Source organism: Botryllus schlosseri, chromosome 15 (assembly GCF_051294905.1).
Source record: "Botryllus schlosseri isolate E-star chromosome 15, Bs_hap1, whole genome shotgun sequence".
Taxonomy (NCBI): Eukaryota; Metazoa; Chordata; class Ascidiacea; order Stolidobranchia; family Styelidae; genus Botryllus; species Botryllus schlosseri.
The window spans coordinates 16,739,120-16,855,594 of record NC_137250.1 but is presented as its reverse complement, the minus strand read 5'-3'; the positions used below and the strand labels follow the sequence as shown (position 1 = coordinate 16,855,594).

The window sequence follows — 116,475 nt, the reverse complement described above, 5'->3', positions numbered from 1 at the left end:
TTTACTGTCGTAATTCGAATACCTCTGTTGTGTACGACCGGACTGCCGTATAATCATCAACTGAGACGCCGAGCGCCTACAAATTATTTCGATTAGCGAACCCCTTATCAATTGCAATGGGAGGAAAACTTTGCAACCCAGACATCTCTTGTCGTCTTTTTGCCGACTTGGGTTCAATTGATTTTTTTCTTAAATACCTTAGAACATTTGCATATTGCAGAAAGCACACAGGGCAGTGACTTCCACGCAGACAAAGGCCCTTCATAGTTGGGTTGGACACAATCATTCGAGTTCTCGAAACTAAATAGAGTATTAATTCTTATGATTACGGCGATTTTTTTTACTTAAAAAGGGGAAGATTTTGTTTAAAAAAAATTGACATTTTGGAACATGAAAAAACTTAATTTTGATCAAATTCCCACATAATTTTAGAACCGCGGAAGCGGTGTCTTACAAAAAGCCTAGAAGTGGGCCGTGCTATAAGTCGGCAGTTACGGAATAAAAATGAATAATATCGGCCTGGTGTAAATGACCATAGTAGTCGACAAACACCATGAATACCACAAACAAACAAACAAACTTTACTACTTATCTTCATTTTTGGTTGGAATAGTCTGTCCTTACGAAGTAGTTTAGCCTGAAAAAACTTCTTATCTTCATTTTTGGTTGGAACAGTCTGTCCTTACGAAGTAGTTTAGCCTGAAAAAACTTCTGTGACTTAAAAACTGACAAATATTTACACGAAAAAACTTTATTTCAACGAAGTCTGTACGAAGCATTCCAGTAGTTACATCCCGTATTATGATAGAGTTAATTAAAATTTGTCGTATTACAACGAATGATACTTTCCTACATTCTCGGGTAGAAAGTGTCTGTCCTTACTAAGTAGCTTGCCAAGAATGGAGAAAGAACGTTCAACAGCAGCAGTTTTCGGCTGGCAACACTAAAGTTGTGCGTACACTGCTGGCTACACACCAGTGACGTGCGGTGAGGTTCATGGCTTGTGAGGCACGGACCCCCCCCCCCCCCACACACACACACACACACAAACACGCACGTACGTAAAGTAGCCTACCTGATAAAGAGATCCAAAATGTGAATAACAACAGCAGCGGGTATAGAGAGCATTTTCTTTGCACACTGATAGCTGTTGCAATTCCACATTATACAATACATGTAGGATGACTGGTCGCTATTGTGCTAAATGGGCAAGTTTAGACGATTAATAATTACTATCTCTTCAAGTACCGGTATAAATGATTCGAAGCATAAAGCAACGACAATTCAGCCTATGCATATGCCTATCACATACCACAATTTAACGGAAAATAATTAACAGCTACATAAGTAAGGGAATGTATTTGCTCCGCATTACGTATTGGCCGTCACTACTATATAATTCCTACAAGACAGTAAAAACTGCTGCATTCCGAAATCGATAGCGCGTTTCACTGTTTTGCGATTGTCCAATTGTGAGCGAATAGTGCATGAGGCAGATTCGTTTGTGCCTCACCTGGCTATTGTTTCTCTGCGATGGCATTTTCTGTAATAAAGCCGAATGTCACCTTCCTTGGCGATTTTAACACTTTAGCTGCCAAGGCCTATTATGGAAATTGCCAGTAAACGCCAGCGAACAGTGAATTTTCGCATAGTTGGATATTTGGCTGGAATCGGGCGTGCTGATAAGTGCAAACCGTGCACAACTTATGAAATTTTTTTTTCAACATCAAGGAATTATAAAAATAATTCAATTTTTTTGCTGCTCATTTTATGAAAAGCCATGGCATTGTCTGTAATAAAGCCGAATGTCACCTTCCTTGGCGATTTTAACACTTTAGCTGCCAAGGCCTATTATGGAAATTGCCAGTAAACGCCAGCGAACAGTGAATTTTCGCATAGTTGGATATTTGGCTGGAATCGGGCGTGCTGATAAGTGCAAACCGTGCACAACTTATGAAATTTTTTTTTCAACATCAAGGAATTATAAAAATAATTCAATTTTTTTGCTGCTCATTTTATGAAAAGCCACCCAGTGGTCAAACCAAAAAAAGGTTGGCCTATTGTATGCAAATGTGATTTTTTTTAAATACTTCCGGCACCGAAATGGTGGTTTATGACAACAAACCTATTCAGTAGCCTCGGATACAGCCGTAATCCGGGGATAGAACCAATTCCGGACTTTACTGTACTCATTTCAAAAATATCCTAAAATAGGATCGTTGGCACTTTATGGGACTGAGTAAAATCCTATATTTAGGATTGTTGGCAGTCATAGTGTTAAGGGGATTCTGGTGGTCTGACACTGTTAATATTAGGATTTTCGGAATCAGTGTGACGATAGCATTTGATTGACACCATTTGTTATGAATTCCGAGCTATTTATGATGAATTGCATTGTCGCAGGTGAGGCACGACATTTCGAACCATTGCGCGGGCCACTTGAATGCTGATGACATTTTTTAGTCGTCCGATAGGAGCGAACCGAATTAGTTACCGTTGAAAAACAAGACTTATATTACTACGCTTTAAAATTGGTAATAACAATGTCATAAGAATTCTGTGTGCAACTGTCTATTCAGGATGTCCTGGTCGCGCGAGCCGCGAAATGTTTTCAAAGGTATAATGAAGGAATTCGATCAGTATATATGTTACTTGCATATATCGGGGTTTCCTCTGTATACCACTGGGCTCATTTGGCAAGGACAGGATTATTCGGCGTTTAGACATAGCAATATCGGAGGTTTCGGCGAAAGTGCCTCTATCATTTTGTGCAAATGTTTCATCGCAGACGATCTCGCTGTGAGCGCACAAGCGAAGTCGTATGTTGGACGACACGTTATCTCCTAATTGCGAATATATAGTTAGACTCAATTCTGTAAATTACGCGTAGGCTATATATAATTTTCAGGAGGGGGCTACAATACTAAATGCAAGAAATTGAGTGACAGTAAATCATGCAAAGTGCTAAGAAAAATTTCAAGTCAAATAAATCTGCTACGAAATATTCTGCTTGGTGTCATACAAAGATCTGCGGTGAATGAGGCTGGCCCCTGGTTACGCCAATGCGTCGGAACTGGTGTTTTAGTCATCATCAAATTTCGCGGTCAGGCTAATTAAATTTTGGTTGGCCTTGCAATTTTACCGGATGTTATAACTGATTTCGAGAATTAGCTTGCGGGCCCCACAAAGCCTTCTCGCAGGCCACGATTGGCCCGCGGGCCACGGGTTGGCCGCCCCTGATCAATGTTATATTGAAAAGTGGAATCATCGATATAATAGGAAAGAGACAGCGCCATATTTTAAGATTTTTTTTATGTCGGCAGGGCCATTGTCGTCTGGACAGGATCGGAGTTGGTCAATTTTCTGATTGTTGAGACTATGTATAATACCACGCATATCGCTGCTCAGATCAGTCAGATTGTCATCACAATTCGTCTGTCCAGTGCCCACCTCGATATCTCCTCAGTAACGTGACAGCAAGTTAGGTTATAGTGATACGACTGAACAGCGCCACACTGCGGCTACAGGGATTCACGAATTTCAAAATATGTAGTTTGAATTAATCAAATCCAAGATACGTTTCGTTCCCAGCATCAATCACACCACCTTTGACCTATCCTCCGTCCATATCATGCATTAACATGCTAATGTTTTCGTGAAATCATAGACTTGACTTCGTTGTTTCGATCCGAGCTTCCTTGGCCTATCTCATGTTTGAAACTAATCGACGAAAGACTTAATAATTCGACGCTAGCAATGGAATATCAACCGAAGAAGTGTATTACTGATCAGTATCACAAACGAACGAAAATGACAAGGATTTGGCCTCTCCGAAGAAAAGCCTATGCTCTTGCACATTGCCACAGATGGCTAACATCCTGAAGAAACAGCGAATGATACTTGGCTTCCGTGGTGTCAAATTATCGCTGAACTTGAGGATTATCTGATCCTTAGGTTTTAGGTAACAATAAGGGGCCTGGACGTCCATACTTCAAGTCGCTGCCGAAGAGATTCGCTGTCCTGAACATAAAAGATAAGCGGAAACTAGAGCCAAGTTTATGTATCAGTTCCACTGCGGTCATTGCCCCGAATATTCCAATGACTTCTTTACCTCGAAATCAAAACCTCAAAATACAAGCAATTTCTACTAAATGAATAGTAGTCCACCTTCAACATTACCGGACAACGACCTGACCTATCGATCTCGCCTTCCGTGACATGCCACCCCAATTTTTGTCGCTTTCTTATATACACTTATCTTCTTTACTTTTCATTCAGTGTGCAATTGTGCATCGCCTAGCTAGGCCAAAGTGAGTGTCCGATTCTAAAGACTAACTACTCCAAGTCGTTTCGACACCTTACTATCTTTTCATAGTATCGCAAATTTTTGTGGCCTGCTGAACTGATAATAAACCAAACCGAATCAAGTGACCGTAATGTCGGTAAAAAACTACCCTGGGTTAGCATTGACCTGTTGCTTCCTCACACGAACATCCTGCACAGATTTACGTACGAACGCACCCCATCGCTACAAGGTCCCCATCCACCTAGCGCCGACTCTCAATATCCTCTCTGCGTCAAACAGCGAAACTTGAAAATTGACCTAACGCAAACGTTTTTATTTATCTCAAGAAGGTTCAATACAACAGATGTTAAAAATAACGGCCCCACAAAGCTAATGGAAGAGACTTTAATACGCCGGACAATGATGCGGCCCAGCCATAGAAAAAGAACCTCACAAAACCAAGAAATCACACAAAAGGAACAAGTAATAAAAACTCAACCCGCTTGCGAGTGTGCATTCCAGAGTTAAATTATTGGTCACAATCGATCAAATGCAGGTATGGTGGTCTCGCTTAGCATAATGACTGGTAGTTTACACTGCCACGGCTTGGGAAGATTCGACAGTTCAGCACCGCTCATTTGTGATCTCGCATGACTGGAGATCACAATATATCAATGGTTAGTCACGCAAGCTAAAAATAAACGGGCGTTTAAAATTTGACTTTATGTACACAAGTCATAACCGGGATCAAGGGGGACACGACTGTCTGTTCCCAAAAGCAATGGCTTCATGTCGAACATAGTACATTATCATTCCTCTCAGTCACTGTCTCCGTCGCTGCCGCTGTCACTACCAGAAGATGACGATGATGAAGATTCCTTACGTGGCTTTTTGGCACCACTCAGCTCCCGTTGCTGTTTATCTTTGTACGCAGCGACTTGCTAACATGAAAAGAAAATGATGTTAATCCTTTAAAATTCATAATATATCTACAACATCGATGCTCACCCCCATGTACTTTTCCTTGGCAGCTTTTGCAAGCACATCATACTTGGCCTTTTCGTCTGCAGGGCATTCCGACCACATTTTACCGAGAGCCTTGGCGACATCTCCAACCGCGAATGTGGGATTTGCTTTTTTTACCTCACCTCTGCGGTCACCGCAGAATAAGAAGAATGCTGACCTGTACGGTGAAGAAAATATTTCCATCTATTGCTAGTAGAGTAGACAATCATTTGTAGTACTCACTGTGGGCGTTTTGGGGCATTGGGGTCCTTCTTTCTTTTGACTGCTCGCTTTCCTCCACCATCGCCTCCCGTGGGCACGTAGGTCGCCATTTCTTTGTCATACCTCAACTTGTCTCTGCCGGCCATGTCGTTAAAAATCTTTTTCTCTTTGTCTGACATTTCCTATAAGTAAAATAAATAAGAGACATGCAAAAAAACAGGTTTGAATATCTTACCCTCCATCTCTCAGCGCATTTTCGTGAGAAGTCCGCAAAAACAACTTGCTCGTCCGGGTGCGCTTTTTTGTGCTCGGAGCGGCAAGTTTGAACGAAGAATGCGTACGCGGTCATCTTTCCTCGCGGCTTATTAGGATCTTTCTTTCCCATGGTTATGTTTTATTGGCAGTGGTTCTATATAGGACTATGCTATAATGGAGGACAAGTTAATAACATGCAACGATATATCTCACACACACGGGCACCGCGCTTAGGCTGCGTCGCATCGACAATCGATGTTTATTATCGTGACTGGCGATTCGCCAAGCTTGCAAGAACGCCGCTTCAGCACAATCACCCAAGTTTTCGCAGCGTGTCTGAAGATAGATTTTCTATGATAACCTAATTGCTGAAATCAGCGCGCCGCGCTACATCCTACCGTACAATGGCGGCTGCCTGTCGGAGAGGCTGTGCTAAACGGCTTTCCCGCGACGAAGCCAACTACTGTGTACACTTCAAATTTCCTATCTTCTCTCCGATATATCGCGAACAAGGGATTTGATACTGCGCGCCTACTGCCTTTATCAGCCAAAGAGGACTGTACTAAAGCGAGTTCCTACATATGAGTAAATGGCTTCGTATTACCACAAGCGAGATCTCTCAATTCGAACAGCGTTACCGTCTGTTGCGAAAGCCAGTAGACAAGCGCTATGATAGGACGACGGCTTTCTCTCGTATAGTGCGTTCACAATGGCCGCGAGCTATACGTTAACATAATGGCGGAAAATGTCGAAAACAACTCAACATTATTCAACTCCCGCTCGACGAATATCCAATCCGATAGCGTCATTAGAAAATTTGGAACTCCCACTACACAACAGTCCAAGAATTATCACGATTCGTTGATGATTTCTAGGAGCTTTCGCCGATTGAAAACGAAGCCTTTTCGGTCTCGTAGCCCGCGATGGCCAATGCAATGGTAATGGCGAGATACCATAGCCAGACAGTAGTGCTACGCTCAATGCTAAGTCTGTAGCACCCACTATATACGTCCATATAACAGCGCTGCATAGGGCCTGGTGCCCACATAGCTATTACTAACCTCAGCAGCTGAACTTGGGCTTGCTGACTGTATATGATATAGAATGATACAAAACGGCTCTGAAAGTCTAAATTCGAAGGATGTGGCGACGCCATTAACAAATTTCTGCGTACTTTTCGTCAGTCGCCTCGCCAAATGACTGAAACGTCAGAGATAAACGGGAGAGCGTTGCTGTCGCTGCTTGGCGGCCGTTTTGTTTGATTCGTTCTGAACATTCACGTGCTTCGAGGGCGCGAAGACTTAAATCCTACATACACGGCTTGATTGCGCTTTGCGTACAGATACGATAAGCGCTTTTATTGGGGGCTTGCCTTTATACCATGCGATCTAGATACTGCGCAAAGCTAATATATGTCGTCGTAATAGCCTATATCGAAGCCTTGCGGAACTGCGTAGGGCGAACAACCCATTCACTGGTAAAACAATTCATAATTTCAAGACACCGCAAGATTGTTATAATTTAGGCGGCGCGGGTACATATATAAATGCATAGGACTGGGTATACAATATTTATAGAATTTTAAGATAAACGTTCGTGCGCTTCACGTTCACATACGTTTACCATGATTATCGTGGAAGGTTATGGCGGGTTCGTATCGGAGTTTCAGCTTCCCAAATTACATTAAAATTATAATTATATAGCTACAACTTTTCCAAATTTAATTTGAATTTCTGAATTGGAATACAAAAGGTCCATTTCATATCAAATCAGATTTCATTTTTGTCACAAAGCTTAAAAATGGCAAATGTCTGTGCAAAGTGTACAGCAAGCCTGGCCGTTACGCACTTTCAGGAAAACCGGAAATTACATTAGAATTATTATTACCGGCATTCTGTTCTAGTCTATATATAGACAACTAGAATTATCTAGTCGGCCAAGTCAGGTTCATCATAAATATATACCAATATTATATATTTCAATCAGGGATATCTAGAAAGTTTCTAGATATCCCTGATTTCAATTTAGATGGATATCATTATCGAACACACCTACCTTTCACCAGCCTATTACTATTGCCAAATCGTTTCAACTCTACACCGTATTGATGAAGAACACTGACACGTTACGAAACCCAGCGAGAGTGCGCTTTCCTGTTTAAGCCGCGGTTCCTCCCAGACTGCGATACGACCACGCCGTCCAAAACTGAACACTGTAGAGTTGAAATCTCAAGACTGTTACGTGACATGCGTTTTCAGCTTTTCCAAATTAGATTAGAGTTATTATAGCTACAGTTTGTATTTCAAATAATAATAGAATTATAATTATAGCTGCAAAGCTTTTTTTCAAATTAGATTAAAATTAATATTATCATTACACATTTTATTTCCTAAATTAAATTTAGAATTACTGAATTCGCGAAAACTTGGAAATTGAATCCGAGTCCGTTTCACATTAAATCGGCGTTCGTTCCCCTAAGTGCGAGAATGGCAAATGTCTGCACGGCAAGCTTGGCCGTTTCGCACGTCTAGTTCTCCTGTAGCATTTACAAGAAAACCAGGAAGTAGATTTGATGCGAATTAAAAGTAGAGCATACAAATACATTTCACAAATCAGATGACGGGTATTTCGCTCTGATAAACAACGAGAATTACCTAGTTGCCCAAATCTGGCTCGTAGGCCTACATATTCCAATTTACTGTGATATTATATTATCTAACGCTTTCGTAACTTAGCTGCCTAACTAAATCGTTTCAATTCCACATTGCACTCTACAGAACAATGTCACGTTACGAATCCCAACAATCTAATACATCAAGACTTATTGCATTTTTATTTGAAACTGTCGAGTAGAAAGCGACAGTGCGCTTTCCGTCGAAAGTCGGATCCTCCCAGACTTCGATATAACCGCGCCGTTCAAAACTGAACAGTGAACACCGTACCACTGAACTGAATAAAGCTGCGGCTGCTGCGTGACGTGCAACCGCCCAATGACATTCTTGCCTCCGACCCGATGCACGAGCTGATACCCTTTCCCGCGTTATAAATAGTGATATTTCTATAACTGAAGTAGAGACGGCAACATGTAGACGGAGTATCCACAGACTTCAACCAGTCCGTTCAACCTATCACTGACATTTACATAGCGCAGTGGAACCCCAAGCCACAGGGCGGTTCTAGACAAAACGCCATCAGTTGATATTTTCAACCCCTCGATTCAATGGCAAATCTGCACTGAGAATTTGCATAGCGCAGTGGAACCCCAAGCCACAGGCCGGTCCTAGGCAAAACGAAATCAGCTGATATTGTCTACCTCTCGATTCAATGCCAAATCTGCACTGACAATTTGCATAGCGCAGTGGAATCAAGTCACAGAGCGGTCCTGTACAAAACGCCATCAGCTGATATTTTCAACCCCTCGATTCAATGCCAAGCCATGACAAATCTCTCCATGGCCCACTAGGCCATGACCTGTCATGTCAAATTCACTTCTCCGCTAGCCTAGAACCCGTCTTCATTTCGTACTGATATCGCGCATATACCTCGCCATGCGAGCAACAGATGCCTTGCCCCCAACAGAATACAACAGACGACAAATCTCACGTTAACAAATTTTTCACAACATGAAAATAAATCGTTGCAATTCGGTGAAACGTTCAGTGATCAAGAGACACATCCAATGGCAGTGATATGATAATTGAAGTAGACTGTACCATCAAGCACAAATACTGCATACTACCGGGTTTGATGAGGTGCTATAACACAGTGGCAATATTATGTGGCAAAGAGGCGATGCAACAAGCAAACTTCAGGGCTGTCAGGTCTAATGATGAAATAGACGGGTGGATCCATGGATCAAAGTAATTCCGAGTTCGTCACACGCTTCAGTGACCACACCGTCATTCGCCGATCCAGCAGGGCTGATGATGTATTTGACTCCACTCTGTTCAGAAAATTTAAATACACAACCATGTTGTTAACAAAAACTGCAAATACCGGTACCTTCGCAGCCCGGTCAATGTTGTCTCGGAAAGGGAAGAAGGCATCAGAGCTAAGAGAGACTCCGTCCAGTTTTGCAATCCAATCTTCTATGTCGCTCTAGATAAGACATGATTTACCACCAAGTTCACGGGAATATATAAAATGAAAGTTTGAATAGCAATAGCAACGTCTACTATGAAATTGCACTGGCTACTTGGATAAAAATGAAGGCTGCACGCCATTTTTGGTGCAATTCCAACCTACAGAGCCATTTGTATAAAAGAAAACAGTTTCGTAAATGCTATTGATTTGAATTCTCGAATTTTGAACATCAATAACTTCGTTTCTACTGGTTCAAATTAAGTCAAATTTCGCTTTTTCAGACAATCAACAATATCGTGAGGTAGCCAGTAAAATTAGAAATACTTTTATATTCATTCTAATCAAATACAACAAATTTTTTTCTCTTATGGCAATGCCACAATAGGTGGTTGGAACTAAGCCAAAATTGGTGTGCACCATTTTTTTCAAGGTAAAATGACATTTTTATGAGGTAGCCAGTACAATTTTTTTAATGTTAAGTCATTTATGAACACCCCTAATGTACAAGCTTCCACTATGCCAGATTTCCAAATCAATTTTCTCACACGATTATTGATATACAACGTTCTTTCCGGTTCTCTACTAGTTGTAGATGATAACCACCCAAACAATGACTTCCAATTCCAGTTCTAAATCTATGCTCCTTTACATAACGGAGGGGTTCAGCAAAAATTCCAAGCTTTTCATTGCTACCGACATAATTGCGAATAGAAAATGTCATACTTCCGACAAAAGCTGCGGTGCTTCGACGAACGAATCCATCCATTTCTGCGCGTCAATATCCTAACAACGACAATTCCTCAAATCAGCAGTGTTCGGCATGTCTAAGCACAGCATAATTACCTTCCCGACTATCCCAGTGACGTACGCGTCAATCAAATTCGCCTTCTCGGGACGTCTGGTCTCCTTTTCGAATTTCATCGTCATGACCCGGGGGTGTTGCCTCAGCCACCTTGAGAAGTACGAATAATGATCATACAAAATGTCTTTCGACAGACAGACAGACAACCATTTGATGCGGGCATTACCAATTATTAGCCTTGTCCCCAGCAAGCCTTGTGCAATGTATTCTAGACTGCTGTCCGGCTCCTATACCTATAACCTGTTTTGAGAATTGAGATTGACACTCTGATACAACAATCGAACATAGGTACATACTTGACCATCCCTTGCATAGCACACCGAATTCGACTGAGTGTACTTCAATGCGATAGAGGCCACCATCAAATCGCGCACGGCGGATTCGGGGAGCTGTTCAGAAAACGATTTCCAAGTCAGATCAGCGTGTCAAGACAAGACCTTTTCGTAATATTAGGGAATCGTGAAAATACTTGGTAACGTATCATTTTAGGAAGAAATTGAAACTATTTGGCTACACCCACAGCTAACTGTCCACACTTGTTCTACAAATCATGGTACCTTCACCCGTTTTTATAAGTCGTAGATCATAATTTGACACATTAGATCGAGTCGAGCTTCCGCACTTATGCAAAGACGACTGTTTAGTTTTTGCTGTGTTTTAATCTTTGCTGGCAATCATTACAGAACGATGCATCGCCGACGAAAAATATCTTTTCAATCATTTGCTGTGTTTTAATCTTTGCTGGCAATCATTACAGAAGGATGCATCGCCAACGAAAAAATCTTTTCAATGATTGATTTTTCATTTTGAAAAACCAACTGTTTTATGCTGGCGACACCTAGTGAAACAACGACTCTCGTTTACATCTTCCACTTGGGTGCAGATACCGCACGGCGATATACCTTGGTGGATTTGGAGACAACGTTCTTCATCATGTCTCTGCCGATCACCGCATCGTTGCGTCTCTGCTTCATGTGAATGCCGTACAACTCGCGGGTTTCCATGACGGGCGGTTCGTAGTTTGGATCCATCTAGAAAGTGTCACACTCCAGGAGTCTTATTCAAGACCAAGTTCTGAGGGGGTTGGGAATTTTCTGCGGATCACACAGGAGCAAAATGCGCAATTCTACACAATCTGAGTTGGACACAAATATCAATACTCTAGTTCCCATAGCATTGTGGGCAAAAGGCATACGACTCGTGACCAGTATGCGGTACAACTGCGACATTATGAGGTGATTTGTGTCGACTTATATTGATAATGATTGGTGATGTCACATCCAGGTAGATAGGGCTGGGCAAAATCGAGTAGTCATTATGATGTCATAACAGAATGTAATATGTCGGAAGTTCAAAGATGTACCTTTTATGCGCCCACAAAGAATATAACGACTCTTATCAATCACATTCGAGATACTTTTATATTTTTACTATTATATTTTTTCGACCATACTGATCTCATTGTACTTTCTGACAATGTTGTGGGATGATCAGGACTTGAGGAAATGTGTTATTTCCAGTAACGTTTGTAGCTTTCTACTATGTTTCGTATGCTGCGATACGGCTAATCAAGGTTTTGAGGCTTCCACAGCATGAATAGTATCGAAACTGAGTTCGAGTACTCAAATCGTTGTGCCCAGCCATACAGGTAGAGCTGTCATCATACCTTGCTACTCGTGTGATCAAATCAATACCTGAATGACACCGCTGAATAACAACTTGCGTCTCCTACCGATTTCGGTCGATTCGAACTCGCTGTAAAGCTATTCCAAACCATGAATTGACATGCTATCTTTTACCTGCAATACACAATATTTGCCACCCTTCTTCTTTGACAGCAGTTCCAATGCTGTAGCAGAATAACTTGGAGCAATAATTCCGTCCGAAACCTATAAAAGCAATAATTTGAAAATGTAAGACGAAACACAACTTAACGAATCTTGTGTCCGTTTCCAGGATTATGTAACAAGTCAAAACATAGCAAGTGACCAGGCGCCGCATCACACCAAATATAATATATGATAGCCTATTGATCGTTTGTGGGTGGCTGTGTTACGCAATCCATAAAAGGAATCATGCAATCCATAAAAGGAATCTCCAACACTTTTCAGAGATCCACAATATCTCGATATGTATCCAATAGCTACTTTGTTAGCATTCTCTCCGACGCCGATGGCAAGCCATGTTGTTCTCAAACAGATCCGACCACATATCGGGCAACTTCCGAAACATTTAGCAACAGCAACGCAGTCATAAACCCTCACCTCTCTGGAAATGATTCTAGCGGTAATATCATCGCATTCGTCAGACAAAGCAATAAAATCGCCAAATGAGGACATTCTATCCGCACCTGTAAAAGATCAACATGTGTATCACCCATGCACAATTCATCGTATTCAAAACACGACATACCTCTGGCTCTGGCGTAGGCTAATGCTATAGGGGTGAGAAAACCGACGAGATCGTTCACCATACAAAGTTTGGCCTGATCTGCGGACAGATCAACAGCAACGGCGGCACCTGAAGAAAAAAAGCAGAATAGTTTCCAAGAACTACACGTTCGTTACTCAAACTTATTATCAATTACCAGCAGGACTGACGTGCTTGAAAGAGGTTGCCGCCGGCAACCCAATCGCCGCTTTCAACTCCTTCACGAGTTGCCATGCGTTGAGCGCATCGCAGAGATTGATGAATCCTGGAGATCCGTTGAGAACTGCACAAAGGTTCCAGATTAATAAATTTCAAACCTACATGAAACTTCGTCGAGTAGTTCATAGTTACTAGATACATAATGATCGTGGCATTTTCAGAATAGGCACTACAGTTTGATACTCGGTCTAGATTGGGAGTTGCCATCCCTAACCTAGTATCGTACGAATCGACTTATCAAACTGATGTGTTCAAAGCCAAGTCCATAATATTTCGCGAAGATAGTCCATAATATTTCGCGAAGATAGGCCTCACCATTTCACACAAGATCAATACAATACGCCATCGATCTGGATGCACAAAGCATTGCTTGCTTACTGCACTCGCGTGCAGTAGTAGTCGATAGCGATGACTGGCACGTCGTTCACTCACTACTGACACATAACGTTGATAGGATAGGCACACATACCCCACTACTGATTACAATAGATCTTACTAGCGTAAAATCTACAACAAGGATTGTGTATTTATTCGATTTATACCTACCTTTACAGCCACCAAGAAACCAAGTAAATACAAATAACTTCACTCCCATGCAGAGCAAAGCCGGTATTACTATTACCTACCTTTGCAAAATAAATTCATTGAATAAGTACAGATGTTATCGATGGGACTATTGCCGATCTACCAAATATCAATAAACCATATATTATGCAACTATCATGTGTTATGTAACTATTTCTATGTCACGAGACAATCCAACTTCAATGAAAGATGCAACAAGCTTTGAATACTTCATTACAGCATAACCTCTTCCAGGTACCGATGTTACCTGAAGTCAACTATTGTAAAATTACCTTTGAATGGCAATTCTCCAGATGTAACAAAGACTTCGGCCGGTTTCTGGTGAGGATTCATCCCGTAACGAAGGGGCAATCTACTGCGCCCTGTACCATAGCTTTCACGCAAATATCCAGCGATGGCATTGTCATACTGAGCAGTGTGGTTGAATGCCTTGAACATAAAACCATTTTATACAATGTCATCAATACACATCACATAATATTCATCGATCTGAGTGAACGAGCAAGATTTGATACCTGCACCAAATTTCCCTTACAACATTCCACCACCATTGGTTTGTTAGCAATTTTATCAATTCAATACACCACAAAAATGCGATACAATGAAAAGAAAGGAAGATGTCGAAGCGACTAGGAGTTGTCTATGGAATCAGACACCCACCTTGGCCTAGGCGACGTAAGGAGGAGGCATGCACACTGAATGAAAGTAAGAAAGATAGTATAGAAAAAGGAAGCAACAAGAAATAGGGGGGCATGTCATGGGGAGCGAGATCGATAGGTCAGTCGTGGTCCGGTAATCTCGAGGATGGACTGTATTTATTTAGTAGCAATTGCTTGTATTTCGACTTGAATGTGGACATGCTCGTCGACTGCCGGATGGCCGGCGGGATACTGTTCCACACATCAGGTCCGGCATATTTGTTAGGGCATTGATCTTTTCGGTCGATCATATGATATTTGGACGACGTGGACGCGCGTGTGTTGTACTTGTGCGCTTTTGATTCAGAGGTAAAGAAGTCATTAAAATATTCGGGGCAACGACCGCAGTGAAACTGATACATAAACTTGGCGATTTCTAGATACAGATCTTATTTACTATATTTGAGAAAGCTACAAGGAGTGATTTTAACAGATTAGGATCAATGAACCTATTTATCCATAATTTTTACAGCGATGACAATGGTTCATCTCATCTTACAGACAAATTCGGTTTCTCACTTTCATATACAATACAACTACCAAGCATTTATTCATCAGCATGAATCCAAGATGTCTAGTGGCATCTTGAAGTGGTTCAAGACAAACTTTATGCAGAGCAACTTGCGCAAGGCACACAAAATCAAAACAAGCACAAGCAAAAACAAGTTACTCGAGCATTGACCATGTTCTAGCGTCCTCGAAGCAAGGACAATCCGGCTTCCGAAAAATCGGCTACTAACCTTGAGAGCAAGCGTTTTTCTCGTGTCAAGAGACGAGTTGGCATCTTTCGATGCCTCAATTTCAGTGACCACTTTGTTGTAATCAGCCGGATCACACAGTACAGTTACACGATTATGGTTTTTTGCCGCTGCCCGGAGTAGAGTCACACCACCTGGACGAGATGCAAAATACATCTATTTAGTTTACACAATCTGACAATATACCTACTTTGTTATCCTAATAACGTAGCACTAAGTAGCCTACCACATGATAGGTCAGTTTTTAGGCAGAGGAATACAAGGAGCAACCACACACTCTGTAAAAATTGACACTATATTCTTAATACATCTCTCTATTAATGGTAGATCAGTTCCCAAACTGGGAGTCCTAAAGAAATTTCAAAGTTGATGCACTTTCAAATGGTTATCCTCGCAGAGTATTCAAGACGACTCAGTCATATCTCAAGTTTAGGGGTTTCTTTTTTAGTAATGGAACCTGAAGAATGCCACAATGGCAGCTTGACTTTTAATAAATACATTATACATGCTTGTAGAAAATGATAGTAATTTTTATGAACAAGTTAGCTTATCCCTGTAGTATTTTTGGAAAATCAGGACAACCCGATCTTGTCATGTCCAATATCATCGTTGTGATATTTTTGTCAAGTCGGTAATTTGAGTGGTAACAGCAATTAATTCTAAATAAATTGACATTGCAAGAAGATTATTGCAATAAGAGAAGCAGCGAAACAGATCGACCAAGTGTGCAATTTCGACTAGCTTACCATTCGAGTTAATTGATTGGATTATTGATCATTCTGAGCCAACAGGATTTTGTAATACTATATTCAATGTAGACTTTGTAGAGCCATCTTGAAATTTGTCAAATTTCAATGATATCAGGGTTTTGTGAGTGTGGAAAATTTTTCAAATGACGGCATCAACAGATCTTTAGGAGCTGTTGGGCGTTGGTAATTGTTGTAGACTGTATCCACATTCCACTGCATATCGCATACCAGTGACATATTGCTACATATGACACAACCGTCATACTTGAACTGGCATACCAATATCAATCTCTTCCACAGCCTTTTCCATCGTCACTCCAGACTTCGAGATTGTTTCGACAAAAGGGTACAAATTGCATACAACAACGCTGTTGAAAAAAGTTTCAGTACAAACAATCAATCAAGTTCATGACTGCGTTTTTATTGGGATACATTACCTGATGTACTGAAAGTCTAGCTTGTCCATGTCTTTACGATCTCCTTCCGACTGACGAGCAAGAATGCCACCATGAACAGCAGGATGAAGCGTTTTAACTCGACCGCCCAGCATTTCTGGGGCCCCAGTGACATCAGACACATCCCTGTTGGAAGGAGAATCATGGGAGCGTTAAAGTTTATTCATGAAGTTTCATAGTTTCATCATTCTAAAAATCACAAGAATGCGATACAATGAAAGATATGAAGGTGCTGAAACGACTTGGAGTGGTCTTTGAGATCAGACACCCACCCGGGCCTAGGAGATGTAAAAGGAGGCATGCACATTGAATAAAAGTAAAAGTTGGTATAAAATAAGCGACAAAATCAGGTGGTATGTAACGGAAGGCGAGATCGATATGTCAGGTCGTGGTCCGTTGAATGTTCAGGGCTGACTTGTATTTATTCAGAAGAAATTGGTATGAAATGATGTAAAATCAAAAGCAAAGTGATTCAGCAAACCTGACTGCAATACCAGCATCCCGAATTCTCTTTGCTGTACCTCCAGACGCAATTAGACCATACCCAAGCTTCTGCAATCTACCAGCCAGTTCCTCAAGGCCAGATTTATTGGAGACACTCAATATTGCTGAAAAATTGTAAAGGTAAGCAAAGCAATTATTGTACAGTGTATGTACACACGTATGTGAAGGTATCAGCAATCTTCCCGACGACTGAAACAATTTGTGGAGATTGCAGGAGAAATTAGTTTCACGATAATGGCTAAAGTGCTAATCGAGCCGACATTGCAACACAGACGGCGATATAAAGAGTAGCAGCTTACCGAGTTCTTGCGATTTGCTACAATCCCCCATTATTGCAAAGAATCGTTTCGAATACTGAAATCGTCTACGGCTGACACTTTCAAAAAGATCGGAATAGTAGACGTGTCCTTGGTCCTGCTCACTTCTGATATGAGTTGAGTTCGGGAATTCTATTCCAAAAATCAGCAAAACGTGTTTGCAAATCAACGCCGCACGCACGATTGCTCTCTTGAATATTGCCGCCAGGTCATGCGCGCAACACGTGGTTTAAATTAAAACACTTGTAAACAGATTTCTCTTCGTTGCCACACTGCCACAGTTCGATCCCAGATGCACAAGGAGGTTTGATTTCCACCACTACAAGAATGCAGTTGGGGCGTTTGCATTAGGACTCAGATTGACGATCTGGCCCAGGTATTTATTAAGCTACTCGTGGTATTTACTTTGGAATTCATGGGTCATTATGGACAGTTTCACACGCAATGTCTACTAAATCAGTGGTTCCCACCCACGTACCATTTCAAGGTTTCATGCAGTGATCGCGTACCGCCCACATGAGTTACGCGCGCCGGAAGCTGTCAAAATATGTTTTCAGTTTCCACTGTGTTGAGGCAGCGAAACAGAAAATAATCTGCCCATTTTAAGGCGCAGTATATGATTTCTGTAGCGGATCCATTTGGAATTCTTGTCAAATATAATGAAACGGAATTTGGTTCTAGGTAAGAATCCCAACGCTGCACGACTAGATCTCTTCCCCGTAGGCCGTCATTGGTGGGATTACCCACAACGATGATGGCGTCACAAAAACTCAAAATCAACCCCACTTTCGTTATCCACTCACGTACCGCCTGGAAGACCTTCGCGTACCACAGTTTGCGAACCACTGTACTAACTGAATGCTAGTCCGTCCTCAAAATTACCGTACCACAACCTGACCTATCGATTTCACCTTCAGTGACATGCCACCCCACTTTTTTCGCTTGCTATTCTATACTATCTTCTTATACTTTTCAGTGTGCATGCCTCCTCTTTACATTGCCTAGGCCAAGGTGGGTGTCTGATTTCAAGGACTACTCCAAGTCCTTTCGACACCTTCCGACCTTTTCATTGTATCGCAATTTTTGTGGTGTTCAGAACTGAAAAAAATTGCTATAATCCGAACCAAAGGGTGAAATGAGTAAATTCGTCTCGAATGAGTATGGTATTATTGCAGGATATAAACTCAAGTATCTTTATCTACTTGAAATATTTATCTACCAGGTAATTCTGTCATGGATACTGAATTCAATATGATGGGGAAATCAAATCCCCAGGGATGATGATGATTGATTAAAGGGTGTAGGGGACTGTCACTGTAGGCCTACATATTCAAGATCAACTTATTTTCATTGTATTGCTATCTTGTGGAGTACAGATCTAATAAAATTGTTGAATAACTGAACTACTAGGCTACTATAGTACCATAGGTGTGACATTGAAAGCAAAAAAATACCGGCTTTTTATTTAATGCACATTCCAACCTTTAGCAAAATCCCCGGTTGTCAGTGTTGACAGTCTAACCTTTCTGACTCTTTGTGAGTCCTTACAACTGTTACTCCGTAGCAGCCTGTCTTTTGCAACAAAGTTGTCATGTGGTACACCGATGAGCCCATGAATGTCCCGTGTAATCACAACGTGGTGCCTACTGTCACGTCAACAGGGTTTGGGGTACTCACTAGCGCACTTGTTCCTATTTGGAGGGAATATTCACATGTGTGTATAATATAAGTCAGGAATAGAGTCTAAACTTCCACTAAAATTGAAGCAGACTAGCAATTTTGTTCAAATGCAAGGAGTCCTGAGTAAGGATGGGAATGATTTGATTGCGATTCGATTAGGCCTATCAATTATTGTCACGTCTCATGTAGCAAGACACTTGAAATATGTACATTTTATGTACGATCCAACGAAACTGAAAATATATTGTTTTGCCCTGTAAAATTTTAATTAAAATGATGATGCTGAAGAAAATAATGCCTGCTCCTGATCATCAGATTTAATTGGATCCATCCTAACGACGACACAGCCTTAGTGACATTTCAAAGAACATGACAAATAATTCTCAGTTATGCAGTTAACCTGCAATCGATCCGCATCACATGACGTTATAGAATGTAAACGTGGAATGGCAACGACCGATTTTGCAGCTTCGTTCCGCTTCGCTGAAGCTTTACTCATACTTATTTTACGGCCGCTACTGTAGAATTTCTGGCAATCCAAAAGTTGTCTTCCAGAGCTCAGAATTTACTGAATCCGGTCTTGATCGAAATCTACTGTCGCACTGATTTCGAAAATATCAATCAAAATATGGTCAGGCTCCGTACTTAGATGAAAAACCACCCTCAACATCTAAAATCTGCATTGTTCAGAACTATCGGATGACCGCAAAACAATGACCATAACAATGACCCATTGCTGCTCTTCGATTGTTCGGACAATGCCGATAATTCAGACTTGGAGGGCGAATTCTAAGCGGTTCAGTACCTGATCATATTTTCATTTACATTTTCGGAATCAGTACGACAGTAGCTTTCAATCAAGACCAGAATCAGTAAATTCTGAGCTCTGTAAGACAACTTTTGGATTGCCAGAAATCTACCTGTAGCTGCCGTGAAATAATCTGAGTGAAACTTCAGCGAATCGGAACGAAGCTGCAAAATCGGTCGTTGTCATTCCACGTTTACATTCTATAATGACGTCGACTGGAGCAATTGATACTGGTTTCGAATTTAAATACTTCAATCGCTGTGCCAGTTCAGGCATGAGTACTGCCAATTTCAAAATTTATAGGCCTATATGTATTGTAGTAGTGGGCTGGCAAATCGCATGATTGTATTTCTATCACTCTTATTTAGCAATTGTCATTGGGAGATTAGTGTCTATTAGTGTAATTCTGCTTATCGGAAACGGCGATGCCAAGAGATGCATGCTCCGTGTCTGGATGCTCCACAGTAAGGACGCCTGGAGGACTTGGGATTTTTCGCGTATCCCTTCTTGACGATCCCCAACAGCAGTTATGGCGTGACCGTATAATGAACATTATGGGATCCAGAGTCGGAGGTGGCGAGTTCAACACAAAATTATCTGCCGGGCAGGCGCTGATTTGTGAAAGGCATTTTCGGGAAGATGACATCATAACATGTGAGTGACTACTTTTACTTCTGTCTACGTGATTTCGAGGTCTGGAATCAGACAATGTCTGGAAAATTGTATTTGTCATTTAATTTGCCAAAACAATGACGTCTGTGGCCACATGGGTAACTGTAGGCCTACATACCAAATTTAATGGGTTGTTAATGTGATGTTATCGCAGCTGTGATCATTGCCTGGAAGGTATGTTGTTCAATCCAAACTTATTGGTGCCTCGACAATTTTGACTCGAGTCAAGTTGAGTCATTTTCGATTCATCACCGAGTCCAAGTCAGGGAGCAACGGGTCGAGTCCAAGTCATTGTGTGAAGACGCGAGTCGGAGTTCAAGTCATAGTGTTTACTATTCAGCAGCGAGTTCAAATCAGGCTCGGCTCGATTCTGTGAAAATCTTGGCTGCTATAAAAGGCCTTGGATTCATAATATAGGCTTACTTATTTTTTCACTTTAAAAATGTTTATTCAAACCGATGAAAGACGGTTTCTGAGCCGAATTTTCAATTATCGATCTTGATAAACGAGATTTGAGTAAGTCATTTAGAATGTGTCGTTGCCGCATACCTAAAAAAATCTCTAGGTATGCCTGGCATACCTTGCATACCCAGGTTCGGCACCTATGTGTGTCGAGTCATGCGCAATCACTTGAGTACAAGTCCAGTCAATACACAAATTGACTCCAGTCAAGTCATTTTCCATTTTTAAGAAATTGACTTGAGTCAAGTCGAGTCAACGAAAAATTGCGAGCTTAATCGTGACTCGAGTCATTACAACCCTGATTGCTGGTGCACATAAGGAACTGTGCCATGTGTGCATCTACAGAGTTTTAAAAGAACAAAACCATTAAAATATGATTTCCACATAAAACGAAAACAGTATAATGATTATTCATTGCAAATCTGCTATTCCCTTTCAGATACCAGTTAACCTTGTAAAGTGTCGTCGTGTTGATCTGTCGAAATGATGCCAATAGCTTGATAACAAATGACCTTATAAATATTGGAGATTTAATTGGCAATTTAGAAAGACTAGGTTTCCATTTCGAGCTCCAATCCTGCGTACGCTAGCCTATTACACACACCTTACCGCCACAATGGGCACAACACAACTAATGATCTGGCCTAAATGTCTGCAACCAATGATGGCCAAGACAGGTGTATCATCATAATTCATGTATATGAGTTGAGTGTGTGTCATGGCCTCCAAAGAACATCTGATACTGGCTCCCTAGAGAATTCTCTTTAGAGAACCATTCCAATAAATATTGGAGATAGAATCGGCATTGGCATTTCAGGGGGACATGGTTTCAAACTCAAACCACACCACCTCTGTACGGCACTGCACACGTCGTGTTCATAGTTCGGCTACTGATCGCGCCTAATTGCCTGTAATGAATAATGGCGTGACATCACATATCATATGTATTAGTTTTTGTGTCTTGGCCTCCTGCGTAACCCATGAGAATGGATCGCGGAACCCCGGTTAAGAGCCACTCGTCTGGTGTCAATCTCAATTTTATAGTTTTTTTATAGTCACGTCATTTTCAATTCACCACCGAGTCAAGTCCAAGTCGGTGAATAGAAGGTCGAGTCCCAGTCGTTGTGTGCACTGTTCAGTTTTGAGTTCAATCCGGTTCAACCCTCTTTTTTCAACTCTGCTCAAGTCATATCTGATGGCTCGCATTTATAATATCGTAATTTTCCTCAGGCCTAACAGTTTCTGGCCCTATTTTCCAAGTATCAGGATTGGTAGACTAGGGTTGCCATACGTCCGGAATTTCCCGAACATGTCCGGAATTTCACTGTTCAAACTGCGTCCGGGAGGAATTTCTAAAATATGCCAAAATGTCCGGAATTTTGAAGGCTTGAAGTATGCTGATAATTTTTTTCGTTAATCAACATAATAACATTATTTTTGGGAAGATTTATGCTAAATTGAATTTTTCTTCGCGCTACGCGCGATTTGCTATCACTTATTTTGTTTTCAATATGGGGACTACCACCCTCGCAAAAACTGCAATGAAAAATAAATAAAAATAACCTTCATTTACTGTAATGAGCCTAATTGTAAGCACAATTATAGGAGAACGGTATATTCCTAGAGACGGTTAAATCTGTATGATATATTCAAAGATAGTGGTTCTAAACCTGGGGATCGTTTGCCTTTATTCTGGGGTTCGCGAAGATGTTGAACGTAATCAGCTTCCAAAATAGTAATGAGCTCGTCAAATTTTGATCCGGGCCACGGAACATTTTCGAATTGGAGATGGAGTCCCAATGCCCAGATACATATAGCAAGCCCTCCAAAAGTTGCATCGATTAGCCTACGACCGGGTTACCACCATACGTCCTCTTTTATAGGATTTGTCCTCTTTTTTTGACTTTTTTGAAAGGGTGCTCGGAGGACGGCTAAATATCCTTTATTTTGAAATATTTGGTTAAACGTACGTGGAAATTAGACTGAGATATAGAAAATCAGCGGCCAAGTAACGATCCAACGGGGTTTTCGGGACTTGAGCCAGAAAAATGACCTTCTTTTTAGTCAACCAATGGAAAAAGCTCAGAGAAATCCGGTAATTCGGAATCTGAACCGGAAAGATGACCTTTTTTAGTCAACCGATCACAAAGTCGGGAAAATTTACCTTTTTTCGGGATTTCATTCCAGTATTGTAAGTTTGAAAATTTTGAAAAGTGTCCTCTTTTCAGATTTCCAAAATATGGTAACCCACTAACCCTACTCTATAGTAGGTCCAAAATCATTGTTTATTTGGATGGGAGGGGGGTGAAAAAATGTGGTTCAGGTCCTGGTTACACAGCACACTGACACATACTCCTGAACCGGATCGTGACCACCTCTGGTCGATAAGCATAGCTTTACTAGTGTGACGTCATATTGACAGACAATGTGCTCATAACTCATTTTGAAATCCACTAGTCAGCGCTAAAGAGTGTCCGGAATTTGAGTTAGAGAAATATGGTAACCCTATGGTAGACGAAATGCCAGTTTTAATGTTGTGACTCTACTATTCTAAACAGTTACAATGGAATGTCTGTCTTGGCTGTCCTAGTCTGGAGTCATATGACGTGGTTCGAGTCAAGTCATTACAACCTGGTGTCTACTGATGAAAACATATCTCGTATCACCTCTTTTCATACTACATGTTGGCTGCTTTTAGTCAGTACTTTGGAAACTTCATTAAGCTATAATTGTGGCTTAACCATCCTAATGATCCTATATATTTGTTTTTCATAGTCGAAAGCAATGGCGACCGTCCTAAAACACGAAGACTAAAGGGATTTGCCATCCCAGTAAAGAACTTGCCCAGGTTGAAAACTTCAGATCTCAAAGTAAGTTCATCATGTAGTTGAGAAACGAATTGAGTTTTGTCACGTGTTTGCTGACACAGATTCATCCTGGAACTGTGGACGACAGGTTAGCAAATGGTTCATCCACGGGTCAGTCGTACAGCCTCAAAAGAAAGTTTTGTACCATAGGTAAGATTGGATTTCGGAGTGACCATGCCATGGGATGTCTATAACAGTGTTGAGTAGAAGTCATTTCGAGTCGCTGCAAATTGTGTCTCTGGTTATGCATTTATACCCATCTGAAGAATCCACACACAGTCGCACACCTTCAGTGTGGATTCGAATTCAAAATATATCATTTATCAAACGTTTACCCATTATTTTTTTAATCCTATTTGCAGTATCATGTATAGCTCATGATGGATTCAGACATGTGTGCTATGCATAACTTGAACTGTGTGAAACCTCAGCTTCACGCAGACGATACTTCTGAATAAATTTCTGCCTGTTGGTTATGACATTACAATGTCAGTCCGAGCCATTACGACAGCAATTAAGGGCATGTAAGAGATGCTTTGTCTGTGATGTTGCTGCTGATGGAATTGAACATGTTGAAATGAAATATGTTACAATATGTAAAAGACTGTTACTGGGTCACTTCCCAGAATCACTGAGAGATTAAAAATGCTCTGCAGTTGATAACTGATGACTTGAAAATTGACTTGGTATTTCATATTTCTCATGTGTAGAGTCCTGTCCAATAATTTGGGGCAGTGACTTGAGTCATCCCAACATTGGTGTATGATGTATTGGTTTGCAGGTGTTGGTACAAAAGACAATGTTTCATCGAAGAACTTCACTTGTCAAGTCGGAAAAAGCTATGTAAGAGGCTGACGCCTCGAAGGCTGTCTTGCGGACCGGGGTTTGTTCTTGTGCGTGCAACAGCAGCACTTGCTTCAGAAAGGCTTTTGAGATCGGATAAGATGTTACGTAGAAAATGAATCAACCAATCTCCATGTGTATTTTCAACTTCACTGTGAATCGTGATTTACCTTTCTCTCTTTGAATCAATAAGCACTAGGAGTGTGAAGTGGGTCTGTACATTGGGATATGATTATACACCAAGTTCTTGTTTCTTTGTACATACATTGATTCATCGACGGCAGCAAATTTGCTAATTGCCTCTTGACATTAATCTGCCGTAGCTATATCATGTTTGTGAATGTGAATATGTGGTTGACAGATAATATAGAAAACAACGATGTCTTCAACGCATCAAAATTAAGAACTATGATGATTTGGTTTTGGCCCCTTGTCTTTTCCATAAGAATGTGTTGAGAGTCCGGCACCCACAATGAAAATATTTTCTTATCCGTGTTTTCATAGTTCATCCATTTTTTAGTTGAACGTGTCTTTGAGATAACGCAGTATTAATACAATCATGAACGGACGTGATTTTCTGACTTTGCCTTAAGGTTCTGGAGCACCCTATTTGCGAATACCAGCTACTGTAAGTTCTATTCATATTCGAGACGAATGTTGCGATCCATGGCGTTGTGGGTTGGATAGGCCAGACAGCACACCTACAAGACAGTTATCTAAAAATATTCACGTGGTAATGCGATGTTTATTGATTATGCTTGTATATGTGATCATTAGGGCAATTTTTTGACCTGAAAAACGGATGATTTTGACCTAATGTATGCAAATTAGGTGTTTTCCCACATAATGTTTGAATTGTACTAATCTTTATTTCTGGTTCGATCTGTCTGTCCGTGCGAAGTCGTTCAGCCTGAAAAATCTATTTTGACTCAAAAACTGACAATTTTTTCATGAAAAACTTGATTTTCACTACATCTGGCCCTTACGAAGAATTCCGGTAGTTAGGCCCACATCACGTATTATGGTGGAAATAATTAAAATCTGTAGTAGTACAAAGAAAGATACTTTCCTACATTCTCGGGTAGATAGTGTCTCTCGTTGCTAAGTAGCTTGCCAAGAACGGAGACAGAACGTTCAACAGTAGCCGTTGTTGGCTGACAACACTGAAGTGCAGTGCATGCGTACAATGCTGGTGACGCAGACACACCGCGTTGCTTCATTCTGACAATGGTGTCTGTATAGTGTATAGGCGTTGTAAAGAGGAGGCATGCACTGCACGCTGAATGAAAGGTAAAAGAAGATAGTATAGAAAAAGGCTAGCGACCAAAAATGGGGAGGCATGTCATGGAAGGCGAGATCGATAGGTCAGGACGTGGTCCGGTATTCTTGAGGACTAGTATATATTTAGTAGTAATCAGTGTTGGGATCAAGTCACTACATTCGAGTCACGAGTCATTGCAAATTTTGACTCGAGTCAAGTCAAGTCACCCGATTTTTGGAGGTGACTCGAGTCAAGTTGCATTTTCGAAGTATGAGGCATGGTTACGTCGTTGCATTTTGCTAGTTGGCTGAAATATAGAGTGAGTGGTCATTAATTCTGAACAGATGAACGAATATAGAGTTGAATATACACGCAAGAAAGCCCTGTATCGCTCATATATACGTGGCATAGCCCCAGTTTATAGTTACCAGTCAAGATGGCGATCGAATAGATAATGGAAAATCGAATTGATAAGATGCAATACATTACCCATTTACAAATTGATATTATACAATTCGAGCCTGCGCCAATGGTTGAGGAATATAAAAACTATATTCGAATTCAATTTTAATAAAACAAGAGGTTTTGCCCAGAAGTTTACGACAACGTAAGCTGTAAGCATTCGATCACTTCGTTTGCGGAAAATTTATTTGTGAGAACAAGGGAGGCTCAGTAAAATGCATGATCAGTGAATGATGGTTGCTCTCACGGCGTTTCACACCAGCGTTTCGCGAACAATCCGACCATATGCTAGATACAGTGATCTTTACGATTACTTGATGACTTGAAATTGACTCGTGAATTTTGCTCCGAGTCACGAGTCAATCCACATTTCTGATACGCCGAGTCAAGTCAAGGCGAGTCATTTTAGCAAAGTGACTCGAGTCAAGTCAAGTCATACGAAAAAGGTGACTCGAGTCAAGTCATGACTCGAGTCATTCCAACACTGGTAGTAATTGCTTGTACATCGACTTGAATGTGGACATGGACATGCTCTTTGACTGTCGGATGGCCGACGGGACACTGAGTGTTCATCCGACTGTCGACGAGCATGTCCAGATTCAAGTCGATGTCGAAATACAAGCAATTACTACTGTTCTTCTGCAAAACTTGCTTGATTTATGGCTTCGGAATGGATTATACCCGCCTATATTTGTTTACAGCAGATCCGGAGAAAGTCTTGTTGAAGTGTAAGTTGAATTCCAGACAGTGCTGATCTCATGATTTGCGGCACGATTTATTGTTTATGATTCCAATCAAAGAATTTCATCGAGGCATATCAGATCAATTATGATGAGGACATTACCCAGATATTTATCGGCAATCCCGTGATTGGTTGCATGGATGGGTTCCATGTGCGTATTTATCAGCTATTGAGGAAGTTATAGTCGGATATTCTTGTCTGCGTGCCTTATTTTCAATATTATACAGTTCCATTATTAAATATCAGAAAGCCTAGCGGCAAACATGAGAATCTGTGGCGGCACACGGTCTGGAAATCAGATAGACGATATCCGGTGTTACCACGTACCTACGTACGTTAGGGCTCTTCAAAAATGACTTTTTTATCTCAAATCGTACTGGCTACTTGATAAAATTGTTAGGTTACCTAATTTAAGCCTACACACAAACTTTGGTTCAATTCCAGCCAGTAACCGCTTTGCTACAGAAGAAGAAAGTTTCTATTTATTATATAAAAATAAATGGTAATAAATTTGAAAATTTTCTGCTCACCCCATAAAAGTGCTAGGCTGTCTATAGAAACGATGCTCACCAAATTTGGTTCAATTCCAACCAGTGAAAGTGGAGTTATTGCCGTCGAAAAATGTGGATTTGAATAAAATAGTATTTACGGTGACCGATTCATTGTTTATTTATTATGGTTGTGCTCACCGTAAATACTATTTTATTCAAATCCAAATTTTCCGACGGCAATAACTCCACTTTCACTGGTTGGAATTGAACCAAATTTGGTGAGCATCGTTTCTATAGACAGCCTAGCACTTTTATGGGGTGAACAGAAAATTTTCAAATTTATTACCATTTATTTTTATATAATAAATAGAAACTTTCTTCTCCTGTAGCAAAGCGGTTACTGGCTGGAATTGAACCAAATTTTGTGTGCAGGCTTAAATTAGGTAACCTAACTATTTTATCAAGTAGCCAGTACTATTTGAGAAAAAAAGTCATTTTTGAAGAGCCCTAACGTACGTACGTACAGTACACTCGATTATGTGAACACGTGAGCAGAGCAGCGATAGCGGCCATTTGAGAGTTTTGTGCTCGATCAAGAGACTGCAATTATTGAATCTGTCGAGCTTCGGGTTCCAGGGATAAAGTTGCATAGGTCTACTGCCGATACTTCTAGAGTGGTTAAGGTTATACTTGAAGTTGAAGCAATCTGAAAAAGAATTGCTGTAAGGCAGTGGCCTTCATTCCGTGTTATAGACTACAAACTCAAAATCATGAGACAGCCCATCATCAGGTATTGGTGGCAACAATGTTATGCAGCCTCAAGACTATGAGATGCCACTGAGATATTTTGGAAAAACCCAGATTTGGACGTTAAAAAAACAGAAAAACCCAGATCCTCTATTTCACTCAAATTTCTATGATATAGCTGTAAAACAGTGACTGAGAGTCATCAATGACAGTTAAAACGGACATAGAAGACGTTTTAGCCCTTGATATTGAAATCCAAACGGTTCATTTCCATACTATGCATGTTGCTCAGTTAAATGAGCAAATCCATCGAAATACGATGTTTTCCTCTCGACACATTGCTACCAGGCATTCGCTATGGGGAGTCAATCCGTAGTGTACTGTATATTCGTAATGTTAGTAACAATGCTAATCCCCATCTATCGTGAGGATGATTGTAGGGTAGTTCTAGTGACTGCGAGCTGACCAGATAGATTGAAAATAGCTTTCGATTCATTAAATCATCATCATTGGTTTATTAGCAATTTTATCAGTTCAATACACCACAAAAAATGCGATACAATGAAAAGACAGGAAGATGTCGAAGCGACTAGGTCACTAGGAGTCAGTGGCGGCTCGTGACAATATCGGGTGGTGGGGCAAGGGCTGCGAGCGACTTTTATCAACATGACGTCACAATGGCGTTTTCCAACGTAAAAAAGTAACTTTATGATGGTCACATGAATTTCCCGACAACAGTGATTTTAACGTAGGTGCCGCGAGAGGTTTGCCGGTGAGCCGTGACTTGAAGTGTGGTAACAAATGTTTTATTCATTTATTTTTAATCAAAGGATTATTTTACAAAATGTACGTGAACTAAGAATCGTTCCTATATGCCACGAATCAAGTATCAGGTCATCCTTAGTAGCATGCGTTTTGATTTCATGGTAGAGTTATAGATTACGCAAATCGATAGACCCTAAAATCCGACCGTCACCCCAAATTCGAAATCCGGATCCAGTCCGGCCAGGTAAAAAAACATTGAAATCCTGATCCGGCTCCTGAACCGGACTGTGGCCATCTCTGGTTACGACCAGGTGATAATAGGCAACCAAAGCGGAGGCACCCGGCGTACGATTGGATCAATAGACTGGACAACTTCTAGACCTCTCATTTTCGCTCTAAAGGCAACTGCGTAAACTACGTACGGAATAAAGATTCAATACGATTCATGTTCGCACTTGACTTGACCTGACTAATTCCAATGACTAGAACTCGAGAGATTGCGTAAGCCTAACTGGAAAGGTCAACGAGTTCGGACACATACGCAATTGTTATCTCATAGATTGGGCCTGTCATATTGAATCCAGAACATCAATTTGAATGGTCTTTGAAGAACTAAGGACAGCAGCCTCGGAACTTCGGTCTCGGAACAACGTAGGACATTTTGGCCTTGAAACTGGAGACTGTGACACAACACATACGGCTTACTGTCTATAAGTCTGCTGCGAAATCGCCGTTAGAAAATATATTAATATATAAATACATGAATAAAAGCCGTAACTTAGTATACTGTTACAAGAAATCATCGAGAAGTAGCATACGCAATCTCATAACCCATTCCGGTATGGTACACTGTCAAAATCAATGCAAACAGACGAACACCGAACTTTGAGTAAAATAGATCGAGGAATAGGCTGATCGAATGATCAGCTGTTAGCCGACATCGAAAATAAAATAGCTGTCGCAATTGACAGGGGATTGTAAGCAAATGGTTTGAAGGCCACAATTTCACAGTGAAATGGACATTGGCGAACATATAATTATGTGAATATTTGAATGCAAACCGAGAATCTTGGTTAGCTGTTTCATGCGATCATCATGGAAATATCATCACCGATCTCGTTATGGAACGCAGACTATAGATTAGCACAGACCGACACCGGCTTTTGCGTGAGATCCACAATGACGTAGGTAGGCTAAGTATCAGATCAGCGCGCATCTCTACCATACTCGACCTCGAAAACGAAATAACTGCCTCAATCATTGAGTGTCAACTTTAAGACTTGGCACCGCGTTCGATACTAAAATCAAGACATACCGTGTGAAAGCTCATGACAGATCTAGGTATGGAACATCGTTAAAATCAATAGAGACCAATAACGGCTTTTGCGTAAATTTGTTGGCGATAAATAAGAGTCAGCTCTTACTCGACTTTGGAAACGAAATTACCACCCACATAGTTCAGTGACAAACTTAAAACTTGTTACAGCGGTCGATACTAACACTTACCGTGCCAAATGTCATGACCGATCTCGGTATAGAACATCGTCAAAATCAATGGAGACCAATACCGGCTTTTGAGTAAAATCTGTTTGCTGTACTATGTACATGATAGATCAGCACACACTGAACTTCGGAAACGGAATTACTACCATTATCTTTAAGTAGCAAGCCTGAAACTTGGAGCAGTGTTATGACCTTCACGACATATCATACCAAGTTTCAAGAATTATCATGGTGCGAAACACCGTCAAAATCGACCTATACCAGCAAAGGTCGACTCAACGCATATTACGGTAACCGAGTTCAGATATAGATACGATTGTTACATCACACCTTAGGGGCGAGTAGGCATATTTGCCCCGGTTGCTCGGCCATTTTACGAGTAGGAGAGAGTAAATCACCGTTTCTTTATTGTGCGCGGCTTTGAGAGAATAGATAGTGAAAGCTTGTTATGAGCGCTACCGGGGCAAGCCCCGGCTAGGCATTCACAAAGCGAAAACACAGAAGAGAATTCGATTTTCGCAGAGACTTCGCTATGTATGGGCGTTTGCAAGCGAAAGCACAAGAAGAACGCGGGTTTCGCTGTGATCTCGGTATATATTGATTGCTGTGCGTCTATAAATGGTTAAATTGTTATTGAACAGAATTTTAGGTGGGGCAATGCCCCAGTTGCCCTATAGGACGAGCCGCCACTGCTAGGAGTAGTCTATGGAATCGGACACCCACCTTGGCCTAGGAGATGTAAATAGGAGGCATGCACACTGAATGAAAGTAAAGAAGATAGTATAGAAAAAGAGAAGAAATAGGGCGGCATGTCATGGGAAGTGAGATCGATAGGTCAGTCGTGGTCCGGTAATCTTGAGGATGGACTGTATTTATTTAGTAGTAATTGCTTGTATTTCGACTTAAATGTGGACAATTACATACTCGTCGACTGTCGGATGGCCGGCCGGACAAACCCTTTTATATGGGATGTTTAGTCGAAAAAGAAACTGCCAAATCATGAATAAAGAGTACATTTGCATTTAACAAACCCCTCTCACTCTGAATAACTTGCCCGGTTGCACAAAATGTCTCTCTTTGAGTGTCCCTGTTGAAAGTGAATATACTCTGATGTCAACATGGTAAATTAGTTAGATCAACAATTGGTCTTTCCATGCGCATAAATTGCATACTTTATAGCAGTTACATACTATTTACTGACACACAACGAATTTGTTGCGACGCTGCCGCCGGTAGCATTCAAGTCCTAAATCAGAGTTGCCCTGTGAACATGACTTTACTCGACCTAGTAGTCAGTATTCAATGAAGCTCTATCCATCACGTCAAGACCTCTCATCTTAATAGTAGATGGGTCTCTTTGGATTCTGCCGTTTCAATCACTGTGGAATCCGTCGACATTAGAAGATCTTACTAATCTAATAATCAATTTTGCGCCGTAAAATTGACCTGACAAACATGATGTTGAAAAAAAACCAGATTTCAAGCACAAAAACCCAGAAACCCAGATCTGGGTGGAAAAAACCAGGAGTGGCATCTCTGCGCAAGAGTTGCCCACATGCCCAACACCGGCATACGGCAATCTCGCTCACGCATGACTGCATTTTCCAAACGCAATTATGTGACTAGAAAACTCAGTGATTGAAGTTGTTGTCTTGCTCGCGAGGCGTACTGTCACTGTGTTTTCTGAGTTGCGCAACCGAAAAACGCAATGATAACCAGCTGCTATTGCTATACGAAGTTACGTAGCTGCTTTTTGTTAAGCTCTCGGCGAAGTGTTCTATCGAATCTCGTATTATATCAGAACAGAAGAATTCCGCCTCGTAAATTTAGTTCAAGGTTAGAAATGAGCATGCTAGTGTGCTTTGTAGTTTTGCAATAAGCATGATAATATTCTCACATTGCTCTGCAACGTAGACATGAAAGGCCAGCGATGATCAATTGATCATGCAGTGTTATGCGATTTGCCCAGAACAGATCAAACCTTTTTTGCAGAGCGGTCGTTAAATCACCAATATTGAAAATGGGTACCCCCGTGAATGACTATGAATGCATGTTTGGCAAGGAAATCTTCAAAACCGTGACCATGCTGCAAATCGGTGCACCGGGCGCAGACTCGCTGCGCGATGTAGCCGCTATCATGAAGGTGAATACATTACACGTGTCAGCAATGTCTACGACCAAACTGTGATATGCGCTCTCGTTCAGGAAGTCACGGTGGAACACTTCAGCACATTTGCGCAACGAAATGAAGAGATACTGCAATATCAGAATGCCAGAGGCGACCCGGGCCTGATCGAGGAATTAAGCAAATTTCTCACGAACGATATATATCGGGAACCAGTAGACAGGTATTGATTTTGCATGCATAAAATTGTTGGATGTTCCAAGTTTATGAACCAGGCGAACCGTAGTAACCCGTCAACGATAGTAGTACCTCTTTCAGTATAGCCAGCAATGTAAATTTACATCCACAACAGTAATCGGTGCCAATTTCTTTACATTACCATCATTTGACAGCGATGATCTGTATATCAATAACGGCGCAAGTGCCGGAGTATGGGATCTTCTGATGCGGTACCTACTTCCCGGCGACACCGTGTTCGTGGAAGACCCTTCTTACAAGGCTATAGTTCCGCGTTTGCAGGAGTCTGAGGTACGGTATATACCGCTTCGCATCGAATCCGCGATTAATGTCCGGATATGCCGGTCTCGTTTCGTTACCTGAAACCACCGTAAACAGAATAATAGCGGATGGCCGTTGCGATTCGCGTTGTTAATGATTGACGAACACGCCGAATGCCATTTAATGCCAGTGGCGGCTCGTGACAATATCGGGTGGTGGGGCAAGGGCCGCAAGCGACTTGTTATCAATATGACGTCACAGTAGCGTTTTTCAACGTTCATGATGGCCACATGAATTTCCCGTAAACAATGATTTTTAACGTAGGTGCCGCGAGAGGTTTGCCGGTGGCGTGACTTGAAGTGCGGTAACAAATGTTTTATTCATTGTTTTTTATTCAAATGATTATTTTACAAAATGTACGCGAACTAAGAATCGTTCCCATGCCACGAATCAATCATCAGGTTATCCTTAGTAGCATGCGTTATGATTTCGTGGTAGAGATTACGCAAGCGCCGAGTAAGACTATACCAAAAATACACAGACCAATTACCTACAAAGAGCATTCGCATGACACCTTGTGGTGTTTTAATCGTTCCATGCTCAGCAATTCTGTAAAGTGCTGCAGCGCCTCCGACCCGATTTGTATATGGATTCTCGTCCCGAAAGCGAGTCAAATCGATTTGCCCTCGTCCGAAAGTGTTTGGTACACGATCCTGATGCGTTACGACCAGGGGATAGGCAATCAAAGCGGTGGCACCCATAAACGTAAAACATTATAAAAAGCCAGCTGTTATCCATGGAAGATTAATTACGAGTCTGCCTACCATCATTCAAGCAGGAATCAAAGCATTGTGTTAAATTGAAATGCGAGCACATATCGCATTAAACAATTTCATGAATAAATTATTTCATCTTGATGAATTTTTCACTTTTTTTCCATAGCCATAACAAAATATATCGGTAAATTAACTGTCAGTGTGCCTCGAGTAATAAGGATGAAAACCACTCACTTTTCCTTAGCCATAGACATGGTTGAGTTACCTGGGCTCACTTGATTGAAATTATTCGGAAAGAACATGATGTGTACAGTCGTCCACCCACCAGCATTAATTTATGTCTTGTATAAGTATTGTGCGCGACGTGATTTCTTATTAGCAAAATGTTCAATAACGAGTTTATTGAAATCTGGAATTCCCAGAACCACGTCGTTGTGAATCCAGAGAACAGCCAACACATTAAGCCTATCTTGGCCCATCCTGTTTCTGAGAAAGGTCTTGATACGTTTCAATGTGCTGAAACTGCGCTCGGATTCCGCGGATGAAATCGGGGTGGTCAAAATGATATTCAGAAAGCTAGTTACTGTAGCAAAGTTGATCGAAAGCGAATTTTCAACTAGGAATTTTGAAAGTTCACTAGTGGTTTTAATTTCCGAAAAGGATGTGTTAGAATACAAACAAGTCAACTCGCTCTCCAACCGAGCAATGTCGATCATCGGGTAATAACGAGGCACGCTGCGCAGTAGTCCAGAAGGAAAATGAATTTTGTAGGCAGGGAAATTTCTCGGATTTAACAGGGCGAAAGTAACCAACTGGTCACTATTCAGACGATGTTGGATTTGGGACATCAGTATATCGCAACATTCGTAAGCCGCAACAAGCAGGTTTTGCACACTTATCCCACGACGTAAAAGCGCTGTGTCACCAGCGAAGTGTACATTCGCCCGGATATGCGAAATTGCCTCACAAAAATGTGCAATACACAATTGCGCAGTAGTACCATCGGCCATACGCGACTGAAAAGTGCTGTACAGTGTATCGACGTGCATGAAGATGTCACAAAAAAGCTTCAAAAAGAACAAAAATTCTTCGTCTTCCAGGAGTCGTTTAAGCCCCGCCGCTTCACGTATGGAAGTATCATCCCAGACAGGAGAGCTCTCAATCACTGAGAAGCATTCCAGAAGCTCCACCCTACTCTCTGACACTCGTTGCACAACTCTGGATTGGAAGTTCCACCATGTTGATACGCATCTAGGTAACCGGTGCTTGCATATGTCGCGCAATAGATCAGATCGCTTTGGCGAAACAGAGAAAAGGGAGGAGAACCCTGAAAGATTTGCAAAGAATATCTTGACAGAAGATATTCCTAAGCACATTTTTTTCACTACAAGATTGAGCTGATGCGCGTAGCAATGCAAAAAATGCGCATGCGGGTAAACTTCTTTCATTAAAACTTGTACGCTATGTCGCGATCCGCTCATGACTGCTGCGCCGTCGTAGGTTTGCGCAATAAGTTTCGACTCAACTGAATAGGGCTGTAATGTTTTTTTTAATACGTAAGCAATTCCGACAGCAGTGCGATCGTCAACAGCCACAAAGCTGTGGAATCGTTCGACTGGCATACCAAATTTCGTGAACCGAAAAATCACGACTAGTGACAAACACGTAATGTCAGTTGTTTCGTCAGACTGAATAGATAGAAATTCAGCGTCAACAATCTCGGTAAACAAATGCTGTAGATAGATGTGATATATCGAATCAAGCACATCATTTTGAATTGTCTTTGAGGTACCCTTAGCTACTGTCGCGGTGTCGAGATGTTCGCGCAAAATGCTATCAATGGAAGCCGTGTATTTAATTAGATCCAAAAATACCCCCCTATTGAGAGAACATTCCTTCTCATCGTGGCCTCGAAGGGGCAATTCATGAACTCCAATAAATTTAATGGCATCAATCACCCGAGACAGAACATGCCTATTCTTATCTACAAGCTCATTGTGCTTGCAGACTGATACGCGATAACTTTCATTGAGCTGCGACATTACATTTACTCTGCCAAACAATTTATATTTAACTGCACTAGCCATGTGCACTTGGGATTTTTGGTGCGTTTTCAGACGCTCTGACAAATGCTTCAGATCGCGATAACCAATTTTGTTCCAACAAGAGCCACTGCTTCCGGTACCGGCACTGTCGAATAAAAGACAGTAAAAGCAAAACAAGGCGTTTTTATCCTCGTCATAAGTAAGCCATTCATTTTTATCGAAATGCGCTGAAGAAAAGGCACGAGTGCGCTTTCCTCCGGCGTACGATTGGATCAATGGGCAATTTCTAGGCTGATACGGACCTAGTCGCTTTACCTCTAATTTTTGCTCTAAAGGCAGCTGGCTAAACTGCGTACGGAGCAAAGATTCAACACGATTCATGTTCGCACTTGACCTGACTACTTATCTGCAGAAATGGAAATGACTATAAATCGAGAGATTGCGTATGCCTAACTGGAAAGGTCAACGAGTTCGGACACATACGCAATTGTTATCTCATAGATTGGACAAGGAAATGTCATATTGAATCCAAAACATCATTCTGAAGAACTACGGATAGCAGCCTCGGAAATTCGGTCCCGGTACAGCTTGGGAGATTCTGGCCTTGAGGCTGGAGACTGTCACACGACACATACGGCTTACGGTCTATAGTGTCTATATGTCTGCTGCAAAATCGCCTTCGGAAAATATATTACCGAATAAATACGTGGATGAAAGCCGAAAACTTGGTACACTGTTACATGAAATCATCGAGAAGTATAGCCTCATGACCGTTTTCGGTATGGTACACTGTCAAAATTGATACGAACAGATCAACGCCGAATTTTTCGTAATATTTACTGAGGAATCGGCTGATCAAGCGATCAGCTGTTAGCCGCCATCGAAAACGAAACAGCTATCGCGCTTGACAGGGGTTGTAATTGTGAGCAAATGGCCCGAAGGCCACCATTCCACGGTGAAATCATAGTGTCCTATAGGACACTATGGTGAAATTGACATTGGAGAATATAAAATAAAACTAAATATTTGAATGCAAACCGAGGATGTTAGTAAACTGTTTCATGATATCATCACCTATCTCAGTATGGAACACAGATACACCGGCTTTTGCGTGAAATCCGCAATGCGTTAGGTAGGCTAAGTGTCAGATCAGCGCACATCTCTACCATACTCGAACTTGATAACGAAATTGCTGCCCTAATCATTGAGTGTCAACCTTGAGACTTGGCACAGCGTTCGATACTAAAATCAAGACATACCATGTAAAAGTTCATGATGGATCTAGCTAAGGAGCATCGTTAAAACCAATGGAGACCAATACCGGCTTTGCGTGAAATATGTTTGCGATACATGACCGATCAGCACACACTCGACTTTGGAAACGGAATTACTATACCCTAAACTTTGAGTAGAAACCCTGAAACTTAGGACAGTGTTAAATACCACCATCACGACATGACATACCAAGTTTCAAGAATTATCATGGTGTGAAACACCATCAAAATCGACATGTACCAGCAACGGTCGACTCAACGCATATCACGGTATCCGAGTCCAGATATAGATACGATTGTTACATCACACCTTAGGGGCGAGCAAGCATATTTGCCCCGGTTGCTCGGCCATTTTGCGAATAGGAGAGAGTAAAGCAACGTTTCTTAATTGTGCGCAGCTTTGAGAGAATAGATAGTGAAAGCTTGTTATGAGCGCTACCGGGGCAAGCCCCGGCTAGGCATTCACAAAGCGAAAACACAGAAGAGAATTCGATTTTCGCGGAGACTTCGCTATGTATGGGCATTCGCAAGCGAAAGCACAAGAAGAACGCGGGTTTCGCTGTGATCTCGATATATATTGAGCGCTGTGCGTCTATAAATGGTTAAATTGTTATTGAACAGAATTTTAGGTGGGGCAATGCCCCAGTTGCCCTATAGGACGAGCCGCCACTGTTTAATGCGTAATGCTCGTGGTAGCGACGATCTCTTGTCTTGGCAATCTCCAACAAGCGGATAACGTAAAATTGAAATTCTTGTGGACTAAATCCCTCCGAAAGAGATCAGTAATATTCTGAAATGCTGTCGCACGACCTAACCAAATTCCAAATGGAATTTCACTAACGCGGCAAAGAGAGTCGTCCGTCTCTTCTATGAATGTTCGATATCAATTTTTTTTACAATTGTCTGAATTTTTCGAAGATCTAATATTGGCGGTGTTAACAGTTCCATGCCGGACGAGACAATCAATGTTAAATAGTTAGTCATCGCGTAACTGGAATTAATGATAGTAGGCACTCGCAACGCATTTCGGTGTGATCTACTCATTTCACATCATTGTACCGTGCATTGTTACGTCGCCGTCTTTCATTACGTGCGTGTTATACAGTTCAACCTCGTCGGCGTTCCCATGGACGAGGAAGGAATGCGAATGGATCGTTTGGAGGAAAAACTCGCCCAGACGAAAATGCGAACTCCCAGCGAAAGGTTTCCGTTCACGGCCGTTGTTTATCTCGTGCCGGTTTTTCATAATCCGACGACGAAGAATATGTCCGCAGGTATCGGCCGCTGTGATATTCGTATACCTGCATGACTATTTGAAGACTACATTGGTCGATATGATATAACAGAATATGGTAGACGCGGTAACCTCGCGCTACTACTACGACCATATGGCACTCTAGCATCAACATTTCGACACAAATATGTAACCGCTATAACATGACGGAGGATTCCTAGTTTCTGATATGTTTGATGGGAATACTAATAGCCAGTAATGAGCTTATATTAATGTACTATATACATTAGGGCTCTTCAAAAATGACTTTTTTTCTCAAATCGTACTGGCTACTTGATAAAATTGTTAGGTTACCTAATTTAAGCCTACACACAAAATTTTGTTCAATTCCAGCCAGTAACCGCTTTGCTACAGGAGAAGAAAGTTTCTATTTATTATATGAAAATAAATAATAAAAAATTTGAAAATTTTCTGTTCACCCCATGAAAGTGTTAGGCTGTCTATAGAAACGATGCTCACCAAATTTGGTTCAATTCCAACGAGTGGAAGCGGAGTTATTGCCGTCGAAAAATTTGGATTTGAATAAAATAGTATTTACGGTGACCGACTCTTTGTTTGTTTATTATAGTTGTGCTCACCGTAAATACTATTTTATTCGAATCCAAATTTTTCGACGGCAATAACTCCGCCGCCACTGGTTGGAATTGAACCAAATTTGGTTAGCATCGTTTCTATAGACAGCCTAACACTTTCATGGGGTGAACAGAAAATTTTCAAATTTTTTATCATTTATTTTTCTATAATAAATAGAAACTTACTTCTCCTGTAGCAAAGCGGTTTCTGGCTGGAATTGAACCAAATTTTGTGTGTAGGCTTAAATTAGGTAACCTAACAATTTTATCAAGTAGCCAGTACGATTTGAGAAAAAAAGTCATTTTTGAAGAGCCCTAATATACATTGTGTTCATACAAATCGGTAAATCTAAGGTATTCATTGCGCCTTGCGCGGCAATGGAAAATGACATAGCCTCTCCTTGAACAATAGTCAGCATTGGGATCATTTAGTCGAAAGTTACATGCGAGTTTGTGTTTGAATTGCAATTCAAAACAACAAGATTTCTATGAAATGAAAAGATTGGAAGGTGCCGAAACTACTTGGTGTAGTATTTCAATCAGACGCCACACTGTCAAAGAATATGTAAATAGAAAGCATATGGACCAAATTATAAGCACCGGAAGTTTACATAACAAGGAAAAACGGTGTGTCGGCAGACGCAACAGATATGTCAGACCGTGGCCTGGTATAGTTTGGTGCACAAACGAGTATTTATTCGGCTGAATATGGTTGTATTTTCAATGTTAACATGTACGCGCGGATTTCGATTCGTTTGCACAGAACGCCAGCGAAGGCTCGTGGATTTGGCGCGAAAATACGACCTGCTCGTCATCTCGGACGACGTCTACAACCTGCTGTGCTACCGATCCCCAGAAAGCAACGACCCCGAAACCGCGAGACCTCCGAAACGACTTTTCGCCTTCGACGACAAAAAAGACCCAGCATACAAAGGTCGGCGTTACGCATTCGCGCCGTCCATCACGCGATAGCTTTGTGACTGAGGTGGTCGATGAAGTCGGCGTTTCTACTCAAATAGAAGTAAAATGACGCTGTGAACTTATATTCTATAACCAGTAGTAGAAGTAGCGATTTACGAGGCATGTTAAAAAGCTACTTTGTGTGGAAGCTGAAAATGAATGGTTTGAAAAGTAGTTTCGAAGTAGCTTTGGTGGAGGGGCCGCACCATGCTTGTATAAGGTAATCAGAGGTGGTTACTTTCGGAATTGCAAGACATATATTCGCGACAAACGCAAATTTTTGCAACTTTTTTTACAGCTTCCGACATCATTCTAGATACTCAGAATCTGTGTGCAATGATGTTTTAAACTGTTTGGAGAGATTTCATAGTGCATCTTTTTGCAACTTTTCTCTATTTTTCATGCCAATTTTTACTGCAACTGTTATCAAATATTGCGTAAAAATGTAAAGGAGGGATTTAAAAACAAGCTATAAATAATTTCTAGCATGGTTCTATTCTCTTTGATTTGCATAACAAAGAGCTATGGGTTAGCCGCTTCTCACTGTTATCTATGTCACAATGGCTTGCAAGCAAGAAGCTCAACTATACCCATGCCAAGCACGACCGTGCCCGAGCAATGAGTAAATAGATCGCTATATTCATTCTGTCGTTTAAATTTGAGATAGTTTCCCATTCCACGAACGACCAGGCGAGACCGCCGAAAATTACATGTTCACTAGGTCACCTTTTTCAGGCTATTGATTTTGTCATCAAGTCGCCGAGAGTGAGCTTTTCTGCAATGCTTTGGGTCAAGTTTGCATACCTAGGGTGTTTGGGGTGTGTTATCTGACTTGTTTCAGGGGGAGGGGTGTTATCGCTAGGCTGTTTGGCTTTTCGGAGGAAAATTATTCCCGCATTGCGTAATTTTCTTGCTGTGTACCGAGAAAAATGTGATTTTTGGCGTGAAATGTCAAAGTAACGAATTTGACAGCTCTGCAGAAACTAGGTTATATAACGGAACCTTTCGAGTATCTCATACCCTCGTAATTCAACAAAAACTATAAATGCAACTTTTTACTGCAACTTTTGCTAAAATTAAGTGCAACTTTCTCGCGGTTTTAGTGCAACAAAAAGTTTCCCTACCAATTGCACTTCAAATATATAATATTCGCAAATACATTCAGTTACAGTGATACGGGGACTCGACCATACAGTTCTTATAACAATTTCGCGCATGAAAATGGTGTAAACTTATATACTAATGCTACTTTCTAGTTCTTACAATCCAAAGTGTAAAAGGTAAATAATTTTGCTGAAATTTTGTCAAGTGGAAGTATAATCTAAAATAAATCATAACCAGTTCAGTAAAAGTAGCGCGAAAAGTAGTAATGCTTCATTTCTGACCGCTTCTACTTTCAGGTAACGTGGTTTCGTCCGGGACGTTCTCGAAGTTTCTCGGGCCTGGACTGCGCCTGGGCTGGTACGAATTCCCGCCTAGGATGCAGAAGTGGCACAGGAGCCATTACGTTTTCGATAGCGGTGCCGGGAAGAACCCGTACAGCGGGGCTCTCGTGGGTTTGGCGCTCAAAAAAGGCCTCGTGCAGCAGCACGTGAAGAACACCCGTGTGATGTACGCGGTACGTGGCGCCGTGCGTAGTTTGGTTACGCAAAGTAATGATAGCAGTAACCACGAATCGGTAATCATAATGGCAGGGTTTACGGTACACGTTGTGAAACAATGTGTTGTTGTTACGCTGTACATGTGAAGTTCAGTACAATAGTGTACTCAGAGATGGTTTGTTTGTGTGTGGTATTTATGGTGTTTGTCGACTACTATGGTTATATTCACCAGACCAATTTTCTTCATTTTCATTCCTTAGCCACCGATTTGTAGCACGGCCCACTTCTAGGCTTTTTGTAAGACACTGCTGACGCGGATGAGATGGCGAGGTGGTGCCTAGATAAACCTATAACACTTTGGTAGGAATTCTGGAGTCAACGTCGGTCGGACTCGAACCCGCAACCCGTTGGTGTTGCAGCTGTTGATTATACCACTACGCTATTTCGCCACACCAAAGTGGTCGGCGTTGATACTAAATTAGAAATAGCGTGATAAATTTCTTCTCAGTTAAAAGTAGAAGCAAAGTATGTCCTGAATTTTTATTTCCTCAGTTTGACCGTTTGTGCGTTTCGCGCTTTACGACTCCTTAAGAATACTTTGTGTCTTCCCGTGCAGGAAAGAATTAAAGCATGTCACGATATTATATTGTCGACTGTTGGAAAGTTGGGCGTAAAATGTCACCTGCCTGATGGCGGGGCTTTTCTATGGATCGAATTGCCTGGTTCGACAACGTCGTCGCAAGTCCTTGAGGCGTCCAAGGCATCCGTCCGATTTTTACCTGGTCATCTGTAAGTAGATGGTGCATTATTATTAGATGCAAATCGTGTAAATGCAAACGTTGCTTTTAGGGCTTCTCCGACAGGTTCTTTCAAAAACTGCATACGTATTTGCATTACTTGGTACGAAACCAAAGAATTACTAGCCGGAGTGAAGGATTTGTGCGGCTACATCGAGCAAGTCGTTAGAAAGTAGCAGATATAGCTGTAATCCGTTTGCGAAGCCGAAATTCTATCCCGAGGCGTATCTACCAGATTATCGTGTTATGTCTTTCAGCTCCTGTACGTTCCGTAATAAATCGAATTATTGTTTCTGTGTTTGTTCGACGGATATTTTCCTGATTGTTTTGCCAGTTAATGGTAAAAATGGACTTGGCAGGTGGTGGAGACTAGACATCGCAGGACTTCGTGCAGCGCAGCGTGTATTAAATTGGTCAGATGGTCACGCGTCACTGCAAAATGTAGCCAATCGTTTGCGAAAGCCAAGTATAAGCCTAATGCAGGGTTATGTTCATAATGCAATCGTCCGATTTTCCCAGGTCTATAGGAATATACCAGTTTAGTTAGGAATTCGGTTCTTCTTGGACGTATACAAAACATTGAGGAGTCAGGTATGTCGGATGAGACACTCAGCGATACGTCACATTGCTTCTGCAGTTGGTGAGGATTGATGTGACGGAGCGCACAGCATAAGCCTGCAGTCACGCAGTGTAGAACAGTGCTCTTCAACCATTTTCGACTTGGTACACCCTTTTAACGTTTGCTCAAAACTCGTACACCCCTGTTCATTAGGGATCTTCAAAAATGACTATATTTCTCAAATCGTACTGACTACTTGATAAAATTGTTAGGTTACTTAACGTAAGCCTACACACCAAATTTGGTTCAATTCCAACTAGTAGCCGCCTTGCTACGGGAGAAGAAAGTTTCTATTTATTATACAAAAATATATTACGAAAAATTTGAAATTTTTTTGTTCACCCCATTAAAGTATTAGGTTGTCTATAAAAACTATTTTCTTCAAATTTGGTTCAATTCCGACCAGTAGAAGCGGAGTTATTGCCGTCAAAAAATTTGGATTTGAATAAAATAGTATTTGGTCACATAGTCTATATTCGCAGCCAGTTAGGCAGCCCGCCACGCAAATTGGAATTTATTTCGTGTCAGAGCAAAAACAGCATGACATTACGAACGATAATCAACCTAAATGTAACAGTATTGGGGAGAGAGTAGGTAAAGCTACTGTTGCAGAGCGGTAATTCAGATCAGCGATGATAGCAGGCGCACCAGCCTACTGCGTATCAGGCCTGCCGCGCACCAGCCTACTGCGTATGAGGCCTGCCCCACACCACACACAGTCGATACTAGCACATGGGCTGCAAGAGATGTCAGTAACCTCAGATCGTATGCCGCTACACACAGTCTATTGTCGCTAATTTATATCACTAATAATAAAATACTAAATTGCAAATGTATTGCGAAAGATTGGACATACAATCGGCATTTTAAAACAAAAGGGTTTCGATTTCAACATGGAAGTTGTTTCGACCCGGCTGGCTATACGTCACTTCATTTATGCGCATTGCGGTATTTATCAACGTCGGTTAGGAACTACAGATTCAAAAAGTCTGAGCTATCGCGGCGGTTTCCTCAAAAATCACTAAAATACAAATGACTAGCTGAACACATGTTTGTTAACTGCATACTTTCCGACACCTAACGGAACCATTGGTCTATTGCCGACGTCGCTAAATGAATAGAAGAAATATTTGCTTATGACATCACAATCAAGCGCGCGGTGTACAGTATTACACTTGAGATATCATTGTACCATTATAGTACCATATTGCTCATTAACCTATGCGTCAACCTGTACTGACCTATAAACCTGCCTTTGTGATAGCTAGCCATCGGCTTATTGTTACTCGGATGTTCACCGTATGAACTCCAGACTGACCCAACAGTCCATTGAATATATGGGCCCAAATATTTGGAATGACGTGCCCGACAGTATCAAAGAGCTACCTCAGCATGAATTTAAAACCCAATACCAGGATTACCTTTTTTCAAATTATAATCAGAAATGAGAGTATCTACTATCTAGTACCCGTTGATTTATAATTTATACATCTATTTATTGACTTCATATTGCTTTACCTAGTATGCTGCCATGGCTACTGTCTTTGTTATATATTTGTGTGTATTATTGTCTTCTATTTGTGATTATTATTTTCTTTCATGTTGCAGACTGTCCACTGTTATATTTATTGGGATGAGTGCACTTGATTATTTCACTGCCATGGAGGTGACGAGTAACAAGGCCTTTATAGGCCATATCGTCACCTCCAGTCAACTTTTTTTTTGTTTGACGAAGCAATAAAATGTCTGTCTGTCTGTCTGTCTGTATCTGGTACTCCCCTGCACACCCCATCCGAGTGGTACACCCTTTGCAAATTCTGGTACACCTTAGGGTGTACGACAACCACTGTTGAAGAGCACTGGTGTAGAATACGTGCATTGTGCGATTCTACAGGCTAGCGGTAACTCCAATGTCGCGACTCACTCCTTGTATTCATTTCTAAATCCACATACAAAGTTCCAATCCAGACTAAATCGCGTCCTTCCGCCATTGCGAAATCAGAGTTCAAATCGTGGACATTTACGATCACTTCACATTCCACGACGAAATGAAGATCCAGATCCTGATTTATATTATGTTCCATGCCGTTATTACACTATCCACGTCTAATTTCGACTGACATGTCTGGTAAGTGTACAGTAGCCTATATGCACAATCGAAGTTTCAACGTAAAACATATGGAGATTGAAGACTCGCTACATCCAGAATATGGATTGTCGAGAGTATGAGTATGTGAGCAATGAGCACATTGAGATTGAGCACATGAGCATTGAGCACTGAGCAGTCGCGTCGTTTGAATATGGAGAGTGCCCGCGCAGTATGCGACATCGCTACATATACAGCAAGACCGTTACCGCCGGTCTCGGGAAACATATTCCAAATGTTCCAAATGCTTGTCTCGTCTGAGTTATGCTGCAGCACAATCCAGCATAGGATTTGCAATACAATAACGTATAGGCCTACTCTATTATAGCGAATAGATTGGACTCGCTAGCAACGAATATGGGTACCCCTGCCAATGACTATGAAGTGATGTACGGCACAGAAATCTTCAAAACCGTGACTATGTTGCAAATCGGTGCTCCAGGGGATGATTCACTGCGTGAAGTTGCTGCTATCATGAAGGTACGATGCCTAACGTCCTACGTGGCAAGCGCCTCGGACTTATTGGATGTTTCATTGAATTTAGGACGTTACCATGGAATACTTCAGCCCGCTTGAACAGCGAAATGAGCAGATTCTTCAATATCACAATTCCAGAGGAGATCCACGCTTGATCGAGCAACTGTGCAAATTTCTCACTGATGATATATATCGAGAGCCAGTCGACAGGTAAAGTGTGTTGTCTTGCCAGGTGATTCTGTTTATCCTATAAATATCAGTAGTATTTGGGCTGTATGTTAATCTATTGGCTATTCACGATTGTGCCTTCCTTCGTCCGGTTTCTAGGCTATTATATATTGCATGAACTGCAAGTGCTTTGTGTCACAAATAATATATTTGCTACCATAACTTAAAATTCGACAGCAATGATTTGCTCATCAATAACGGAGCAAGTGCTGGAGTCTGGGATCTTTTGATGAGATATCTGCTTCCTGGGGATACCGTCTTCGTTGAAGACCCAGCTTACAAAGCAATCTTACCTAGTCTTCAGGAGTCCGAGGTGGGATACGATGATTAGGTTAAAATGTCCCGTAATTATAACAGACAGTGATGCAGTATACGTGCGGGAAAAAGTGGAGTTTGCAAGCGAAGATTCCACGATTTCAAGTGCTCTAATGCAACGTCTCCCCTCACTAGGCTACAGGGCACCGAAATATTCATCGCGAATTGTATGGCATCGTATACCGCTCTGATGCTTAGTCGCATGTCTGTACGCCGTGACTCTTTGGTACTTTTGTTTCCATCTTTCGTTTTAGAAGCGATAATATCACTTGGTGAGATGGTGCCATCCGCGGCTCCTCCTGCGAAGTTTGATGATATGGGAGTGTCAACTCTTAGATAAAATTGTCTTTTGATGAATCAACTCACAGGTTTTTACGTCATGGAAGTGATGTCTAAAGGTCCACGAGCACGAATCCACGAAATACCAAATCCAACGCGAGGCCGTATATCCTCACACTTATGCTATACGGATATGCGTACCGTATAAGGGTATAACAGAGGAGGAATCGGGTTGTGTCGGCTCAAACCCGACACGTTTGAGCTCAAACGCGGCGCAAACCCTAAGGTTTTATTATTAAAATTATTATTACTGATGAAAAGGTGAGTGACGCTTTTCGCCTGAGAGGCCAGGTGCGTCACGGACTAGAATGTGCGATCGACATACCAAAATGTGGGCAAAAACCGATTTACAAGTAAGTACCACAAGATAGAACAAACTCTGCAACATGGCATAACATTTCGGAGATGATCAGTAGATTTTTGAGTGTTGCAGTGATTTTGAGCTCGCGCGCCCTGTCGAATAAAAGTTTCGATGAAAATCATATCGATTGCAGTGCAGCAAAAATGCTCGACTGTTTCAGGTACTGTACAATGGTCGCATATAGGTCAGTGTCGCTACATCCAATGTTATATAAATGCGCTTTCAGGCGGCAATGGCCTGAACGAAGCCGAAATATTAATCGTTCGTAAAGCCTATATGTCGATACATCGATGGAAAGTGGCCATCAGTCAATGATCTATGGAAATGTCGATAGTGACCTCCTCGCTAATTTCATTGATATTCGGCATTCTGGCAGATCCGAGAATGGTAAACGCAAAACCGGCCCCCTCTGCTGATTTAGAGCCGTCAGTGTATATTTCAGTGGCATCACCCTAAGGTTTATATGGCGTTGATAGCGACAACTATATGACAATAATGCAAACGAAAGTATAATTGTGCAAGCAAGGCACGCGGTACACGCGAACGCGGACTATACACTATGTTACTATAGACATAGAGTATTAGGCCTGATTATAGTGCTGATTATAGTACCTGTTTGAATTTGGTCTTGAAGGTGGACTGGAACGTACCCGAGCTGAAGTCGACGCCTAGTGAGCAATGTTCCCTCTCATTTTTCGTGCGCACTCACCAACTCATGCGTAGTCCCTTGGAAAACAGTGCGGCACAGATTTTTCTGTGCGCCTAGACTTTGTAAGCAGTGCGCGGCCGCGCAAGCGCGCAGCTTAGAGTCAACAAATGGCATACTCGTGAGATGTCTCTATATGAGTATCGGGTTGTTTTGTTTCATTTAGTTTAACCTTGCTGGCATTGCTATGGACGAAGAAGGAATGCGAATGGATCTCTTGGAGGAGAAAATATCTCGGACGAAAATGCGAACTCCCAGTGAAAAATTTCCTTTCGCTGCCATTGTTTATCTCGTGCCGATTTTTCACAATCCAACCACGAAGAACATGTCCGCAGGTGACTTGACTAAACATTGGTATGTCGTTCGATACTAGTGCGATCACGCACCATGGTCAGTGAAGCATGGCGGTAGTTACTGTTTGACATTACCTCAAAATTTCATTCAGTAGATGGACTGGACATGGCTAAACCAAAACAATATAAATATGTTTTGAAATATAGGGCCCTGTTTTAAACACTTTTATGTTTGAAATACATTTTCATTGCATAGCCTCCGTACGTATATACACTACACAACCTTGCGCGTGATGCATGAAATTAATATAATTGACGAGGCAATAATGGGCATTTCGTATAAGCTCATCGCATCTCCATTGTCAATTCACCTCGATGGTGGAGAAGAATATGAATATGCTTTCTTTCTCCCTATGGTCATGACCCGACTGCTTGTAAAACAACTATACAATTTATAATTTGAACAGGACGTAAACGAAAACTTGTGGAATTGGCGCGAGAATATGACCTTCTCGTCATATGCGATGACGTGTACAACGTGCTGTGTTACCGATGTCCCGAAAGCGACGACCCCGAAACAGCAAAACCACCAAAAAGACTTTTCGCCTTCGATGACAAGAAAGACCCTGGATACAAAGGTGCGTTGTGAGTTGTGACATACGAAATATATCAAAATGCATATATTTCCTTGACGTTTTGGGTGTTAGGTAACGTCGTTTCTTCCGGGACCTTCTCGAAATTCCTTGGGCCCGGACTTCGTCTCGGGTGGTACGAATTGCCGCCGAGGATGCAAAAGACTCACATCGACCACTACGTCTTCTCTAGCGGGGCTGGAAAGAATCCGTACACCGGTGCTCTTATCGGGCTGGCGCTGAAGAAGGGTCTCGTACAAAAACACGTCAGGGATACCCGCAGAATGTACGCGGTACGTTGATGATCGAGTGGTATTCGTGCAAGCCCGCGAATTCAATCAAATTTCTGAAATATACACGAATGAGTATTGAGTATATTAATACATGGCACATAGGAATTTCAATGACATTCGTAGATGGAACAAGTCGTGGCCAGATCACCATTTCGAATGCCACTTGTGTCGTATAATAATCACAGTCGTCACAAGGGCTATACTAGAGGTCTCAAACTCAAATGTGCTCGCGGGCCAATTTCCTAGTTTTTGATGACGCCGCGGGCCGCAGCATCAATAATAGGGATATCCAATGTATAATTTCCAAGTAGGCCTAAACAGCAATTCGTCCCAGATTCCAAACTTTGGTCTTTGGCCCCATAGGGTGTTATTTTCAAGTTGAAGACTGGATTTCGTCAATATCATTAGTAATTGCATTATATTACTATTAATTTTTAATCCTCTCTCAGCCCCGATGGTCAGATTTACCTGTAGAGCTGGGAGCACGTAATTCATAATTATAACGTCCGATATCTTGTTACAATTACTTTAGTTTATGTTGTTAATTCGTGACCTCTGGTCTATTATATAATCAAAAGATATTGAAGTGTGGGTCACCGGGTGGCATTTGCATTATGAGCTCACATTGGAAGGGCCGGACTATTAGTCACGTCCACCCAGCGTGGCTATTGACAATGGACACATACCCTAAGTTTCGACCAAGGTCTTTCTTTAGTAGCACACTTCGTGAAGTCGCATGTTGGTCGAAACTGCGTATATCTTTTGGTGTGTCGTGAGTAGTTAGTATGATCGCTCGTGACCTGCCATTGTGGCTTATGGGCGGGGTGGCGAGCGGCTGGAAAACCGGGGGTGGCGAGCGGCTCTTATTTCTTATGGCGGGGGTGGCGAGCGGCTATTGCGTCTTATAACGGGGGTGGCAAGCGGCTCTTATTTCTTATGGCGGGGGTCGCAAGCGGCTGGGAAACCCGGGGTGGCAAGCGGCTCTTTTGTCTTATGGCGGGGGTGGCAAGCGGCTATTGTGTCCTGTGGTCGCACGGTAACCCTTTTCAGCATAGGGATCGGTCGCAAGCGGCTCTTATGTCTTATCGTGGAGGTGGCATACGGCTATTGCGTCTTATGGCGGGGGTGGCAAGCGGCTATTGTGTCTTGTGGTCGCACGGTAACCCTTTTCAGCATAGGGATCGGTCGCACGCGGCTTCGTTGTTGGCATGTCGTACTTTCGGGTATAGGCTGCGGGTGGAATGTCGTACTTTCAACAAAAAAGGCGTGAAAATAGTTTGCTAAATCTAGGAATCAGTCGCATAGTAATGTTTGGGCAATTAGATTACCACAGTGCCGGCGTAGACGACGATACGAATATCAACAATAGCCGCGTTCACAAACTAACACTTCAAATAGGTGTGAAATAGTTTGCAAAACCCAGCGATCGCTGACAAGATAATGTCTCGGACATAACCATCTTTCGCGGCTTCGTGTTACAGACATATCGATTGCTCACGCGGTGAAATTTTCGTAAGCAGTTTGTCACAGAACTTGATTTCACTCGTAAGATTTAATAAGTAACGAATAACAGACCGCCAGTGTCGGTAACTTGAATAGCGACAAATTGTCACTTATTCCTACTCTAACCCTAATCCTTTGTGAAGTGTACGCTTATTCAAAAAGGTGCGAAATAATTCTAAAATCCCGCGATCGCTCACAAGATAACACCTAAGACATAACCATCGCTCGCGACTTGATTTTACATACATTTCAATCACTCACAGGGTATCATTTTGGTAATTAGTTTGTCGCAGAGCTGGATTTCACTGGTAAGATTTAACATGTAACGAATAACAGAACCGTCGCAAACGGTGATTCGAATACCGACAAATTCTCACTTATTTCTGATCCAACCCTAATCCTCTGTGAAGTTGACGCTTATTCAAAAAGGTATGAAATAATTGTAAAATCCTACGTCGCTGACACGATAATGCATCAGACGTAGCGGTCTAGTTATAGTACGGTGTCGGAATCCATTCGCGACATGTTCTATAGGTAAATTCAGATAATCAAGAATGAGGTATTTGGACTTTGACATAGTCTGAATTGAAATAGATTGACAAACATGACTACCAACTTTCCCGCAGTCCCATTTCGATATTATCTGCACATTGATTTGAAACAAGTAATGAAACATTGCAACTCTATTCGCGATTCCGCTTTCCGTTTCTCAAAGAGATATTTTAACATCTTACCATACTCAAAAGAATTATTCACAACATTAACAAGTGTTCAAAATCTAGTTTTCACTTACTTGATTATATCACAACAACTCACAAACTTGAATTAATTCATCTGGTTGTATTCATATGACCGATAATTTTTATTCAATTGTAAAGGTCGTTACTATTCTGAAGACAAATATTTACTAGTCGGTGCATATACGACTTGACATGAACATATTATATTTTGAGTATATGAGATTTGAATGACTGAATAATTACTGAGAATTAAATTATCATAAGTGAATCCGTATATTACAGCGTAAAAGATATTGGAATGTCAGCAACTCTGTACGGTCATAGTTACTACCACTAATTTACCCGACCAACTCGTCATGATCATTCCTGAAATCAACACAAACATGACCACTGACCTGAGTTAACCACAAAACAACATCAAGTTTTAAATCCACTTGTAGCTTACGGATAATTTGAATGCTAGTTATGTTTTGTTGTAATTGAGTGTACGGAAATAGTATTACGTCTCGGCATCTTACCATCTTACCATATTCAAAGAGTCAACCACAAAAAACATTGTCAAGTAAATCCGTTACCCGACTAACTCAAACAGTATCAGTATGAAAAACAGCCAAGCATACACGAGTCCATACAATCATTAAAACCTAAAATCCATAACAAGTTCGGTTGTACTCATATCCCTACGACGCATCATTTTTATCCAACTTTAAAAGTCGTTACTATTCTGTAAGAGGAAGAGGAATTACTACGCGGTATATTCTGCAAGACAAACTAATTACTACTCGGTATATTTTGTAAGGCAAAAGTAATTACTCTTCGGTACAGGGGACTTGAGCTTAACATAATATGTTTGAGTATACGAGATTTGAAAGGTCGAGCAACGTAGTTAAGAATTCATTTCTTATACGATCAAACGCCGGTGTTACATTGAAAGTTATCATGCTGTAAACATAAGGATTGACACATTGATTTGACATATGTAATAGTTGATCATGACTTGATTATTAAATTATTCGCGTTAATTAGACCCGGTGTTGTGGTAAAGGTTATTATGACAGCAACAAACTTTTCCCTACCGTGGTTATTAACATATTGATTTGTAAAACTATACTTGTCTGAAATGTTCTTGATTTGAAAGATATTCCGTGTTCGTACAAATCACTCTGCGTATTACGAATATCAGAAAATATTTTTACAAATGTAGTTGTTTCCAGTAACCAAGACCAAAGATGCAACAATTTCGTTATTCAAACATTGAACACCCGATGCAAAATGCTTTATTGGTCAAATTCGCAACGGGTAATTGAAACGACTAAAGTGTAGAGTCAGTATATCACAATGGCACGTCGTTACTATTGAATCCAGCAATTGATACGATTTATTGTCGGGATTTGTGACAGCGCATTGAAACATACACAACTTACAGAGTGTGAAAATATCACTTTGGGTATCGAGTACCATTTGAAGCGTGCGATCAATACATAATTCCGTTCGCACTCTCTAAGGCGTTGTGAAGTCTACAGATTTACACTTCAAGACTTTGATCAACACAGAAGCAATTTGGAATATCTTTACTGGGCGCATCCTATTCTACTAGACTTGAGTAATATACAAAACTCATAGCATTAACAAAATCGCAATAGGCGCTACACCGAAATCTACAAAATGTGTTTGTATTGTTACTCAAAGTAGTGATCATAAATTATCATTTGAATAAGTAATTGTAATCATAAAACCAAACTTGCGAAAGTCATTACCATAACAAAAGAATATTGTAGGTTGCTTGTTAAATGTATGCCGGAAATATTTGTGGAACTCTCACGACCAAAGAAATTGGAAATTTTCCCATTGTCATTCGTCAAAGTAAATGTCGTCACAATACTCAATCACTAAAAAAACGATATACTTGTATGTGATTGAATCACCGGTAATTAACTAGCTAAATCAAACCCCTAAGAAATTTCAATCACTCATTGGATATGAAACAGCGTCGCTTAAGCGGCGTAGATCGTTTTTCTAAATTCAAATCATACCTGTCCATCAGAAAACAATTTTCCCTCACCCGGTAATGAAACCAAGTGGTGGGCCTTCGTTTCAATATTTTGTGTAAAATACTTTGCAATAGACACACTGGAGTGGTTGAGCTTTACATCCTCAAGCTGTCTTCTGTAAATCGAGATCGCATCTGACTTGTAACTGTATCGTTTACCTAACCGAGTTGTATGCACAGTTTGATATTTTTGTCATTTAGTGATTGCTGAACATACCAAACGATACACATTCACTTCCGAAATACTGCGTTGATCTCAATTCCCATTGTCGTGATAATCGAAGTACATTTGTTTCGAATTCGTAACAGCCGACTATGACACGATAAATTTCGACAAGTTATGCTTAGAAAATTGGTTGCATATCGCGAAAAATAACATACTACTCATATTGATACTGTTAATCGGTATTTTCACGCGAGTCGATTTTCAAACGAGTAAAATTTATTACATGAGTTGTTCCGCTTACTATATTTAAATGTAAACTCACCCATCTTTCAACAACAAACAATGATAAAACAAGTACGCAATCAAACACAACACTTTGTACGACACTAATTATTGTTCCACACATCTCATTTCATACTAAGTCTATACGAAAGATATTCATGACACATGAAAATATTCGCTCATGCTACGAACATACGCAATGATTGGTGACGCTTTCAAACTGTTTCGATATCACAAGAACTTTATTGTCTGAATGGGTGTTCATGTATCTTAATAATCAAATAGTTCAACACAGAACTAGTACGAACAGAAACATCAGAGTTGTTTACACGAAAGTTTGTATGTGTACAGTATGCGAACACCATGTGTAAGTCCAGCACAATTGCGGTATCCATCCGAGTTTAGTTAACACAAATTTATTACAACGGAGCCACGTAAACTTTCGTGAAAGAAAAGCATACTCACTTCCAGAGGGTTATGTCAACGCCATAGCAGTACTCCAACAACAAAGTACATATGTTTACTAGTCACGATCCTTACATCTTTCACATAGATCAAACTACTTTGCTAACGAAAAGTGCTGAGTCATCACATGATTGCCCTCACAACAAAACAGCTAGAAGATATTATCATACAGGGATATATAGAAGGTTTGTTACCCGGTGAAAAAATATATTTCCAAGTGAAAAAGGTTTGTTACTCTAGGAAACGATAGACCCTCAAGTGAAAATGTATTGCTACTCTGAGTAAACGATAAATCTCCAAAGGACAATGGTATTTTTTACTCTGGTAACGCCTGACCTCCAGGTGAAAATGGTAATTTTACTTGGGTAGGTATCGTATGTTTAGTGTCGTTGGTATTGTTAAACGTAGCTGTCGAGTTGTACAATATACTTGTCGTGAGTATGCAATTACGAAGGGGGAGAATGAAACTGTTATTATGGGGGAGAATGAAATTGTTATTATGAGTGCCAGAAGGTTGTTGTATGTAGATTTGACAGTAACCCTATCATTCGTATATGACAAACACAATCATGACCGTGAATACATTAACTAACTTGTTCGGTCTCGATCCATGCGATAGACTTCTATCTCCTTACATTCAGTCGTGTCGTGTCCATTTCAATACGGGCCCCACATGTATGACATGCACACACTAACGCCGTAAACAGAAGTAGATGATTTTGAATAATAAAAATATTTCTTGACTACATCGGAATGTCTATGTTGTAGAGAGTAAATACTTTTATGGAGTTGAGTGTTTAATGAAAGCGATTGGTTACAAGTATGTGTTGGGGAAAGAAAATTTATTTTTCTGTATGTGACAGTTTGTGACGAAATGAAAATAGATTTGTGGTTTTAATTGAATTGTGACTGTGTTGTTTTAATGTACGTTTCAACAGGTAGACTTGACACTGAACAACAATTCGACTCACAAAAAATGTTTGTTGTATGATTTGTCACTGGTGCGCAAAGGGTTAGGAATATTTTTGTATGATAATATCTTCTAGCTGTTTTGTTGTGAGGGCAATCATGTGATGACTCAGCACTTTTCGTTAGCAAAGTAGTTTGATCTATGTGAAAGATGTAAGGATCGTGACTAGAAAACATATGTACTTTGTTGTTGGAGTACTGCTATGGCGTTGACATAACCCTCTGGAAGTGAGTATGCTTTTCTTTCACGAAAGTTTACGTGGCTCCGTTGTAATAAATTTGTGTTAACTAAACTCGGATGGATACCGCAATTGTGCTGGACTTACACATGGTGTTCGCATACTGTACACATACAAACTTTCGTGTAAACAACTCTGATGTTTCTGTTCGTACTAGTTCTGTGTTGAACTATTTGATTATTAAGATACATGAACACCCATTCAGACAATAAAGTTCTTGTGATATCGAAACAGTTTGAAAGCGTCACCAATCATTGCGTATGTTCGTAGCATGAGCGAATATTTTCATGTGTCATGAATATCTTTCGTATAGACTTAGTATGAAATGAGATGTGTGGAACAATAATTAGTGTCGTACAAAGTGTTGTGTTTGATTGCGTACTTGTTTTATCATTGTTTGTTGTTGAAAGATGGGTGAGTTTACATTTAAATATAGTAAGCGGAACAACTCATGTAATAAATTTTACTCGTTTGAAAATCGACTCGCGTGAAAATACCGATTAACAGTATCAATATGAGTAGTATGTTATTTTTCGCGATATGCAACCAATCTTCTAAGCATAACTTGTCGAAATTTATCGTGTCATAGTCGGCTGTTACGAATTCGAAACAAATGTACTTCGATTATCACGACAATGGGAATTGAAATCAACGCAGTATTTCGGAAGTGAATGTGTATCGTTTGGTATGTTCAGCAATCACTAAATGACAAAAATATCAAACTGTGCATACAACTCGGTTAGGTAAACGATACAGTTACAAGTCAGATGCGATCTCGATTTACAGAAGACAGCTTGAGGATGTAAAGCTCAACCACTCCAGTGTGTCTATTGCAAAGTATTTTACACAAAATATTGAAACGAAGGCCCACCACTTGGTTTCATTACCGGGTGAGGGAAAATTGTTTTCTGATGGACAGGTATGATTTGAATTTAGAAAAACGATCTACGCCGCTTAAGCGACGCTGTTTCATATCCAATGAGTGAGTGAAATTTCTTAGGGGTTTGATTTAGCTAGTTAATTACCGGTGATTCAATCACATACAAGTATATCGTTTTTTTAGTGATTGAGTATTGTGACGACATTTACTTTGACGAATGACAATGGGAAAATTTCCAATTTCTTTGGTCGTGAGCGTTCCACAAATATTTCCGGCATACATTTAACAAGCAACCTACAATATTCTTTTGTTATGGTAATGACTTTCGCAAGTTTGGTTTTATGATTACAATTACTTATTCAAATGATAATTTATGATCACTACTTTGAGTAACAATACAAACACATTTTGTAGATTTCGGTGTAGCGCCTATTGCGATTTTGTTAATGCTATGAGTTTTGTATATTACTCAAGTCTAGTAGAATAGGATGCGCCCAGTAAAGATATTCCAAATTGCTTCTGTGTTGATCAAAGTCTTGAAGTGTAAATCTGTAGACTTCACAACGCCTTAGAGAGTGCGAACGGAATTATGTATTGATCGCACGCTTCAAATGGTACTCGATACCCAAAGTGATATTTTCACACTCTGTAAGTTGTGTATGTTTCAATGCGCTGTCACAAATCCCGACAATAAATCGTATCAATTGCTGGATTCAATAGTAACGACGTGCCATTGTGATATACTGACTCTACACTTTAGTCGTTTCAATTACCCGTTGCGAATTTGACCAATAAAGCATTTTGCATCGGGTGTTCAATGTTTGAATAACGAAATTGTTGCATCTTTGGTCTTGGTTACTGGAAACAACTACATTTGTAAAAATATTTTCTGATATTCGTAATACGCAGAGTGATTTGTACGAACACGGAATATCTTTCAAATCAAGAACATTTCAGACAAGTATAGTTTTACAAATCAATATGTTAATAACCACGGTAGGGAAAAGTTTGTTGCTGTCATAATAACCTTTACCACAACACCGGGTCTAATTAACGCGAATAATTTAATAATCAAGTCATGATCAACTATTACATATGTCAAATCAATGTGTCAATCCTTATGTTTACAGCATGATAACTTTCAATGTAACACCGGCGTTTGATCGTATAAGAAATGAATTCTTAACTACGTTGCTCGACCTTTCAAATCTCGTATACTCAAACATATTATGTTAAGCTCAAGTCCCCTGTACCGAAGAGTAATTACTTTTGCCTTACAAAATATACCGAGTAGTAATTAGTTTGTCTTGCAGAATATACCGCGTAGTAATTCCTCTTCCTCTTACAGAATAGTAACGACTTTTAAAGTTGGATAAAAATGATGCGTCGTAGGGATATGAGTACAACCGAACTTGTTATGGATTTTAGGTTTTAATGATTGTATGGACTCGTGTATGCTTGGCTGTTTTTCATACTGATACTGTTTGAGTTAGTCGGGTAACGGATTTACTTGACAATGTTTTTTGTGGTTGACTCTTTGAATATGGTAAGATGGTAAGATGCCGAGACGTAATACTATTTCCGTACACTCAATTACAACAAAACATAACTAGCATTCAAATTATCCGTAAGCTACAAGTGGATTTAAAACTTGATGTTGTTTTGTGGTTAACTCAAGTCAGTGGTCATGTTTGTGTTGATTTCAGGAATGATCATGACGAGTTGGTCGGGTAAATTAGTGGTAGTAACTATGACCGTACAGAGTTGCTGACATTCCAATATCTTTTACGCTGTAATATACGGATTCACTTATGATAATTTAATTCTCAGTAATTATTCAGTCATTCAAATCTCATATACTCAAAATATAATATGTTCATGTCAAGTCGTATATGCACCGACTAGTAAATATTTGTCTTCAGAATAGTAACGACCTTTACAATTGAATAAAAATTATCGGTCATATGAATACAACCAGATGAATTAATTCAAGTTTGTGAGTTGTTGTGATATAATCAAGTAAGTGAAAACTAGATTTTGAACACTTGTTAATGTTGTGAATAATTCTTTTGAGTATGGTAAGATGTTAAAATATCTCTTTGAGAAACGGAAAGCGGAATCGCGAATAGAGTTGCAATGTTTCATTACTTGTTTCAAATCAATGTGCAGATAATATCGAAATGGGACTGCGGGAAAGTTGGTAGTCATGTTTGTCAATCTATTTCAATTCAGACTATGTCAAAGTCCAAATACCTCATTCTTGATTATCTGAATTTACCTATAGAACATGTCGCGAATGGATTCCGACACCGTACTATAACTAGACCGCTACGTCTGATGCATTATCGTGTCAGCGACGTAGGATTTTACAATTATTTCATACCTTTTTGAATAAGCGTCAACTTCACAGAGGATTAGGGTTGGATCAGAAATAAGTGAGAATTTGTCGGTATTCGAATCACCGTTTGCGACGGTTCTGTTATTCGTTACATGTTAAATCTTACCAGTGAAATCCAGCTCTGCGACAAACTAATTACCAAAATGATACCCTGTGAGTGATTGAAATGTATGTAAAATCAAGTCGCGAGCGATGGTTATGTCTTAGGTGTTATCTTGTGAGCGATCGCGGGATTTTAGAATTATTTCGCACCTTTTTGAATAAGCGTACACTTCACAAAGGATTAGGGTTAGAGTAGGAATAAGTGACAATTTGTCGCTATTCAAGTTACCGACACTGGCGGTCTGTTATTCGTTACTTATTAAATCTTACGAGTGAAATCAAGTTCTGTGACAAACTGCTTACGAAAATTTCACCGCGTGAGCAATCGATATGTCTGTAACACGAAGTCGCGAAAGATGGTTATGTCCGAGACATTATCTTGTCAGCGATCGCGGGGTTTTGCAAACTATTTCACACCTATTTGAAGTGTTAGTTTGTGAACGCGGCTATTGTTGATATTCGTATCGTCGTCTACGCCGGCACTGTGGTAATCTAATTGCCCAAACATTACTATGCGACTGATTCCTAGATTTAGCAAACTATTTTCACGCCTTTTTTGTTGAAAGTACGACATTCCACCCGCAGCCTATACCCGAAAGTACGACATGCCAACAACGAAGCCGCGTGCGACCGATCCCTATGCTGAAAAGGGTTACCGTGCGACCACAAGACACAATAGCCGCTTGCCACCCCCGCCATAAGACGCAATAGCCGTATGCCACCTCCACGATAAGACATAAGAGCCGCTTGCGACCGATCCCTATGCTGAAAAGGGTTACCGTGCGACCACAGGACACAATAGCCGCTTGCCACCCCCGCCATAAGACAAAAGAGCCGCTTGCCACCCCGGGTTTCCCAGCCGCTTGCGACCCCCGCCATAAGAAATAAGAGCCGCTTGCCACCCCCGCCATAAGACGCAATAGCCGCTCGCCACCCCCGCCATAAGAAATAAGAGCCGCTCGCCACCCCCGGTTTTCCAGCCGCTCGCCACCCCGCCCATAAGCCACAATGGCAGGTCACGAGCGATCATACTAACTACGGTCGTGGCACGGTATTGACTGGCACCTAAATGCCTATTACTATAAATTAGGGTTGCATTTAAAACAAAAATCAATTTAAAACAGACATGTTTAAAACAAGGCCCTTGTTTAAAAAATGTTTTTTTAACCATGACATCACGAATATAAAATTGTGACGTCCTAGTGGATTGATATTGACAATTGAAAATATAGGGTAAATATAGCTCATTTGACGAAATATCTGGACTATAACTGTTGAACAGACTATTTTGAGGGTTCCAGCCATCCCATATCGATGTACGTCGGCCAAATCTGCTGGTAATTGTCCGTAGGCTCATACAAAATGTTTTTTGGAAAGTGTTTACACAATTATGGCATAATGTAATAACTTTAAAAACACAATTTAGTTTTTTTAAAGCCTTTGTTTTTAAAACACCGTTTAAAACATGTTTTAAACAAAGTGTTTTAAACAACCATTTGTTTTAAATGCAACCCTAGTATAAATTATGTATGCCTTTTTTTAGGGGGAGACGTATGCATTTCAAAATCAAGCTATCCAGAGAGAATTTTCAAGTTATTTAAATCTCTCGAAAAGACTGTATAATTTACGTTGGTTCACAAAATACTTTTGAGTCCCCTTCGATCTCCTTCCCTACCCTGTTGGGAAATTTGAGGGCGGCGGTTATGGACCTGGCAAGAATGCAAATCGTTGGGTGCGATAAATCGACCTCTATAAAAATGGGCAATCGGTACACCATGGCGTAACAAGCCAATGACGCATCTTTTTTTAAAGGAAGTTTGTTATCTCAGCGCAATCCACATATTGTCTTCAGATAAAACTTCTAAGATGCAAAATAAATGTAATCGTGAGTAATCGTGATTACTTTTCCAATGTAATCGTAATCGTAATCGAATACTTCCTGATTTTGCTGTAATCGTAATCGTAATCGTAATCGCGTCATCCAGAAGTAATCGTAATCGCAATCGATTACATTCATGAAGTAATCACCCCATGTCTGGTACCTATATCAAAATCAGAAAGCCTATTCACATAAAATGGCGCGAAGATTATTTTCCAGTGAGTACGTCTGGCTGTTTTTAGTATTTTAGAAATCAGCTTACCAAACTTTGAAGTGGGCCACGGAACATTTTCAAATTAGAAATGGAGTCGCGAACATAAAGGTTGTAAACTACCGGATGTGCAGCCTGATGGTGTGCACCTACTTCTCGGCTCATAAATAGACTTATCCGTGTGACTTGAACATGACTCAGAGATGTACAATTACGTTCGCTGTGTTTCGAAGTCATCACCTCCACCAGCACTACCGCGAACTTGATCACGTCGGCTGAGAGAGGATAAAAAATTTATAGTGATATACGGAAAACTAATTTTATTGACTGAATTCATTAAAAATATTGAACAACAATATGGACACAGAAGCCAGATGATAGCCTATATAGTAAGCCCCTAGAAGTTACATCGATCACCATACGGTGGGCTTCACCGGTATTTTGGGGGGAATTGGCTCAAAAGTGTTGGTTCGGTCCTGGCTACAACACACAACCACATATCTGCACTGACCTGACAGTATAGCAGGGATGTCACAGGGGCGGCGGCGGGTTAGGCAATTTCATTTTGCAGACAGAGAATACCGACCCAAGCAATCACCAGAGCTCAAATTATAGAGATGTTGCAATAGCCTATAGTTAATTAACGACAAATGTTAAAAAACATCCACTCCTGTATACAATCGATAAGCAACGCATTGCTAGTGTGACGTCATATCTGTTCATATACCTCATTTTAAAATCCGCTAGATGCCGGAATTTGGGTCACGAAAATATGGTAACACTACTATAGGCAAGAAGATAAGATACCTGAAGGTTCAATTCAAAATATGACAACTATATTGAATCAGACGCTGCATTTCATGCACAGGAGAGAATTAAAGCGGCACACGATATTATTTCATCTACTGTTGGGAAGTTAGGAGTCTCGTGTCATCTGCCTAGCGGCGGAGCATTCCTGTGGATCGAATTGCCGAAGCACATTTCAGCTTCTGACGTCCTGGAAGCCTCTCAGAATTCTGTCCGATTCCTACCAGGACAATTGTAAGTTTGTAAACTCATCTCGCGTGTAAGAAACCTGTGGAATTGAGCCTAACTGTAGCCAACTTATGTTTTACGTAGGGCGTCGCCGTCTGGTTCATTCAAGAACTGCTTACGTGTCTGTATCACGTTCTACGAATTGAAAGATCTGCTAGCAGGAGTGATCAAGTTGTGTGGATTCATCGAACAAGCTATCGGTTCATCTTAGTCGCGATTTTTTCGCCGTTAAGCCTATATTGTCCCATGGCGAATTCGTTACGGCACGCGTTGTTTTAACAGCTTTGTGATCTAATAAATCGGTTTATTGTATAGGCCTGCTGATACCGCAGTAACCTGCCATGTGCTGAGTTATAATGAGCGATAGGTTGTTTTTAACAGGCATACAGACAACAATTGGTTGGTTCAAGCATCACGATTTGTAACGCTGCCCATTTTCGTTCTTTTGTGAAAGGTACCGCTGACTCTCAGACTTCGACAACTAGAAAATTTTCATTTGTTTTCCAAATTTGATTAGTATTAGAATTAGGGTTGCATTTAAAACAAATGGTTGTTTAAAACAGTATGTTTCAAATAATGTTTCAAACAAAGGTCTTTAAAAAAACTGTGTTTTTTTAAGTTGTAAAATTATGCCATAATTGTGTAAATACTTTCCAAAAACCTGTTGTATGAGCCTACGGACAGTTGCCACCCGATATTGCCGACGTAGACGACATAAGATGGTTAGAACCCTCAAAATAGTCGGCTCAAAAGCTATAGTGCAGTGGTTCTCAAACTTCTTTAGACACGCCCCCCTTTATGATAGTGAAAAATTTCGCGCCCCCCTTATCGTCATATTGCAAAATGCAACCAGAATGCTGGCAATCCCCACGAATAGTTTGATGGCATGGAATGGAAGGTTATGACTGTTTATGTGAGATTTCTCAAATATGAAATTCAGACTACAAACAGAGCAACAACTACGAATTGAAGGTATTTCGCGCGGAGTGCGAACAATTTTTTCAGCTGACCGCAGCTTCACGCCCCCCAGTTTGAGAACCACTGCTATAGTACGTACATATTTCATCAAAGGAGCTATATTAACCCTAAATTTTTAATTGTCAATATCAATCCACTATGACGTCACATTTGTATATTCGTGACATCATGGCTTTGAAAAATAAAATAAAGTAAATTAAAACACATGTTTGAAACAAGGGCCTTGTTTTAAACATGTTTGTTTGAAATTGATTTCGTATTAAATGCAGCTCTAATTAAAATTATAGCTACACATTGTTTTCAAATTGGAGTAGAATGAATTAGAATTACAGCTACACAGTTTTCAGAACTGGATTAAAATTAGAATCACAGAAATCGCGAAAACTTGGTCATAGTTCATTCTCATGAGCATGAGAATAGCAAATGTCTAAACAGCAAACTTGGCTCGTTTGCCTGTACTGATTCTGTTAATACAATTACTATCTACAAGCTATCGCGGCCGCTCTCACGTTCTCCCCACACCAGTGCCTCTCGCAGGTCCTGGTGCACATACAACGCATGCAAACCACAGTTTCGCACTATACATATAGTTATCCTGTACCACAGGGATCACCAACACACACTGCCCTCGACCTGATTTGAAATTTCGGAAGAATGCTTATTAGTAAAGCATTTTGAAATGCAGAAATTGATTTCAGTTTAAACAGATCGTTTTTGTTGTTCAAAGTAAGCTGTTTTCCTGTGCTCAATATCACTATTCCTCACTAGTTGATACGGCCTCGGCGATGGTAATATCATTCCATGGAGGAAAAATATTTTCTGATATGAATAGGCATATTGCCTTGAGGCAGTGGTGGATTTTAAATGGGTGAGGTGGGCGATCGCCCAGGTCCCCATTCTTTGGTTTAAGCGCTTTTTTCAAGGGTTATAGCGAATAGAGGTGGAAATCTGTGTATCAAGAAGATGATTTCGTGCAAATGAATCTACTCCACCGGTGAATCTGATCACACGGGCTGAGAAAGCATACATATTTGATAGTAATGTGTGAAACTATACTAATATTACTGACGAAATTCACTCATGAATATAGATAAATAGTGCTTCGTGCGACTAGACAACGAATCCCTATTGATATTCACAATATGACTAGCCTACTCATGATTTCCGCGAGCATAGTAAGCCGATATGAGTTAATAGATTAGCTAGGAGTTCACTCGCAACGGACAATTGGACATATGGACAATTTAACGTAGGTAGGTGGCCCCCAGTTAGTTCATTACGACTATGCACTGAAATGCGTACGTATAGGCTACATATATAAGTAATCGAAACGCGGCCGCGAATAGCAAAAAGGTTGGCCATCAATATTCCCTCTAAGCGGCGCGCGTGCGCACAAAAAAATGACGTCCGGGGACCGCGCAGTGAGTTGGTGAGTGCGCGCAGACTCGGGAAAAATTAGAGGGAACATTGTTGGCCACCCCTGCTTTAGTTGATGAAGAATGTTGTGAGGTATCGTGCGAAGCTAATGGTTCAAAATGGAATGAAAGTAAGGGTCATAATATTTTTTTGTTGTATTTGTATTTCTTCAATAATATATCATTTCTTTTGTGGTTACTATTCCCGTCGCCCATGTTAGAGAGCTCTGCGTTACACTAATGTAGAGTTATCAAACGTGGTTGCTAATCAAGTTACCTAATCATATATGAATATGAATTTTGAAATTTAGAAAAGTGGCTCGCGATCCGTTTTGAGTTGGCGACCCATGACTCGACTCGATTCAAAATTTGCATTGACTCGAAGTGACTTTGTGACTCGAAAGTATTGGCTTCATTGTAACATTGTCAATAAGTATATAGCGAGATGCATTTGTCCTAATACACGGCTGTACCTGTACCTGGCACGGCAGGATTGATGATTCACCACAAGCAAATCACGGGCCCGTAATATACAAATACACAATTATAATCAATACAGGCCTACAATCTACATGATGCCTGGATCCGTACCAGCATACCGAATTGAGTACCAGGTCTGTGGTACAATGTGAAACAGGCCTAACGTAGGCTAAATCGTAAAATACTGGCTAACGAAACGCCCGCAGGCATGCTAAACATATTTAAGCAGAGGCAGTACCATGCTGCGGTTGTTGCATGACACGAATACAACTTCTGGTTTGTTAGTCTATTCGGTCAGAAGTATTCGGGTGTAGCGTACGGTGTGATGAATTTGAACTATATGTCTGAATAATATTGAGTCGCTTCTTCTGCGCTCCGAATAGGTGGATACGGGCAATTTTAATCACTGGTTGTCCATTCGAGATGTCTTTTCGTTCAAACATTTCAGAATATAGCTCAACGGGCAACATCTCCAACTGAATTTTCGTCAGTAGATATTAAGACAGAATGGACGTACCATTGAACATATACGAAGCGATGTTTCCACAGGGAGTGTTGGAAAATGTGAAAATGCTACAGATCGGGGCTCCAGGCTCTCACTCTCTGCGCGATGTGGCTGCTATCATAAAGGCGAGTATACGAATATAAGGCTATCCGATAGTGAGCAACCTGCTACACCGACCGCTGCTGAATATATACTTGCTATAATTGAAATGAATCACTGATGGCTGTGTCGGCATCAGGTGTTCGAGAAAAAGAGCCAGAAGGAATGCAGCAGCAAGTCGATTTGCGAGAAGTAACAATTTGGATGATGGTGTTTCTAAATAAGGATTGTACGGATAAGTTGTCGCCAGAGGTGGTCAGTAACGAAGTACTTCTACTTTTTCGAAGTACTCAAGTAGTTTTCCTCTACTTCTGGTACTTACTCAAGTAGATCTGATTTTTGCTACTTCTACTTCTACTTCATAATACTTTGTGATCTACTTACTTACTTTTCGCTATTTTCGGTTTGTCAAGTAGAAGTAGTTCATTCTTCCAATCGGGAAGATAGCCTGAGGAATTTCGGGGCTGTTTTCACCGAGTACCAACATTTAATTTCCATAAAAGTTGAGTAAAGCCCAGAATTTTCGTCGCGCTTCGCGCGCAGTGGATACGGCGTTACCAGTATGATTTCACGAAAGTATCGATGAATATAATTTAGGTTGCGGGGTAGGGTGATTCCGTTCACACAGGGATATCTACAACTAAATATCTAGATATCCCTGAGTTCACACCACATTGTCGCTCTTCACCCATATGAAATAATTCATCGCAGTATATATGGCTCATCATAACGTTTGAAACTGATGTTTCGCAATCTAGCATTTACTTGTCATATCGTAATCTAGCATGACCATGGCGGCTTCCTAACCTGGAAAAGTGGACTCTGATATTTTTGTTAGTTTCAGAGCTGTTTCAGCATACCACCTTTGAAACTTTCTGGACTAAAGGCATGAAAAACGTGTTCCAGTTTTAGAACTAGTATTATGTTTCATTTTCAATTCCCATTATCATATACTTTGAGTTATAATTAATATCAGTTCTTTTGTATGGATAACATACATGTTGAACTGTAAAAGCAAGTATAGTAACGCCTTTAATTTCCGGAAAAAAAGCTACACAATATGGTATTTTTACGGTCCACCATATTTTTTAATAACGTTTACTAATCGCGCAAAGTGCTTACATTACACCGTATCCTATACAACTTCTCCGTATCGCTTTTCGACTAAACTACGGACCTTATAATATGGGGGATGGCGCGATACCATGCCGTGCTGTTCGTGAAAACAGGATAAGTAGCCTATCGCATTTCCATATCAATGCTATCATTTTCATCCCATGATGTGGACGACTGCTTATGCTATCGAAAATTGGATACCTGCTGGTATGCATCAATGTGAATCAAGCTCGTCACCTTTCGCATAGCTCAATTTGCACCTTTATACAATCCATGTGAACAAATTAGGATCGTTTTCACAACTACTTACTTACTTGAGTACTTTTAAAGTCAGTCAATTCTACTTCTACTTCAAGTAGTTTTAGGTTGCTTACGGAAGAAGTACTTCTACTCGTACTTGAGTAGATTTTTTCGTCGCTACTTGTACTTCTACTTGAGTAGCTTTCTTGACTACTTTGACCACCTCTGGTTGTCGCGTTGCAAATTATACAATAGAGAAATGTCCAGCTGAGTTGTTGTTTTTTGTGGTACTCATTATGTTTGTCGACTACTATATTCATTTACACCAGGCCAATTTTCTTCATTTTTATTCCGTAGCTGCCGACTTGTAGGTTTTATAAGACACCGCTTACACCAGTGGTTCTCAACCAAGGGTCCGCAAATCATTTTCAGGGGGTCCGCGAAAGCTCCAAATTTTTAAAACAGTTGATAACCTGTAATTTGCACATTTTTAATTCGAGAAATCACGAGACAATTTCTCTTCATAACGGCAAAAACTTAATAACTCATTTTAATATCCAAATTGCCAATAGCCTACTGATACAAACATATCGCTTTTGGAAAAAAATTCTTCGCAAAAATCCATTTTACCCGGTGATATGCATAACCGCTCTTACAGAGTAACTGCTAGATAAAAATAACTATGCTGGACGTGATAGGTTCACAAGAAATCTGTATCTCAATTTTGATGTCATATGTTGCGATCATACCCAAAGGTGTCGTAGAACGCGTTGCGCGTTATTAAAACATTTGCCACCGCCTGTCTTTGTGGAAATGGATTTTCGGCAGATTTTCAAGACACGACCGCAAATTTCAAAAAATTTTAGCTACAGAATTCGCTTTGAAATAATTAAAGTCTTCCCAATTTCTACATAAATAAAGTGGGCTATGCTGTTATTTTCAAGAATACGCATATTGTTGCCGTTTATGACGGTTGCACGATAACAGAGCTAAATTTGAACTAAAACTTTGTCCGTGTCTTGAGTCCGCGGGGGTCCGTGACGGTCCAAAAGGGGTCCGCGGAGAAAAAAAGGTTGCGAACCACTGGCTTACACGGATGAGATGACTAGTAGGAGCCTAGATAAATCTCCAACACTTGGGTCGGAATTCTGGAGTCGACCTCGGTCGAACTAGAACGCACAACTTATTGGTGTTGCAGCTGTGGATTATTCCACTACGCTATCTCGTCACGTCCAGTTGAGTGATGCTTCAGCTATGGACACCGAGTGGTACATTTTTTTGATGGATTGATACTGCGACTTGACGAAATTTTGCCTCATTTCTTTATACGGTCAACCCGGGGTTATATTTCATAAAAGTCAGATGTGCATGTGCGCAGAATAGACAGAGTAACCGCACGATTTTATCATCAATTGCGCTCTATAATTCACAATGCCAATTAACTTGCAAATAGTTTTCGAAATTCTCTGTCGTTGCAATTGCGATCACAAATATCACTACACAGAATGCAGGTCATTGAGAATAATAATTGAGTCCCCAATTACAATAAATACTATTTTTATCATTTCAAAATACTGCGTTCTTTCATGACACCTATAGGATGGGAGGGAGTCCTAGCGATTTGGTGAAGTGATATATGTTATTGCATGAGACAAGAACTTCTCTATATATATAAATATTATATAGATATACATAGGTTACGCTGTTAACCTTATATCCTGTCACTGGTCGTCTAGGCAGCCACAGCAGAGAAATTCGCTACCGAGGACCGGCCTGAAGAAGTATTTCAATATCATAACGACGAAGGAGATCCTGTTTTGATTGAGCAATTAGGAATGTACCTGACTAAAGATATTTATCGTACACCGGTCAACAGGTAACTAAAGTTTTGTTGTAGTCCAGCGCGGCGTTATGGAAGTGTTGGTACCGGTATGGCTACAACATTTAAGCATGCAAGTTTATGACGACTTCGAAAGAGAGCAGCCTGACCAGTACCAATCTATGGTCTTGTGGATGTCGCTTGTAAAACAGTAATCCGAATTTCGTGACAGTGATGATGTAATCATAAACAATGGATCAAGTGCAGGAGTATGGAACCTTATGGAGAGGTTATTGAGTCCAGGGGATACAGTATTCGTCGAAGATCCCTCATACAAAGCTTTTGTTCCTTTCGTGAAGAAATCCAAGGTAATTAACGCTACCTGATCTGATATCCATCCCAATTGAGCACACATTATACACATATACAAGGCACGGAGCCACTGAGAAATGGTTTCATGAAGTCACGTGTATGACTAGCGCAGTGGTTCTCAGCCTTTTTGTCATCGCCCCCCCCCCCTGGACTGTTACGGACCCCCGTAGACCCCCACCCCCTACATTGGGGAATTCAATGGTTTCTGGTGGGGAATAGACGCATTCGTTAAAGATTATATACAGGATAGTCTACATATTTACGGAGACACATGCGCGAGTACCGTTACCAGTTAACTGCTCTGGAATGTATCGAAAATTATAAATTGAAAGTGTCCTCGGAGGACGTCTAAATGTCCTCTTTTTTGGGAATTTGTCCTTTTTTTTCTCCAAAAAGGATTTAACTGTCACGAAAAATGCGACTCCGACGCGGCGAACGTCAGAGTTTCGTAAAAAATCGGGAGCCGAGTCAAACCAATATTTTCGGTCGAAAATTTTTCAAAATCACCAGATTTCTTGGAGCTTTCAGAATGTATTAGAACTGCCCTCTTTTTAGGATCTCAAATATGGTAACTAGAGATGGTGTGAACCTCTGAAAGTGTCAGGTTTGTGTGAACGCAAATCTTTTTGAAAGGTTCTGTGTGGACGCGAACGTGAACCTCATGACGTCACGTGGCATCATAGTGCTAATTCTAACCCTACATATCTAGTGAAGTGATAGCCTATGTACGTACAGGCTACCTATAGTGACGAGCGACGACTGAGGCCACATAATGCCACAATGATGAAGTACATATTGGCGTTTTAAACGTCGCCAAATGTATCAACTGGGGCAATCAAATGATATAATAATCCCATAAAATCAATATCTTCTGTCGCTTTGCCAACAATTTCGACGAGGACTTGCAAGGGCATATAAGCTTACGCCCGAACGGTCTAGGCCAGACAGGACAATGTATTCGGCGGCTGAGTATTGCTACGTTGGTATTATGCAGAGTGTAAAACGGGTTTCTATACTTGCTACCGTTATTAAACCATTAACAAATTATACACACAGTAGTTAGAAGTTATATATAGACTGTAGAGTAGCTTTATTTTCGGAAAATAGAGGCATTAAACACTTGCTTTTATGCTTCAACAATTCAACATGTATGTTCTGCAGACAAAAGAACTGAGAGTAATTAGAACTCGAAGTATGATACTCGGAATTGAAAGTGAAATACGAATATATTTCATGTCTCTTGTTCATAAAACTTCAAATGGGATCTGCTAAAACAGGTGTAACGTTAAAAAAATCCGGATTTTACAGATTAGCAGGGCATGTCATGGGCTGCTAGATTACGATATGATAGGTAATTGCTGGATTGCGAAACGGTAGTTTCAAACGTTATGGTGGGCCATATTTACTGTGATGAAATATTTGATATGGGCGATAATGCGGTGTGAGCGGAACCAAGCAATCCGGGTACCTAAATTATATTCACTGATACTTTCGTGAAAACATATTTGTCACTCCATAACTACAGTGCGCGAAGCACAACAAAATTTCTGGGCTTCACTTGACTTTTACGAATATTGAATGATGGTACTCCGTGAAAACAGCCCCGAAATTCCTCAGGCTGTCTTTCGTATTGGAGGATCAATATCAAACTACTTCTACTTGACAAACCGAAAGTAGCGAAAAGTAAGTAAGTAGATCACAAAATATTACGAAGTAGAAGTAGTAGTAGAAGTAGAGGAAATCATATCTACTTGAGTAAGTACCAGAAGTAGAGGAAAACTACTTGAGTACTTCCAAAAAGTAGAAGTACTTCGTTGCTGACCACCTCTGAGTATATCACAGGAGAAAATGGATATCTGTCAAAAGATATTTCCAATGCCCCACGAAGACACCTCTAAGCAGTAATCGGTTTGCATCAGTAGGCGACATGGCAATTAAAATGAGTTCGCACATGCAGTAGAATATTTCATCGCAGGCAGCCATCTGTTTATGTGAGTCCTGAAGTTTTAGCAGTTATGAAGTGAAAGTGCTTCGTGATTTTTCTAATTTAAAACAAAATACAGATTGAGTTATCAACCATTTTACAAATTTGAAGGTTTCGCGGACCCCTTAAAAATGCTTCGTGGACATCCGGTTGAGAAATACTGGACTATAGTGTATACCGCAGATATGATGAAATATATACAACTTAATTGTTATCTTAATAATAAAGGTAAAATGAGCCATGACATGAATATTTTCGCCTCGCTTTTCCAGTACAACCTTGTTGGCATATCGATGGACGAAGGCGGTATAAAAATGGATTTGATGGAGGAAAAACTAAAAAAAATGCAGATGAGAACCCCAACTGAAAAGCAGCCGTTCACAGCTATTGTTTACTTGATCCCGGTATTTCATAATCCAACTACAAAGAGTATGTCAGAAGGTAGGCTATATATCATTGGTCGGGATTTTTTTTTCGTTCTGTTGACCAGTGTAATAATGGAATGTAATTGCCGCACCGATTCCTATTCGATTTCTCAATTCTCAAAGTATTCGACGGTAACACAACGTTGTGTCATACGCCTATATTTGAACAGCAACTACAAAGCAGCGTTGTCAATCAAGAACGTGGATCACTATGGCGTTGTTTGTAATTTGAATTTGTAATTGTGAATGTCACTTCCACGGAGTTGATTTCTCGCCGTAGATCAGGAAGACAATGTGTATTTGAAAAATGCATTGTCATACAGGCGTCGCCTTGTCTGCTATTCTCATTGAGCAATCAACGCATCGTGCAATCCGAGATTTCGTGGCACAGGCGAGACAGCAACTTAGATTTGAGGATTTTGAAACTGGGTCCGAGCCCCTAACCCTGAATACGCCACTGTATTCACCTCTCAATAACATGTTTATACTGCCACAAGAATAATTATACTGGTCGTGCTGAAGATTTAATAACAAGTTGCTGCAATATTGATAAATTATGCACAAAATTAGAATTTTCGCAAAGAGCCATACTTTATGCCCAAAAGAGCTATATATGGCTCGCGAGCCATAGGTTCCCGACCACTGCTATGATATCTACATATCTATCAAACTCGCTATTATGACACTCGCTGTTACGCGATACGATGTGAATACACCGGACCTTCCGTTCACAGAACGAAAGAGGGACATGGTGATACTGGCACGAAAATATGACCTGCTCATCATAGCTGACGACGTATACAATGCTCTGTGCTACAAGTCGCCAGAAAGTGACGACCCTAAAACTGCACGGGCTCCTAAAAGGCTATTCGCCTATGACGAAAAGAGCGACCCTGGTTACAAAGGTGTGGAACCGTAGGCGTTGAGCATATGATATCTTGAACAAACTATAATTTTTTAGGAAACGTTGTGTCGTGCGGAAGTTTTTCGAAATTTATGGCTCCTGGGCTGCGCCTGGGCTGGTATGAACTTCCAACAAGAGTGCGAGAAATATATTTGGACCATTACATAATCAGCAGCGGTTCTGGAAAGAACCCATACGTAGGCTCGTTGGTCGGCGTGGCTTTAAAAATGGGATTGGTGCAAAAACATGTCAAAAAGACACGAGTGGCGTATTCGGTAAGATTTATCCTTGCCTTGTATGTCCTTGTAAGTCGAGTCAAGTCAAGCTAAGTCACGAGTCAAGTCACAATTCAAGTCAAGTTGCCTTTTCGAAGTATGACGCATGATTACGTCATTGTATTTTGCCAGCTGTCTGAAATACAGATTGAATGGTCATTGATTCTGAACCGATGAAGCAATGTATAGTACAGTACAGTACAGTATACATGCAAGACTAACGCTGTATCGCTTACATATACGTAGAACTATTAAACTACGTAAGTAATTGCATATCCTCAGTTTATAGTTCCCAGCCAAAATAGAGAATAGAGATTAGAAACAAATTGATAAGATGCAATACATTACCCATTTACAAATTGATATGATACAATTCGAGCCTGCTCCGATGGTTGAGGACTATATAAACTATTCGTATTCAATTTCAATAAAACAAGAGGTTTGGTTAAGGTAAGAACAGAAATAGACAGTGGCGAGATAGCGCAGTGGTATCAGACATGGGGTAATCGCGATTAGTAATCGTAATCGATTACGACGATTACAGCATTTTCAAGTAATCGTAATCGCAATCGATTACATTCGAAAAAATTCCGAAGTAATCGTAATCGTAATCGACTACTTCCAATATCTAATCGATTTATCTGTGAAAGAACGATTACTTTTTATTTGTACAAGGACTATGACATAAACTGAACATTCGTGAACAAGGAAAAGATTTTATACCAGGTTCGTGACAGCACAAAAGCCTGATTTTCAAACGCCTCTGCTCATTATTACGTCAGAAGCAGCCTATAGCTTTGTGTAAGAAGTATCCACAGTAAATAGATATTCGATGTACCTACGTCGTCCATTAGTCTGATTGTAAGAACACCCGCCGTGCTGTATATCAGGTTATCAACGCGTTGCACACGCCACTACCTCGCAGCAGTATAATTTATCTCCGCTCTGCCCATAGTTTAAAATAGTAACTTATGTGTTGATGTTTGGTTATGCTTATGCTTAGTTAAACGCAGTTTGACCGTTGCTGCTTGGCGGGCAGTAGGCCTATCCAGTGCGTACGTACCCGTACACCGGACAAAGATTTGAAATTTTGTACTCGTCAAATAAAACATTGCGGTTTCCACAACGAAGCACTAAAAATAACAGCTGGTGATATATGTATCATAAGCGAGCCGTTTTGCCATTTCTCGTAACGGCAGCTTGCAGTGCAATATCTGTACCGGGTATTAAGTTGCAGGCAGAATTTTATGTTCGCTTCGTCTTGTTCTCATATGACTCTACTTGAAACGGGCGCCTATCGTATAATTTCATAATTATTTATTCAACATTGGGACCTGCCGCCATGGCCATGGGCTTATCTATCATGTTAGCGTGGGTTGTAGCTGGTACCAGGACCAAAACAGCAATTCGCCTCCCAGTCCAAACGTTGGTCTTTGGCCCCCGTAGGGCGGTAATCTCAAGTTGAAGATTGAATTTCGTCAAGAAATTTAGTAATTGCAATATATTACTATTAATTTTTAATCCTCTCTCAGCCCGCGATGGTCAGATATACCTGTAGAGTTTATTTGTCTGAGGTAATCATGGTGTTAGTCGACTACCACAGACATTTACACCAGGGCGATTTCATGCATTTTCGATTCCGTATCTGCCGAGTTGTAGCACGGCCCACTTCTAAGCTTTTTGTAAGACACCGCTTACGTGGATGAGGCGGCGAGGAGGAGCCTAGATAAACCTCCAACACTTTGGTAGGAATTCCGAAGTCGACCTCGTTCAGACTCGAACCCGCAACCCATTGGTGTTGCAGCCGTGGATTATAACACTGAGCTATCTCGCCACATAATTACCTACCTGTAGAGCTGGGGCAATTTAATTCATAATTATGACCACTGGTGTCTTGTTATAATTACTTTAGTGTATGTTCTTAATTCGTGACATCCGGTTTGTTATATAATCAAAAGATATTGTAGTGGCTCAAACGCAGTGGTGGCCCTACGAACGGGGGCCCTGGGCGAGACTTACCGGGGGGGCCCCTATAAGTATCTATCCGTAACTTCTGGGAGCCTCCGCCCCCCAGACCCCCCTTCCCCATCGGTTATTATTATCTATCTTTCACCACCGCAAAGCTTTGACCAGGTGCTGGATTCGGCCATATGTCTATTTTGCATGTGTGCAAGGATAGTCTACATCAAAACTAAGTAATTCTACCGCATGCAGAGACTTGATGATTATCGCGATACGGGACTTTTCTAACAAATGCAGTGATTTGATGATGATTGACACATCTGTACGGAATCATATTCTTGCTTAGTGCACGGATTTCCATGTTTATTCGTCATTCTCCTTGAAAAAAGCGCAAAATCCAAATAGGGGGCCCCCTTCGACCAGGGGGGGGCAGGGCGACCGCCCACCTGGTCCACCCCAAAAGCCACCACTGCTCAAACGTAGCAGACCAAAAGAAAAACTTTCATGAGACGCATAAACAAATTGTCATGTCTTTATATCTGACTGCATGTCGAGCAACTCAAGTTGTAAAGTACTAGGGTCAGTGGCCACATTAACTAGATAATGGGACTTGAAAACATTTTCATCATGGTTAAAAAGCATTCATTCAATGCGGCCGTTGAACTTAACAATCAAGTCACATAATTCATCGGTTTGCTGGTCAGATAGCGTTGTAAAACGTGTTGTAACACCGCCTGCACTTAATTAAGTCTGGTGATGAGCACACTTAAATTTGAATGCCGATCCAGACGAATTTGAGTGTGGGCATACTTTTTGACGTGAGTTGAGTAACGAAATCGTTGCTGAGTAGAGAATCGCTACTCGACACCAAAGCAATTGGTCTTCACCCTAAATTACAAACTCCAGATTCCAAGCAAAGCAAGTGAAATTTTTGAGTATCATTTTTTTTGTTATAGATTGATTTTTTATTATTTTTGTTGGATTTTCCAACGTCAAGGGGAGCCGCAAGTTGGCTAGCTGAGAGCCACATGCGACTCCCGGACCCGCGGTTGGCAATCATTGATCTAGAGATGATTTTCAAGTTAATTCGATCTCTCGAAAATACTCTAACTTATGTTGGTTTACGAAATACTTTTCGAGCCCCCTTGGAGCTCGCTCTCCACCCTATTGGGAAATTTGGGGTGCGGCAGTTATTGTCCTGGCAAGAATGCAAATCGTTGGGCATGATAAATTGACCTCTATGAAAATGGGCAATGGATACATTATGACGTAACAAACAAATGACGCATCTTTTTTAAAGGGAGTTTGTTATCTCATTAGGCCTTTTCAGCGCAAGCCATATATTGTCTTCCAACGTAGCTTCTAAGATGCAAAATAAATGTAATCGTGAGTAATCGTGATTACTTTTCCAATGTAATCGTAATCGTAATCGACTACTTCCTGATTTTGCTGTAATCGTAATCGTAATCGTAATCGCGTCATTCAGAAGTAATCGTAATCGCAATCGATTACATTCATAAAGTAATCACCCTATGTCTGAGTGGTATAATCCGCGGCTGCAACACCAATGGATGCGGGTTCGAGTCCGACCGAGGTCGACTTCCGAATTCCGATATCTAAGTGTTGGAGGTTTACCTAGGCTCCTCCTCGCCACCTCATCCGCGTCAGCGGTGTCTTACAAAAGCCTAGAGGTGGGCCGTGCTATAAGTCGGCAGTTACGGAAAATACAAAAAGAATATCGGCCTGGTGTAAATGACCATAGTAGTCGAGAAACACCATGAATACCCCAAAAAACAACAACAACAGAAATAGACATTTTGCTACCATATTACTTTACTGCTAGTTTACAACAACGTAAGCTGTAAGCTTCGATCACTTTTTTTGCGGTCAATTTATTTGTGAGATAGCAATGGAGGCTCAGTTAAACGCACGGTCATAAAATGACTGGTCGCTCTCACGGGCCACACCAGCGTTTCGCGAGCAATCCGGCCATATGCAAGATACATTGATTTTTATCGACACCGATTACTTGGTGACTTGAAATTGACTCGTGAATTTTGCTCCGAGTCACGAGTCAATCCGCATTTCTGATACGCCGAGTCAAGTCAAGTCAAGTCATTTTAGCTAAGTGACTCGAGTCAAGTCAAGTCATACGAAAAACGTGACTCGAGTCTGACTCGAGTCAAGTCATGACTCGAGTCATCCCAACACTGCCGTCGAGGTCATATTTTGCGGCCCGCGATCTGATTTGAGAATTTTGGAATGGTAATAAATGGTTTTAGTTTAAAAATATTCACTATTCCTCACTAGCGGATGCGGCTTCGGTGATAAAATTCCATGGGGAAAATAAGCTGATGTGAATGGGCAATGGGCATATACAGTCTTGACGTGCAATGGCCAAGACACTGCCAAGCCCGAGACTGTTAGAAAACGACTTGGGGCTTACCCACAAGATCAAGCTTTACGAGGAGATAATTTTCCAGCAAGCACCGTTTAACCCAGGGGTTCTCAACCTGGTTGGCGCGCCCCCCTTGGGGGCGCGGGAGGCTCTCAGGGGGGGCGCGAGAAATATTTGTCAATTTTGTCAATGTCTGTATATATTCTGACTAAACATGTGTTTCACAACCATTCTGAAGATACGATTATTGAAGATTAAACTTAATTCGTATTCTAGAAAGCTTGACAAACTCAAACTCCAACAGTCGCGCTCAACGGAGTATAGGCTGACTTCAACTGCATTTGAGCAACTTTTTGATATTCTTTGAAGATTTAGAGAAATTCCTATGTGCAGGTCATTCATTACTTTATAGCTTTGGCAGTAGCCTAAATCTCTGTGCGCTAGGTAGCTGTTGTTGATAGCTGGCGAACTGCACTGCCTAAGACAGACTGAGATGCAATATAGGTTGCCCGGTTTCGCCCTCAGTTTGGCTATAAATCAACACAATTTAATTCATTTCCAAAACTGATGAAATTTAGCATGTCAGGACAAAACGACGCCGTGCTCTCTGTAGTCACTACCAGCATCAGGATTAGTCTCAGTGCAACCTACCTTGAAATTAATTGATGTCCTTTTCAATGTTTTTTTGTTATTTTCAAACAAGTTTGGGGAAGTTTGTCAGCAATGTAAAAGACTAAACAACTGTAATGCAGATTCAAAATTGGCGTAAGATATACCTTATGTATACTATTATATCAGGGGTAGGCAGCCCGTACGGCCGCATGCGGCCGTAGAAGGGAATTTGTGCGGCCGCCGACGCCTAATTCAATTAGAATGTGTTGGCAGCCGTAGACATGCAAATTGCAATTACGAATTCACTCCCGAATTTTCGAGAGATTTTATTTAATCTTGAAATTTTCTTCGCGCTCCGCGCAATTCAACAATACTTCATTTTTCGATTTTAATGCGGTAGCGCCCTTCTTAATTGTCGCAGGAATGGGAACCTCAAGAAATAACAATTCATTCGCGGCTCTGAAACATTCTCGCGCCCCGCGCGACAATATGCTCTCCCAGCAACTATTCATAACATTGCCACTCGCGATCTCGGTGCGTACAATAGGCCGTTGTGAAAAGTAGAATAGTCCGGAGTTCAGCGGGAATAGATATGGACAGTTTAGGCATTTTGCGTCCAGATCGTTCATTGCGGCTATGCCCTGGAATGCGGCCTTAGGCTACATAAGTAATCGAAATGCGGCCATGATTAGCAGGAAGGTTGCCCACCTCTGTATTAGATGATGTGCTCTTTTTGACATGACGATAAATGTAAGGGGGTCAGGGGGCGCGATTTTTTTGACCATCGCCAAGGGGGGCGCGTGTCAAAAAAGGTTGAGAACCGCTGGTTTAACCCAAATATCGATTCTTTCGTCCTTGAAAAGTATTGTCAGGTATCGTACGCAGCTCATAGTTCAAAATAAGCGATGAACATCATATTTTTGTTGCACTTGTATTTCTTTATTAAAATATTATTTCTTTCGTGGTAACTGTGCCGGTCGACCATGGTAAAGAGCACAGCTTTGTACGGACGTAAATTTTCAAAAACAAGTTTGTTTTTACATCGACTTGGCCCAATGGGTGTCCGATCTCAAAGACTACTCCATGTCGTTTCGGCACCTTCCCATCTTTCATTGTATCGCAAGTCTTGTGATTTTTGCAATGGTGAAATTTTATGAATAAACTTGAACTGCGGTGTGGCATATTTTATCTTGATGTTGTATTCAAACCGTCCGCGGCCTCTAAGAAATTTGAAAAGTAGCCCGTGACCCGTTTTAAGTTGGCGACCCCTATAGTTGACAAGGCATTTGCAGCTTTAACAGAGTTTTCATTGAATACGCCGATGTCGTCTCTGGTCAATAACGAAATTACTTCTACTTCTTCTGAGCGCTCAAGTATGCTTATCTACTTATTTGAATGGTGATATTTTAACATTACTTCGACATATACTGCAGCATGAGTTACTGAAGGCAAATTACTCACATTTAGAGATGTTAGATTGACAAGTGGAAACTACAGCGTTCAGATAGATATGCCTCACTTGGACGAGTTGAATTGGCAAAACGACTGAGTGTAGGTATATGGACAATATATATTTCTGCCACCATTCTGCGTTATGGTCGCGCGAAGACAATTATTCGCAATTTTGAAAGCTTTACAACCCGGATGTGACTACTGAGATTATTTTTCGCAAAAACGTGTAAAACCTCGAAGTCTCAAATTCCGTCATTTGCATTTTTAGGAGAAAGTGAAAGCAGCGCACAGCATTATAATGTCGCAAGTTGGAAAGCTTGGGGTCAAGTGTGATTTACCAGAGGGTGGAATGTTTTTGTGGGTTCAGTTGCCGGAGTCTGTGACTGCTGAAGAAGTATTGGAAGTGTCGAAGGACTCCGTTCGTTTTCTCCTGGGGCATACGTAAGCTTGTTTGCGTCATTTCGGTACAATTCTAGTCATTAGTCCGACTACACTCCAGACATACCAAAGACATGATGACGGACTGCCATGTCGGTCCGAAAACCCATCAGACGTAGCCTACCCCATTCAGAGCGCCAAGCGAGAATGACGCTTGACAATTTGAGCGAAATAATCGCCGTGTTGCGGCATGAGTAGAGACTGACCGATATTGGATTTTTGGGCCGATACCGATACAACCGATATCTATCACCTTCATCGATAACACCGACATATTCAGCCGATATTCAAATAAGGTAGAATGTACACCAAAAGGCGCATTTTCAAAACTGCAGAGCATTTCTATCAACAGCTTATTTACAGCCATTGTCATACTCGAACATGAAATAAACTAGAAAGGCTGTACCTGGACACTTTGAAAGTTTAAGTTACATGAAATACAGTAATATTCCCAGTCTAGCGGTCAGGGTTGTAGGTTTCGGACTTCTTACCACCATGTTGTGACGTCACGAAAATTGCCGATATTTTTTCACCTTTAATGGCCGATACCGATAATTCTTTCAAAGTGTGATATCGACTCGCTATTATCGGCGAACAGATGAAATCGGTCGGGCTCTAGTCATGAGAGTTGTTCGGTCTGAATTACCAACGTTTGGCGCTTGACTCAAAAACGTGTCGCTTGCCGCGCGGAACGCATTTTGTGTATATCGCCTTTATAGTAGCGACAAGACGGCCATAAAAGACGAAACGTAGAGAAAGCCTATTATTATCCGCTGAAGATGAATTGTGCGTCTGCCTGTCACGATTTCCTGACTGCTACTTGGGTGATATAGAGTTCAGATATACATGTGGCATTATTATGTCATATGTATCATAGAAATAAACACGACCTATAGGAAAAAATAAAAAGTTGTTCAAGTCACCAATTTTGCCGAGTACGATAAATAATGAAATCATTAATTTCTATAATTGGAGCGACTTAGGGAGAATATATAATTAAAGATAGTTATGGGCGCTAGGGCAAGAATTGTTGTAAATATTGTTATGCCACGGAATCATGGGTGGGTAAGGCCTTATGGTTGTCCTATGGGACGAGCCCATGACAGTATGTCACAACAGCGTTCCTGTCCATTGCATTGCAAAAATGACAATAAATATGAAGCATGCCAACAATCTTTTTTATCTTGACAGTACTTCGCCAAGTGGCTCCTTCAAAAACTGCCTACGCATAGGCATTGATTTCTACCAGATCGAGGAATTTCTGGAAGGAATAACTTCACTATGTGGATATATAATACGAGTCATCAATAGTACCAATTGTCCATGAACGCAAATTCGATTATTATGCTGCCAGTTACGATTTGTAGACCCGTTATCGATTGCTATATCACAAGGCTACACGTTCAACATCGCCTATTAAAAATTCATGAATTGAAAGCTGTTAGTGCGAGGGCCGGGCAAATCGAGTGCATCGGTGATTCGAATAGGGAGCAAGTATTTAGTTTTGAATCGAGTCGAATATTCGCCTGGTACCAAATATTGTAGCACTGATGATATGTAAAATATGCATCTTTTTTCCAGCACATGGAAAATGACTCCAGTTACACGTAATCCAAAATAATTTCGTGTATCTTCACCATCAGTATTTCGTTGCGCATCGTGACCATTGTGTGTGCATAGTGTCCTATATGGTGTCGACACAGGCAAATCTCACGCCTCAGTGAAATTGTATCACGTCACAATTTCCATTTGGCTACAGGCAATTTGACGGTCATTTTTGACCGGCTTGACGAGCATTAAATTTGGTAAAACGGGTATCAATCGAAAGCTGACTCTGCACTGATTACGAAAATATAAATTTTATTCCGCTCGTGTCCCTGGAACTCTCACAATCAGCCTCGAATTTTTCATTGTTATGGAGATTGGCATTGGGACGCAACAATGGTGTCTAGCTCTTTTTCTCTTGAGATACTCTCTCGTTTCGCCAGACAGCATTGTTGCGTCCCAATGTCAATCTCCATAACAATGAAAAATTCGAGGCTGATTGTGGGAGTTCCAGAGCCACGAGCGGAATAAAATTTAGATTTTCGTAATCAGTGCAGGGTCAGCTTTCGATTGATACCCGTTTAACCAAATTTAATGCGCGGCAAGCCAGTCAAAAATGACCGTCAAATTGCCTGTAGCCAAATGGAATTGTGACGTGTTACAATTTCACTGAGGCGTGAGATTTGCCTGTGTCGACACCATATAGGACAGTGTGTGAGTCGATCATTACTTGCCATCAATTTAAAAAATGATTGGGGCATATGTAAGATTGATGTTGTGCGCGTAGGCCTACTGAACGGTGCTGGGCTGAGTCGGGAGTCACGACGTTTTTAGTCATTTACTAGTCAGAGTCGTATTCTTGAAATTGCTTGAGTCGAGACTCGAGAGTGATAGTCGCGAAATTCCCTTTGAAAGAGTCGGCGAAGTCGGAGTCGCCGTTTTTGATTGGAGGAAGTCGTGACTATAGGACTGGGCACAATGATTCGAGTCAAGTAGTAAAAGACGATTTTTACGAGTACTGAAATTATACGCTCCTTGCCACTGAAAGTTAATTTATCAACGAGAATTATAGTTTCGATACTAATTTTCATTGTTGAGGCCTTGAAACCTTGATTGGCGGTATCGTAGCATACGGAACATGTGGTACAAAGCTACGAACGTTACTGGAAATACAACATTTCCGAAGTCATGATCATCCCACAACACTCAGGTACTCGATTTGCCCAGCCCTAGTCGTGACTAGAGTGCGGGATTCGTTAGTTTAATTGATGGAAGAGTCTGGAAACAGAGTTGAAGTAAAATATACGAGTCCCAATTGAATAATCATATCTAACTGTAGCTGTATCGGAAGTCCTTTGTTTTGAGTCAGAGTCGCGATTTGATTTGCGAAATAGTTGGCATAGTAAGAGCCAAATAGCCGATAGGCCTATAAACTCAGTCTTCGTATAGGTGAGTCGGAGTCAAATTTCTATCTTACGTCCGGAGTGGAGTCGCGTAGTCGTGACTCTCCAGCCCTAGTACTTTTCCTATCATCCCCTGTAACATCAAAATGTTAGATCGGATTTATACGAAAATATTCATACCGAATTACCGATGCATTCATTACATCAGATTATAAGAAAATGTCGATGGTGATCGATTAAAACATGTAATTCCTACATCTCTGATATTGTTCAGTCGACAGTTCGATTGTTTTATTGACACACCAGTGGCGCTTTTCGCCTATTAAGGTCATGTGCGCCACGACAGTAACACGCATAATGTTCATTGCCTTCGCCTTTTCGTTTTCTTCCGGACGAGTTTTCACACAGCACCATCGTTCTCCCCTTTTTTTATGCGCCCGTATCTTCGTGTCTACTGCCGATTTTTTGGCTCGCCTCACCTTCACTCTTTGAGATTTTCATACACTGCAATCGCAGTGAGGTTAGCGATGAGGGTCCCAGATAACCCGCCGACACAGAAGTTAGGCAGAACTGGGGTTCGAACTCGCAACCTCATCCCTATGGTGTCGTGGCGACTGCGGCAGTCGCTTCCCATTCAGTCGGCAATATACGTTCCACTAACAAGAAATGCGTCCCTCGGCCGTTATATTTACCTTGTATACTAGATTCAACTATTATATCAATATTTGCTGCGAGAGCCTCGATTCCGAGGTAATTTTATCGATCGATATACCTCCAAAAGAGTAAATGAGTGTCCATCAATCCTCGTGAGAGAGTAAGATCGCTCGTTCGTTTCGCCAAAGACAGGCTATCACGTAGATTGAGACTGTACGTACAGTGTACACTACAGTGTATACAGAGAATAAGTCATTTGAACGTGTCAGTTATTGCTAATGCTAACCTCGCCTCATCGCTACAATGCGAGGCTTTCGTCGGTATTAAACTACTGCTGCTCTCGCCATTTGCTTCATGATTGATCCGATCTGTGGAAATAATTTTATTAGGCTACTATGCATGACAATATTTAACAAGATGATGGCACCTAAATGCAGCACAGTGGACATTCGCCTGATCTCTCTTTACGCAATCGACCATTTAGTTGAAATATAATACTTGCCCGCTCTAATAAATACATGAACTAATATATACGAGTATGGGATGAAAGGTGTAGAACTGTAGATATAGACGAGGTTATAATTATGATAGAAGACCGTTTCAATCAACCTTGCAGGGAATTTCTCTCGGAGGAATGAGGATGGATTCAAGGTACGTAAAAAACGCAGATTGCTCCAAATAGCTTGTGGTATACAGCATGTCGATTGCCAATGCTCTCAACTACATTGGTCAGACTCAGCGACATATACTATACAATACATGTTCGCAGAACGTATATGCCTTAGCCTTACAGAACAAACAACCAGCAAATCAATAGCGAAAGGGCAAGCGATGGATTTAGTTTGTTTAGTCTGCGAGTGTCGGCGTTGTTACCTTAGCCAGTGATAGATAGCATTTCGTACGAAATTATGGGTTCATTACAAGCATGGATAGATCCCTGATATCGTTTGTCATAAGGCTGGGAGCCATTGCCGATCTGCGTTGATCCTACGTAGCTTGTCTTGGCCTTTAGAGATCAAACCATGCAGCGAGTTTATTCGACTAATGAGAATATAATAAAGCAGGATGTGCGTATCATCATCAGTTTCACGTATGGGTCGTCATCTTATTGGGGTTTTCCTCGGTAACCTCTTCACTCTTCAGTCTTTCAGTCTTCACGAACCGCTTGCGATAGTTAAAACTGCGTAATTGTGCCGTTCAATCACGTTTCTGTGGTTATCCTATAGTTTGTGTATTAGCGTTAGCGTGTGTACTATATACGTCTTAACTCTTCAAATGATTCGAAAAATTATGACATTCCGTGATTATGGTTATATACCTATTGTTATTGGAATGGTGCGAGTCATTAAAGTTGGCGATCGTGTCCAGCGTGCGAACGTTGGCAATTTTAAGTTCCGCCGAAGCCTATGGTATCGTATCGTAGGCCCCGGTTCCGCATTCGGTTCACGAAACACCCTAGCTTTATGATTCTTCCCATCGAACCAGTTTTGAAAAAGAGCATCTCGCATAACTGTTATAAGTAATACCTACTATCGATATTTACAACGTTACACACAAAAATTTCAACAGGGAAACAGCATTTTCACTTTGTGTCCACGTTGTCGAGTTAAACAATATAGATAAGACATATATTGGATGTATGCTGGATGCTTAAACCAGTTTCGGGACAAGTTTGCATCACTTACGAAATGCCGCTTGCCGCTATACTCCGTCTACGAATATATAATTAAAGTGTTGTACAACGAACACTGTCGGTCACCTAAATAATAAAGCTATAAATTAAACTGTCATAGCAAACTGAATCAGTTGTCAAATATTTCCTCGTATTAATTGGGTATGGTAATCGAAAATGTCATCTCGCAACGTCCACCGCTTAGCACGTATTTGTAAGCTCCTATAGTTGGGTTGGGTTCCGATGCCACTCGTACTGAAAGCGATTGCTCCGAAAATGGTAAATGACTGCGGTGTGGGTTACTAAATCGCCGGAAGACCCATGAAACAATTCAATCAATCCGATCCGCTTATTCGCAATTCAACTCAGCCACTGACTCAGCAGTCACTTCCGATCCATCATATTTTGTATTGATCCTGCCTGTTGATAACATCCCAATACCACGAAGCCTATTCATATAGTTTACTCTTTTCCTTAGTTGATACCATTTGGTATAGGTTATTGTGTATTAGTCTAGTTTGCACTCGTAGCAAAAGGAAGCCAGTTACAGACACATGTCGACCCGAAGAATCAAAATGTCAATCCGTTGCTTCGTCCATTAAACCAATTATGGTAAGTGGGTCTCCGAAAGGATTTCAGAAATCGTGTATAGTGTGTCGTCTTTACCATCTTCCAGTACGGATTCGTGAATTATGCACTCGAACAACTCGTGGTCCGAAAATTTGGGGAAGAGGTGTGGAACAAAATCAAGTGAGTGTCACCATGAACGGATGGACCATTGGCCACCCCAATGAATACATAACTAGGCTACTCACCTCGTGATGTGGGCTTTGAACTTAGTTACGAAGGTGTGTTATACAGCACTCATTTGAATCGTTTGTTACCGAAATCCCTCTCTAGCAAACACCTCCACCCTGTCCCTGTAACATATTATAAATAGGCCTAGTAGTTGCCGACGGCGTCTTAGGTGATTGAAGGTTTGTATGCACTTAGCTAGCTTTATCATCGATAGGATATTCACAGTGGTAAACAGTAATACAACTGAGTTAAAATGTAATGTTGAATCCATTCGAACCTAAACTTACTAATTCGAACAACCCCTTTCAAGTTTAGGCTATAGATATAACGCACATATATTTCAGGAATGAGGCGGCACTTCAAATGGAAGGAAAGTTTATTCAGAGAATGATATACGACGATATCTGTACATTCGGTCTGGTCAAAGCTGCTACTTCGGTCTTAAGTTAGTATGTTATATTGATACAACTCTATGCTCGCGATTCATATGAGCCGGCATGGTATCTATACCTTTCTATTTCGCTATAAATATTTAACCATCCTCTATCCGTGTTCCATATCTAATGGAAAATGTAACATTTCAATTTAAGTTTAACACATAGTTTAAAAAGTAAATAAAACTGTAGCCATGTCCCAAAATATAGAGCATTTCGGGAATTTTCCTAATTCCTCGCTCGTTAGCTTAGCAATATGATGTCTTTTTTGCAAATTATCGTATAACTATGGTTGCATTTAAAACAAAAAAAATCAATTTAAAACAATCATGTTTAAAACAAGGCTCTTGTTCATTGTTTAAACATGTTCATTTATTTTTTATTTGTTTAAGCCATGACGTCACGAATATTCAATTGTGACGTCATAGTGGATTGATATTGACAATTAGGAATATAGGGTATAATGTAGCTCCTGTTGAACCGACTATTTTGAGGGTTCCTTCCTACCATCCCATATCGTATGCGTCGGCTATCGGGTGATAATTGTCCGTAGGAGGTAAGATCATACAACATGTTTTTCGGAATGTATTTAATATTTACACAGTTATGGCATGAGTTTATAACTTGAAAAAACACATTTTTAAAAAAAAAGTCCTTTGTTCAAAACACTGTTTAAAACATGTTTTAAGCAAAGTGTTTTAAACAACCATTTGTTTAAAACGCAACCCTACGTGTTACCTAATGCCCATTGCTCATGCAGATGTAGGAGCGGAAAAAGTCCTCGAATTATTCGGTTCATTCTTTTTCGAATTCTGTCAAGAATCGGGATATGATGCCATCATGAGAGTGCTCGGTTCTAATGTGAAGGAGTTTCTCCAGGTTAACGTTTCTTTATATATGAACGACCGGTACGTGATGTCCCCTAACCCGTTTTTGGTTGTAGAATTTAGACGCTTTGCACGATCATCTCAGCTCAATTTATCCCGGAATGAGAGCGCCCAGCTTCCGGTGTTCTGATGGGGGAGAAGGGTCGTTGATCTTGCATTACTATTCGGAACGGGAAGGACTGGAGTATATTGTGATAGGTATCGTGAAAACCGTTGCGAAAGAGATACATTCGACTGATGTTGAGATTTCCGTACGTGTCCTACTTTTGTATTGACATATAGAATTCCTTCATGGAACGTGAAATATTGCAGATTCACAAAGTAAAAGACGCGTCGTGCGACCATATCCAGTTAAAGATAATTGCGTTGAACGGCGGTTCGCTTTCCGGCAGGACTAATTATGATATAGAAGATATCGAGGGCACGATGCGGGAGATGGATAGCAGCATATCGCCGGCACTGTTCAGCAAGGTGTGCGTACTGCGTACTGTACAAGTATTTATTTCGCAATGAGTGGTCCACAATATGACATTGGTTGTCCTCATTAGAATGATAGCCCTTTACAACGGTGCTTCCCAGTCTTTTTCAGTTCGCGACCCACTATAAATGCAAGTTTTATTGTGCGTCCCGCAATGAGATAAGACTAAACGAATGACAAACAAATTTGTGAAACAATGTATTGTATAGCTAATAGCTATAGACTATACGAATGGCGCGCAATTTTACTATTATTGTGAAAGTTGAGCTTGCATAGGAGATATTATCTGATCAAGTCCAGGCTTGATTAGTTCGACTTCCCTATAATTGGAGAATATCCAGGTATACCTAAAAGTGAGGTAGGCCACAGCTATTTTAGACCAACCGCCACATGTATTCCAAAATTTTTTTTTAGTTATGCCAATAATATTGCTATCATATCAATTAGAAGTTTACTGGCATTCAATAACATCCAAAAGCCGCCCTCTATGATATTTTGAATAAAAAACTGTAATATTAAGAAAAGCTTCGCGACACCCTTGAAATAGCTTCACTCCCCGCCTAAGGGTCGCAACCCACTGGTAGGGAAGCACTGCGATAAAGGCAAAGATAGGAAGGTGTCGAAACAACTTAGAGTAGTCTTTGAAATCAGACACTCACCTTGACCTAGGTAAAGTAGAGAAGAGGCATTCACAATGCGCACTGAATGAAAAGCAAAACAGAGAATATATAAGGCAAGCGACAAAATGAGGTGACATGTGGTGGAAGGCGAGATCGATATGTTAAGTCGTGGTCCGCTAATCTTGTAGGCTGACTATAGTATTCATTTAGATGAAATTGCTTGTATTTCGACTTGAATGCGAAAATGCTCGACGACTGTCAGATAGCCGGCAAGGTGCTGATCCACAATTGGGATCCGGCAGCAATGCGTTTTCATGTATTCAGTTCTGATCATATGGTAGTTGTTCTTCCCCGGTCAACAAAATGGGAAGCGATCGTTGACGTGCGTGTGCCGTATTTGTGCGCTTTTGACTCCGAGGTGAAGTAGCCTGGTCGTTGAAATTTGAGGGACAAAAGCCACATCGGATAAAATTGGATAAACGAAACGCATCACCGTGACTATTTTTATCAGACATGTGCCTTGCAATGCTCAATTCCTTTGAACACGATCTACTATAATAATGACGTGAGTAGCTTAACGTTTCGTCGTGCGGCTTTTAATGATACCTTCACGAATTTCAGGCCATGCCTTTTCATCTGATCTTCGATCGAGACATGTTCGCGACACAAGCGGGAGCATCCATAGCACGAGTTATTCCTCAACTGAAGGAAGTATTGCCGAGGGATGAACGCGAGACAAACGCAGATTCTAGCAACGCGGAGTCGGATTGGGGCGACGAGTTCCAAGACGAGGAACAGTTGCGTTTGACCAACATATTCGAACTCGCAAGGCCGCCCATTCCGTTCTCCTTCCATCACATTCTATCTCAGATCAATCAAGTGTTCGTGCTGCGGACGAAAGTCGGTGAGAATTCAGTAAAGGCGTCGGCAATATGCAATTATAGCACCCAGTCTGCATGATGTGATATATTTTTGAAGCTTATGTGTTTTACGTCATTTCAGGAATCCTGCAATGTGATGCAACAAGAAAGTTGTCGGTTCATAAACAAGATGGCAGCGTCGAAGAGAGCATTGCATTGGAAGCCAATTGTTTGCGACTAAAGGGACAAATGATTTACTTGCCCGAAAGTGATAATTTGCTTTTTCTGTGCTCTCCCAGGTGGGTAAGGCGGAGGGAACTCCTTTGAATCATAGGTTGTGACTATCTCAGTAATAGTATATGACAGCTCACCAACATGCGTAGACAGAACCAGTAATACGTGGGTTGGTATCTGGATGAGAAATGCACATCGTATAGTCATTTTACAAAAAAAATACCGTAGTTACCAACAAGCATGATTTGTCAATTCTACCTGTCGTTTAATCAGCGTGATGAACCTGGATGATTTGAAGAAAAGAGGCCTTTCATTAAAAGATCTGCCATTGCACGACGCGACTAGAGATCTTCTGATGCTCGGAGAGCAATTCGAAGAGGAGTATAAACTGGCCCAGAGCCTGGAAATCCTGACAGACAAACTGCAATACACCATGCGCGAAAGAGAGAGACAAAAGCAAATGACAGACAAGTATTATTCGGTGATACTTAAAACAACTTTGTGGAATGATTCTGTAGCGGGCTGTTAAATAGCTAAGCTTTAGATGCAATCAATGGGACTTATCGATCTATTACATCGATAATAGGCAATATAGCATTAGAGTAAGAAAAGAATACCATTTCCATTCCAAAAGGCCTATTATACGGTAGTTGACGAAATACAACTGCTTCGCATTTTCACCAATAAGTATTGGGTTACCATATTTTGATATTGGGAAATAAGGACACTTTTCACAGGCTCCAAAAGTTACTGAAGTGAAATAGAAAACCATATTTATACAGCCAATATCGTTGGATTGACTAAAAATGGTCATTTTCCGATTTGACTCCCGAAATACCCAGAGTCCGTCCATCTTCTAGCCGCCCGAAGCGCGAAAAAATTTCACAGTCGACCAACGATTTCGGTCTGTTGGTACTTGCATAATGCATATATTGTGGGTCGCACGTCAGACTCATTTCTATAAGTTTGGGCGTACTAAAGGACGAAAGGTACGGTAAAGTAGTTACTAAATCGAGCGGAATTTCATGTTAAATAAATCTGCCGCGAAATACTTTGGGAAAACTTTACAAATATTTACGAGAAATCTGTCGGTAGCATGCATATGGTTCCTTTCGCCTCCCCTGGCTGCGACAATGCATCGAAACCGTTTTATCAGACATCAGCATCCCAAATTTCGCGCTCACGCCTGGGATATCTGCTCATGATAATCATATTATTGGTTGACCTTGCAAGTTCACATTAAGTGACACGGGTATATTTCGCAAATTGTCGCACGGGCCACTCAAAACCAAAACCATCTCGCTGGTCACTGGCCACCCCTACACACTGTCTTCACTATATTCAAAGTTATTCGGGCAACCTAGCAGTAAACCATTGTACGTATGGTATTTCAGGCTTCTGTATGCGGTTTTACCACCATCGGTAGCCAATCAATTGCGTCAAAAGAAGGAAGTTCTACCGATGCGATATGACAACGTCACTCTTTTGTTTAGCGGCATCGTGGGCTTCAGCAAGGTAAAAAATCTATTTCATCCTATTGCTGCTTATCTGTGTAGTGAAAAACATTTCAGTACTGCGCTGGGTTGACAAGTTCCGACGGTGCAATGAAAATTGTTAATCTACTCAACACAGTCTACACTAAATTCGATCAACTTACTGATCCCAAGAATAATCCTCACATTTACAAGGTATTGGTCTGCTGCTGAGTATGCTTTGCATTTGTATTGAATACGGTATACGGTGGACTCTATGTAGGTGGAGACTGTCGGTGACAAGTACATGGCTGTTAGCGGCTTGCCGGAACCTTGCAAGGATCATGCTCGACAGATTTGCAATATCGCTCTCGATATGATGGAGATGAGCCAGCAAATTGAGATTGATGGGGAAAAGATTAAGGTACAGATTACGTCATGATCTCCAGATTATGTAGATACGGATTGACTTCAAGATGTAACGTGCAGTTTTCGTCGTCGACCTATTTGAATCCAATTTCCAATTACCTGTAGGCTTATTACCATCTACGCCAGAAGTCTCAAACTCAAATGTGCTCGCGGGCCAATTTCCTAGTTTTCGATGACACCGCGGGCCGCAGCATCAACAGTAGAGGCATTCAATATGCATTTCGAAGAATATGCCTTAATTGACGGGACCTTGTATATTGGCATCACACACGCATCGTGCGATGCAATATCGTAATATTCACGCCTGTCATGAACATAAAACTTATTTTGAATATTTGAATAAAATTGTTGTTGTACTTGGCATAACTTGGCGAAGTAATGAGACACAGATAGGGCGGGGCATAATGATTCGAGTACTCGAATCTGAATCGAGTATTAATCGTGCTGTTTCGAGTCGAGTAGTTAAAGACGATTTTTTTCGAGTACTGGAATTATACGCTCCTCGCCCCTGGAAGTTAATTTATCAACGAGAATTATAGTCTCTACAGTAATTTTCACTGTTGAAGCCTTCAAACCTTGATTGGCCGTATCGTAGCATACGAAACACATAGTACAAAGCTACGAACGTTACTGGAACTAGCAGATTTTCGATGTCATAATCGTCCCGCAACATTATGTCACTATCAAGTGCAATGAAATCGGTACGGTCGAAAAAATACCGAAGTATCTTTAATGTGACGTATAACAGGCATTATATTCTTTGTGGAGGCATAAAAGGTACATATTAAAACTTTCCCATATTACGTTCTGTTATGACGTCATAATGAGTGATACTCGATTACTCGACTCCACTCGTAGCATATTCCGTGATTCAGAATCGAATCACTCAGGTGCTCGATTTTGCCCAAATGGATACAGACACAACGCAAGGGGACAAATGCACCATGACATCATAAAAACTATCGCGTGATAATTTAGCAGCTTGCGAACATTTGTCGTGCCGCAATTATAGGGAGAATGTTTTAGAATTTACCAAGGATTGATATGATATCAAAGCATTTGAATAGTGCAGCCCAATCCAGGTTTCGGGCATACTCCCGATAAGTAGGCTATTGATCATGACATTGCCAAAGTCAAATTAAATCAGCGTTCAATTTACCTTCGAATATTGGAACAAATATCTAACAACATGAATACAAAATTAATTATTCATACTAATAAAATGTCCAATCGCCTGACAATCCATCGTTGTTACAGCTGTCTAGCGTATACCATTTTGTTACTCGCCACCTTCAATCGGCGATAGCCACCTTTAATTGGTGTTTATAACATGGATAGAGAGACTCAAGATTTAACTGACTATATACATCAGGGTGGCCACAGCATGCGAATGGTTGCCATACCGACCTGATTAGATTGCGAAATCCACTACGCTGCGCAACGCCCTCTACGACCTTTTGAAATAGGCTCTTACTATTTCTCACGGCAGTTTGATGGCGTTTGTTACATCCATGACTTTACGAACCCACGTCACAAGTGCTTCTCTGATTTTGACGATTGACCCGACTCCATTGGAGTCATTTTGATTTTATCACCCAGTCAGTCCTAGTTCGAGCAATTCTACGAAAGATCGCTCACCAGTAAAAATCACACTTGTAGTCACGAATCATCAACGGGTCATTTTTATCGTCATGAAAAATAATGTGAAGTAATAGCATCTTTCCACCGCATGGCAGTGTTGCAATATTAAAGTTTGATGAGTAGTTTGAGATTATTGGAGCAGTTTTGGAGTGAATTTTAAGTTCCCAAATGTAAAAAGATATGTGACTGTTAACTAATTGTCGAATATTTGAAAATCGCAAATGCTTGCGTGGGCCGCACAAAATGATCTGGTGGGCCGCATGCGGCCCGCGGGCCGTGTGTTTGAGACCTCTGATCCACGCTTTTGAATTGAGGGTATCGATTTATCGTATGTAGATTACGATTGGAATTCATTCTGGAGAAGTCGTTACTGGCGTTATCGGAAACAGAACTCCTCGATTTTGCCTGTTTGGCAACACGGTCAACTTGACTTCTCGATGCGAAACAACTGGCGAAGCTGGAATGATTAACGTATCGGAATTAACACATGGGTAAACACACCATCACCTACACCTATTTGGTGTCAAGTTGTAAAGGAGGCCCAGCACAAATTTCATGACATCTTCGGTTTTCAGAGCCGCCAATTTGCCCGGTTCTTACGATCCTACATTTCAATTCACCTACCGAGGAGAAGTGAAAATGAAAGGGAAAGCTGAACCAATGAAAATGTTTTTGCTGTCTCGCAGACACATCGAAGAAACTCATTTGTAGCTTACTCCACTGATGTCATATCCTTCACCGAAGACTGAAGAAAATTTACTCTGCTGTCGATCACCATTAAACATTGTACAGCACACTATAGTTTAAAAAATGTTTACCATAAAGTACATTTTGATTTGAAACTCATGATTCTATTGTGATCGGCTGTGGGGTTTGGTAGGTTATGTAGCTTTCCGAGCGCAGCGCGAAAACGCAATGCATAAGTTCTAACCAGGGCCGTAACAGCACTTCATCAGCCCCCCCCCCCAAAAAAAAAACGTTGGTCTTGGGCTCCCCATAGAGTGATAAACCGGACTTCTGGGGGGCTTCGCCCCCAGACCCCCCTTTGGCGATATGCTCTTTGCCACTACTTGTCATCAACATTGGGTGTCCGTTTAGTGAGCCAGCAACACTCGCCTAGACGCGCAAAGCGCGAAAAATTTCAAGAATTCATGATTGAATCGGTCAGTATCATTGGGAATTGCATATATATTGCTATCAATTTTTTCCCCTCTCTTCTCACGTAATCAGATTTACCGGTAGAGCTGAGTGAGGTGTATTTGAAAAGGTAGGAGCCCTCAATAATAATTAAACATCTTCGGGCGTATACCCGTTGGCAGGAACGAAAAGCACTTCGTCAGGCCCCCCAAAAAACTTGGGTCTTGGGCTTCCATAGGGTGATAAACCGACCCCCCTCCATCATGTTGTTCGCTTTTGCCACGAAATTTGCTGTACTGCTTAGTGAGTCAGCGCGAAGCGCGAAAATTTTTGATAATTGATGATAAAATCGGTCAATAAGATCGGGAATTGCATATATAGGCCTATTGCTATCAATTTCTTGTCCTCTCTGCTCACGTTATCAGATTTACCGGTAGAGCTGAGTGAGGTGTCTTGGAAACTGTAGGGCCCGTGAATAATAATTAAACATCTCAGGCGGGCGGACCCGTTGGTATGACTTCGTTACATGATGTTATTTCGTGATCTCCTGTATGCTATAGAAATAAAAAATAGAATCGGCCCAACGTACTAAATTAAAAAAGACGCACACGATTTCAAATTGCTATTTTTTCACTGGCCTATAATTTGTCCCTGCGGGACGGAATTCGTTTTCTGAGGTTGAGATTGCCAAGACAGAAACATTCGACGCCAGTCATTTAGTCGCCTATGGACAATTAAACCTGAATGTCCTAAATCGTTATATGTCTTGGTGCGTTGTGTCGCGGTATTGGCCAACGCCGATATGTCCATTTCCATAAATCTTGCGTGTTTTTTTCTTGGGGGAAGAGTACCAAATAATAAAGATAGTTGGCACCTTGAAATCGCTCCTAGCGCGAAATTTTTTTGAAAAGTTCCCCCCAATTGGGGGGTTTGGGGTGCGGCAGTTACGTTCCTGGTTAGAAGCATCAGCCTATTAGTTTCAAAGCTATGCCAGTGGTCCTGTCGATTAGAGCAAACTGTATTTGGGAATCTCGCACTGAAATTGAGTGTCCGCAGTATTATTTTATTACTATTTTTATCAATTCAATAATAATGAAAGAAAATGTAGAAAGACTTGATGAAGTAAATCAATCCATCAAGCTCCCATATTCGCCAACAAATTTAATAACAAAGACGTAAGAACGTGTTAAAAGAGGATTGTACAGTGACGTTGTCAATATTTGAGAAAATCTCAAAAAATGATGCGTGTCCACTGTCCATGTCGAGCCCAAAATTTTTTCAAAGGTAATGAATGAATTCGATCAATAAATATGTAACTTGCATATGGTGGTCGCCTCCTACCACAGATGGGTTCATTTGGCAAGGACAGATTATTCGGCGTTTCGACATAGCAATATCGAAGGTTTCAGTGAACATGCCTCTATCATTTTGTGCAAATGTTTCATCGCCGCCGATCTCGCTGCGAGCGCACAAGCGACGATGACGCGCATCCGCGGCAGCTGGAGTGGAACGGCCCTTATCCAAAATTCATAATTGCAGTTCCAGTACGGTGGCTTCCGGAGAAAATGGCCGCGGTCAAAAATTTGAGACCACATTATTTTTATAGCGCAGTCTCACTTCTAGTGGTACAGGCTTAGCCTACTCGTCTACTATTCTACTTCTACTTATTGCAGTCGTTTTGGCGTGTTAACAAAATCACTTCTTTCCTTTCAATTGACAGGAGGTGGTCAGTAACGAAGTAGGCCTACTTATAGGCCTACTCTTCGAAGTACTTCAAGTGTATTTTGCCTACTTGCACTACTTCCTCAAGTGGTTATATGATTTTAGATTACTTTTACTGGGAATCTAAAAAGAGGACACTTTTAAAAATATTTCTGACTACAGGAGTAAAATCCGAAAAAATTGGTAAATTTATTCCTAGTTTGAAGTTGGTTGACTAAAAAAAGGACAACTTTGCGACTCGACTCCCGAAATACCCGCTTTCTATGAATTTCCCGTTGGTTGACCCACCGCACCGATACTTGAGTAGCTGATTTCCTATATCTCAGTTGAATTTTCACATTGTAGCAGACCGCTGGTCCTTAACGTAACGTCCCTAGACAACGCCAGGTATCTGTTACGATTACTACTTACTTTACTCGTTGTGCTGTATTTTCCATGTGACCCACACGCGATTGCACAATGTTCCGCATCGTAATCCTCTGTCTCGTATGGCCTAATTACCATTATGATCCTTTTACTATTTACGCGAGTTATTCACCGATTGCACACTGCGAGGGCGTCGCTGTCTTGCCGCGCATTGCGCAAGTCTATACCTTTTTCCCCGCTTTGCTCGGGTATAAGCGCCGGCCTCTTTCGCAGTGTGGAGACTCATTTTTACTACGCTACCTGACGCACGTCTCTTTTACTGCAATACATCCATACCGAGTGTACTGTGAGTTAAGAAGTCGCCAACGCCAAAGACAGCAAGCTACAAGCAAGTCGTTCCGCTATCACTGCTCCAGCACGACACAGCCGCACTGTTACATGGTGCCATTGAGTTCGGTAAAACAGCTCACTGTTACAACATACAATTAACCAAAATTTTCGAAAAAGAGGACAAATTCTTTAAAAAGATCACGTTTGGGCGTCCTCCGAGGACACTTTCAAAAAAGCCAAAAAAACGAGAACAAATCCCCTTAAAAGAGCACGTATGGCAACCCTAGATAACGGTCATTCTATCGATTATTCAAAACGATGCGGCTATTCCAGTTTCTAGTACCAATATGACCAAAACTGATTCATTACCTTCTCGATTTCTAGCTTCGTTATGTCTTCCATGTTTAAGGCACGAAGTTTATAGGATGATGGTGCGAATTTATATTGGAATATTGAGAAGAAAGAAGCACATGAGGGGTGAAACAATAGAACAGAGATCAATTTATTTCATAAAACATGATCTCTACGCGATAGTTCGACGTCAAGCTCGCGTGGATCGAGTTAGGAAAGGACGTAGTTTATTTTTGTCCTTGATGTTTTTGCGGCATTGCCTATACACCGACTTTACATACACACGATCTCTGCATCCGAATACCATGAGTGCTTGATGTGCATATGCCGCTGGACAGGGGGGGGTATGCAGATGTAGGCATTGTACGGCTTTCTAAAGTCATGCAACACCCCTCCATGCTACCCCAGTAATGCATGAGCGCCAAACAGGGAAGTCACGGATACCAGTGTTATCAGGCTTTTGGTCTGACCCGGCCAGGGATCGAACCCACGACCTACCGATCACAAAGCCGGACGCTTAACCATTACGCTATCTTGTCGGTATAAATAGCCTACAACACGTAAACAATACTGCAAGACGGTTTACTTTAGTTATTTATAATCTAAACATGCTGTTTCGCAAAGTCACTAGTGGGCGACTGCCCTCAAATGCGAAATAATATAATATACAATGAAGTTTTCCAGTTAGTGGCCGTGCCTGTGTCCACCTCGTCGCGCTTTCATAGTATCGAAATCGTCTGATGAGATTCGTCTGAATCGTCTGAAGAGATTCGCTGTCCTAAACATAGAAGATATAGGCCTACGGAAACTAGAAATCGCCAAGTTTATGTATCAGTTCCACTGCGGTCGTTGCCCCGAATATTTCAATGACTTTTTTTTACCTCGGGATCAAAAGCGCACAAGTAGGATACAACACACGAGCGTCCACGTCGTCCAAATATCATATGATCGACCGAAGAGCTCATCGCTTCATCAAATATATGCCGGACCTGATGTGTGGAACAGTAGCCCGCCGGCCATCCGACAGTCGACGAGCATGTCCACATTCAAGTCGAAATACAAGCTATTACTACTAAATGAATACTAGTCCATCCTCAAGATTTCCGGACCACGACTGACCTATTGATCTCGCCTTCCATGACATGCCACCCCATTTCTTGTTGCCGTTGCCCTACCTCGCCCAGACATTGCTTCATTGATCATTTGCTACCATCATTTAATTTTTCTTCTATTTTTTTTTTAACTACCGAGCAACATTTTTTACAGCCAGACGAAAAAGATTATCCCAGTACTACCGCAAATACAAAATTCTAAAATTTGACGATATTTTTTCATTTGAAGTAGCTAAATTTATGCATCAATATTTTTCAAATGAATTGCCTCCTGTGTTCAATGATTTCTTCGTCCTTGCTCAAACTGTTCACTCACACAATACCAGATTTTCTTCCCAAGGTAACATCGACCCACAAGTAACCTCACAAAGAAATCAATCGACTATGCCGGTCCTGTCATATGGAATGCTATACCCTCATCAATACGGGACCTCCCATACCACTCCTTCAAAAAGGAATTATTCAGTCACCTCATCTCCCATAACCAATGATCCGCTTGTCTCACACCAAATTTTTTAGTTTCTTCAGTATTTTATTTTTATGCTGAGCTGAATTGATTGATCCCAACCAATGCATCCAAATTTATGACACGATATCTGTATTTGTTAATGCAGGGTGTGATCAGACTATAGTTGACCCTACCCAGAGTCATATCGGTCACACCCTGTCCTATACCGTTAAGTTCATTTATTGTTGTTTCATGTGCCAATGATGTTTTATTTACAGTTGGACAAATCAATAAATCTCTCTCTCTCTCCGACTTTTAGAGTCAAGTGTACCTGTTTGATGCTGGTGTGATCAGACTAGATGACCTTCACGGTCTTATCGATCATTCCTATCTAATACCGAATAATGCGCATGCATATTTTCTGTACCACCACCACTGCCGTGTGTTATGTATTTTTGTTGGATGAAAATAAAGACTCTTTCTCTCTCTGTTATGTCACTCTATCAGGCAATTTCATCATCATGAGCCATGGAAATTGCAAGTCATGTTGACGTCATGCTTTTCAGTGGTGATTCAGCGATTTTTTCTGACACGATCTCTTTTTGCGGTCCTGCTCTAAACCGGTGGGTCCTTCTTCGTCTATAATATAATATCTTAATAAATCGCGTCGGTTTCGTCAATTTGTCGCTGGAATTTGCCATTACGTGATAAAATAGTGTACTGACTACTATATTCTTCGTTTTCAGGCATAATGGGTCGTCGTCCAGCCCGCTGGTAGGTGGTTTGATTTTTATGAATTACATTCAATCGGTTATCTAATCTGTCGTTCTCATTACAGTTACCGCTACTGTAAAAACAAGCCGTACCCTAAGTCTCGTTTCTGCCGTGGTGTGCCAGACCCGAAGATCCGAATTTTCGATTTGGGGCGCAAACGGGCGTCTGTACATGACTTTCCGCTATGTATCCACATGGTATCCGACGAGTTGGAACAGCTGAGCGCCGAAGCTCTAGAAGCAGCAAGAATCTGTGCTAATAAGTGAGTAACTTATAAATACGATGAATGTTCGATATATGCCAGTTCCAGTCCAGTCACTGGAGACGCAGTGATTGCTTTCAGAAGGGCTTATCGTACTCTCGCAGACAATAATTGAGTACGGGAATTGAATGGAAAGTTACGCGTGACATTGCCACCACTCGGGCATATTCATATACAGTGTTGTTCTTTCAAGTTGTAATGAAACCTATATACACTGAAAATCCTGTCAATAATCTGTTGATCAATAATTTTATTTGATTGCTGGCCGGCGGCGCCACCATACCTCACAATTGAATGAAACCGTTATGGTGATCATGTAGTGCTATGGCGACCAAAGCGTAAAATTTGACAGAGTTGGTCTCGGAAGAAAGCTGCTTTTCGGCAGATTTCAAAAATTTAATTTAAATATCGTTCGGGCACTGGAAGAACCCCAAAAATTGCCCTCTTAGTCTGAAATAGGCATTGCTTCTAACAATAGCATTACTGGTAGATAACTACCGATTCACGTCTCGTACTAATGGTGACGCCATTGAGACTCTCGGCAAAGTCCATCTGCAATTTTGAGTATGATACGATGTATCAATATGACCAAGAAGAAATCGGTGTCTCATGCATACCTAAGATTCTACTGACTGGTCACAAGTGATGTGATGGTAATCTGATAACCGTCTTGGCACACTACTATATTACGCTTAACGTACTGGGATTCCAACCCGGTCAATCGATGTAATGCGAATACATCCATTGCGAGTATCGTAGTTTTCGTACTTCGTGCTGTTGTGCATTAACATATTTCGTTAATACAAATTGAGTCTATATACGCATATCTTCGTTGACTTTCAATGCGTACCTCTATGCATGTAACAGGCTATATGTAACAGTATGTTCCATTCGAATTTTTGTGGATCAAGAATTTAATTGGAATTGACGATGTAGGAACGTATTTTGCTTCGCATCAATCGCTGTAATGTGAATACGTCCTACTGCGACACGTACCGCCCTGGTTACTCGGCGAGTAATTGGAGTTATAACTTCGTCAATGTCATGTGGATTTATTTCGTTATAATTACCATTTTGTGTCTTCAAGGTACATGGTCAAGTACTGCGGAAAAGATGCCTTCCACATGAGGATTCGAGTTCACCCTTTCCATGTTGTCAGAATCAACAAAATGTTGTCGTGCGCTGGAGCTGATAGGTTTGTATATTTATTTACATTTTGATGTGTGGGTAATAATGGTCATTTTATAGGCATTGTCTTTTGAAAAAATGTAAGGCCGGTGCAATATCCACGGCATTCCGTGATACGTTGTCATAGTTGTGAAGTTGATGAATAACGCGAACCATTCTCTCAGTTCTTGTAAAATTAGAGGCTTGTAAATTGATGGTATTGACAATGTTACGAACTTTATAGTACACATCCATGCTTCTACTGTACATTGTGGCAATGTGAAGTTCTTCTATTCGCTTTCGTGCGATATGCGGGTTCGTATCTGTTGGACACGAGTAATATTTGCTTACCTACAGGCCGTGTTATTTTTTAGATTTTATTTCTGGCAGTTTTCACATCGCCATGAATTCGTATTTGTATCCTCGAATTAACTATGTAAAACACTGTATACTTCAATCTTTCATATCAAACGACAGTCACAAAACGTGCAGTATCCACTTTGTATCATCAAACATCTCGAGTAGAAGCCGAATTGACAACAATGTTGTAGAGTCAATTCACCAAATACAAAACCGGTCGACTGCTTCTGCAATATCTGATATGAATAGTCGATTTCATATGCGTGCATAATTGCCTGCATTGACACAGACCACAATACCACTTATGATTAAAATTCAAAATCGTTGCTGAGATGTTTGAATCATAGCCCTGCACTCGTTAACCAATGGTTAGAAATCACGAGTGGCTTCAATATCCGATTCATTTGAATAAATATTCAACAAGCAAACAAAAATCGGTTAAGGACTGAATGTTTGCAAGCCTGTATATGGTACGCATCAATGGGGGCTACGTCTTGGCGACTGAGGCATTTTTCGCTGTGTAATAAGTGTGTATGTCCAATTGTTCATTGACGAAACTGTATCCCTATTGTCCAGCGGGATTGTGCCTTATGCTGACATTTTCATTAGCAAGTTAGAAGTAAATGGAATTATATATACTAATTGGCCTAAATGCAGCATGGGTCGCGCGTGTCGGCTACATTAGGCAACAAAATGCACGAGCAGCGACAACGGGAAAATGTCTAGTCATTGACATCCCTAATTGCTGAAAATCATTTACTACCCGGGCTGATCAATCCACAGTACATCGTAAATCCAGATTTCAGCACTCAACTTCTCATTCGCATTACCGCGGCCTTCCGAAGGGTTCGTGGACTTCGATTCAGGAATTACGCGTTACACACTTGTTTTGTCGCTACATGTAGACTCATTTCAATACTTGTTGACATTTCTATCTAAAACTTGCATAAAAATCTATATTTTCAAAAAGCCTTATTTTTAGCATTTATTTCCCAAAATGTTGAATATAACACGACCTGCTTAACCAACATTTAGAAATTTTAATGACTCCAAGTAAACCTTAATCAACCCTGACTAGTAAAGGCACATGTTTTTATTGGAAAAAACGCTGATTGGTTCATGCGCTCTTTTCACTTCAGTCTTTGCAACGAGTATTTACCGATATTGTTCGTGCTTTAATTACTTGTGTTTCGTGTTTCTGTTTCTAGGCTCCAGACTGGTATGCGTGGTGCTTTTGGCAAGCCCCAAGGTCAGGTGGCTCGCGTGAAAATTGGTCAGTCCATCATATCTATCCGATGCAAGGACTCCAACAAAGCCCATACCATCGAGGCTCTCCGAAGAGCCAAATTCAAATTCCCTGGAAGACAAAAGGTTGGTGGCTTGACTCGATTATTTGATTGTGGATTGGTGTTGCTGCGTCATTCTTCAACACCATGGCAATTTACGCTGGATTAAACTGAATCCATTACTGAATGCATCTTCGATTTGCGGCTAGTTTTGCGTGAATAATTTCGATGATTGATAAACTGTTTCGTGTTGGCCATGATTAGCTTGCGAAAAATGTGTCTGAAGTGTTTCTGGGCTGCCTCTGTATGTTGATTTGTCCGTAAGAGATGCGATATTATTGTTTGTATGAATAGGTTAGGTATTTTTTACCGTAATGTGTCATGACGGACACGGTTATGTAGAGTGTATACTGAAATATATATGACCAGCTTCTTGGAGGTACAGAACTTCAATATACACTATACAGTTGAATAGTATATTCATAATGAAAAAAACCCGAATATTTTCGGCTGACACTCGTCAGGGGTAGTCGTCGGCAATTAGTTGAGAATTCAAAAGGACATCGTATCACAAAATATGATGTCATCAGCATGAGATGTCGAATACGAGAGTGCTCAATGTACTGTTTTTAGATGATATCCGAACTCTTTTTGTTGACACAGCCTTAGCTGGTGTATTTTTAAATATACCGTATATGTGTTATGTTTGCAATTGTGACCAATGCTCACTCCAATTTTTCACGAGTCTGCGTGTACTCACCAACACATTGCGCGGTCCCTTTAAGAACAGTGTGTAACGACTAAAAAAAGGTCATTACTTCGGTTTTCTTGTTCGCGGGTCAAATTTTACTGCGCGCGGCCGAGCTCGTGCGCAGCTCGGAGGGAACATTGTTGTCGACCCCAGTGCATTAGTCTGGTTCAGTATTCTTGTTGCTTGTGATTTCGTTCTTATCTGAAATCCCACATCAAACAGTAAAATAATGCATTGAGGGTATATAGTGGTTGTGGATGTTGCATGCTTATATGTAAAGATTTCGATTGGTTTTCGCTATTGAAGTACTAATATTAATTTAATTTCTCACTCAATAGTATGAACCGTGGATTAACTTGCAGTTGCAGATATGAAAACAAATTGTTCAGTGTCTTGCAGCTCCATTGAAATGAATGATTTTAGTAGCATCTTTTGCTGTGCTAGGTTTATTTGTCGTATGTGGTTTATAAATTGATGTTCTCTTAGCACTACTGCTAGTATCTGATCTCTAGTGTACATTTTTTGTGGGTTATTCATGATGTTTGTAGTTAAATTAGTCACTGAAACACTTCTTATCCTTTCAGATTCATATTTCCAAGAAGTGGGGATTTACAAAGTGGGAGCGAGGAAACTTTGAGAAAATGCTTGCTGAAGGCATTCTCGTCCCTGACGGTGTCACCTGTCAATATCATCCCGGAAAAGGTCCACTTTCCGCATGGAAGAAGAGGCAGTAATTGAGAGTTTGAATAATCGCTCGATAATAAATGATTCTGGGATATAATAATGTGGCGACTGTATGTTTGTAGATAGTAGTAGGTGCCGGTTTGCAACATGTTTAGTGTAGGTGCTTGGCGGTTCATCTGCTGATCTGGACATTGATAAATGAGAGTGATGCTAGGTAGGTTTTACAATTTTAGCGTGAGCAAGTACGGACCTGGAATCTGTGCGACACCGTCTGCATTTGTAATATGGGGGGAGTGTTCTGGCATAGACCGATCATGAGCACTGTTCCCTCTAAGCCAGTGGTTCTCGGACCTTTAAGATTCCCTTTAGGATAGTGAAAAGTTGCAGGCCCCCCTTATTGTCATATCTCAGAATGCTGGCAATCCCAACGGATAGTCTGATGGCATGGAAGGTTATGACTGTTGACGAGAGAATTCTCAAATATGAAATTCAGACTACAAACAGCAATAACAATGAATTGTGGGTAAATCGCGCTTCATATGCTTTCACTCCCCCAGTTTGAGATCTCTGCGCGTAAGGAAGCCGAAGTGATTAATTCTTTTTTAGTCGATAAGCAGTGTTGTCCAAGGGACCGCGCACAGTGAGTCGGTGAGTGAGCGCAGTGTCATGAAAAATTACAGAGAACATTGGTTAATGAGGATGTCAATATCGGTTTACCAGGATTGTAATGACTCGAGTCACGAATTTCTGATGACTCGAATCATTTTCTCCAAATGTGTAAATGACTCTAGTCAATTTACATGCGCATGACTCGAGACTCAGACGGCCAAGACCGACATTACATGTAATTTCGAAGAATAGTAGAGTAACCCCACTATTTCGTCTATTGGCATTGGTACTTTGAATGCGACCAGATTCGGCTAAAATTAAGGAAAATTACTATATGATAAATGCGAACCATTCGATATTACCAAGCAGACTTATGAAAAGCAGGTTTAAGAAGACTTTAACTGGAAACTGAACAGTCAACGCAAGGACTCGGACTCGGCCCACTGTTCGCTGACTTGGACTCGGATTTGACTCAGTGGTGAATTGAAAATGACTCGACTTGACTCGAGTCAAAACTATAAAAGTGAGATTGACTTGTGACTCGAAACCTTGTGACTTGGTTACAACCGTGTGGTTTACCGTAATCAAAGGTTGAAGCGTTTTTGGGAGTAACCGTTTACTATTATGATTTTGAAAAGTAGAAATAGTTAATTTACTGTTGATGGGAGAATTCAAAAATATGAAACTCGGTCTATATCAGTGGTTCCCAACCTTTTTCGACTCATCGCCCCCTTTTCAAGCTCAAGGCCGATCATCGCCCCCCAGATTTTGTGAACCGAAAAATCGGTATACAATCTGTAGTCATCGGCGGGTTGACTAAAAAAAAAAGGTCAACTTTTCGGATCGTTGTCGAATTTTACACTTTTGCAGCCAAATTTCCGTGGGATGACCAAAAAAAAAAAAAAAAAAAAGGTCATTTCCCCGAATTGACTCCAAAATAGCCGTTTGAACGCGTCATCGCCCCCCTATCGCCCCCTTCGCTATTTTCGCCCCCTGTCGCCCCCTTTGTCCATTTTCGCCCCCCTATCGCCCCCTTCGTCATTTTCGCCCCCCTAGGCCGCCAAATCGCCCCCTGGGGGGCGATATCGCCCACGTTGGGAACCACTGGTCTATATACAGAAAAACACGCGTGAATTGGAGATAAATCGCGCAGAGCGCAAAAATAATTTCAGTTGACCGCTTCTTCGCACCGCCTTCAGGTGCTTTCACGCCTCCCAAGGGGGGCGCGCCTCCAGGTTGAGAACGAGAACCACTGACCTAACGCAAAAAACGAAGCACGCTAATTACGTCCTTTGGATTTACGTGGAATTTGCTTTGACCTATGATGCTGATTTCGCCGAGTAGTGCGATATGCCCTAAGCCAGGGCTGGCCAACCTTTTCAGCCAAAGGGCCACATTCGATTGACGAACTGTTGCGCGGGCCACTAGCCGCGCGAAGCGCGAATTTTTTTTGAAGTTCACAGGTCAATAATATTGTCACCTGACTATATTGCGGGCCTGCTTATATCGCTGGACTCAGTTTGCTAGGACTGGGCCATTCGCTATTGGCGTCTGGACATATGGATATCGAAAGTTTCGGCCAACATGCGCCAATATGTTGTGCCTAGGTTCTATAGTCGACGGTCTTTCTGCGAGTGCAAACGCAAATTGCATATGTTGAACGACACTCTGTCTCGTAATCGCGAATACATTAGGCGTTCTTTCATTTTCACAAAGGGGCAACAATATTAAAAGCAAGATATCGAGTGATAACATGTTGCGCGAAGCGTGTAGAAAAGTTTTACTTTTGATAAATCTATCACAAATTATTCTGCTTTATTGTACTGTACGAAGATCTATCAATATGTGACAGGCTCATGGATCTGCCAATGCGTCGGAGCAGATATCTTAGTCATCACATCTCAAGTGTTGCGGCCAGACTAATCAAATTTTTGGTTGGCCTCACAAGCTCACAATCTGTGCAATTCATTTTTGATATTAGAAATTTCGAAAATTTCCTCGCGGGCCACTCAAAACCTTCTCGCGGGCCACATATGGCCCGCGGGCCACGGGTTGGCCGGCCCTGCCCTAAGCAAAGTGCTCCCTGATTTGCTTCTCAAGCAGAACGAAAAGCAGAAGACCACTCTCATTCTGTAGCATATTATTCTAGATAGCTTTGCTAAATGTTTGATCGAACCTTGGCCAAGAAGCGCCTCATTAATATTTTCCACTGAGCTCTATAAACGTGGACTGTTTCGTATTATTATGAACTGTGAAAGCTAGCACAGTGGAAATAATAATTTCGTTTCACTAGTCACATTCGATAGTTTCACACCTCGATGCTTTTCTAATCAGCAGATTCTTCCGCGCTGGCGTAAAAATGCGCGGATGCGCTTTCTTGTTGTTGTTGAACGAGGGCGCTTGAAAGAAAGGAATTCTAGGAGGGCTGATGCTACTAACCCTTTTGACCTTTCGGCGCCCTATCAAGACCTAAGGGGGTAGAATATTTCCGGCACCCTGTCACTGAATCAACGTATATGATTTCTGGTATTTCATGGTACGGTAATATTGCACGAAGAACGCTGAATAGCCTATTAATTGTAAAGTAACACACATCAAAATGAATCATTATTTTTATAATATACAGAAGCGAAGGTTGGTATTTTGGCAATAATAATGCGTTCGAAACTCTTTATCAGAAGTACGCTGCTATATACTGCAAAGTCCTTTCGCTCTGAAACTGAATCCCAGTATATACTTGCTTTCACATGCATCAATAACAGAATACGTATATTAGTGATATTAATTATTATTATCCTTGCTCACTTGATGCAAATTGGTAACCAGAACATATTGATACAATTCGGTGTACAATCAATACCATGGTGGCAGAATAGTGGAATAGGAATTGCTTGAGCGAGCCCAATGATATATCATTGAGCGAGCCTCAATATTTTAAAAAGCATTGATTAATCGCCATCTACTTCTACAGTTACGGCTAAATCAACTAGGATTAGATATACATGAATTTAATATAATTGATTAAAGTTGTTTTCTTTGCAGAAAAGTTCATTGATGTAGAATTTGCGCACTTTTCGCTGTAGATTAAAGCACGATGACAATGGGAGTAGCAGAATTGCGAATTAACCTTGGATCGTTGAAGAGACAAGATCCTTACATTGATAAAATTGTAGACTCGTCGACACATGTTGCAGTATATTCTTTCAGTCCGGAACGCAATGAATGGGTATGCACCATATTTTACGTGACTTCCCGATGATGCGGTACGGTAATGAACAAAATGATGTTTTTGCTTTTGCAGGAGAAGACTGATGTAGAAGGGACATTATTTGTGTATAAAAGGTGATAACATGTTATATATTACAGTTCTGTATCCATCTATAACCTGACAACATTATCCCTAAATTTCTTTAGTTTGTGCAGCTATTCAAATTTTGGAATGTTGCAGTGTAGATGTCCACTATCCCTAAACCCTATTCTTCACTGCAAAGATCAGGTTCCCCGTATTCTCATCACCAAAGCATAAGTAAACTTGATTCTGTCTTGGCCCAAATTGACATTTGAAAATGTGAGGATTAAGTACGCCAATGTCTTTTTTCCTCTTCTGGAGGAATAAGCCCGCTCGAGGTTGATAACGAGTTTTTGTTTGTTCAGAGTCGCACCGCCATATTGGGGGTTCACGATTATGAACCGATTAAGCATGGAAAACCTTACTGAGCCTCTTGCTTCAGAGTTGGAATTTCAAACCCAAAATCCATTTCTGCTGTACAGAAATGCTAAATGTAAGTAGCCTACGTTTCTGGTACAACACCTATTTAAAGCTTCCGCAAGTTCCGCTACTATTGCAATTATGTTTGAAACCTGAGTAATTTTCGTATGCCGTTTATCAATGTCGAAAAAGCAATATATATATTTCTTAAGGACAGGTCGGTTGTCCATTTGAAGACTTCTGTAAACATGAAGAATGTTTGTATATCTCATAAATCTGTCATTAATTTCAACTTTCCATGTCCTGTTGATGTCTAAAGTCTATCGTTCATATACCTGTGTGAACGTGATCAACCTCGTATTGTTGTCCTCATCATTACAATTCTGAAATCACTTGATGTTGATATTTCTAAGAGTTATATACGTAGTTGCTTCATGTCTACCTACCTTGGCTTTTTGCTTGGAATTGATACCCATCTATTGTTGCATTGCACCTTACCTATCGATCAGACTCACAAAAAGTTATTTGAGTTTCGAATGTAATTGCAATCAGGTTTTTGCGACAGCGTAACTACCATCACCGTCTCACAGGGTTGTAACCAAGTCACAAGGCTCCGAGTCACAAGTCAATCTCACTTTTATAGTTTTGACTCGAGTTAGTCAAGTCGATTCATTTTCAATTCACCACCGAGTCAAGTCCGAGTCCAAGTCATCGAGCAGAGGATCGAGTCCGAGACATGGTATTATGACTCCAAGTCCGAGTCCAATTCATTGTGTTGACTGCTCAGTTTCCAGTTAAAATTTCGGTAAATCCACTTTTTATAACTCTGTTCGGTGATATCGAATGGTTCGCATTTATAATATACTAATTTCCCTCACTTTTAGCAGTTTCTGGTCGCACTTTTAAGTATTAGTACCAATAGACGAATACCCAATAGGGAGGTTACTTTACTATACTTCGAAATTACAATGAAATGTCGGTCTTGACCGTTTAAATCTCGAGTCATATGACTTGGTTCGAGTCATGCGCAATGACTCGAGTCCAAGTTGAGTCAATACACAGATTCATTTCCGTATTTTGAGAAAATGACTCAAGTCGAGTCATCAGAAAATCGTGACTTGAGTCGAGTCATGACTCGAGTCATTACAACCCTGCCGTCTCATGTTGGTATGCCGCTTTTTTAGTGCTCATTTACGGGATATGGTTTTACGACCAAGAGGACTGCAGGAGGATTGGCCAATTACTGCAGAGGTCAGTACAATATTTGCCTATGCCAGTAGAAGCTTTGTGAGTGTCAATTTTCTCAAGATTTGAGAGTGGTGCTTGTGGTCTATAGACGCAGCCAGGGGCGTAGACAGGGGGGTAGAATTGAAGAACGTTCTACCCCCTTTCCAGACTCGATTCTATCCCGTAAATCCCAAGTCAACGCTATTGCTAACAACATTTCTTCACGATATCGCCTAATTTCAATTTGCTGCGCGCGACGGCGATGCGACGCCGGTCGCCGACACTGATTACATACCTTTTTCTCATCGATCTCTCGTCTATGGAAGCGCGTCTATGCAAGCGTGAAAGGGTATTGTTACATTTTTCTCTCGGCGAGGGTAAGCGATCAGCTTAATCCCATTATTCTGAGTGCAGTCGTCGAGCAATAATAACATTTGTCGCATCGTTCACGCGTTGGTTTTCTCATCAACAGTTTATTGCAAACGATTACGAACATTAATAGCATGAAAATAACAAATTAAAACTGAATGAAATCATGATCAATTGTTGTGAAGAACACGGTCCTTCGGCCTGACTAAATCCTACTCGCCTGCGTCCCGATGAGGAATTGGATTCGAGTTCGTCGTCTATCTGATGGTCAGATTGTTTGCTGATGTCCGTCTATGAGGACTTGAAAAACGATGTTATTGATCTCTGTCCAGTGAGTCTCCTCTTCATGATCGCAAAAAGCTACCCTGATCTGATCTGAATCGTGCTTCGCCGAACTCAAGCCGGTTCCCCAAAACAGCGTGAAGCCACAATACATTCGATTCACATTTTATTTTTGACGACATTGCTGTGCATTGTCTTGACCTCGATGACCATCTATACGTCATACTAGATTATGCCTTTCGTGATCGGTATCCCGCCGGGACGCATTCAGCCTTCAATAGCCGCGCCGACACTTGTTTGCGATTCCCTCGCTTTGCGAATAAGTCATTATTCACACGCCGGTACAATTAGTATATGCGCCATGTTCGAAATGAATGGAATTAAAACGCCGAGCAGACGTTACTCTTACAATCATGTCAAAATTCATGAAGATATAACAGATTCTGTGCTGTGTAGATTGTTTGTCGTGAACTGTTGTTCTTGTATTGTTTCAAGGTCGACTACTTATTTGAATGCAAATGAGATCTCCTGCGCTGTCACAAGATGAGCGCGTGCGCATCGTAACATGATTCCCGTGCAAGTTGTTGATTGCTAACATTATCCCTGTGCAAGCCGTTGATTGCTAACTCGCTTTCAGTAATTAGATCCGCCAATTAGTTACGCTTTCAAAAGCGTACGGAATACAGAAGTCGCTATCGCTAAAGGTATGACTCATAAAGGCTCATTCTGCCCCCTTTATACAGTTCTACCCCCTTTTCATCTGGGCTGGCTAGGCCCCTGGACGCAGCCTATAACTATATGCAATTGGTACTTGCTCAGTTGCTCTAACATTTGTACAGTAATTCTGATGCTTTTTTCAGGCTATGCAATAAGGAAGAAAGGCTCCCGCAAACTCAAACAACCTTACCGCCTTCGGATTTCTTTGCCGCCGGGGACGCCGAACTTTTATTGAAAGGCACTACTGTGAAGTCTCAGTCCCCCGCTTCCAATTCTGCAAACAGTGTGTCTCCCGGAAGCTCGGTTGGGGGGCCGTTACAGCAGGCTAGTAATGAGGAAGCAGACTCGGAATACGATGAAAAGGAAATTGCCCAGTCTAAAGGCCCGGGTCCTGTCGATATTCTGGACTTGTTATCAAAAGCGCAGGACAAGTTCGAAAAAGTAGGCGTTTTTATGTTATCAATCGCAGGCGTAAAATATTTCTGTTCTCTGTTTTTTGATCCTGCAAATTTTTGCCAATTCCACCTAAAAATTTGTGGAGTAGTAAATACTTTTGGGCTGTTTGCATCACCTTCAGAGGTAAATTTGTCATAACAGCTGGGCGACATAGTCTTCCTGTCTACGTAATGGGGGAATTTAATGAATTTATAAGTCGCATCTCACAATTTTGAAAGAAGCCATTCTGCTCAAAGTATGTGACTCCTAAACCAACTCTACTTTTTGTCTCTGCTCACTGGAGCACTTGAGAAATCTCACTTTCTACCTAGCCTCTGGGACTCCGTAGGAGTGTTTAAATCGTTTGTTTTGCCTCCAACGGGATGTACTAACGGCAGCTATTGTCTCTTGCTGCGACGCATCATAGCATCAAGTCTCTGCGTGTGAATGAACTGGAAGTGTCTGTTTGTAGTTGTGTAATGTCGTGTAGCACTTTGTGACACTAGTACGAGTTCTTAAAAAACATAGTGATGAACTGATGATTGTTGATCTTTTCAGAAACGAACAACACCAGATCCGGTGAACGACAATTCAAGGATTCCAGGCAATTCGGAATCGCTACAACACATCGTCAAGCCCGTTCCTCTGAAGGCAGCCAATCCTCAAAAGGTAAATCGGGATTGTCGTGAGGTCTTCTCGTATTATTTCACCCTTGCTATTGTTCAGCTTGACGTCGCGACCCTTTTCAAGCGACACGCGCCCGGAATTCCGACGTCCGCCCCTGTCAATCAGAACCAGCCCTTGAATGCTACGGGAGGTCTCCATGCCACATCATTGAACCAACGTTACCGCGGGACTGCTCAACAGCCGACGGTATTTTATCTGGCTCGACTGACATTATTTGCATTACGCCTTGCGAAGGGTCGCCAGGCCGCGGCATGCCTTCGCAGCCAAACACAGGGATTTTTACAGCCAAATTATAGCCCTCCGGTGACACAAAACGGAATTGTGATTTCTCCTTATTTGATTAAGCATATAATATATAGCATAAATTGAAGTTCATGATTACACACAAACATGTAGGACCGGTAGAGCGGTTAAAAAAAACTTTTTCCTGAATGTTGCTGGCTAGGTCGCGTTATATCTCTCTCTTGATTTGAATTTGAAATGCTGTAACTGTTGACACCTTTTGTTCTTGAATGTTTGAATTATAGGTGATGGCAAATATCGACCAAATAGGCTTTGAACAAGTAAAAGTACCTATTTACTGATGCATCATTTTTTAATCGTTTCAGACGCAGACCAGCGTATTTCCGCCAAAGACCTTAATCCCGCAACTGGCGCGTTCTCAGTCCGCAACCGAGCTAGCCATGCGCAACCATATCGATTCGCGCATGAACGGGTCCGTGCTCTCGGTCGAGCAGATCGAAGCGGGACTGGGCCGGGACGCGTCCGTCAACAGGGCAGACGAACGCCAGCAGCAAGTCAACACCACGTTGGACGTGATGATCGACCGGATTAATTCGGGCAGGGCGTTGAACACGTCGGACTGTCCCGCTAGAGCCCTGCCCGTTCTGTCCGAGGTTTCCGCGCCTGTGTTTTCGCATTCCCTGCCTGGAAGCGGCGGGGCGGGTCCGGGTCAAAGGTCGGGCACGTCGTTTACGAAGATTTCGCCTCACCCGTACATGAATCAGACGAGGTCCCGCGTGCAACGAAGCGTGTCGTCTTCGTCGCTGCCTCACGGCAACGGTTTTCCGCCGATGGCACCCGGATTTCCTCCTTACCAGGCCGGTGTGGATCAGCGGCAAGCTGGTGTCGGGGTTAAGAACGCGCTGTTGAACGGGGTGGTTATGGAGAAGAAAAATTCGGGCGCCGCTCGTCCATCGCCGATTTCAATTCCGGTTGCTAACATGGTAAGTCGCTTCTCAGTTTAAAATAGTACTCGTGCGGGAAATTATCAAGACGACAGATTTCGCGTCGTTGGAAGGGGCCGTTCACATTTTCATTTTTGTGTCTTGAAGTCCACTCAAAATACACCAGCCAAGGCTGTGTCAACAAAAGGAGTTCGTGTACCATCTGAAAATAGTACATTGAACGCTCTCTTATTCGGAATTTCATGCTGGTGACGTCATATCTTGAGCTACGATTATTGATATGCAATGTTGTCTACTAGTTGCTCACGATTACCCCTGACGAGTGTCAGCCATTTCAATATGAATATACTATTCAATTGTATACTGAAGCTATGTACCTCCAAAAAGCTCTTCAAATAGTGGTTACCGACGGTATAAAATCCCTTATTGTTCTCTCAGAGAGAGTAATCTGCTTATCCCGTATTCTGAATCAGGGTTGTAATGACTTGAGTCATGACTCGAATCGAGTCTCGATTTTGCTTTGACTCGACTTGACTCGAGTCAATTTGTGTATTAACTCGAGTCATCGCGCATAACTCGACCAGGTCATATGACTCGTCACATTCTATATGACTTATTCATGTCTCGTATATCAGGACCGATTACTGAGAAATAGTCCAAGAAACTGTGTTTTATCTGTTTGAAAACACGGTCATAGCGAGAAAATTAGGTATAATATTATTATGAATCTGACGCCTTTGATATGACCCAAGAGTTTTCACAGTTAAGCGACTTAAACCTGACTGGAACTCGATACTGATCAGTAAACGGTAAACGCTATGACTCGGACTCGACTTCTTATCACCGAGTCAGGTCCAAGTCGGATAGCAGAGGGTCGAGTCCAAGTCATTGCATTCGCTGTTCGGTTTCGAGGTCAGTTCATGTTCAATCCACTTTTTTACAACTCTGCGTTAGTGATATCAAGGTCCAACACTTTCTGGCTCCATTTTCCAAGTACCAGCACTGATAGACAAATTACGAATAATTTGGTAACTTTACTACTCTTTTAAGTTGCAATGAAATGCTTGTGTTGGCTCTCCGAGTCACGAGTTACATATGACTTGGTCGAGTCATCATCATTGGTTTATTAGCCATTTTATCAGTTCAATACGCCACAAAAAATGCGATACAATGAAAAGAAAGGAAGATGTCGAAGCGACTGGGAGTTGTCTATGGAATCGGACACCCACCTTGGCCTAGGAGATGTAAAGAGGAGGCATGCACACTGAATGAAAGTAAAGAAGATAATATAGAAAAAGGAAGCGACAAGAAATAGGGCAGCATGTCAGGGGAAGCGAGATCGATAGGTCAATCGTGGTCCGGTAATCTTGAGGATTGACTGTATCTGAGGATGTCATGCGCAATGACTTCAGTCACTAGAAATCGAGTCATTACAACCCTGGTGGGCTACTCGAATTGTAGTGCCTAGTCGATTTCTAGCTCCGGCCACGATCTCTCACATCCCCCTTCTCTTTTTCTCAGTTTTCGAAATCTCCTTCCGTATACGACGGCGACAACGCCGTGAACGCGCCGGCGTCTCCGGCCACTCTCATCTCCCCCGAGGATTTTGAGCTTTCCGCAGCGACACGCGAGAAAAGCATGGAGTTGAAGCGGCGTCTGTCGGCGTCGGCGAAACCGGGCGCTGTCAACTCGTCTGCCTCGCCCGTGTTTGACGCGCTGACCAAGGATCAGCTACGCGATGTTCTTGTTCATTTGCTACAGGTGCGTGTAGACCGGTGTCGCTTTGATATTAGTTTCAATTTTATGCCCTCACACGGTCTTTAGGCTCTAATTATTTATTTCAATTAGCGATAAGCAAAATCGGGTATCTTGTGATTCAATTCTAAATCGAGTGTCAAGTCGTGTATTCGTAAAAATGTACCTTTTTATACAGCACAAAGAAAATAATGCTTGTGTACATCACATTTAAGATAATTACGTATCTTTTCTGCCATAGGGGAGAGGAGGCAAAGATGTGACACTTTTTTGATATTTCAATGCCACTCGAAGAATAATGCCTTCCCAGTATTAATTTTGGAACCAATGGAAAGCGTTTGATCTGTACTATTTATGGCTATGTCTTGAGTTTTATTGACGAACATTCTCCTTGATTTCTTGGCCCTCGAAAATCCTTGCTAAAATGTCTCGATTTACCCCCGGGTAAGGGTAAGATGAGAATTCCCGTGTTCAAGATGAGACACCAAGCAATTCTTGTTGATTACATCACCAATTCATCCCAAATGTGCATATGCCGCTGGACAAGGAAGGTGCAGATATATGACCTGGTACGCCGGTACGGCTTTCCAAGTCTTGCATCACCCCTCCATGCTATCCCAATAATTCATGAGCGCCAAGCAGGGAAGTCATGGAAACCAGAGTTACTAATCAGGTCTCTGGTCTGACCCGGCCGGGGATCGAACCCACGACCTACCGATCGAGAAGCCGGACGCTTCACCATTACTCTATCTCGTCGATAGTAGCTCTAGCCCCCTCTGATAAACTACTAGAAGTATGCAACCGATCGACCAAATCTACTTTTAAAACTGCGAACTTGCGTCCTTTCTAGCCCTATAATTTTCTACTTCCATTTGGGGTAGTTTTGACATTACAAATTGCTAATCGCTACTCCTACATGCAGTTGAGTAGAAATTTACGACATTATTCTGCATGAGTAGCAACGCTGCCTACTTTGAATACCGCTTGTTGTTTTTATCATTAACTTTGGCCAGCTGTGCCTAGCGCAAAATTATTATTGCCACCTTTTTAATCGTCTCTGCTTAACCTATTTACAGACAGACGATTCTTTTTTGTCCACGATCCACGGTGTCTATTCAACTCAGTTCGAGCAGCACTAGCCTCCGACGATGCATTCGCAGTTTCTCTCCTGCACACTATGCAAATGCAGCATCACGCGAATATCCCTTTTACAAATATATATTTTTGCAAATGGAATATCACAGTGAATATTCCATTTTGATGGGGATTCTTCAACGCTTCGATTGACATACCGGCACAGTTTCGGATGAAGTCAAATTTTGACTCTTTGGCAAATTGGGGAAAATTGCATTTTACATCCATCGGATCACCGTAATGCAATAATATTAATTAGACTGGGTTTTTGCCTGTTGCCCGCCTTATCACTGCCAGTCAGTTGCCAATCTTGTAACCTGTTTTTATCCTGGTATTCATTCTGTAACGATGCTGCCGCTTGCTTCATTTGAGATCGCGGTTTGGAGACCTGTGTATGTGTATGTTATCTTATCATGTGGAGTCCATTCGCGTTGCTGCAATAGTACGATTTACTGCTTGTAATAAACTGTGCACTTTGGATTTTAGGAGGATTGGATTAGCGCATTGGCCTTTGCTAATTCAATGTGAATAAATTTGGTAATGACATCTTCAATATTGTTGTTTTCTTTTTGCGGACTCGCTATTGTCTGTGTCTGCAGGTAAGGTTCATTCGTTTGTTTATTGAGGATGGCGCGACGTTCCCATACGATGAAAAGATAGGGAAGAGTAAATCGATTGAGAAAGAGACGTTATGCGTGACGCGAGGACAGGCAGACAGTTATAGTATGCTGCTTATTGGTACCAACGATTTAACAAAAAGAACACTCTGGTTCTTTATATTTTCATAACACAATGGAAAGATAGGAAGGTGTCGAAACGACTTGGAGTGGTCTTTATCAAAAACAGCGCTCTTTACCGACAAATACAATGGCCTTCGCAGTATTTTGCACCCATGTGAATCACGCCTTCCTTACCAGTCATATAAATAGGCATTTGTTTTTTGATTTGTACTAGTGTTACGACAACATTGGGTGATATTTTGTATTATGATTACGGGACAGTCAGGAATGCCC

The 116,475-nt window shown here is 41.2% G+C and overlaps 9 protein-coding genes across 12 annotated transcripts; 7 read left to right on the top strand and 2 right to left on the bottom strand.

The window, feature by feature from the left end:
- Positions 1-4,598: 4,598 nt before the first annotated feature.
- Positions 4,599-85,791, bottom strand: LOC145457522 (high mobility group protein B2-like). Its single transcript, XM_080335744.1, has 5 exons — positions 85,780-85,791; positions 5,748-5,936; positions 5,534-5,694; positions 5,294-5,468; positions 4,599-5,226 (listed from the first exon to the last, which is right to left on the bottom strand). Exons 2-5 carry the CDS (start codon positions 5,895-5,897, stop codon positions 5,104-5,106), a joined length of 609 nt encoding a protein of 202 aa, XP_080191870.1. The 5' UTR covers positions 5,898-5,936; positions 85,780-85,791; the 3' UTR covers positions 4,599-5,103.
- On the bottom strand, positions 9,367-17,585 carry LOC145457871 (bifunctional purine biosynthesis protein ATIC-like). Its single transcript, XM_080336163.1, has 17 exons — positions 17,410-17,585; positions 17,088-17,214; positions 16,589-16,732; positions 16,431-16,519; positions 15,385-15,536; positions 14,219-14,375; positions 13,300-13,425; positions 13,125-13,232; positions 12,977-13,062; positions 12,512-12,601; positions 11,615-11,743; positions 11,009-11,101; positions 10,879-10,952; positions 10,694-10,802; positions 10,574-10,633; positions 9,770-9,865; positions 9,367-9,710 (listed from the first exon to the last, which is right to left on the bottom strand). The coding sequence occupies exons 1-17, from the start codon at positions 17,438-17,440 to the stop codon at positions 9,591-9,593; spliced, it is 1,791 nt and encodes a 596-aa protein (XP_080192289.1). The 5' UTR covers positions 17,441-17,585; the 3' UTR covers positions 9,367-9,590.
- LOC145457875 (uncharacterized) lies at positions 17,698-25,332 on the top strand. 2 transcript variants are annotated; one of them, XM_080336168.1, is made up of 5 exons: positions 17,698-17,803; positions 20,284-20,569; positions 23,825-23,919; positions 23,979-24,066; positions 24,698-25,332. In XM_080336168.1, exons 2-5 carry the CDS (start codon positions 20,341-20,343, stop codon positions 24,769-24,771), a joined length of 486 nt encoding a protein of 161 aa, XP_080192294.1. In that variant the 5' UTR covers positions 17,698-17,803; positions 20,284-20,340; the 3' UTR covers positions 24,772-25,332. The 2 variants fall into 2 exon arrangements, with proteins under 2 accessions (XP_080192294.1, XP_080192293.1); XM_080336167.1 differs by having other exon boundaries at positions 17,735-20,569.
- On the top strand, positions 27,473-42,964 carry LOC145457872 (uncharacterized). 2 transcript variants are annotated; one of them, XM_080336165.1, is made up of 9 exons: positions 27,473-27,555; positions 32,723-32,873; positions 32,936-33,078; positions 33,248-33,383; positions 38,554-38,722; positions 40,078-40,248; positions 41,675-41,892; positions 42,492-42,664; positions 42,725-42,964. In XM_080336165.1, the coding sequence occupies exons 1-9, from the start codon at positions 27,488-27,490 to the stop codon at positions 42,846-42,848; spliced, it is 1,353 nt and encodes a 450-aa protein (XP_080192291.1). In that variant the 5' UTR covers positions 27,473-27,487; the 3' UTR covers positions 42,849-42,964. The 2 variants fall into 2 exon arrangements, with proteins under 2 accessions (XP_080192291.1, XP_080192290.1); XM_080336164.1 differs by lacking the exon at positions 27,473-27,555 and adding an exon at positions 32,389-32,566.
- Positions 42,952-62,312, top strand: LOC145457874 (uncharacterized). The gene is made up of 9 exons (XM_080336166.1): positions 42,952-43,085; positions 45,766-45,917; positions 45,982-46,124; positions 46,320-46,455; positions 48,030-48,198; positions 48,624-48,794; positions 48,864-49,081; positions 61,834-62,006; positions 62,085-62,312. Exons 2-9 carry the CDS (start codon positions 45,795-45,797, stop codon positions 62,209-62,211), a joined length of 1,260 nt encoding a protein of 419 aa, XP_080192292.1. The 5' UTR covers positions 42,952-43,085; positions 45,766-45,794; the 3' UTR covers positions 62,212-62,312.
- LOC145457521 (uncharacterized) lies at positions 65,118-83,605 on the top strand. 2 transcript variants are annotated; one of them, XM_080335743.1, is made up of 8 exons: positions 65,118-65,507; positions 68,574-68,709; positions 68,885-69,020; positions 71,281-71,449; positions 72,168-72,338; positions 72,395-72,612; positions 79,305-79,477; positions 80,666-83,605. In XM_080335743.1, the coding sequence occupies exons 1-8, from the start codon at positions 65,381-65,383 to the stop codon at positions 80,799-80,801; spliced, it is 1,266 nt and encodes a 421-aa protein (XP_080191869.1). In that variant the 5' UTR covers positions 65,118-65,380; the 3' UTR covers positions 80,802-83,605. The 2 variants fall into 2 exon arrangements, with proteins under 2 accessions (XP_080191869.1, XP_080191867.1); XM_080335741.1 differs by having other exon boundaries at positions 65,120-65,503; positions 68,570-68,709.
- On the top strand, positions 85,206-93,447 carry LOC145457520 (guanylate cyclase soluble subunit beta-1-like). Its single transcript, XM_080335740.1, has 14 exons — positions 85,206-85,360; positions 85,425-85,498; positions 85,891-85,991; positions 86,741-86,859; positions 86,924-87,118; positions 87,180-87,338; positions 88,587-88,869; positions 88,968-89,124; positions 89,333-89,530; positions 90,454-90,574; positions 90,631-90,747; positions 90,815-90,955; positions 92,938-93,092; positions 93,177-93,447. Exons 1-14 carry the CDS (start codon positions 85,358-85,360, stop codon positions 93,310-93,312), a joined length of 1,959 nt encoding a protein of 652 aa, XP_080191866.1. The 5' UTR covers positions 85,206-85,357; the 3' UTR covers positions 93,313-93,447.
- Positions 93,448-98,580: 5,133 nt separating this feature from the next.
- LOC145457337 (large ribosomal subunit protein uL16-like) lies at positions 98,581-103,451 on the top strand. Its single transcript, XM_080335528.1, has 6 exons — positions 98,581-98,690; positions 98,814-98,841; positions 98,906-99,103; positions 100,191-100,298; positions 101,839-102,001; positions 103,252-103,451. The coding sequence occupies exons 2-6, from the start codon at positions 98,819-98,821 to the stop codon at positions 103,399-103,401; spliced, it is 642 nt and encodes a 213-aa protein (XP_080191654.1). The 5' UTR covers positions 98,581-98,690; positions 98,814-98,818; the 3' UTR covers positions 103,402-103,451.
- A 3,469-nt stretch (positions 103,452-106,920) lies between these two features.
- Positions 106,921-116,015, top strand: LOC145458060 (mRNA-decapping enzyme 1A-like). Its single transcript, XM_080336365.1, has 10 exons — positions 106,921-107,186; positions 107,262-107,302; positions 107,615-107,742; positions 108,854-108,920; positions 110,408-110,705; positions 111,258-111,368; positions 111,426-111,572; positions 111,995-112,612; positions 114,095-114,334; positions 115,405-116,015. The coding sequence occupies exons 1-10, from the start codon at positions 107,055-107,057 to the stop codon at positions 115,465-115,467; spliced, it is 1,845 nt and encodes a 614-aa protein (XP_080192491.1). The 5' UTR covers positions 106,921-107,054; the 3' UTR covers positions 115,468-116,015.
- The last annotated feature ends 460 nt before the right edge of the window (positions 116,016-116,475 follow it).

What these genes read in the sequence shown, in the direction of transcription:
- LOC145457522 (XM_080335744.1), bottom strand. Translation starts at nt 5,897, where the DNA reads ATGGGAAAGAAAGATCCTAATAAGCCGCGAGGAAAGATGACCGCGTAC. An exon ending in AATGCGCTGAGAGATGGAGG is followed by an intron (nt 5,695 to 5,747) that starts GTAAGATATTCA and finishes TTTTACTTATAG; the next exon opens with GAAATGTCAGACAAAGAGAA. An exon ending in CCAAGGAAAAGTACATGGGG is followed by an intron (nt 5,227 to 5,293) that starts GTGAGCATCGAT and finishes TTTTCATGTTAG; the next exon opens with CAAGTCGCTGCGTACAAAGA.
- LOC145457871 (XM_080336163.1), bottom strand. Translation starts at nt 17,440, where the DNA reads ATGGGGGATTGTAGCAAATCGCAAGAACTCG. An exon ending in TGTGGAAGAGATTGATATTG is followed by an intron (nt 15,537 to 16,430) that starts GTATGCCAGTTC and finishes CATCTCGTCCAG; the next exon opens with GTGGTGTGACTCTACTCCGG. An exon ending in TTGTCTCCAAATCCACCAAG is followed by an intron (nt 11,102 to 11,614) that starts GTATATCGCCGT and finishes TTTTCTGAACAG; the next exon opens with CTCCCCGAATCCGCCGTGCG.
- LOC145457875 (XM_080336168.1), top strand. Translation starts at nt 20,341, where the DNA reads ATGCCAAGAGATGCATGCTCCGTGTCTGGATGCTCCACAGTAAGGACG. An exon ending in GGAAGATGACATCATAACAT is followed by an intron (nt 20,570 to 23,824) that starts GTGAGTGACTAC and finishes TGTTTTTCATAG; the next exon opens with TCGAAAGCAATGGCGACCGT. An exon ending in AAGAAAGTTTTGTACCATAG is followed by an intron (nt 24,067 to 24,697) that starts GTAAGATTGGAT and finishes ATTGGTTTGCAG; the next exon opens with GTGTTGGTACAAAAGACAAT.
- LOC145457872 (XM_080336164.1), top strand. Translation starts at nt 32,439, where the DNA reads ATGATAACCAGCTGCTATTGCTATACGAAGTTACGTAGCTGCTTTTTG. An exon ending in ATGTAGCCGCTATCATGAAG is followed by an intron (nt 32,874 to 32,935) that starts GTGAATACATTA and finishes GCTCTCGTTCAG; the next exon opens with GAAGTCACGGTGGAACACTT. An exon ending in AAAAGACCCAGCATACAAAG is followed by an intron (nt 40,249 to 41,674) that starts GTCGGCGTTACG and finishes TTCTACTTTCAG; the next exon opens with GTAACGTGGTTTCGTCCGGG.
- LOC145457874 (XM_080336166.1), top strand. Translation starts at nt 45,795, where the DNA reads ATGGGTACCCCTGCCAATGACTATGAAGTGATGTACGGCACAGAAATC. An exon ending in CACGAAGAACATGTCCGCAG is followed by an intron (nt 48,199 to 48,623) that starts GTGACTTGACTA and finishes TAATTTGAACAG; the next exon opens with GACGTAAACGAAAACTTGTG. An exon ending in GAAAGACCCTGGATACAAAG is followed by an intron (nt 48,795 to 48,863) that starts GTGCGTTGTGAG and finishes TTTGGGTGTTAG; the next exon opens with GTAACGTCGTTTCTTCCGGG.
- LOC145457521 (XM_080335743.1), top strand. Translation starts at nt 65,381, where the DNA reads ATGGACGTACCATTGAACATATACGAAGCGATGTTTCCACAGGGAGTG. An exon ending in CTTTCGTGAAGAAATCCAAG is followed by an intron (nt 69,021 to 71,280) that starts GTAATTAACGCT and finishes TCGCTTTTCCAG; the next exon opens with TACAACCTTGTTGGCATATC. An exon ending in GAGCGACCCTGGTTACAAAG is followed by an intron (nt 72,339 to 72,394) that starts GTGTGGAACCGT and finishes ATAATTTTTTAG; the next exon opens with GAAACGTTGTGTCGTGCGGA.
- LOC145457520 (XM_080335740.1), top strand. An exon ending in ATGTGAAGGAGTTTCTCCAG is followed by an intron (nt 86,860 to 86,923) that starts GTTAACGTTTCT and finishes TTTTGGTTGTAG; the next exon opens with AATTTAGACGCTTTGCACGA. An exon ending in CTTTTTCTGTGCTCTCCCAG is followed by an intron (nt 89,125 to 89,332) that starts GTGGGTAAGGCG and finishes TCGTTTAATCAG; the next exon opens with CGTGATGAACCTGGATGATT.
- LOC145457337 (XM_080335528.1), top strand. Translation starts at nt 98,819, where the DNA reads ATGGGTCGTCGTCCAGCCCGCTG. An exon ending in GGTCGTCGTCCAGCCCGCTG is followed by an intron (nt 98,842 to 98,905) that starts GTAGGTGGTTTG and finishes TTCTCATTACAG; the next exon opens with TTACCGCTACTGTAAAAACA. An exon ending in AATTCCCTGGAAGACAAAAG is followed by an intron (nt 102,002 to 103,251) that starts GTTGGTGGCTTG and finishes TTATCCTTTCAG; the next exon opens with ATTCATATTTCCAAGAAGTG.
- LOC145458060 (XM_080336365.1), top strand. Translation starts at nt 107,055, where the DNA reads ATGACAATGGGAGTAGCAGAATTGCGAATTAACCTTGGATCGTTGAAG. An exon ending in ACATTATTTGTGTATAAAAG is followed by an intron (nt 107,303 to 107,614) that starts GTGATAACATGT and finishes TTGTTTGTTCAG; the next exon opens with AGTCGCACCGCCATATTGGG. An exon ending in GCTGTACAGAAATGCTAAAT is followed by an intron (nt 107,743 to 108,853) that starts GTAAGTAGCCTA and finishes CCGCTTTTTTAG; the next exon opens with TGCTCATTTACGGGATATGG.